At 43.5% G+C, this 144,179-nt stretch overlaps 1 protein-coding gene and 3 long non-coding RNA genes across 10 annotated transcripts; 3 read left to right on the top strand and 1 right to left on the bottom strand.

The window, feature by feature from the left end:
• Positions 1–17,240: 17,240 nt before the first annotated feature.
• LOC309367833 lies at positions 17,241–26,500 on the top strand. Of its 2 annotated transcripts, none has more exons than XR_014167376.1 (4): positions 17,241–17,394; positions 20,672–20,783; positions 25,921–26,000; positions 26,110–26,500. It is a non-coding gene; the product is annotated as an uncharacterized lncRNA (long non-coding RNA). The 2 variants fall into 2 exon arrangements; XR_014167377.1 differs by lacking the exon at positions 17,241–17,394 and adding an exon at positions 17,431–17,519.
• Positions 26,501–36,190: 9,690 nt separating this feature from the next.
• Positions 36,191–142,829, top strand: SLC24A4 (solute carrier family 24 member 4). 2 transcript variants are annotated; one of them, XM_081911791.1, is made up of 17 exons: positions 36,191–37,436; positions 43,973–44,083; positions 108,475–108,551; positions 112,575–112,649; positions 113,095–113,179; positions 114,283–114,386; positions 116,814–116,888; positions 119,157–119,182; positions 119,929–119,982; positions 122,295–122,437; positions 131,695–131,864; positions 133,532–133,670; positions 136,610–136,776; positions 138,463–138,577; positions 139,887–139,999; positions 141,266–141,331; positions 142,110–142,829. In XM_081911791.1, exons 1-17 carry the CDS (start codon positions 37,280–37,282, stop codon positions 142,260–142,262), a joined length of 1,830 nt encoding a protein of 609 aa, XP_081767917.1. In that variant the 5' UTR covers positions 36,191–37,279; the 3' UTR covers positions 142,263–142,829. The 2 variants fall into 2 exon arrangements, with proteins under 2 accessions (XP_081767917.1, XP_081767918.1); XM_081911792.1 differs by having other exon boundaries at positions 36,208–37,436; positions 122,295–122,380.
• LOC309373096 lies at positions 78,909–86,966 on the bottom strand. Its single transcript, XR_014169780.1, has 3 exons — positions 86,917–86,966; positions 84,563–84,771; positions 78,909–79,481 (listed from the first exon to the last, which is right to left on the bottom strand). It is a non-coding gene; the product is annotated as an uncharacterized lncRNA (long non-coding RNA).
• LOC309372709 lies at positions 89,681–92,357 on the top strand. 5 transcript variants are annotated; one of them, XR_014169637.1, is made up of 3 exons: positions 89,681–90,013; positions 91,128–91,339; positions 92,080–92,357. It is a non-coding gene; the product is annotated as an uncharacterized lncRNA (long non-coding RNA). The 5 variants fall into 5 exon arrangements; XR_014169638.1 differs by lacking the exon at positions 89,681–90,013 and adding an exon at positions 90,023–90,313; XR_014169639.1 differs by lacking the exon at positions 89,681–90,013 and adding an exon at positions 90,023–90,368 and having other exon boundaries at positions 91,194–91,339.
• Positions 142,830–144,179: the final 1,350 nt, after the last annotated feature.

Raw genomic sequence — 144,179 nt, 5'->3', positions numbered from 1 at the left:
GAAATCTTTTCATAGTGTCTGGTTGTACAACTGTGTGTGTGTGTGTTGTTGTTGAAGAAAAATGCCCCTTTTTCCCAATGAAGATGACAGAGGATGTGCACTCTTCAAAAACATCCTCATTATATCTTTAGCAGGGCAACCGGAACCACTTGGTCTCTTGGGCAAGCAGTCTACCTGATTACGCATTGACCCAAAGCACAGTCTCTTGAGTAAATAACAAGGCATTTAGAGCTCTCCTAATTAGATATTTACCACAGAAAAGGGGGCCTCTCAAGTAGCCAGACGCGAATGTGGAGAATTTTAAATCAAGTCTACAAATTGCGGACATGAACAAACAGAAAGGATATTTCAAAAATAGTTTAAAGCCTCGTTCAATTATGCCAACTGACAGAAGAGGAGGAGCAGGGCTGGCCTGAAGAACTGCATTGCAAAATTCAGATAAGTGGGAATTTTGAAGGACGTCTGTTTCAGTTCTCCAAATTGTCCTGAAAAGTGCGAATTGGATTGATTTGTCCTTGAATGTGAATTTCTCCCCTATCACTAGTCCTGATGTCTCAATAAAGAGGCCTGGAGAGCCATATTTGGCCCCCACACTGCCCTCTACGCCTGCCTTAAGGAATGTGATACAGGAGAACTTATGGAAAAAGGAATTATTTCAGATATTCTGAAAGGTTGAGAATATGATTCTTTGGATTGGCAGCATTCTATTAATTTTTTTATTTATTAATTAAAAGTCTGTGTCCTTGTTTTGCTTTGTCAAGCTAGCTTACCATGAAATACCGGCAACATAATAAAAATACTATTGTTCATGGACCATTTAATTTGGGCTTGCTTGCACCTGTAACTGAATTGGACTTCAGCATTTTAAAATCAACCAGTTGCATCTATCAGGTTGGGGGGGGGTTGCGGTGGAGAGGGAGGGCGGCTACCCTGATTTGAAAACAACTTGCACCTGCTCATGCATTGATTTTGGATGCCTTTATCACTGATAGGAGGGTGTGCGAAGCGGGAGCTTTCCTGACCTCAGCTGTTGCGATGTGTCCTGTCACTGATGTGGCAAAATGTACCTTCCCAAGGCAGCTGAGCTGCTCCCTGCCTCCTACGCTGCTCACGGGAACAGGTGAATTCTGTCAGAGAAGAAAGCAGCTGACAGCCATCCCAAAATAAACATTTTTCCTCGTTATCTGAGGGCCAACATAGCAGCTGTTCTCAGGGCTGTCTTAAGCATATGCGGTGCCGGGGTGCAAAGATCCTCCTGGCGCCCCCCCCCCCCCGGTTATCCCCCACGCTTATCTCTGCTCAGGAAAAGAAAACAAGGAAACATAAGGAGCCCAGCGCAACAAACCAGCCCGAGGCACAGGCGACTGAGCAAAGCCAGGCACCTCCTGGTGTAAGAAGCGTGCACTGGGCGGGCCTCTCCATGGCCCTACACCAATCCCAGGTGCACAGGAGGGCGGAGCCGGCCAGCCGTCTCAGTGCCTCGCTGGCACGCTCGCCCCCGAACTCGCGGCACAGAGCCGCCCGCAGCAGAAGAGCCCGCTGCGGTGCTCCAACCGATGGGTGGGCTCTTCCCCAGACTCCAACTCTCGGGCTCTGGACTCTTGGCCTGGCACCCTTGAGAGCCCGGCGCCTGGGTGCCCTGCACCCCTAGTGCCTATGGTTAATACGGCCCTGGCTGTTCTCCATAACATTCCACTTGTGACACCGCACCCTACAGAATATCATAGGGACTGGTGACCCCAAAACAGGCTTTTTCTGCCATTGCTCCTAAATTATGGGATGCCCTTCCCCCTGCCCTGTGTGAGACAGCAACCACCAGTTACTTCAGATGCTTTGGGAAGACGTCTCCTTTTCCTCAGGCTTTCCCTGGACTCTGATTTATGTATTTGGTCCCCCTGAATTCTTGTCTTATTTGGGTGGGTATTTTGGGACGCAGGTGGCGCTGTGGGTTAAACCACAGAGCCTAGGACTTGCCGATCAGAAAATTGGCAGTTTGAATCCCTGCGACGGGGTGAGCTCCCGTTGCTCTGTCCCTGCTCCTGCCAACCTAGCAGTTCAAAAGCACCTCAAAGTGCAAGTAGATAAATAGGTACCGCTCTGGTGGGAAGGTAAACGCCGTTTCCGTGCGCTGCTCTGGTTCGCCAGAAGCAACTTAGTCATGCTGGCCACAAGACCCGGAAGCTGTACGCCAGCTCCCTCAGCCAATAAAGCGAGATGAGCGCCGCAACCCCAGAGTCGGTCACGACTGGACCTAATGGTCAGGGGTCCCTTTACGTTATGTACGTATTTATTCATTTCATACCCCACTTTTTCTCTCCAATGAGCTCAGGGTGATGTGCATAGTTCTCCCCCCTCCCCATTCAATCCCCACAACAACCTTGTGAGGTAGGCCAGGCTGAGAGAGGCAGCCTAGTGAGTTTCGTGGCCAAGTGGGGATTTAAACCCTGGTCTCCCAGGTCCTAATCCAACAGGCTAACCACGATGCCACCCTGGCTCTCCAATATGCTCTTTCATTGGTTCCCAGGGCTGTACCTTTGCTACTTCTTTGTTTTTCTTCTGGTCAGAATGGTTTGCAAAGGGTTCAAGGCATCCTCATCTGAAGATGGGAGAGTCAGTAAAATGGCAGCAATAACCAAACAAATGACTCTGAATAATGGGAGGAAGGGAACCCATGCATTTCAAACACATACTGGGTCAAGTCATTTTTCAGTGCTTTGTTACACAAACCATTTCCCCTTTTCCCTTTGATTAGATGCTTACGTCCTGCCCATTCCCACACATAAACTCATGGTGAGGCTATCATTATTTTGTTTATTTATGTCAGTTATCCAAGTTCCCATTAAACAGTCATTACAAACTAGATCAACATCTCAAGAGCAAGCTAGTTTTGTGACAGCAGCTCCTCACACGCAGGGGCCAAGTTCAAGTTTTTTGATACTAAAATGTTGGGCCCTATACAGCTCAGGACTGGGTTACTTGAGAGACCGCCTTATCTGTGATATAAAACAAGTAAGCCACTGCATTCTGCAGGCATTACTCCCTGAAGTCCCCAAGCTACCAGAAGCAGGCTCCACAATAACTTGGAGCAGTGCTTTCACTGTGGCTTTCCCCTGTTCTCTGGATCTGTTGAGATACGACAAGCACCCACTACCTCCCCTTTCCAGAAGCAATTAAAGACACTTCTGTTTTGGCAATATTTTCTAGCAGCATGAAGAGGTCTCTGCCTTTACTGTTCGTTTTGCATTGTTTTAAAACCAATTTTTAGTTGCTGTTTTTCTACTGTTTTTACAGCTATTTGGGCTGCTTTTATGGTATGTTTGCAGATTGCCCTGAGACACATGGAAAAGGTGATTTGTTGATTCATTTAATGGTGTTGGTGATAATAGTAACGATAATACTCTGGGGTCTCAAGACCTGCTTGAGGTTCTGCTGTATTCCAACACTGGATCCATTTTGGGAAACGTCAGATTTGAATAATGCAGTTCTAAAAACATTTGCAGGCAAGTCTCTATAGATATTTTTAGGTCATAGAAATGTCTTATTTTGATATAACTGAAATCATGTTTTTCTGGATGCAGGAGATCTTTTTAGCCAGACTGCTCCGTCCTGCTTCCTAGACATGGGATCACGCTGCGTTAATAGCAGCGCAAGTTGCCATTGGTCTTGCTTCAGCTTAAACTGACCAATAGGATTGGGGAATTGGAATTCTGAATATTCTGGAGTTATCCTTCATCTCTGAAGTGTTCATAAACTGAGAAGTGTGTTGTGGGTCTTTAGCTGATATTTGCAAAGCGCTTAGAAATCTGTCAAGACATCTGCTCTCAGAGTGTAAAAAAATGTTATTTGCTCAAGCCCTGCACAGGAACATTCTTCCCATTTTTTTACAGGTTACTTTGGCAACGTGGGGGTGTTCCACTTACAGACATCTGGTGTTATTTCATCACAGGTAAAAAATAAAAAGCATTGCAGCTCTTTCCAAAAAACCTGGGCCAGTTTCCATGGAAGTTCTGAAGTCTTCCTAGACGCTGCATTATAGCTATAGACAACTATGGAAGCTGGAAACTATTGGAACAATTCAGTGGCCTTCTACGTTGTGGCTTACTAAACCTTTTAAGAAATCCAGAAAGTGAGTTGTAAAAAAAAATTTAAAAAATGGAAGCCTGGCATTTTCACAGGTGCATCACGATGATGGAGACACAACACTGCAGAATTTACTTATCATAAAGCACATACAAGCACATTGAACTCTACAAACCATAGTTTATATTTCCTGGCTGGGTTTGCTCTCTGTGAATGTCCTTTCTCTCTGTTAAGTTGTGGGTGAACATATCAGACGGCACAGCGGTTCTTCAAACAGCTCTTGTTTATTCGCAGGCCAGAACAGAACTGAACTGAAGGGTTCAGTCAGCCTGCTTATATAGAGCTCCAGTACAATGTAACTGTAACAATTTTCTAAAACTATCCAATCACTGAACGTCACTTTCGATCCCTTATTTGCATAACTATCTACAGTATCCCCCTGCTGGCCCAGGGTGAGAACTTCAGTACATAACACTCTCTGTCTTTGAAACTGGACTCTTGCAGACTTGACTGCCACTGCTTAAAATGTTCACCTCCCATTCGCTTTTCAAGCGTTGGGCTGATCTTATTTCATGGGGGGCAACAACCAAAATGTACAGGTGGGTAGATGTGCAAGAAAGTGTTTGAGCCATTCCAGCATAACAGCAGCCTTCTCACTGCATTGTCTCGCTTTTCCAGCTTCATCCCACACTCTAAGAGTTCCTGGAAAGGATATATATATATGAGAAATTATACTGTGGATTGTCAATTAGGTCTGTAATCTTAGCATATTGATTGAATGACGTTTGCTTGCTAGCAGCATATTCAAACACCTTCTCTCCCATTTTCTGGACTTGCTAACAAATGAACTAATTGGTTCCTCAAACAAGTTATAATGAGCCGCAAAGAAATGTTACAGCTGGCGATATCCATGAAAACCAGCGCCTGAAGCTTGTGGGGGAAATCATTGTGATGAGAAAATTATGAGGAATTACACAATTACAGCAAATGAGGTGAACTGAAACCCTTTCTGCAAAATAATTTACTTTCTTGAGGAGGGGAAAAGGGGGGGGGATGAGGTGTTCGTTTCCAGATCTTGTAGCCTGCCTTGTAGCTCAAGCACAGCAGTTAATAAAAATCAGGTTTGGGAGTGCTGTCGCAGTGTGGGGATGCAGCTGGTTCCATCACGCTAGTATTGGAACCACTCCCATACACAGCGCTAGCAGAGGCACAGCAGGGCCCTCTAGCACTGCGGTGTTTATCTAATACCTTATATCAGCTACCAGGCCATAGCTGTCAACCGTCCCTTATTTGGCGAGAAAGTCCCTTATCCCAGCGCTGTGTCCCGCTGCTGTCCCTTATTGATGATGTCCCTTAAATTTCCCGGGTTTCAAAGGAAGCAGCTCCTCTCCCTCCCTCCCTGCCGGCCAGGGAGGAGGGAGGCTCCAACTGTGTTGCTTGGCTGCGTTGCTCACCCAATAAGGAGTCTAAGAGCTTGCATGCCTTGTGCCGATCAAATCGGCCGTGTTGCCTGGGGACTCGCCTTTGCTCAGCGCTTCCCAGCGGAGAGGTGACGGTGGTTTTCCTTGCTGCATCCCCTTTGCCGGGTTGCTGCGCTGTGGGAACCACCGCTTGAGGCTTCGTTTGGCCGCTGGCTGGGCTTTCTGCCTTTGGCTCGGAGGGGCTCAGAAGTTGAAAATACCTGTACAGGCAAGCCCCCCCCCCCATTTATGCAGGGGTTGCATTCTGAGGCATCGCGTGGGCCAGTGGGATGTGCATATGCCCGCCCCATTCTGACCTTGTGGTGATAAAAAAGTGTGTTTTAGCAGTCATGTGCGTGCTGCTCATGTGCAAATGGCAAGTTGCCTGTATAGACATGTAAGGTCACTTAGATCAGGCATGTCCAAAGTCCGCGTTTCAGGACTTCAGGACTTTCAATGCTAAAAAAAAGCTCAACAACTTTAATTGGCCCTCATGCATATTCGTCAAATCTGGCCCTCTTTGAAAAAGGTTTGGGCACCTCTGACTTAGATCATTGGGGAAAATTCTTCTTGTGGCACCACACCCAACTGACCTGAAACTCAGCATTTTCTGCTGATGCCTCATGTAACTGTAGAATTCCCTTTCCTCTACCATACATGAAGCTGTAACTAACAAACATATCCTTAAGGCAGTGCTTTTTTTCTGGGGAGGACGCAGGGGTACGCGTACCCCTAAACATTTTGTGAATCTAAGTTTGGCCTCATTGAGGGGCAGTATTTCAATATGAGTAGGAAAATGAGAGTACCTCTCCCTCCCCCCCCCCCTCTCTCTCTCTCTCTCTCTCTCTCTCTATATATATATATATATATGGAAAAAGCACTGCCTTCAGGCATCTGAAAAAAACTTATCTTTTGGAATCTTCTGAATTTCTATTTGATTTGATCTAAAATGCTTGTGTGTTTGGATCCCCCCTCCATTTTCACTTTCATTTTCATTTAACACTTGAAACAGCAGCAATAGTTCAAATAAATCCCCTCCACACAATTAATATTGACTCCCCTTCCCCCGCTTCCATGGTGCATTTTATTACATTTTCCCCCACTATGTATTCTGATTTCTCCATGTATCTTATTTCCCTTCATATCTCAGTATTTTTAAAACTCCTGAATTTATTCTATTACTGTTAACTTTTTAGTGTGTTTACAATATTTCTCCAAATAATCTATAAAACATTTCCAATCTTCCTCAAATAATTTTTTATCCTGATTGCTTATTCTATTTGTCAGTCTTGCCATTTCCATATATTCTATTAGCTTTGCCTCCCATTCTTCCTTTGTTGGTGTTGTATCTTCCCTCCACTTCTGAGCACGTGTGTTTTTATATTGCTTCTTTACTTGGTTTTATGTTGTGTTTTAGTTTAAGACTTAGAGATTTTCAAAATATTAAGCAGTACAGTCGTACCTTGGAAGTTGAACAGAATTCGTTCTGGAAGTCCCTCTGACTTCCAAAATGTTCAAAAACCAAAGCATGACTTCTCATTGGCTGCAGGAAGCTCCTGCAGCCAATCGAAAGTTGTGGAAGCCCTGTTGGACGTTCGGCTTCCAGAAGAATGTTCAAAAACATTCGAGACCTAGGCTGTTTGAAAACCAAGGTACAACTGTATATATATGCATTTCAGTAAATGAACAAACCATTAAGATTTTTCCTAAAGGACTTTGTGTATTTTGATACATTTTCTGGTCTATGACCGTAATAAATTTATTCATTCATTCATTTTGATACAATATCTCACCTGAAACACTTCACCTGTTTGAGTGGTCCGTGAAAGAGCAGGCCTATAGAGAGGAATGTTTCGTTGAGGCGAACTAAACAGGTAAGGAAGAAACCATTGAGAGGCTGCCAGAACATAAAGACATCTAAATATATTTTTACGATGGTTTAACAGTATTGAATTCTTCTTCTTCTTCTTCTTCTTCTTCTTCTTCTTCTTCTTCTTCTTTCAATTCCCATCATCCCTGACCACCGGTTCTGCTAGCTAGGGATGATGGGAGTTGCAGTCCAACAACAGCTGGAGACTCAAGTTTGGGAAACTTTGGTCTGGATTATTTTTATAATGCTGAAGATGCAGTAACTTGCCAAAGATAAACGGACAATGCTGTGCAATATTTGTACGGTGGCGCTCCTTTTGGATTACAACATGATAAAATTGAACAGAGACACTACATGGCAATATCTGCATTTTAGTCATAATTCAGGAGCAGCCGATGTGGTGCTTGCCAGATGTTGTGGGCCACAATTCTTCTCACCCCTGGCCAGCTGTAGTCCACGGCATGGATGCATGCATATACCAGGCTTGCCATATATTGAAGAGGAAAAAAAGAGGACACATTTGCCAACTTCTGCTTTTAACTATGGGTCGTTATGACTGCCCATGAAAAAGAGGACATGTCCTGGGAAAAGAGGACATATGGCCACCCCAGGTGACTCCTCCCTTTCATCCACATTCCTTGCTGATACTGTGGAGGGCATGGAAACTTGCAGTGTGGTGATGGGGAGGGGTTGCCTACATGAGAAGTGGAATGGAGATGGCTTGCTACCCAGTCGCAGGTTACAATTTGTCCCTATGGCAACTGCCAGTTGTCATTCAGCCCTTCACTGGGGTGCAGAGCCACTCCATGCAAAGGCTAACTACACTTTTTTCATACAAATACACTTAAGAGACCCCATCATCACTGCTGTTATTATTTTTTAAATGAGAAGCCTGCACAGTGTGGGAACACCGCTGATTCTATCGCACTCGTGTTGGAGCCATTCCCAGACACAGCATTGTCACAGCAGCACCCATTAGGCCTGCAGACGCTTATTATTCTAAGCCCTCATCTTAGGCATCCTTTAAATCATTTGGTCCTGCGAGTGGAAGGAGGCACAACAAAGAACCCAAACAAACATGGATGGCATGTAATAACAGCCTCGTAGGGTTGGTGGGATTGTGTTTGTTAGGTTGGAAGAAAAGAGAGGTTTAGGAGAAAACTATCACTGGCCACTAGCCTTCAAGGCTGTGTGCTACCACCACCAGCAGGCCCAGTATTCCTCTGAATACCAGTTGTTGGGGAGCCCAGTTGGGGGGAGTACTGTTGCACTCATGTCTTGCTTGCAGGTTCCCCATTGACATCTAGTTGGCCACTGTGAGAACAGGATGCTTGACCGTTTGGGCTTGTGTCTGATCCACGATGCCCCTTCTGATCTTTTCATGTTCTTAGGAAGCCTGTGCCAACAAAAGTCCATATCGTTAAAGCTATGGTTTTGTGTGTAGAGGTCCCCAAGCCACCCCACAAATAACTCACAATGCACACTTAAATTTTGTTTAAGGTTTTTGGCATAATTTTGGCCACAACTTTATTTAAATACAAAACCATGAGTGGTTGTTTAGGCATTGGTTAAGACTATCTGTCCCCCCGCCTGGGGACAGAACTGACTTCCGGTGAGGGAAAACAAGTCGGGGAGAAATGGAGCTGAGTCACAGGCCCTCAATTCTCACCCGCATGCTCCCCGAAGGCTTGCCGGCCCTAGTCCCATTCCAGGGATTGGACAAAAAGATGGCAAGACCCAGGGTTCCTTTAACGGAATTCCCTTTCCGCAGCAACCATGGAGGGGCAGGCCCAGCCTATCCTAACCCCTCCTCCACCAATTTATAACCAATACCTAACCACAACCTTACAAGTTGTGATGATTTGCTAGGCAGTAGGCAAAAACCAAATGGCCCAGACAATCAGCCAGATGGACAAAATTCCTACCAGGCCCCTGCCCCAATGGCAGACGACCCCATGACAGGCATAGCAAGGTCAATGCAACAACCCCTTACTTTAGGGTGGGCAAGTGATCCGCTGCACACAGCAAAGAGAAAGCTCCAGGCTGCGTGCAGAGTATTTAAACATTTTACCCCTCCCACCAAAATTGCAACATAACTTTTACCCCAGCAACCCAGTGAACCAATCACTGTCCCAGGTCATCTTTAGAGATCCTGCCTGGCAACAGAGGGGTGGCTCGGCAGACCCCACCACAACATGAGCTCTCCATGAAGGAGAACACGCTTTCCCAGTAGTGATGTATGGAAGTGAGAGCTGGACCATAAAGAAGGCTGATCACCGAAGAATTGATGCTTTTGAATTATGGTGCTGGAGGAGACTCTTGAGAATCCCATGGACTGCAAGATCAAACCTATCCATTCTGAAGGAAATCAGCCCTGAGTGCTCACTGGAAGGACAGATCCTGAAGCTGAGGCTCCAATACTTTGGCCACCTCATGAGAAGAGAAGACTCCCCGGAAAAGACCCTGATGTTGGGAAAGATTGAGGGCACAAGGAGAAGGGGATGACAGAGGATGAGATGGTTGGACAGTGTTCTCAAAGCTACCGGCATGAGTTTGACCAAACTGCGGGAGGCAGTGGAAGACAGGAGTGCCTGGCGCGATGGGGTCACAAAGAGTTGGACACGACTAAATGACTAAACAACAACAACAACAACAACAACAATAAGGAAGCCTAGGTTTCATCCAATGAGTGTGTGGGTCACTGGGACAACCACAGCTACCTCAGCACTTGCCATCGCAGCGGAATTGCTTGCAGATTAAGTAGAGAGTTGCATTCCCCCCCCCCAACAACAAAGTACTGCAGTTTGGGCGCCATACATTTAAAGCACATTTCTCCTTCCCAACGAATCCTGTTAAGGCTGTTGGGAATTGTAGCTTGGAGGGGGGGGGCATGAGGTAAACTACAGTTCCCAGGATTCTTTTTCGGACCAAAAAAAAGTGCTTTAAATGTGCTGTGTGTATGGAGCAGTGTCGGGGAAATACAGTTTTTCAACCATAGAAGCATTTCCTCAAGATAAAGGATGCCTGGAACTCTGGGAAAGCTTTGAAACGACTGTGCTGGAATCAACTGAATATGACATTATAAACGGCAATCCTAAACCCATTTAACTGGGAGTGTTTGTTTGTTTCATAAAATTTATATACCGCTTGATTGTAAAAAAAAGGAGAAGGTCAAAGCAGTTTACAAAAAGAGTATGCCAAGCTGCTATCAAGCGGACTTCTGAGCAGACTGTCAGGTTGCAGTCCTATGCATTTGCCATTGAACACAGTGGGAATTATCTCTAATTATGCATGCATAGGCTTGCTCTGTATTGCTGCTATCCTAGGCACACGTAGATAGGACTAAGCCTAATTGAACACAGTGGACCTTTCTTAGATCTGCACAGGATGGCAGCACAAGAGACACCTCAGTCATCAAAGTATATTATGGGCTGGATAAGCCCATTCATTGTTTCTTTGCCTATAACCTCCCCAGGGACACCTGGAGGCTAGGAACTCCCTCTTGACTACGTCTCTTAGGAAACTCTTGCATATTGTTTACTGAAGTAGCTACATAGAAGATCATGGACAGGCAAAATGTTGCACAGCTCGTTTTAAAATCTGGGTTGCGGCCGCTCAGGACCAAGCAATGCCGTCTCCCATTGTTCATATCTCATTTCAGAAGATTCCTGCGGAATAAATTTATCTAATTATTTTTATTCCATTCTTTTTCAATCCAAAAAATAAAATAAAACTATGGGTTTTTGTTTGGTTTGTTTTATATTTCATTTTTAAAAACCCCTTTCCCTATACCTTTAAAACAAGAAGAGCAACCCTCTAGATATATTTTTACATTTATGTAAAACTATGGTTGAGGTGTGCATATGTGGGAGCTGAACAGCACAAGAAGAAAACCTCTCCTCCTCTCTTGGCTTGCTTGTTTGTGTTTGCACATTCAATGGATGTTCCTAAAGTTTCCTCTGTGAAACTGCAAGTGCTGTGCTAATTAGCAGCACACTATATAAACGAGAGGCAGCTTACCTGGAAATCGACAGAACTCCCTCTGAGGCAGAGGCTCATGTTGTAAAGCATCTCAGCTGAGTTTCTGGGTCCCCCCCCCAAATAAATAAAATAAATTCGATGGGCATTTCAGAAATAGCACTATTAGCCTAAACACAGAACCCTAAGCACCCATTAAAATTTATTTATCTATTACATTAACATCCTATCTTTTTTCCAAGTAGCTCTTTTATCTCCACAATGACCCTGGAAGGTCGAAATGACCCAAAGTTAACCAGATACTGTACAAGTTTTAACAACAGCAGCAGCAACAACAAATCATTATCAAGAACCATCACTCTTTTCCCTTCCATATTTGAAACATAATGCTAAGAAGGAATTAAATAGTCGCAGCTGATGCTTTTGTGACAAGATGATCAGTGATATCATTCACACAGTGTCTTTCATCCTTGTGGGATCATCCTTGCCCACCTTTATTTTGGAATGTTCTTTTAAACCAAATGGGAATTTATCCCCCCTCCAACTAGTAGTCAGTATTAGTCCAATGTCTTGAAACCCCCTTGGAACTTATATTTTTAGTTCTAGCTCCAGTGCCATTTTTAAAAGACAATTTGCTCCAGTAAACATGCCCCTGATTGGCACAGCTGCCTATTTTGCTTTCTCCCATTTTCTATCCTCTCTCTCCCGCCCCCAGGACAGCTTTTATTGGTTCACAGGTGCACAATAAACAAGACTCTTACATTCACTTATCTAAAATGCACCAATCCTTTCAGTAGATATAATAATAATAATAGATAACCCTTGCGCCTTCCCCTTTACCTCTCTCTCCTTAACTTTGCTCAGCACCTGTTATATATTCTGAAGACTGGTCAGATAGCTCAGTTGGTTAGAGTGTGGTGCTGATAATGCCAAGGTTACCGGTTTGATCCCTGTATGGACAGCTACATTGCAGGGGGTTGGACTAGATGGTCCTCAGGGTCCCTTCGAACTCTATAATTCCATGATTCTATGACTGTCAATTTACAAAACAAAATTCCACACACACCCAACCCCTCCCCAAATCGTCCCTATTCAGATACATACACACAGTTGAGAAACTGGATGTCTTTTCCTTGCTTCTCACTGTGTGGATAATGTCATTCTATAGTTTAGACACTAGGTGGCACTGGATTTAGCTATAGCTCCGGGGCACCAGAAGTTTCCAGTTATTATTCTGTTGCTCTCTGTGTGTGAGAGAGAAAGAGAGCGAGAGCGATATGAAGTTTTGGCCTAGTTTCCTGACTAGAGCATCCTCTAAGCATTCTATGACAATCCCTGTCACCATCAGCCTTTTCAGAACTGGTCCTTTGAGAGTGTCAGCTGCTTCTTTCCCCATCCCAGCTGTCAACCTAGAAGTAAGAGATGTGCATTGAGGGAAGGTTGGCATGGCAACAGGACTTGCTGGCCGTCTTCTTTGGGACTAGGGCATGAAGCTGGTCCACTGTCTTTAATTTTCGTCTCAAACTAGGCTGCCCATGGAACTACCGTAGTTGCTGACCAAGGTTTTACATCAGGGGTCATCAACCTTTTTTGGTCCAGTGGGCATATTTGGAATTTTGAGAAAGTGCTCTGGGTGCCAGAGACCAGTCACAAAATGATCACTGTGAGGACATGGCACAACACAAAATGGCTGCCATATCTAAAAGAGCAGAAAAAGAGACAGGGACACAAAATGGTTTGTGCATGCCTTTCCTCAGACTCCCCATTATTGGGAACCAGCCAGCACAGTGTTCACTCACAGAGAGTTCTTTGGGTTTCCAATCCAATGAACATGTTTATCTAGGCATGTTCAACATAGGGGAGGCTTAGCCGATGCAAACACAAACGGAAGAAGAAGAGCAAACAGATTTGCCTGCATTGTGAAGTTTTGAAAGGATATTCACTAAGACCTTTCATGGATGCCATAGAGGAGATACTACTCGGCCCGTTGGCTTCACATTGATGACCCCTGCTTTATATCCGCAACTTGAGTAATATTGAATCACCACCCTGCTCTCCAACTCATGTCTATTCACCTGTAGGGACTGTTGTGTTGCCTGAATAGGAGCTGGTAGAGGATGTCCTCCTACTATGGGATAACTGGAAAGATAAAATGATCACACACAGGGTACCTGTATGAACGAATATTACGAGAGATCGAAGTGTAGCAGCATGCAGTTCTGAGCAAAAGGCAGTGGACCAATGGAAATTTACTCCGTTGCGATCGAGAATCACATTCAACCTGCAATCTGGATAAAGAGAGAGAGCAAAACAAAAACAAAGCATCACTCTCTGCCTTTCCTGTAGGGGAGAATTTCAACTCCCACTGAGCATATTGTTGTGAAACCACTTAGGTAGCAGCTCAGCAACTGATAGGGATGCAGGCACCAAGGCATCTGCCTAGGGACTGCCTCATTCTTTAATGCAATGGCAACAGTCCAAACCAAGAGAAATAAATAAAAGCTCTGTGCTGCAGTAGGGCTTGCAAAGGGCATTAGGGTTCCTTTTCTAGGCAGCAAAGCTCCCTTCCCTGCAGAACTCTGGCAGGGTCATGGTGGATTCCTGCTCATGGCAAGTGGGTTGTCTTACTCATTTTCTGCAAGCGGGAGCTGTGCGTTTTTGCATGCTTCTGCCAACCACCTCTAAGTGCACTTTGGGTGATGTGCAGGGTGGATAACATTTGCTCATGGTAGATGAGTCAGAAAATACACTCTCTGCAAACTAAATAGACCGGTGGTCTGGTAGTGTGACTGTGTACAGTCCACACAGCATTTCCTCTGACCCCCCTGTAGTTTACCTGGCAGACCAGAATAATCAGAGATTGCCAGGATAGAATAGTCAATATGTCAGAGAGTTCTGCAGCATTCTTATCACAGATTCAGAGACTGACCTAGTTTGAGCAGATGTACTTTTCATACTTGGACCAAGCCATAAGCTGAATTTTTATTTACAAAAGCAGAAGTGGGCTATCAAACTAGCACTTCGCTGAGGGGGCATCTTGGCACCATCTAAACCACATACTTATTTCTAAATGGGTTAAGATGTGCAAGTACTTTACTTTATCGTGGTTTTCACACCCAATAATGTAAAATGTGAATGGAACAAGTAGGTGTTTGAAAACATGTACATTATAGAGTATTATCTTCAGAAAGCTGGGGCTGATTGTGGCTTCCTCTTGAGTGGAGAGGCAAAAAAATTTGATACTGAGCCATTCCAAGCCAAGTGACTGAATAAGCCAGGGGAAAACAAATGATCTTCAATAGAGGAAAGGTTTTATGATGGGGAAACAGAAGAGAATACACATGATGAGGAGTGCAAGAAAATAAACAGAAAAGATCACTTAGAACTTTCAGTAGAAATACAGTCATACCTCGGGTTGAATATGCTTCGAGTTGAGTGCGTTCGAGTTGCGCTCTGCGGCAACCTGGAAGTAACGGAGCGCGTTACTTCCGGGTTTCGTTGCTTGCGCATGCACAGACGCTCAAAATGATGTCACGCGCATGCGCAGAAGCGACGAAAAGTGACGCGTGTGCGCGCAGACATGACATCGCTAGTTATGTTTGCTTCTATTTTTCCCCATTTTTTATTGATTTTTACAATATTAATGACAAACAAAAACACTAAACAACAAACATAACAAACTGTTATTGAAAATAACAGTTATTAACTTTGTAAAGTGACTTCCTCGTTTCCCCTTAGTTGAATTTCATTGCAAATCCTTATAATGGTTTTCCAAAACCCAATTTTTATATACTTTAAATTGAACATTAACATCTTTAAATCTTCTCCTTATAGTATTATACACATTATTTTATCAGTTAACATAAATACAATTCTGAGCCCATTAAATATCTGGAAGTTCTAGTTATCTTTGCTTCTAGATGCGAATGGGGCTCCGGAACGGATCCCATTTGTATCTAGAGGTACCACTGTTTATAAAAAATAAAAAATTGTCCAGCGGCTCCTTAGAGACCATCTAAGTTTGTTCTTGTATGAGCTTTCGTGTGCATGCACACTTCTTCAGATACTTAGAACTTTCAGTAAAGGCCAAACTACATGTGATGTTAAATGTGTTATTAACAACCATGTGTGTGAGAGAGAGATAGTGTGTGTGTGGGGGGGGGGGGCACAATGGGTCATTGCATCTGAATTTCTAGTTGTGCTTCCAACATACCAACCAGTTTGGACAAGGCATCTACCATGGTCTCCCTTCCCTATCCGAGTCTACCTCTTAGAATCATAGAATTGTAGAGTGGGAAGGGACCCTGGGGTCATTTAGCCCAAACCCCTGCAATGCAGGAATCCTGTTCACAGCTGTCCCTGAGTGGGCTGTCAAACCACCAGCCTTCTGGTTAGCAAGCTCCTTCTGAGGCAACCAGTTGGTATGGAACTCTTCCTTCTAATTCCCGCAGAATGGGCAAAGGCAGGGATGGATAGGCACCTTTTAAATGTGACCACTTCCTCTCAAAATGACACACTCCATTATCAGCGGAGAGTGACAGCTGCCCTACAATTGCTGCCATTTATGCCCAAAGAATAAGACAGACTCTTTTGTTGAACATCCTTTTATGTGCTGAGGATTTCAGAAGGCGGAAAAACGCGCACAACCTAATTCATGGTGGATGGAAGAAGTGCCATCTCATACAATGATAAGAAGATGGACACAAAGCACATCCACAAACACAATTAAATAATGAATCCCCCCCTCTTAAGGATGGTCCAGGACATCTCTGGATATTTTAATGCTGGATAACTGGCTCTCGCACTCAGCCACCTCATCCAGGTTTCCATGGTGACATGGCTCAAACATCACTTCATCCCGAGAAAGGTGGAAATGTGGCTCAGGATTTAGGCACTTCAGTATTTAAACAAAACAAGGGAAAAGACGTGCAAAATTAGCCAGGCAAAGGGCAGCTATTTGACCCTCTCAGCCGTCCTGTTTGCTGCTTTTATTTAAGATGACACAGGAGTGTGGCATTACTTCTGTGTCCAGCCGCTGCCTGACTTGGACAGGCCAGCCTGAATGCGGTTGTTGCTTGAATGCTGGAAGGCATCTTATTGCTGATACTTTGCAATAAGTGAGACGGGTGTCAGCATCCATGAAAGCAGAGCTTAAAATACATTTGGCACACTTGCAAAAGAGCCGCATGCCAAAGCTGCACACTTAGAAAGAACGTGGAGGTAGAAAACGCTTCTACTCGATATTATTCTGATGCAGTAATTGTCCTCCTTATATCCCCAGACGAAGGCCTAACAAGGCCTTAGCTCTCATATTTTTTTGAGGCTCTCTGTTTCCAAGCTCAGCGGTGAAGGTCACTGGGTGACTTTGAGCTAATCTCTCTTTTTCTCTCTCTTAGACTTAGGGCTTCTGTTTGTCCCACCGCTTCCGCCTGGGAAAACCTGATCTTTAGAGCAGAATTGGAACAAATGACTATCATTTCCAGGGATGAACAGAGGGTTTGTCACTGAAGAGTGGGTTTTCCAGGGGAAAGCAGTGGGCCAAAACTACTCAGATCCATGTCTAGAAAGTGGGGGACATGTTAAGTTGTGGGTGAACATATCAGATGACACAGCGATTCTTCAAACAGCTCTTGTTTATTCACAGGCCAGAACAGAACTGAACTGAAGGGTGCAGCCAGCCTGCTTATATAGAGCTCCTGTACAACGTTACTGTAACAACTTTCTGTAACTATCCAATCACTGAACATCACTTTTTATCCCTTATTTGCATATGTGGACTTGAACTATCTACAGTATACCCCTGCTGGCCCAGGGTGAGAACTTCAGTACATAACAGGATAAGTGAAAACCACTCAAGCCCATGCTGTCTAAGCACAGGACAAGTGGAAATGGGGACAAGCCCTTACTTTCCTTACAGGCAGGGCTTTTGTTTTCAGCCAGAACTCAGTTCTGCTACCTCTCAGGTGAGCGCCATTGCCTTATAAGAGAACGAGGGAGGTGCTCATGGTGAGTTCAAATAGCACTGTTTACAGGGTTGTTGTTGCTGTGAGGACAGGGAGGAAGGGAAATCCATGTATGTGTGCCACCATGAGTACCTCAGACGAATTACATAATTCCACCTTTGAAGCCAGGTTGGGTTGCTTTTCTTTAAGTTTACAGAAACTGGTGTAGCAAATTATTTATGTTCGGAGATCTGCTTTTTGATTTGAATATTTTTTTCTTAATTTTAGATAATTTGATGACATCTATATTGAAGCAGAAGTCTTTTTGGCATATTTATTGATTATTTATACTTAGTCATAAAAATCATCATCATCATCATCATCATCAGTTGTTAACATGCCACCTAGACCCTTTCCTTCTCAGGGTCATCATAGCGTTAACTTGGGACTACCTGAATGTTTTTCAGGGTGCCCCTGTTTATGAACCCTCTTTGGTGAAACTGAGTGCAAATCTCATAACTTTTTTTTCTCCCTATAATTTTAGACAGGGTTAACTTTTAATGAGCTCCAGGACCTGCACTAAATAATACTAGGACATCCTTTGACCTGGAGGGCTTTCTGCCTTTCCCTCTAATCCCTTATTTGTGGAATTAGTAAAAGTTACTTTTTAGTGAGCCAGGGCACTCTGCATATGCTCAAGACACCCACTTCTACATTATTACTTCACATTTCATTAGACTGATCCTTGGCAGTGAAAACTGGTGCAATCTGTGGCTAATAGCCAGAGCTTTTAGTCTGGGCTGGTTTGCTCACGATTTTCTTTGAGTGCCACTACATTCTCATCAAATGAACTAATCTCACTTATCTTCTCAGAGGGAGTTCCCTGGCTGATAGGTTTATGGCAGCTGTTTGCTAGCAAGTTCAGAGTTTTCTTCCTAAAGATAAGTTGCTGCTGTAAATCTTAGACATGGCAATTGGATGAGGGAGAATTCATTGACTTTTGAACCTGAGAAGTTCATGGGACAAAAGTCTTGTGTTCTCTCCTCTGTCCAAGGAAAGGAAAGAATCAAATCAGTGAGGCTGAGCAGGGCGACTTGTCATCTGGGCAGCACGGGACTTCCATACACACTGCCCAGGCTTGTGTAAGATTATAGCCAGTCTTAAAAAAAGGATAATAATAATGCAAAACTGTACTGTAACATTAAAATAATTGGCCAGTAAGAAATGTAAGAAAACAAAATATATAAAAATATAAAGGAACAAAAACAGGAAAAAGAAAAAAAAACTATACAAAAGACAACAACTTGGTCCACAGCGGTTTACCACATAAAATAAAGTACATTCTCAAGAGACTACACAATAAACTAGATGTTACAACATGAACCGACCAGATATAAAGAGAGTACAAAACAAATGTTTATGAATACCAAATAATGCCATATTTGATTGGGACTTGCAATCCCTGTGATTGACTTCTCATATAAATAGAAAATGGCTGCCAAACAAAGGGAAAATCCATAGATTTAGCTACACCCCAATTTTTGAGTCAATTTTTCAGAAATTGCTTTATTAAACCAATTATTTAAAGAAAAACCTAAGGACTCCTTCTAGCCCTGTGATATGGTCAACTGAGCAGCTATGAACAGAAAAATTGTAAGTGGTTCACATATTAAACCTATATTAGACCCATCAAAAATGGAAAAAAGATGCAATTATATCCAGTATTTATTGATCATTTCTTCTGATTTGTTTAAGGACACAGATACAGCAGTGAGCATTCACCCAGATTTGCTTTTGGTGTTTTCATGTCTTCCTGTTGGTCATTCGTTCATCCCACTTTTTTATATTTTTGTCTTGCGTCTGTTTCATTACACCCACACCCACACCCACACCCACACGCACCCACCCACCCACCCAAACAGCAATAATGTGGTATAGCATTGTGGAAGCAGCACAAAGGACACAAAAGTGAAATAAACCTGCCACAATGCACTACTATTATGTCGAGAACATATTGCGGAATACACCTGCAATAAAATACCATTCCGGATGAGACCCTAAAGGCTGGTATATCAGGTCCTCTGTTAAAGAGGGCATGTATTGCGTGAAACCTGGCAAACCGACACCCTGTGTTGTGGGTGGGTACAACACCCGATTGGTAGGTCCCTTGTAGCTGGGTGCAATCTGGCCAATGGGATGCAGTCCAAACAGTTCGAGGGACCTATTTATGCCCATGGATGTGACCTGGAGCTTCCTCTTTCGGCATGTGCATTTGGAACATCCGCACACGTCTCCCTACTTTTAGGGCTTTGCACTTGACCTTGCTGTGCTGTCGTGTGTCATCTGTTGTTGGGACATGGGCACGGCAAGAATTTTCCCCACTTGGCTGATTGGCTGTTGCCATTTGGGTTTTGCCTGCCGCGGAGCAAATCGTCACAACTTGTAAGGTTGCAGATAGGCTCTGGTTCAGGTGATAGGGATGGGAGAACGCTCTTGCCATTCCTATGTGAAATGTATCCCGTTAAAGGAATCTAGGGACTCGATGGTTTGGTCAACCCCTGAGAGGGGGTTGTGCCCATGCCTGAGTTCAGGGGGACATTTGGGTGGAGTTAGCCCATTCCTGGCTTTCTGCTTATTCAGGTGTTCACTCTTGGCTGACCTATGCTGGTGCCCTGGGTCAGCGCTACCTGCATGGCAGGGAGCTAGTCAAACCAGAGCCTATGCAACCAGTCACTTTCTGTAATCAATAAAGTTGTGGCCTAAATTCTGCCAAAAACCAAACCAAAATTTTGAGTCATGTGTGAATTTATTTAGGGGGGAGGTTTCAGGGTCTCGACACACAAGTGACAGAATCAGCCTTTGCAAAATACCGACAGTCTGCAGGCACCCTAAGAGAGCGACCATGCTTAGTCCTCATGCACAGCCAGTTCCCACAACCCACGCCTAGAGATCAGTGTGAGCAGGTCAGAAGATGTTGCCTCTATGCAGACTTGAATTCTTCAATGTGGGGAAACCTTAATTTTTTTGTATCCAGTTGTAACCTGTTCAGAGGGGGCAGAGCTCTGTGCTCATCTCAGCTATGTGTGCCTGCAGGGTTGGGATGCCAGGTCCTGTATAAATCTTATCTGGTATGTAGACACATTCACTGACTTGCACTTTGATCACTGACTGCTGATTAATCATGTGGTTTTGAAGTATGAATTATTTTTGCGCCTGGAAGATTAGTATAATTCCAGCTTTAACTGCACTATTGTAGTCATATGATCTGAATGGAGATTACTTCTTATGGGTAGTGGGTTTCCTTTGTTCAGTTGACTCACAAAACATCCTTTCCCTTTCAGTTAATCTCCAAAGGGTCGTGCATCCCCAGCAGGTTCTTAAAGCTGCACAACGTTGCATTTAAAGCCAAGAGAAACTTCTCAGTCGAGGAGGAGACCAGAAATTTGCCTGCCTGTGAGTAACCACATGCTTAGTTAGGTCTGATCCTTGTGATTTCCATGAGACCTGACAGCATTAATGATAATCCCTCACATGCTGGGTGAAAGGAAGTGGCTTCTAACAATACTCTACATTAATTCTTTCCCCGTTGTGGCATTTGAAATTAGGGAATGTGCTTTTGCACCATTCATTTGCAGAAGCACAAGATCACAGCAATGTCTTCCCATCCAATACACTCTGCTGCTCCATGCAAACCTGCCATAGCCTGACCAGAAGCGGTACTTGAGATTATTTTTAATAAGACCAACCTAGTGAAATACAGCATTCTCTTTCTTTTTATAATCACTTACAAGAATACGATTTCTATTTTTGGGGGGGAGGGGGGAGGAGGTCTGTTTCCCACAGTAGAGCTTTATGGTGAGACTTGCCCCATCACTTGACATGTTTCCCAATTCATTCAGCACAGAGCTACCTGGTACCTTCTTTTCTTTCTGTGGCTACTGTTGCGCCCTTTTCTCTGTTAGTGATTCAGCATAGGGAGCGATATAGCAAGGATATGGAACCTTTTTGGCTCTGTGGGCTAGATCCTTATTTGGATTGGCTTCACAAGCCAAATTGGACATGTGGGTGGGGCTAACCAACTATCAGTCACATGGTGTTAGTATGACTTCACATGATTGACAGGTGAGTGGTTCCACCCAACTCTCAAAATCCCTTGTGCGTGGTGTACGCAAAGGGCTTTTAGCCCCTGAAATCCTGTTTGAGTCTTAAAACAGGAGCATAGGATTTGTCTTAAAATCCTTTGTAAACCTGCTCTTTGAAGTACTTCTCTTTTAAACAGGCAGGTGAGCAGCAGGGAGTGGGTGAGAGGAGCTACCATCCACTTAAAGAAAAAGCATGGAGATGCTTCAAAGAGTACTTTTGCAAAGGGCTGTAAATCTTGCTACCTTAGCCATGCAATCCTGTTCCCTCCTAGAAAAAGGGCATACAACCAAGGCAGGATCAGCTGATGGGCAGGTGCAAGTAGTTTGGTGGAAATGGCCTCACAGGTCAAATTAGACCCCCTTGCTGGCCAAGAATGGTTCCTCATTCCTGCTCTACAGGCATAGGCATGGGTGTTGCAGCTGCCCAGCATGGTCAGAGTATTGGATCACCACGCCTGTTTGTGATTTTTTTTGGGGGGGGGCAGGGTTTGCAGGGCAGGATATTTATGGACTTGGTCTTTTTATTAGGGTCATTAAATGTCATGGTAAATCTCCTGTAAACAGCACACAATTGGTTTCATGGTATGCTTAGATCTAAAAGATAAAAGATCGTATGAACTGTTCCAAGTTTTTGTTTTTAGTCCACAAGAACACACTGCTTTTGTAGATAACTTGGGAGTATCTGAGGGCATCTAAACAATTATCTGTGCAGAGGAAATAACCCAAACAGCAACATTTCAGTTAAGGTTCCGCTTCTGTGCTGTAAACTTTCCCCCTTTCTTTGCTTTTGCTTCAGTGAAAAGCATAGGGATCTCCAGAGTATTTTGAATAAATGTTCAGTGAAATACCACTCAATAGTTGGGCTCTTTGTTACCCTTTGCATGTCCTATCAGTTCTGCTTCTGAGGGCATAATCTACCAAGAACACTTCCTCCTCTGGAGGCCTCACTGGGCTTCCATTCATTTCATATGACGAAGCGTCTCAGCCCCAGCTGACAAAAAGCCAAGGCGAGTTAAGTAGACATGCAAGGAGAGGGTAAGCAATACCCACTTACTTAATTAAAACAGGCCAGAGACTAATAAGGGCACAGTAAAGTCAACGTGTGGTAGGAGCCACATCCTGAAAGCACTTAGGAGCTAAATTCTAAGTGTAGAAAGTCTGCAGGAACTTGTGCTACCCCAGCAGAAAAGTTTGAGGGGCTGCAGAAAACTAGGCTAAAAACTCCAGTTTTGGAAAAGGGGTGAAAAGAATAGTCTACTATGCATATGGCTCCACACAACACAGATCTAGCTAGTGGGAGAGTCAGCTTAGTTTTCGAAAAGGTAGGGCTATAGAAAGTGTCTCCCCTCCCCACAAAAGGATCTGTATTCCTAGCAAGAATCAAAGCAATCTATACTGAACAATCTGCAAATATATTAGTAAGTAATGATCTCTCAGATGAATGTTTAATAAGAAAAGGAACTAAGCAAGGCTGCCCTTTATCCCCGTAGTTGTTTATTTTGACGTTGGAAGTAATGTTACAGAATATAAGAGCACCTCTCCAAACCAGTGCCAGATTACCAAAGAGGCAGAATAGTCACTGTCCTACGGGCCCCATGCCTTTTAGGGACCCCATGACAACAGATCAAAATAATATTGATTTGATCCCGAAAGAAAATTACAATAAAGCTTTCTTAGTTCAACGTTATCCCACTAGAGCATGCGCACAAGAAACCTCCAGATACGAAGTTTTCAAAAATGTATTAGGAGATAGTTTGTGAGGGTGGCCCCCCCCAAATTTTGACTGACTAGGGGCCTCCACAGGTTTTAATCTGGCACTGCTCCAAACTGAGTGAATGAGCAGTAAAATGGCAAATGCAGATGCAGTTCAATGTAAATAAGGGTGATGTGATACATGTCTTGGCATAAAATCTTAATTTCACATATACACTGGTGGTGACTGACCAGGAATGAGACCTTGGGGTTGTAGTACACAGGTGAATGAAGATGTTGATCCAGTGTGCAGCAGCTGATTATTGATCTGATTATGATTAATGCAGCCATATGACTAAACCCTTTGCTCGCTCTGCTTCACAAAATGAACTTTGTCCATAAGGAAACTGTTAAGGAGATATGAATTTTTAATCTGGATTTGTAAATGTTTCTATGAACGTTGTACACTGACTTTATAGAAATGTTACTCGGTTTGTCCCTACACCTCAGTATTGACAGTTTTATGGCTGGACAAATGTTCTAGCAGGGTCAAACATTGGCACTTGAAGTGAGGAGTAACTACAGGAGTTAGGAGTGATTTGAGGGAGGCTTACACACATCGTTGTCGGATTGTAGCTCAGTTAATTTATTAGCTTGTGCACTAAAAGAAATTGCTCATCTTCTCATATGAACAGGATGGTGTTCGTGAACTTTGTTAGAAAGTTGTTCAGCTATGTCTTACAATCCCTATTCTCATTGTGATCCATACAGTCAGTCATAAGGAATTTCTCGGTAACAGCATGTGATCGAATGAGCTTATGTGTGTGTGTTCTATGGAAGCTATATTTGGGGACTCAGCTACAAGCAGCAGAACATCACAGATCCAGGTGGAGGCTCTGTAAATTAATGCTTCTCAGATGTAAGCAGAGCAGAACTTACTGCAAAAAACCCCAAACAATTTGCATTGTTGGATGGGGCCAAGAGGTTGTGGCTTGAGGAGAAAAGGGAGGCCCACTGATTCTCAGTGTGCAAGAAGAACTCCCAGAAATCTGGAGTCAGCCCAGATCCTAGAGTTTCAATTAAAGAAATATTGTTATTCCGTAGAGAATCCTAGCGAGTGTCTGTGTGGGGGGAAATTCTGAGAAAGCTGAATTTCATTTTTTTAAACTTTTGACTTGTACTTCAAAGAAAGTTAAAGTTAACTCTTTTTTATCTAGCAAAAATGGAAAGTTGATGACCAGGAAAATCCAGCTAGTTAAAGTTAAAAGCTGGCCAATTCTTTAACTTTTGAGCTAGTTAATTAGCTACCAAATTTCCAATAACTGGTACTGAGGAAGAGCATAAAGTTCTTTGGATAGAAACGTCAGCTTTTGCAGATAAATCCACTGGCATATGTAATGATTTGGATGCCATATTGTCATAGCTGTCAGCTTTTCCCTTTTCTTGCGAGGAATCCTATTCAGAATAAGGGAATTTCCCTTTAAAAAAGGGAAACGTTGACAGCTATGCATATTGTTTGCAGAATCAGTGATAGATGCAGCCAGGAGTTTAGATAGTTTTGGATACCTTTCAGTAAGTGCTACTTAAAGGATGTGGAAAAGGTACTTGAGGCTTTGATGACTACCACCTGTGTACTAGACTCTTTGCCTATCCTGGCTATCAGAATCTGCTAGGACCAGGATTACTCAGAAATTATCAGTATTGCTTTGAGAAAAGGAATTATTCCTGCTGCACTGAAAAGGTGGTGGGTGAAATTTTGCATCCACTTGGCTCAGTGCCCTGTGTGGGATAACCTCCCACGCTGCTCTAAATCCAGCACTGTTATCCATGTCACAAGTCTTCCTTGCTGCTGAACGAGGAATGGGCACTCCAGGATAATTAAGAACATTCCAAAGTGTTGTACAGTGCATTCATTTTAGAATGAATTATAGTTGAACCAAATGGGTCCCAGTCATTTTATTTTGTCATTCATTTTGAATGCCTACCAGAATACTGGAATACTGTGTCCAATTCTGGGCATAGCAGTTTAAGAAGGATGTCGACAAGTTGGAATGTGTGCACAGGAGGGAGACCAGGATGATAAAAGGGTCTGGAAACCAAACCTTATGAGGAACGGTTGAAGGAACTGAGTATGTTTAGCCTGGAAAAGAGGAGCCTGAGAGGAGATATGATAGCCATCTTCAGATATCTTAAAGGCTGTTGTGTGGAAGAGGGAGCATGCTTGTTTTTCACCTGCTCTGGAGGGTGGGCCTCAAACCAATGGCTTCAAGTTATAAGAAAGGTGATTCTGACTAAACATTTGGGGGAGAAATTCTGACAGTAAGAGCTGTTTGGCAGTGGAACAGACTCCCACAGACTCCCTCCTTTGGAGGTTTTTAAGCAGAGGATGGATGGCCATCTGTCATGGATGCTTTAGCTGAGATTCCTGCATTGCAGGTGGTTGGACTAGATGACCCTTGGGGTCCCTTCCAACTCTATGATTCTATTCCTTTACATAGTCTGATTCAAACTCTGAATTACCTGGCATGCCCCTCCCAGTCTCAGAATCTGGCAAATCATCCTCTTCTTAAGTGAATTGAATGCTAGTGGTTTTAATGAAGTGTGTGTGTGTGTGTGCGCGCGCGCACGCACATGCGCTTTGGTTCCTACAGGATAAAGAACAGTTGAAAAACTGAAACAAAATATAACCACACATGCTCTGCAAATATTTGGGAATATTAGTAAATAGCATAACCAACTTGTTCCATTGTTTTCAGTGGGTCTACTCCAACCATGGCTAAGTCTGGATCCAGTCCCAGGTCACAACCTATTTTGAAAACAGAGTCAACTGAAATAGGTAATTTGCAGCATTATAGTTACAGCACTTCAACTATGACAAACCAACGCTACTCACTCTGAGAGCTGTTTCGGAGTCCTCCCGTTCTGATTCCCTCCCATCCCCTTAGTTTCTCCCACAGGTGACTGCCAGCAAATTGCAAGGAGGGTGGGGAATTGTGCTTCGTGATGTCAGCAGCTTTAGTCACACTGCAGAGACAGTATGTGCCAGATGGAAACTACTGACTTGTTCTCCTGCTTCTGCATCCCTCAAAAACAAAAGCCACACAGCAAGGCATTGCTTCATTCAAATTCTGCACCCCATTGGAGACTGGCATGATGACGACGCAGCGTGGCAAGAACCCGAAGCCCGAAGAGCAGGTTGCGCAAGAGGAAAGCTGGCAATTCCCCTGCCTTGCAGTTGATGTTCCTGCTCAACTGAGCTTTGGCTGAAACACCCTCTCATGTTAACATTTTTAAAAACCTGTAATAGTTTGTAGATAATGTTTGAGAGCCAAATTGTTTCATTTGGTGATGAAATAAATAAAATAATAATAATAATAATAATAATAATAATAATAATAATAATAATAATAATAATAATTAATTTATTTATTATACCACGCCCATCTGGCTGGGTTTCCTCAGCCACTCTGGGCGGCTTCCAACAAAACACTAAAATACAATAACCTATTAAACATTAAAAACTTCCCTAAACAGAGCTGCCTTCAGATGTCTTCTAAAACACTGGTATCACTTCTCAGCCTTTGGGCTAAGATCAAGTGTGTGTGTGTGTGTGTGTGTGTGTGTGTGTGTGTGCAACAATGCAGGTTTCACATTTACATTTACAAATCCAGATTAAAAATTCATATCCCCATACAGTTTCCTTATGGACAAAGGGACTCTGATGCAAACATTAAGTTCTCATTCATATGGGAACTTCTCATGCAATTCTGTGTTGGGACTGGGTCTGCACACACAAACTCATTGCACCTTCAGAATTGTGAGTTTGATTGAAAATGTGCACATTTTAAAAACAGAGCCATGGGCATTACTGCATTTTTTAAAAATAGACGTTCAAATTTAGAACCAAACACATCAGTATATAATGCACTCTTTGCTAACTCCTTGATTCAGTGATTCAGGGTTCCATCATTGTTCTTTTGAAGAAAAGAGAGGAACAAAGTAATTGAAATAAAACAACCTATTGTCCTATTGTTGAACCTTGTAAGGTCTGGGAGACTTTTCAGCTGAAGAGCAGGGTGAAATGATTCCAAGAAGTAAATACTGGGCATGGTTTTGTCCCTGGCAAGGGTGTATACTTTTGAGTTTACCTAGAGTTTTAAATGTTGAAGGAGCAAATTAAGGACCTTGGGAGATGCTGGCTATCAGCAACAAAAGGTGGCAAATGTAAACCACCCTGTGATCTTCAAATAAAGGGTGGTATCATCATCATCCTCCAAGCCAAAAGAGCCAAAAATTGAATTGGTTGTCATCACAATAGTTTGTAGTGCTGTTGAAGGGAGAATTGAGGCAAAATCAAGGACTTTCCAGGACTGAGAAGGAACAAAGGCACAGAATCACAGTCTTGGAAAATAGATTTAAATCTGGAACTTAAATCTGTGAAAATCATGCAAACTTGTTAAGTATGTGTGATGGGACGATGAGCTGCTTGTGCGTAAAATGCAAGTCCCTCAGAGTTTGATCAGGTTTTCAAACCTCTGCCTGTGACGGAGCCCCTCCAGCATGGCTGCGTCAATCACTAGTAGAATCCGAAAGTGGCTGCTTTCGGAATCTTTTCCAACATAAAAGCTCTTTAACGGAAACACGTCTTCTGGACTCTCGGCGTGACAGTTTCCGGCGAGGTGTGGGTGTCCCTATAGGAGGTCCTGAGACCTCCCCACTGTTTTCGCTGGAAGTGTCTCTGAGCCATCCCTCCGACTCACTTTCCCTTGGAGTTCTTGCTCGCCCTCTACTGGTTCCCTCTTCCGCTGCTACTCCTCTCTCAACCTCAGTGAGCCTTTGCGCCCCCGGCGCTTTAGATGGCAGTTCCCTGACATCCACCTCCCCTCCAGGGCCCCCTTCACCCCCTCCCGTCTCCTCCCCTACTGGCGGTGAGGAGGTAAAACCCCTGAAAGAACCTCCCTCATCTTCCGACGTCGCGAACACTTCCCTCCACTTGTTGCTGTTCCTACTCTCTCGGTAATCTTCGTCATCGGAGTCCACTCCCTCTTCCAACTCCGACTCCGCGAACCCTTCCATTTCCTCTTCCTCATCGGTGGTGCCGAAATACTCCCTCCTAAACCTTGCTATCGGCTGAGGTTTCCTCGGGAACCTTTGGTGGAACGTTTCTGTTAAAACCTCGTCATTGACTTCCTCTGCACTTACCCAGGTGTTTTCTGACTCCGGTTCCCCTTCCCACGCCACCAAATACTCCACCTGATTTCCCTTCCACCTGGAATCGAGGATTTCCGCTACATGGTTGCGGCGTTCCCTCTCTTCCAAGGCTGGTCCCCTGACGTACTCCCCTTCACGTCCCCCCCTGTATGGTGACAGTAACGACCTGTGGAACACTGGGTGCAATTTCATGTGGTTGGGTAATCGGAGTTTGAAAGCTACCGGGTTGACCTGCTGAATGACCTCAAAGGGTCCCAATCTTCTGGGCCTCAATTTCTTACAACCCCCTTTGAACGGCAACCCTTGGGTTGACAACCACACTTGATCCCCCACCCTTATGGTTTCACCTTCCCTTCTGTTCTTGTCTGCCTGCTTCTTATATTGTGCCTTAGCCCTTTCTAAGTTGAGCTGGAGCTGATGATGGATCGCTTCCATCTCTTCTACAAAATGTTCAGCCGCTGGGACGCTCCATCTCTCCCCTCCTTCCCCTGGAAATGCCCTGGGGTGACACCCGTAATTAGCCAAAAAGGGACTCATCCCTGTGGACACATTCTCCGCATTATTGTAGGCAAATTCTGCCAACGCCAACTTTTCGACCCAATCGTTCTCTCTGTCATTGACATAACACCTCAGATATTGTTGAAGAATGCCATTTGCTCTTTCCGCCTGCCCGTTGGTTTCAGGGTGCCGGGCAGTTGAAAAATTGACTTCCACGTGCAGCAAGCTCATGAGCTTCCTCCAGAACCTGGAAGTAAATTGTTTGCCGCGATCTGAGATCACCCTCAAGGGAGCCCCGTGCAACCTAAAGATGTGTTCTACAAACAACTTCGCTGTTTCTTCCGCTGTGACTGCATGTGAGCATGCTACAAAGTGGCACATCTTAGTTAACAGGTCTACTACTACCATGATGGCTGTTTTCCCCTTGGACTTTGGCAGATCCGTCATAAAATCTATTGATATCGCTTCCCAAGGCCGTTCTGGTGTGGGTAATGGTTCTAATAACCCTGCCGGCGCCCTTCTTTCCCCTTTGGCTCGCTGACATTGGTCACACCCTCTTACATACTCCCTTACATCTTCCCTCACCTTAGGCCACCAAAATTCCCTGGTAACCAACCACATGGTCTTGTGTTGTCCAAAATGTCCCGCCGTGGGGCTATCATGCAACTGCTTGAGTACTCTCCCCCTCAATTCACCTTCGGGTATATACAGTGCCCCTTTGTAATACAATGCCCCATTTCTTTCCTCAAAACCTCCGGGACTCTCGCCCTCCCCCCTGAGACCTCTGAGCTTATCCTGGGCATATTCATCATTTTCCGTTTCCTCTACCAGTTCTCGTTGCCCCACCAGCGCCGCCCCACACACCCAGCGGTCCTCAGGGATGACATGTCTCTCTTCGATCACCCCCTCCCCTTCCCAATACTCTGGTTTGCGTGAGAGCGCGTCCGCCCTGACGTTTTCTGGGCCTGGCACATAACAAATTTCAAAGTTGAATTTGGAGAATTCCTGTGCCCATCTCACTTGTCGTTGGTTGAGCACTCGAGCTGTTCTCCAATACTCTAAATTCTTGTGGTCGGTGCACACTTGCACCTTGTGTTGTGCCCCAATTAATAAATGTCTCCACCTCCGGAATGCTTCGTGAATGGCAAGTAGTTCCCTGTCATACACCGTGTAATTCCTCTCGGATTTATTCAGCTTCCGCGAGAAGAAGGCACACGGTCTCCACTCCGACGCACTCCTCCCCGGTTGAAGAAGGACCGCCCCTACCGCCCGGTCGGATGCATCGGTTTCCACTCTCATGGGTTTTCGTAAATCCACATGCAGAAGTTGTTCTTCCGAGGCGAAAGCCCTTTTCAGTTCTTCAAAGGCTCGATCCGCCTCTACCGTCCAAACAAATTTCTTCTTGCTGCTGAGGCAGTCGGTGATGGGCGCCGTCAAGTGGGCAAAGTTCTTGATGAACTTCCGATAAAAGTTCCCAAACCCCAAGAATCTTTGCACGTCCTTCTTGGTCTTCGGTGTCTTCCATTCCAGTACCGCTTGGACCTTGCCTGGATCCATGGCCAATCCCTTGTCTGACAAGCGGTACCCCAGGAATTCCACCTCCTTGGTATGAAACTGGCACTTCTCCAGTTTCACCCACAGCTGGTTGGCTTGCAGCCTGCCCAACACTTCTCGAACGTCCCTCACATGCTGTTCCTCATCTTCCGAATACACCAACACGTCGTCTAAAAAGGCCACACAATTCTTGTAGAGCAAAGGTCCCAGAACGTGGTTTATAAAAGCTTGAAAACACGCGGAGCCCCCTTGTAGACCGAAGGGCATAACGAGGTATTCAAAGGCTCCCAAAGGGGTAAACATGGTGGTCTTCCATTCATCTCCCTTCCTTATGCGTATCAGATTGTACGCCCCCCGCAGGTCCAGCTTTGTAAAAATCTTTCCCTTCCTTACTCTGGTCAAAATGTCATCAATTCGGGGCATAGGGAAAGCCAGGGGCTCCGACACTGCATTGAGGGCCCTAAAGTCACACACCAGTCTCGGTTTGTCTGTGTTCTTTTTGTCCACAAAAAACACTGGGCTGCCCCCCACCGCTCGGGACTCTCTGATGAAACCTCGCTTCAGGTTTTTGTCAATGAACTCCCTCAGCTCCTGCATCTCCCTGTCTGACATGGCGTACAGCTTGCCTACTGGGAGTTGGGCCCCAGGGAGTAGGTTGATTTGACAGTCAAAGGGTCTATGCGGTGGCAGTTTGTCTGCTTCCCTTTCGCTGAATACGTTGCTCAGATCTGCGTATTGCGGGGGCACCTTCCCTTTGTCCATTACTTCCATCCCGGCTAGGGTGACTCTGTCTCCTCCCGAAACCTTCCCCTCCTTGCAGTGTTCTAGGCAATGCACTGACCCAAAGGAGACCACCCTCTGATGCCAGCCCACTAGCGGATCGTGTAGCGCCAGCCAGCTCATCCCCAAAATGATGGGCGCTCCTCCCAGGATGGCCACATTAAACGCTATCTGTTCGGTGTGCCTTGCCACCCTCATTATCATCGGGACAGTCTGTTGGCTAACTTCTCCCCCCAACAGCTCTCTGCCGTCAATCGTAGTCACCTGCAAGGGGTTACTTAAAGGGATGGTCTGTATCTGATGCTCAGCTGCAAACTCCTTACTCATGAAATTACAGGAGCTGCCTGAATCCAAAAGCGCCTTGATCTTTAGTGGGTGTCCGTTTGGCAGTTCTAGTAACACCTCTATCACTAAAGCGGGTCTGGGAGGTTCCGGCGTGGGCACTTTCACTGCTCTTTGGCCTGGCTGCTGTGCCCCGACGGTGGCAGCCAGGCGTTGGCTTTTACTTGCTCCTTGCCTTCCTCTTCCTTTCCCCCAACAGCTCCTGCCATCCCTTGCCATTCCTTTCTTTGTGGGCAGACTCTGGCAAAGTGCCCTGGCTGTTGGCAGAGATAACATCTCTTGGCGCTCTTTCCCTCCTTCTTCCGCCCTTCACTGGGATTTGAAACTGCGCGCGCCCGCGCTGTTCCAACTTCCATCGGCTCTGCCGGCGGGAAAGGTGGCTCTGGAATGTCTGGAATGCGGAACTCCCTCCAACGGTCTCCTTTCCCTTCCCGCTTTTCCAAAGCCCTCGCCTCCTGGCGCGCTCCTATGCACAGCGCAGATTTGGTTAACTGATCCATAGACTCCGCCCTGGGCCCCCGGGAAAGCTCATCTTTGACGGTTGAAGAAAGCCCCTCTTCGAAAAGCATTTGGATGGGCTCCGCCGATAGGTCCCACCCCAATTTATGAATCAGCATAGTAAATTCAGTCCAGTACTCACGGACAGATCTGCTTCCTTGCTGGCAAGCCATTAACTGCCTTCGCACCACCCCCTGCTCAATATCGCTGGAAAACATCAGGTCCATGGCACGAAAAAACTTCCTCGTGTCCTTTAGGATCTCATTATTCGCTGCCATCAGGGGTCTAACCCAATCTTTCGCCCCGGATTCGAGATGGCCAATCACAAAAGCCACTCGCGATTCCTCGTCGGGGAAGTCATCAAACTGCAAGTTTAGAGCGTATTGCATCTCTGTTCTAAAGGCATGATAGTTCCTGGGATCCCCCCCGAATTTCTGCACCAATCCTGGTACCTTTCTGGCGAGCGGGGTGGTTTTCTCCTTTCCCTTTTCTGCATCCTGAGCCCTCCTCTCCTCAAGCCTCGCCGTTTGCAGCGCCAACTGGATCTCCAACGCCCTGTACCTTTCTTCCAGGCTTGGACCCCCTCCAGCTGCTCCTGCTCCTCCGGTTCCGGCTGGGTTGCTCATGATGCTTCTCCCTGCACAAGCTGGCTTTCGGTGACTTTCGGATTGCTGTGATGGGACGATGAGCTGCTTGTGCGTAAAATGCAAGTCCCTCAGAGTTTGATCAGGTTTTCAAACCTCTGCCTGTGACGGAGCCCCTCCAGCATGGCTGCGTCAATCACTAGTAGAATCCGAAAGTGGCTGCTTTCGGAATCTTTTCCAACATAAAAGCTCTTTAACGGAAACACGTCTTCTGGACTCTCGGCGTGACAGTTTCCGGCGAGGTGTGGGTGTCCCTATAGGAGGTCCTGAGACCTCCCCACTGTTTTCGCTGGAAGTGTCTCTGAGCCATCCCTCCGACTCACTTTCCCTTGGAGTTCTTGCTCGCCCTCTACTGGTTCCCTCTTCCGCTGCTACTCCTCTCTCAACCTCAGTGAGCCTTTGCGCCCCCGGCGCTTTAGATGGCAGTTCCCTGACAGTATGTTTCTCTTTATTTGCCACATATAGTTCTATGCATATACCTAGAATTTTTTAGTAGATTAGAAAGTTCTCTCTCTTTTACAAAAACAACAACAAAAAAACAGCTCCCACAAAATTGTATTTATTTTTGTGCCTTTTGTTTCCAAACACCTGCACAGGGATTTAAAAAAAAGAGAAAGAAATACCTCCCAACTGTTGTTGCATGCAAAACAATAAAAAAGGAGCTTGCTCTGGAACTACCTTTAGAAAGAAGGTATCTTTAGGTAGAAAGGGGGAGCTAACATTGACAGAAGAAAACATGCCCTGTTTCAAGTTAATTGAACAAGGGGATCATAATAGGAAGGGTAGGCAAACTAAGGCCTGGGTGCCAGATCCGGCCCGCGGATGGTCTGGGAATCAACATGTTTTACATGAGTAGAATGTGTGCTTTTATTTAAAATGCACCTCTGGGTTATTTGTGGGGCCTGAATGGTGTTTTTACATGAGTAGAATGTGTGCTTTTATTTAAAATGCATTTCTGGGTTATTTGTGGGGCATAGGAATTCGTTCATTTTTTTCTCCAAAATATATTCCGGCCCCCCACAAGGTCTGAGGGACAGTGGACCGCCCCCCTGCTGAAAAAGTTTGCTGACCCCTGATAATAGTATGCTAGCAAACTTTGTATGAGGCATTTTTTGTGGAGCAAAGTTACCTGAAATAACAAAGGATGGAAATAATATTAATCACTATGGACTTCTACAGTGTAGAAAGCCGACTTTCACGATCAGAAGTCTTACATTTACTATACGAACACATGATAGATCACTCCTTGAATTTGTTAATTTCAGCACTCAGATCCTGCTTCCTGCCATATTTATGGTGGCTAGTAATTATAGGATTTTAAAATATTAAGCTATCCGTAATTTAAAACAGTTCATACAAGCAAAGCTGCCAATTCCAGTTTCCAAGAAAAAAAGGGAGCAGTGCTGTGCCAGGCAAATGAGTGTACTTGGCAGGTGAGTCTAAGAACGAGGTACAGCTTGAACACACACAATCAGTCAGTACACACAGTTCAGAAACAAGTGCTATTAAACAGATACAGCTGGAGCTTTGAAGGATTTGGTGAAGTTGCCAGATGTCACTTTTATGACCTGGCTTTGGACTTGTCCTCCTCCTCCTATCATGATTGTCTCTGGAATAGAGTCATGTTAGGGTTCAATTGGAGAGAAATCAGGCAATTTATGAGTAAGGTGACTATGTTCTAGTTTTTAGAGGACAGTCATCTATTTGAGCAGCTGTCTGGCCCATTTTAAAGATAAATTACCATAAGAAGGGAGAGCAGTGGCAGTGAAGTTACCCATCAACAGCACTTAGACAGCAGACTTTATTAGATACCCATTATGGTGAGATGTAAAAGTAAAGGGTAAAGGGACCCCTGACCATTAGGTCCAGTCGTGGCCGACTCTGGGGTTGCGGCGCTCATCTCGCTTTATTGGCCGAGGGAGCGGGCCAATCCCCGTTGCGGGGATTCGAAATGCTGACCTTCTGTTCGGCAAGTCCAAGGCTCTGTGGTTTAACCCACAGCACCACCCGCGTCCCCATGGTGAGATGTATTTCTATTCAAAAGTAGATCCATGACTTTTTTCAGGGGGGAACTCACCAGACCTCATTTCCGGCACCTCTTGTGTAGGTGCCATTGCCATTCTTAGAGAAAGAGGGGGGTGTCCATGATGAGTTCCGGCCCCTCTTTTTCGTCGGTGGTTCGAATCCCCGCGACGGGGTGAGCTTCTGTTGCTCAGTCCCTGCTCCTGCCAACCTAGCAGTTCGAAAGCACATCAAAGTGCAAGCAGATAAATAGGTACCGCTCCAGCGGGAAGGTAAACGGCATTTCTGTGCGCTGCTCTGGTTTGCCAGAAGCGGCTTAGTCATGCTGGCCACATGACCCGGAAGCTGCACCGGCTCCCTCGGCCAGTAAAGCAAGATAAGCGCCGCAACCCCAGAGTCGTCCGCAACTGGACCTAATGGTCAGGGGTCCCTTTACCTTTACCTAAGTATCACATTAATGGACTGAGGCTGAAATACAAACATATAGTTTGCATTACAGTTGTACCTCGGGTTAAGTACTTAATTTATTCCAGAGGTCCGTTCTTAACCTGAAACTCTTCTTAACCTGACGTACCACTTTAGCTAATGGGGCCTCCCGCTGTCGCCGCACAATTTCTGTTCTCATCCTGAAGTAAAGTTCTTAACCCAAGGTACTATTTCTGGGTTAGCGGAGTCTGTAACCTGAAGCATCTGTAACCTGAAGCGTCTGTAACCAGAGGTACCACTGGACTTTGGTGAATTTTGTAGCCTTTTAATTTTTTTTTGCAGTGATTAAGCAAACCTTATGAGGAACCATACTGCAGATGCCCCAGGGTGGTATTCAGCTGCCTTTTACTCAAAGCAAACCCACTGAAATGAACATGATGAAGTAAGGGTAAGGCCCATTCATTTCCACAGGTCTACTTGGAGTAAACTTTATTTTTTCATGGGAGAAATGTTGGAGGGTATGCAGAGACCCAACTTTTGCGTTCAACGAAAGGCACTGTTTGAAAGAGCCCACAGGAGCCAATGTTTCTGATTTCTTCTTCAAATTATGTTTAAATATATGAAATAAACATTTTCACCCAAACCGGCAGCTTCGCACAGTCCCCAGTCCACCTCAACCTTTCCGTCCTTTCGAAAAGGCGGGATTCATCCATGGGCATAGCCAGGATTTTTGTTAGCGGGGTGAGGACTTTTGTTAGGGGAGGGGCAGAACCGCCTTGACTGGTCAGTTAGTGAAGTATTTCTATTGTTTTACTTGATCTGAGGGGGCAGCTGCTCCCCCCCCCCCTTGGCTACGCCCATGGCTTCATCGCTGAGGGAATTCATTCCACCTTGAGCGAAGGGGAAAGGCAGGGCATGGGGTGGGAAGCAACTTGGGTGTGATCTTGAGTGTGACAGGCCTGGGCTCAGCGGCGCAAGCACATGCTCTCGCACGCTTCATCCCCGAACCCACAGCACTTGCCAAGCGCTAAATAGAGAAGAGATAATTCCTGCGCCATTTAGGGGAAAAGATTAATTTGGTCAGTTAATCCCCTCCTGCTCCTCCTTCTCTCCCCCCGCCCACCGCGAAGAACCGAGCGCGGGAAAATGCACAAACAGTTCTGCAGGTAACCGTCAGCGCGAGGCGCAGAGGGGACCCTGTGGTGCCCGGAGAGGAGGCGCATGCGCGTTGGTTGCGCGGGCGACTGAGTGTGTGTATGTGGGGGGTGGCTTTGCGCGGGTTGAGGGAAGCGCTCAGGTGCTTCTGAGGGAGAGAAAGTTGCCCGCGAGCGGGATAAGGAGGAGGACCAGGAGGCGTTGCCAGCCAGCCAGCCAGCGCAGGAACTTGCCCCTTGCTGGTGGCTCCTCGCCCGGAGAAAAGGGCAGGGGGAGGAGAGCGCGTGGCTGGTGCGCCCGGGAGCCCAACAACTCCGAGCCGCCAGAGGGATGTGGAGCCTCATGAGGAGGAGGCGGAGGAGAGTCGCCGCTGCCGCCGCCGCCGCTGATGCTTCGCAAGCCGCTGGCGAGGGAAGGAAGGGGGCTCTCAAACTTTCCAGCGGGATGCTGCGCGGAGCTGCGCTGCTGCGGTCCTGATCGCTCTCTGTCCTGAAGCGGCGCTTGCCTGGGGTTTTTCAAGGGCACTTTCGGCTCCCACCTCCGCCCCGCCACCGCTGTGGAGGGAAGCTGCTGGATGCTGCTGCTGCTGCTGCTGCAACTGCTTCTCCATCGCCGGCGGTGATTTCTTGCCTGGATCTTTTAATATATATTTTTTGCCTCCGGCGCCGGGCCTGCCGTGGGGCGACGACGGGCTCCTGAGCCTGAGCAGAGCTCGCGAAGACACCCCGCACTCGCCACCTGCTGCTGCCGAGGAGGCTTTGCCTTGCTGCGCACCGGCCCGCTCCCCTCGCCCCCCCCCGACCCCCGTCCTGTGACTCCCTGTTGATGCGCACCCGGCTCTTGGCCGTGGGGATGGAGCCCTCCGCGGGGACCCCCCGCAAGTGAGCCCCGCTCGCGAAGGCGCGGAGGGGTGGGGGGAGAAGGAGGCTGCCTCCTCTTGACTCGCAGGACCTCCCCATCCTGTGCAGCGAGCCCCGGGGTCGCCATGGGGCTGGAAGTGCAGCCGAGCGGCCCGCCGAAGGCGCCCCTCTTCAAGCTGAGGAAAGTTCGCAAGAGGCGGGAGATGCTCCTGCAGCAGGTCGGCTTCATCTGCGCGATCCTATTCTTCGTCTGGGGCATGTCCACCCTGCTGTCTAAGCTAGGTAGGTGGCTGGCCAGAGGGGATGGGTTGGGAAGGGAGGGTGGGTGGGTGCATAGGAACGAACTCCTAGGGGCCAGGGTCCCTTCCTTTCCCCCCAATGAAATATTTAAGAGGGGCGAGCAGCCCAAAGTTGATGGGAATTGCCATTCAAATTGTGTCCATGCATCACATCATGTGATCAATTATGTGGGGAGGGGTTTACCTCCCCCCGTATTTTATTCAAGTTGGCACCCCTGGTGGGTGGGTGGCTAGAGGCTGAACTGGCAGAAACAGAAGGTAGCAGCTGCCTGTGTCGTTTATCTTCCCCTCCCCAAATCTGGCCAGGATGCTTTCCCTGCCAGTGCAACAGCTGTTAGGGCACCGGGCATGCATGCACACCTGGGTGATCCTGCGTACCCCCAGACATTTCCCAAGAGTCCTGGGAATTGTAGATTGACCTTCATACTGCCACACTTCCTGGGATTCCTAGGGGCTTTCAATGTGTGTATGCAGTGGGATCAAAGCAAAGGGCCATGTTTCCTACAGGAGCAACAAGTTGGATTCACCTGGGAAGCCTGCAAGTGAGATGTGGAGGAAACTGGTAGTAGTCAAAAGCAAAAGTGCCTCTGGAAGCTGATGGTTCTGTACAGCCCATCTCACAGGGTCATTCTCAGCGTTATCTTCAGTGAATTTGCCATCTCCCTATGCTCTAAAGCCGTTGAAGCTAATGGATGTCACCAGTACATCTTGTGACAATGAGTTCCACAAGTGAATTACACTATTTTGTGAATAAGTGCTCTCCCCCCTTTTTGTCCTGAATCTTCTGCCAGTAGGAATAGTGAAGTGTCAGGCAGTCCTGCTTGCGGTGAAATCCTATGCTATGCTTACTCAGAAGATTCAATGAGATTTACTCCTGAGCAAGTACGTTTAGGATTGCATCCTTTGTCACCCATGGGATAATGCTTCATGCTTATAGGTTCATAAGGGTGAGATTGCTCCTGAATACTTGAGGAAATGGTTAAGGATTGGCTACCAGCAATACAAGGCAGATTTGTGTACATTTTTTTCATAGAGGAACAAACTTCCATCTAGGAAAAAAACAACAGCATATCCGTATAAACTCATGTACACTCAGTTTTGCAACAGTCCTGTGACTTGTGCATTCAAACTGATTCCATACCTGTGAATTCCAGAGTCAGATCTGGAGACGATGAGTAGATGGAACATTTCTGAAACAGAACATTATATTTCCCTGGGACGTGGGATCCCATTTTAGGAGTGACTTTTTTATGACTACTAAATATAATGTGCGAATGACTGTGGCTAAGTATTAGTTTGGAAATGTAGGAAGAACAGAACAAACCTGATGAGGAAGAGATCCCATATAGCAGTGCACAACGTCTCAGCAATAGTAACCCGATGACTTTGTGTCCCATTTATTATATGTTGCATAAAAGCTACGGCCCCAACTGACAACTTTCAGCAGAGAAAGAGAGATTTTGCTGGAAAATGCTGTTGCCGATCTAATGTGCTTCATTCCTGCCTTGCAAGCTGAAATATTTTCTGTTTGCCTGCTGTGCTGCTTGCTGTAGGCTTAGAACAGTAATTCCAAAATGGGCAGATTAGAACAAGGGTTGCCAGATCAACATGGGGATGGAGTGGAGGCGGGGGAAGGAACCAAGGAATTTTGCTCTCTGTTCTGTAGAGTTTGACAAAGCAGGGTCAAATCAGAAAGCAGGTGTTCCCAAACTACAGAAATACAATAGCCTCTTAAATAAATGGACATCTCACCACCTTTGCTGTAGCGCTACTTCCTCCCCTTCCCCCACCAATGGGACTCCTGTTCCTTTAATGAGAGAGTCAGTTTGGCAGGTGCGGTGGCTCCTCCCTTTGTTGCCAGAAAAGCTGGCTGTTCCAAACATTAGTCTGCCAGGGCCCAGGTAGTTATTAAAGGAATGACCTGTGAGGCCATGTGTTGGCAGGCCTCCTTAGCTTAGCCGCGGCTGTGCTACTTATCCTGATGCTAACAGCAGGTGCTGGGGAAGTAGAGCATCAAAAGCCACACCAGGAAGTAAGATGTGCATGGCTATTGGGAAAGATAAATATTCCTTCTGTGGCTTTCCCTGTTAAAAGCTGGCACAGCTTTGCGACCAAGGATGGGGCATCATATACACTCTTAGCTGGAGTAACTGAAGTTAATAGGACTTAATTTCAAGTGAACGTTCATAGGACTGTGCTACGTCAGGGTGAGCTGTAAACCAGAAAGTCCCCAAATCAAACGAAAAGGCAACTTCTGGATTTTGGGCCATAGATCATTAATGGGTCACTTTAACAAGCAAAGGGCAGAGGGCGCTCAAACAGAAGGCAAACCCAACAGCCCTCTGGCAGGTGACACGTGCAAGTGACCCCACACATTATGGAGGATGCAGAATGACGGCTATGTCATTCCAACAGTGGTTGGAGGCAGCATGCCTGTGAATACCAGTTGCTGGGAACCACAAGGTAGAAGAGCACTGTTGCACGCATCTCCTGTCGCAGGCTTCCCATAGGCATCTGTTTGCCTGCTTTGTGAACAGAGAGGTGGAGTAGAGGCGCCTTTGGCCTGATCCATCAGGGCTCCTCTTACGTTCAAGCAAGCGAAGCCACATACCAAATTCTGCTTTGAAAAATATCACCTTTCAGTTCTCAGTAGCGTAACTGAAAGGCAACATGCACAGTGAACGTTAAGGATTAAGGGTAACATAAAGATGTCCTTGTCTGAAGGTTTTGTCCAGTTTTCTCAGACCTCTTCTCTGCAGATCCCTGCCTCCCTTTTGCCAGCTTTAGTTCCCTGCAGTCTACCCTGCCTTGTTGCCTTAAGGAGTCAGCTATAGGTTCAAATTTTACCTCTGCCACAAATGCTCAGGATACTTACAAAGCTGCCTGACAAAATAAAGACTTGTTTGTCATTGTGGTGCAGTATGGCCTACATTGATGAGTAGTGGCTCCCCCAGGGCATCAGGCAGAGGTTTTTCATGTCGCATTGCCATCTGATCCTCTTAGCTGGAGATGTGAGGGACTGAACCTGGGGCCTGCTTGCAGAGTAGGTGCTCTGCTCGTTGATCTATGGTCCCTTGCCTTAGGTCCTTCTATTATTTTTTCAAGCCTATTATTATTATTATTAATATGGATGTGTGTACGTGATAACACTGATCAACCTTACAAGGTTGTTGCAAGGCTTACTGAGATATGTGGATAAAGCATTTTGGACACCAAAATGTGCTATTTGAATGTAATGTATCATTAGTACTTAATATATAAGTATTCCTGCGCTATGCCATCCCTAGGAATACGAGGCAGAGACAGGTATCAGTAGGATAAGTATCCAGTTTTTGTAGCTATTTGATCAAAACACTTTGCTACAACCTCATCTGGCCATGCCTCTAAACTTTAAGTGTGGACAGTAAATCATTTCAGAAATTGATTGGCTTTTGTTAGTCTCCAGACAAAGGGAATTTCAGTAGCAAGGTTTACAACTTCTCCACTCACGTGGCAATCACTATGGACTTCCCTACGCATTCTCTTGCTGTTCTACTTTGGAGAACATATGGTTTTGTTAAGAGGGCACTGTTGAGTGGCTTTAGACATTTTCTGATGGGACAACAAGGAGGAGGTTGGTTAAATGTCTAAAGCTGCACCCCTAGCCCCATTCACCTGGGAGTAGCTCAGTTGGGTAAAAGGTGAGACTCTTAATCCCAGGGTCGTTGGTTTGAGCCTCACGTTGAGTGAAAGATTCATGTTGAGTGAAAGAAAGCATTGCAGGAGGTTGGACTTAGATGAGCCTCATGGTTCCTTCCAACTCTGCAAAACTGTGATTTGGCTTGCTTCTAAGTAGGCAGGGTCAAAACAATGGAAAGAAGTTAGAATCAGTCTTCAGTTAATCTTGAATGATAATGAGTCACAAGTGGTTTTACTTACAATTAAGCAGTATATAATTTTTTAATAAATAAATAAAGTGGAACCGGAAAACAAAATGTTGCATTTTGCCTTTGGTCTCTTACAGGAGTGCTCCTATTCAGTTTTCCAGCAACCAGCCATGCTTTCTTCCAGAATATATAAACTGGGAGAGGCTCAAGTTGGCCAGTCAGAGATTTCTGTTTGCATCCAGCTAACTCTTAACATTCAGTGGCTTCTGCTGAACACTGAGCATGCTCTGTCCACATTGGGCTTGGTTTTTTGGGGGGTATTTCGCTCCCCTCCTTTTAAAAAAAGTGTACTTGTGCAAATGTTAAGATACCTGAAGGAAGGCGATAGCTCCTTCTTGTTTCACAGTGGCTTTGTTTTTGTCCAAGTCTAGTTGGCGGGGTGGGCTCTGAGCAACTGAATACCAGGCATGAAAATACTTTAATGAACGAGGAGGAGCGGAAGGAGCATTCTGTTCTATTGTAATAATATGAGAACTTGAATAAACTATAGGGTTGTTTTTTTTAAAGAGAGTATTAGAGGGAGGGAGCACAGATGCTGGTGTTTGTATTCCTCCCCCTCCCTTTCAGGAAGAAAGCAAACCTGCAAATTCTGCACTAGCAAAAACTTCTGAATAAAGGGCAACCTCGTGCAAACACAGGGGGAGTGCTGGTTTAGAGCCTTTAACTCTATGGTCTGTTGGAGCATTTCATATTTTATTGGGCCCACAGTTTCCTTATCGGAAAGAAGGTCACTTGAACGATACGTTTAATCGTGAATCTTCCTTCTGTACCAGTCGTAATGTAATAAACCTTTGCCCCCTGAGAATCTGCAAGCCCCCAGAAGGACGATGATACAAAAACATATCTAGTACCTAAGGACCAAGCCCATATTGTTGCTGAAGAAAGAGAGAATGAAGGCAGATGTAATATTTTAACAATGGAAGAGGTGCTTTGATGGGGATGTCATGGCATTAATAGCAAATGCATTTTTCTAGGCTCTTATAAAAAGGGGGGGACAAAGTTCTTCATGTTTGGTTTTTCGGGTACAGTTTGAATGAGGGAAGCTGAGACTTTTTGGGTAGTGCAGTGTTGGAAGAATGTATTTTTTCACACAGTACGTAGTTAAACTACGGAATTGGCTTCTTGCAGGAGACAGTGATGGCCACCAATTTGGATGGTTTTGGAAGAAGGTTGGAAAAATTCATGAAGGGTTAGGCGACCAGTGGCTACTAGCTGTGATGGATAATATGTTTTTCATCCACTGTTGGAGGCAGTACTGAATGCTTTTGAGTACCAGTTGCTGGTTGGCCACTGTGAGAACAGGAAGCTGGGCTAGAGGGGCCAATCTTGCTAATGTATACATTTATAAGAAAAGTGGCAAGTCTAGATTCATGCGGCTGGCCAAGAAAACTGCTTCGAGACCACTGTTGTCACTTGTGCCATTTGCCAAGGGGCATATTTCCAAGTCGATTTTCTCTTTCAGTTCATTTATATACTCTTTCAATCTGATATTACTTGCAACGCAAACTTCTTTTTTATTCACTGTCAGACATTTGCATAGTTATCTAAGATTGGAGCACCAAGTGATCATGATAAGGTTATTGCAGGTAATCTACTCTGGGACAACCTGGTGTGTTTGCAATCTAAATAACTTATATGGTGCATTTAGTTCAAGAATGATAAACTTTAAATCTTATATGGTATATGAACCATATCCACTTTACAGTCTGCAAACAATTGGTAACTCCGTGTCTTCCAATGAACCCTTCTCTTTCCTGATCAAATAATTGTTGAAAAGGGATTTCCACACAGTACTTATTGTGTAAAATGACCTGTGTTTGAACTGCCTTTCCTGGTTGGAACTGAAAATCCTTTTTCTCTCCGTTCATATGTGTTTTGGTGTGTAGAACTTCCACAGGCCACCATTCATGGAGGACAAGGCTATCCATGCCTTGATGGTTTCACCTGATTCAGAGGCAATATGCCTCTGAATACCAGTTGCTGGGGAACACAAATGGGGAGAGTAGTGTTGCATGCACATACTCTTTGCAGGCTTCCCATAGCTAGGCCACTGTGAAAAGAGAATGGACCACGTACGCCTTTCGTTTGGTCTTACAGAGCTCTTAATGCTTGTTGTGTGGCTTGGCTTGCTTTTAGTGGGATTGCTGATTGCTGGCCTCAGTTTCATGTCCCCTGATTTGAACATTAGATATATATAATGTTAGGTTTTTCAGACTTGCATTATAATCAGGATTATTACAGATTTCCTCAGCCAGAGTTCAGTACTCATACCATTATACCAAAATGGCTCTTTTCCCTTAGCACAGCTTGTTCTCTGGTATGCATCAACCCTTATATAATGTGTTGTTTACCAACAGAAGATGCCAAGCTTTGCTTTAGTCACAGAGAACCTTTATCTTAACGCAGCCAGTGGATGTTGCTGGACTACAACTCCCATCTTCCCTGAACATTGACCATTTTGTCTGAAAGCTGATGGAAATCCAGATTGGAGAAGGCTGATCTAGTGAAAATTTAGATGTATAGATATCTAGGGGCAGCATTTTTATTTTTATTTTTGCCGGTGCAAATATACTGTGTTTGTCTTTTTATGCAGGACAAGAATCAACTCTTGTCGACAGAAATATCCTGTCAGAGTTATGGAGGAATAGAAGATTGATGGCATCAAATAATGAGTCACATGAAGAAATGAACTGCACAAAGCCAGGTAAGAAATGGGGAGCTTAAAAGTATATTTCAGTTCTGCTGTGCAAAAACTGCAGTGGTTTGCCAGATCTGAAGACTGTGCCATGTCAGAAGGTTTTCATGAACACAAAAGTTGTTGAGAGACACAGCTGACACAAGAACGTAAGGCTGTGCCTAAGCAGGCAGAAAGGTAATTTTCCCATCACACAAACAGTGCTCAAGTCCTCTGTCACAGTGGTTTTCCTGTAGATACTTATACCTTGTGAATGCATAAGTTATTATTTGTGCCTGGATGTTGAGACAACAAAGTGCATTGCAATAAAAAATTTTATTATATGTGACATTGAAAAGTTACCTATCTTCTTCTGGTTTGGTGATGCCTTGATCCGTGTTATAAATGACTATATTTAGCGTAGCCCAGTTTTACTGGTATATACATAATGTTTGGGACGCGGGTGGCATTGAGGGTTAAACCACAGAGTCTAAGACTTGCCGATCAGAAGGTCGGTGGTTCCAATCCCTGCGACGGGGTGAGCTCCCGTTGCTTGGTCCCTGCTTCTGCCAACCTAGCAGTTCGAAAGCACGTCAAAGTGCAAGTAGATAAATAGGTACCGCTCCAGGGGGAAGGTGAACGGTATTTCCATGCGTTGCTCTGGTTCGCCAGAAGTGGCTTAGTCATGCTGGCCACATGACTCCCATGGCCAATAAAGCGAGATGAGCACTGCAACCCCAGAGTCAGCCACGACTGGACCTAATGGTCAGGGGTCCCTTTACCTTTACCTTTACATAATGTTTACAGAGAAAGAGGGAAAAACCAAAACATCGCTTTTATCACTAGCAGAGCTGGTCAGCAGATACTGACCGGCCACATCTACACCGTACATTCAAAGCACTCTTTAACAGGCATAGTTTTCCTCAAAGAATCCTGGAAACTGTAGTATGCTAGGAGCACTGACCTCACGGATCTATAGTTCCTTTAAGAAGCTGCAGTTCCCAGGACTCTCCATGATTGTTAAAAATGGAGTAAGTGTGCTTTAACTGTGCAGTGTGACCCAGGTAGATAAAGGAGTTTGGAAAGTGGTAAGCAGTCACATCACCTAGTGGTTAGGTTGATAAGTTTGGTGTCTGCAAGTAGCCCTTTCCATACCAAAGCAGCAAGTTACTCAGGCTGTATCCACATTAGCGACTTAAAACACAGCGAGGGTGTTACACTTTGTTGTGTTTCAAGTCGCATTGGCATGTTGCTGTACATACCAGAGAAAGAGAGAGGGTGTCTTCACCTGATGGACATTACCTGTTGGATTTCCCTGTACCTGCAACCCCCTGGACTCCCATTCATGAAGTTGTCATCCACACATATGCTGTGGTCTGCGCATGTGCAGCAGTTGTATGAAATGTACACACCTCAGCTTAACTGTTCAGTTCGTGAGGTTTATGTTTTCAAATCGGATAGGAGGTGGCACGAGGGAAGACACATCAGTTAGCAGTATTTCTCGAGAGACTGCAGAATAGTAATGGAGTGTGGCTGTTGTCATGTGTACACAACACCAATGGTGGGAGCGCACTAGAGCTGAAGTAAATAGTATTGTGTACACAGCCTCAGGTTGAGGAGCCAGTGTGGAATCAATAATATTAGCCTTCGGCAAATTAAACAATCTATGGCCTTTTAAATTATTGGGAGGCTATTGTTTTTGTTCGGTATTGTGCTGTGTATTTTTGTTTGTTTATATTGTAATGCGCCCCGTGGCTCCTCAGGTGAAGGTGGTTTAGAAATTTAATTAATTAATTAATTAGCCTCTTATCACCTAACAGATCTCCAAGCAACTTACACTGAAGAACATAGACAAAAATACCTTGTAAAATAGATAAGCAAAAACCAAAACAAAACCATATATAAGGTTTACATTCCATGTAGCGCGCGTGTGCACACACACACACACACGAGCCTTCCCTCCCCCAATAACAGTGATAACAGCATTGGCAGTACAAAAAACAAATCTATATTCTCACAGAGAAAAATAACAGCTCAAACACTGATATTCCTCTCCTTGGCCCAGGAATCCCTAACTTGGAAGAGTCAGCAGCAGCTCCCCCCCCCCCCAGTGTTCCTGGTTTGTATTTTTTTTTGTTTCAACTTTCCACCCAGAAGTTCGGTGTCAAGGCTGGCTGCTGTAAATTAGTATGGCAAGGGTCCTTTTCCAGGGATGAACCCAATGGCTCTCCTCTATTGCAGAGATAGCAGCAGCAAATTCAGAGCAGGGAGATACAGCAAAAGTTCTGTCTGCTCTGCAGTTGTTCTGGCTGCTGCTCCTCCTCCTCTCCTGTCACTGCTGGGAATCCAAAGGTTTATAGGACCAGGTGTCCTCTTGGCTTCAAAGCCTGGCAGGGAACATGTCAACAGCTCCCCCCACCCTGCCCTCCCCTTGTTGGTTAAGCTACCATGGTTGCATCAAGGGCAAGGCGCTTGACTTGACCCTTGTTGCCACAGCCTGGTTCAAAACCTCTTGTGCTTTGCAGTCTCATTTGCTTGCTCCATTAAACTGTTTAATCACAACCTTTGTGATTATAATTTTAATTCCGATCCAAGTTATACACATTAAAATGTTGACGTTCTAATAAAAAAACTAAATTATGTCTCTCACACACATCATTTTTCACTCCAGGAAGACCACTTATATCCTAATTTCCTTGTGGCAATCAATCAATCAATCAATCAATCAATCAATCTGTGTGTGTCTTTTAAGTCCACATCTGTTCACAGACCTGGAAATGCTCTTTCAGCCATTCAGATGGGAATGGGGCTCTCATCTGAGCTTATAATTGCTCTTTCTCATATTCACAAATGGAAAAAAATAGCCAATTAGAGAAAATAAAAATGTTTTTAGCATCTCTTGCAAAAGTGCTTGGAGACAGTGGTCATGACCAAATCAAAAGTTACTGCGGATTCTTACTCTGGGGTCACAGAATCCTGTGATTCTTTAATCTCACTTCCTACTTTGCCAGCCTCCACATTACTATTTATTGCAAATGTAGCAATATGCACATGCTCTGATTCAGTCCTAAACTGCAGAGAGGATTTATCTAAGGGTAAGAAGGACCTGCTCTCTGCTCTGAGAAGCCAGTGGACTCTTTCAGCCTTATTTGGCTGTGACCTGTGCTCTATAACCTCCTTAGTGTACTGGTTAACTTCAGAAAGAAAATATGGCTTGCTTTAGCTGGATATTTGAGACATTTCCTCACTGGCTACCCCACTCTTACCATTTCCCCCTTTCATAGAATTGTAGAGTGGGAAGGGGCAATAAGGATCATCTAGTCCAACCCCTTGCAGTGCAGGAATCTTTCACCCAACATAAGGCTCAGCGCCCCCCTCCCTGAGATTAAGGGCCTCATGCTCTACCAACTGATCTATCCCTTAGGTTAATTCTTTTCAACTCTCTTGGATTCATGATAGAATATGGGCTCAAGGTTTGCAGAATAGAGTATAGGCTGAAGCCTACATCATGGCTTATGGTCACCCACTGAGTGAGAACAGAATCCACTCCCAGAAGCTGACAGAATCAATTCCATTAATGCTACCAAGCACAGATTACAACATTGGGATTTTGCCAAGCTTCTATACTTAGATGTCTCCTCAAATAGTATTCACTGTTTTCTTACGCGTGTGCATTTCTAAAGGAGCTTGATGGACAGAAATCTTTTGTTAGCCTTGCTTTCCCAGCGTGAGGTTTCTTTTTTCTATAGAGCTGCTAAATATAAAGGAAAATGGGAACCATGCACCACCCATATGGCAGTGTTTCGTATGCATAAATATGCAATACAAGATCAGATCAAAAGCCCACCTAGTCCAGAATCTTGTTTCTGTCGTTGTGCAGACAGATGCTTCAGGGTAGTCAACAAGTGGAACACAAAATCAGTGGCCTCCGTGGTTTGTCCTCAGCATTTGATATTTATAGGCTTCTTGCCTCTGAACATGTGGGTTTCATTTAGCTTGTGGTTAATAGCAGCTAATGAATTTGTCTAATCCCATTTTAAAGCCACCAGGCCTAACCTATATTGTGGTAGTGAGTTGTGTAAGTTAATTATGAATTGCATAAAGAATTATTTCCTTTTGCTGGTCCAGAATTTTACTTTCATTGGGTGACCTTGACTACTAGTACAGTATTCTGAAAGAGAGAAAACATTACCACTTTCTTCACACCAAATTTCCCCCTTGCTCAACATAACGCCCTCCTCTCCCTGTGCACCTGTTCTGGGTTTCTCCCAACTTCCCAGAACAGATCTGAGGAAGGTACAGAGCATGTGCAGTGAGCCTAGTGGAGGAGGTTCTGTTGCGCCAGCAAAAATAATTGCATTGACTGAACGAGTTAGTAGGATAGCACCCAATACAAATAGCATAACATCATTCAGATTGCTTCTGATAAAAAGTGCACTAGTTTTTTATTATTATTATTCAGTTATTGGATAGCACACACTTTAGGGAATTTGCTAGAACAGTGCAATATTTATGCACTCACAGCTTGCACTTGTTTATTTTAGCCAACTATTTGGAGAAACTTCCTAATGGTAAGAGCTCTTCCACATTGGAACAGACCATCTTGTGGGTAGTCAGTTCTTCTTCACTTTAAACAGAGGCTAGACACCCATACTAGATTGTAGATCCTCCGTTGAGCATTCGGTTCAAAGGGTTCAAAGGGAAACTTCAATGGAGCCAGAGATAAGAGAAACCAGATAGGAAATCTAGGCAATCTGCTGATAAGCAAGGAGAACCAGGAAATTCTGTAGCAATTGAAAATTATCCACATAAAATATTACCGGTACCTTCTCATTTTTTTCATAGTTCCTTTGGAAAGGAGCAGGTTAGCAAACCGACTGCGATGAGAAGCCTGGCCTTACTTTCAAACCTCAGTCATGTTAATCTAATTGCCATTTAATATTTTTATTGTGCTTGTCTGTAAGGTTAGCTGGCAAAAGCATAGGGTTGTTTTGTTTTGTTTTTAAAATAAAAAAACCACCCCAGGAAGTTATTGCCTAACATTTCCCTAAAGCTACAAGTAACTTCACCACTGTTTCCCCATGTAAGGGGAACATTTAAAACACAACATTTAAAAACCTCTCACTTGGTTCTCAGATCAGACACATCCTGAGGCTTGGGTTGTGGCTGTAGCTATTACCCTTAGCATGAAATGAACACAATCCCCACAAGAACGTCTTATCTCACAAGCACCATTAAAATGAGCTATGCAAAATCACAGTAGTGGAAAAGTCCTGCTAGATTGTGCCTGGTGCTAACAACAATCAGGAAAGAAGCACTGGCTCCACTGTTCATATGCCATCAATGATTGAAGCACAGATGGTTCTTGTACTCCACCTCCATGCTAGCTCTTCCAGGACAAAGTGACGCAGGCCATTTTCAGTTGCTTTGCGCTCCAAGTGCCTATCCATGAAATCTCAGCTGAGTTGCATGTGCAACTCCCAAGGGAGCAGAAGAAGGAGACTTTGGGACTAACTTAGCTTGCATCCACTGCTGGCACTGAAATGACTAAGCTGTAACTGGCTATTACCTCTCTCAGTTGCTAGCGTGTAAGATCTTCTTATAGGGTTGTATGAAATCATGAGTTTGTTCTAATCTGTGGGAAAGAGTCCATGAGTAAGAGTTTTAATTATCCTTGTAAGATAAGCAAATAGGATAACATCCCTGCACAAAGATAAAAGAGATCCCACAGGCCTAGTTCTTTCAGAGGTGATAAATCTGTATCTCGACCGTACCACTTCCTTCTGCAGCCTAGGCTCACGTGAACAAATGCTTCTCCGTACAAAAAAGCAAACAAATCCCCAAAGGTCCATGAATTGTCTGGGATCCCAGTTCGCACATATTGCTAAGGCAAACCATGGTTTAGTGTGAATGAGCAAGTGGGCAGATTCCTATAGTGACAACCGCACCTGCCGTTCTCCTTCCTTATTCCTGCTGCTGCGGTATCCACTACTAAGCTGTGTTTTGGTTTAGTGTTATGTGCGAACTGGGTCAGAGAGTTGTAGAGATATGAAACAAGGAGATACGAGACAGAGAGAGAGAGAGAGAGAGAGAGAGAGAGAGAGAGAGAGAGAGAGAGAAGGCTACATATTTACCCTAAAAAGCTGGTGGTTAGCATTCCTGTTGAAGAGGGCAGTTGATGATATTAGGTTAGGATAACAGATAGAACCAATATTTGATGTTCCTTATAAAATAACTATCTGCTTTGCTTTTTTCTCTCCATAAAGATATAGTTATTTTGATTCATGAATGTGTTCTCATCTAGGTGATTCTCAGAATATCATATTTTATCCCATGTGGCAGCTTTGATTTTTACATAGTTGAACATATAGAAGGATAGCCCCACTGCTCTCTGTAACATTTCCTTGCTACAAATCATGGCTTGCCTAGAACGAGACAAACTATGAGCCTGAGTTTGTGGAGCAGACGGAAACAATATTAAAGAATATAAAACTGTGCAGAAAAAACAGTGACAGTATAAACAGTACAATGAGAATGATTGGAAGACTCGTTTTGTCAGAAGTCTTTTTTATTTAAGTGTTTAATTAAATATTAATTAGGAAAATTAAGGTTTTTTTATGTACGTAAATTTGCTTTTTCTTCTTCTTTCTGTATTTTCTTCTTTTCTTTTTTCTTAATTCTTTTTTCTTTAATTTTCTTTAAGTAGTATGAGATTGTAAATTCTTTGTACAAGTATGTAATTTAAATTGATAAAGATGATTTTTTTTTTTTAAAAAAAAGCCTGAGTTTGGACACAATGCAAAGCCGAACCATGGTTTAGTTCTGGGTTGTGTGGCAGCAGCAGGACCAGGGGAGGAGTGAAACGATCATGATTTTTTCTGTGAGTAGCCACACATTCTGTGTTCATGCATAGCCATGATTTGGCTCAGCCTCATGTCTCAACCAGGCCAAAGAAGACAAATAGCTCTTATTTAAAGCAGTTGTAATTAAGTGGATTGATTATAAATTGAATATTTTATTTATCTGAACCACAAACCAGCACCATTTTAGGAGGGCACCTAGGGGGGCATTGTGGTCAATACCACAATTTTCGACTCAAGACACTGGATAGTAGAGTTTGAAAAGGCTGTTCTCCACTGTATCTAAATTACCTAAACCATGTGATGATTCTTGATGTTTCTTAACATACTCCAGAGACAGCAGCTCTAAAACTCTCCAAGGTAACTTGTTCCTTAGTCCAAGAGCTTGAGGATATCTTGTGGGAAGAATTCTCAAAATGATTAGAAAGCATAAAGTATGAAGTAAAACGTACATCAACTTACACTGTGTTCTCTTCAGCAAATTATTAATGCTTCTGGAATTGCTGTATTGGAACAGAAAACATTTTAAAGTTCATCTAGTAGTACTTTCAATAAATAAATAAAAAACATTTTAAAAGTAGCCTAGGGCTGTGAGGAGGCATGGAGAGAAACAAAGAACAGGAACCCATCTGTTTGCTAATATTGGCAAAGTAGATAGAAAGGGAATGCAATGTTAGCATTCTGAGATTCAACAGAGTTTGAAAAGAGCTCTGCAACTTTTTAAAATCAAAGGTTGGATTCAGAGAAATTACCACCCAAAGGGATGGTGGTGTCAGAATGTGAACCCCTCCTTCCTGTGGTCTGCTGCTGAGCCTATGAAAAGCCTTTCTTGCTGAATAGGGTGGCTGTGGCTGTTGGAATTACAAAACCTGGGACTTCGCTATCAGCAGCATGAGAGAACTGAGAGGGAATTACTGAAGTTCGGGTGACGGCACCTTCCATGAAAGGGAGGTCTGTTCCCAGAAGGTCTCTTTGCTGGGTTTTAGGGGTCTCCCCTTCTCCCACAGCCTCCTGTGCCACAACTCATCTCATTTAACAGGGTCCCCTGATTCTTTGGAGAAGCTTTTTGTGGCGCACCAGGGACTGCTGAGAGAGGAGGGGTCAGGTAGGGATGAGCAAATAGGTCCATTCTGCTTTCTCGCAGTTTCTCATTTTTCCAGTCTCAAATTCAGTTCGCCACATGTTCACAAAGGTTTGCAACCCGCCTCCCAAAAATCACCTTATGAAAATTCACCAGCACTTCACTGTGAATTTCTCCAAATGTATACATTTTTTTGCCAAGCAATTTACTCTAATGTAATGCCTTTTTGCATGTTATTCTTACTAATATGTGCATTTGTATGCATCTGTGCACAGCATATGTATTTTGGTACACATTACGTGGCTGGAGAACTGCTTTGCAAAATTTGGAGAAGTGTGAATTATGAAGGATGGCTGTGTTTTGGTTTGTGCATTGTTCCAGAAAGTGAAAATTAGTTAAGTTCACCTTTAAATGCAAACTGAATAAAATTTCTCCTCCATCCCTGGGTCAGGAAAGTCAACTCCCCCTTCTGTTGACATTTCCACTGGATCCAATGCTGTTACTCCTTGTTGTTTTTATACTGTGAGTTCCTTGGTGGCTTATGAAATCCTGTAAAATGCCATGCAGATGGCACTGAATAACAACTGCAGCAACCTATAGCATCTATATGTAAAGGTGAGAAGTACCGGGCTTCCCACCTGTCTGTTCCAGGAAATTGTACCTATCTGTTACATCCTGAATTTAGTCTTCATGTTACCAGGCAGTGAACATGGAAATTGGGGAAGATTGGGGAAATTGGGGAAGATTCACTTTATTGTCTCTCAGTACGCTTTGTTGAAACAATGACATTTCTGAATGCATGCCAAAGGCCAGATCCTGCACATGACAGTTTGCGCACACTATTTGCCTTGAGCTGGAGTAAGCTGGAAGCTTACACTGTGGGCAGAATTTTTCTGGTCCCCGCCATTTGCAAAGACGCTCTTGAGAATAAGCCCAATGCTGGGGTTTGCCTTGTGCAAATTTCATAGGTTATATTATTCCTAAATTCCTCGGATGACAGGATCTCATCATGACAGTGTGCCTTCGTTTATTTGCCCAGCTGTTGAACAGCCACAGAAACAGATGCGGCTGGGGTTTAGATCAAGATGTCAACTGGCAGGTCTGTCTCCGTGGTTTTGTTGTTGTTTCTGATACTCATTTGTTGCTTTCACTGTAGTCTTCATCTTCTAAAAATGCAGCTAGCAATGCAGTGACTGGGCTGCTGCACCTACTTGAACTTGTTTCATCTGTGGCTGGAGTTTTTAGGCACCAGTCTGGATGGAATGTGCTGCACGGGAGCGAGACCATAATGATCAAGGGTCTGGAAACCAAGCCTTATGAGGAATGGTTGAAGGAGCTGGGTATGTTTAGTCTTGAAAAGAGGAAACTAAGAGGAGATATGAAAGCCATCTTCAAAATATCTAAAGGGCTGTCACATGGAAGATGGAGCAAACTTGTTTTTTCCTGCTCTGGAGGGTAGGACTAAAAACAATGGATTCACGTTATAAGAAAGGAGATTGCAAATAAACATCAGGAAACTCTTTCTGATGGTAAGAGCTGTTCAACAGTGGAATTATCTCCATTGGGAGGTGGTGGACTACCCTTCCATGGAGGTTTTTAAGAAGAAATTGGATGGCCATCTGTCACTGATGCTTAAGTTGAGATTTCTGCACTGCAGGGATTGGACCAAAAGACCAACTATACAACATAATGATTCTATGATCAACAGTTAGCAAGCAACAGAAACCTGTTTCCAGAGCAGGGGGGAGGCAGGGAGGTAGCAATCTTGGACTGGCTCCACTGCATGACATATTGCTTCAACGGGAGCTCAGCTGTATAACAAAGCTCATTCCATAATCAAGAGAAGCTTTCTCCAACCTGATGCCCATCACATGTTGTCGAACTCCAGCTCCCATCAGTCCCTAGCAGTATGGCCAGTTGCTCAGGGATGATGGGAGCTGACGTCCAAAACAACTAGGTGGCAGCAAGGTGTGGAAGGCAAGATCTAGCAGAAGCTTAGAGGAACATAGGAAGCTGCTTCATACTAGATCTAACTCGTCTGTGTATTATCTACTCTGACTGGCAGCATCTCTCTGAGTCTTCAGGTGGAGGTATTTCATAGCAATTTTACAAAACCTATTTGGCCATTCTGTTGTGGTTTTTTTGCGGGGGGGGGCACACATTAAAATAGTTAGGGAGGCTTTCTATTTGCCTTGTCCAGTGCTGATTTCTTCTTTTATTACTATTTTGGTGCTCTTGCCTGTGACTTCAGCAAAGTTCTTGAATTCTGCTGGCTCACAGATGCCATTTTTTTCCTCCGAATGCTGTGGTCAGAGCATCATTCCAGGGCATTCTGAGAAAAACTGAGGACATTGACATGGACTTTTGCATCAAATGATGCCATTTCATGTATGGACTGGCCCTCTGTTAATGTGCCGACTGGAACTTCAGCCTCTTAACTTATTTATGATGTCTCATCCTGCCCAATTATATGCACACACCATGGAAATGATCCTACTTGCTAGTAGAGACCTCCAGGTATAGGGTGTGTATAAGTTGAATAAATAATAATAATAATAGCTGCAACAGCTATTTACATTTGTCAATTTAGTGAATGTTATTTGCTTGCACACATATGGTTTTACCCAGAGATGACAGACAGACAGACAGACTGTAGACAGTCTCCCAATGAGCTCAGGTAGAGTTGAGCAGAGATTTGATTGCGAATGTCCTTTGTTCAGTATTCTACACCAGACTGGCTGTCTTTAGTTTCAGGTTCTTGCTTCAGATGTAGTTTTCATTCAGAATCTCCTCATATTTCTTTATGAACATATGGAGCTGCCATACCTAGGCAGACTAGTTCCTCATCTTCTTTTAAGTTGGAAATGTCAAGGATTGAACCTGGGACCTTTTGCATGCAAAACACCTGCACTATATCTGAGCTATGACCCTTACCTCATATTAATGAGATATGAGCCTGCTTTATACTGAGGGTCTCATCTGAATTGTCTAATCTGAGTGACAGTGGCTCTCTAGGCCTTCGGGTAAAAGTCTTTCTTCGTTCTGTGACCAGGGATCCTTTTCAACTAAAGATGTGACAGACTTAACCTGGGACCTCTTTGTATGTGTCATTGCGCTGTGACTGGTTTCTTTGCTTCAGTAGCGGATGCAACTGAGAGCAGCAACAAACTTTCTCAAAATCTACACACATAATTTGATGTGCTTCCATTTCTTATCCAACTTTAGAATCAGAAAAGCTGGCTGTTCTTTTTACTTCAGTGAGCTGAAACTAAATTGCAATCATGTTCAGCTTGTTGAAATTGGATTCAAACCTGAAGAAAAGCTGATGCGTTATTGTGGTGCTAATAATAATAATAATAATAATAATAATAATAATAATAATGTGGTTCATTTCCTAGTACAGTGCATGGTAGAATGGCAGGTTACTGTGCAACGTATTTCTAGAGTGTTTCGTTTGCTTTGGAACAAATTATACCATGCACTGACTTTTAGAAACAAGATTGATCATAGCCCTCGGGTAACAGGAAAGAGCCCAGATTGTCTTGAAGTACCGTAGGCACAATGCATTTGCATTCAAAGAAATCTTCTGTTCTAGAACAAGAACTAAATATTCCATTACAAAGAGCACCTTCTACCTTGAAATGTCCCAGCTCTGTTAACAAACTTTACCTATGTTCATGCCCATCATTAATTTCTTTTGGATCTTGATATATAAAGCTGTATGCCCTGGTTGTATTTTATACTACGCGGAATATGAGTTTTCCTAGGTTCTGCTCTGTTCTAAGATGCAGCATATATTTTCATTTGTAGATCACTTATAGAACCTTGCTTGCCACCCATTGCCCTAATCTGAACACCATTGGAAGATAAAACAAATATACAGTGGTACCTCGGGTTACATACGCTTCAGGTTACATACGCTTCAGGTTACACACTCCGCTAACCCAGAAATAGTGCTTCAGGTTAAGAACTTTGCTTCAGGATAAGAACAGAAATCGGGCTCTGGCTGCACGGCAGCAACAGGAGGCCCCATTAGCTAAAGTGGTGCTTCAGGTTAAGAACAGTTTCAGGTTAAGAACGGACCTCCGGAACGAATTAAATACTTAACCTGAGATACCACTGTATATATTTCAGAAATTATGGACAGAACAGTGACATCATCTGCTTTGATTACCATAGCCTGGACCTGTACAATTTGTGATCCACTAAGCTGAACTCAGTCTTACAACCCATCTATGAATACCTGCCAGGTACTTGATGATCCTCCTGTTTTTGCAGTGCCAGGCAGGAAAAATGAGATTTATCAAGACCTTGGTGAGCTGATTGACAGCTGATTGGTTTTGTGGGTCACAGTTCTTCAGTCCTTCAATTAAAAAAAAAAAGAATTCATATAATTTTACTTGTTAGCGCAGAATTAAAATCCAGCATCAAGACTATTATATTATGCAATTTATTTTGCTTCCAGCATGTTGTGTAAGAAACTTTTCCTACATTATTCCTCTTTCCTTCTACTTCTCTCTCTCTATCAGATTAACATTGCAGAATGACAAATAGCAAAAGAGGAGTGCTCTCTCCTTTCCAGCCGCCCCAATCCCCATGTCTCTTCTAATGAGCATGCTAATGAGCATGATCAACAATCAATGGGCTGGTGGGGTGTTTTTTTTGGGGGGGGGGGAAGAATGCCCCTTTAGTTCTTTCTAAAAGAATCTTTTTAAACAACTTCTGCAAACCTTTGTGGTTCCTTGAACACAGCTGACATTTCCCCGTTGTTTGTTGGTGCTCCCATTTTTTATCCAATCATGCTAACACACACCATCTGAGTTCATTATTAGAGGGACTGATCCTGTACTAAATTACCTGGCAGAGAGATTTAACAAGGCCCCACTGGATTCCTTTACGTATTACTGTACTAAAACGTGCAGAAGTTATGCAGCTTTTATGCCTGGTTGGAGAAAAACAACAACCCTTCAACCCCCACAGTTGTGGTCATTGTCCCTTAGAGGAACTGCTTTGTAATTTTGGTTGTGTGTTTGTTCCTTTATGCTTATCTTTTGCAGTGTTTACCAATACTAGAACATAGCTACGTGCTCCCACAGCCAGAAGGGGGAAATTCTCCTCTTCCTCTTTCTCAGTACCACACAGAGTGGTTCTCATGCTTCATTCAACTGTTCCTGGAAACTGAAGTTGAAAAGGCATTATAAATCCAGCTGTGCTCTCATTAATCCATGTTTCAGTTCGGGGGCCAGTCTAGGATTAAGTCTGTCTGAGGCTCTGGGTTGCCTGGGAAGTACTTACCCAAAGCAACTGTTTTCTGAGAACATCATCAGTTAAATAGGAATAGTGGTTAAGCACTAAGGATGCTACACTTTTCAAGCCACCTGGGTACCTCACTTACCTGCCCTGAGCTCTGTGATGGTGCCTGTGTTTTATCTCCCAACTTGCACATTTCCCTTACCTCAGCTTATCCTTTCTTAGCAGTAGGCGCTGGGAGAAGAGCAATGCTGCTTCTTAAACAGCATTCTGAGCAGGCATAGCAAATTGTCATAATGCTCTTCTTCCTCGGCAAATTGCTTCGGGCAATGGATAATTGTGTGGTGGCTTTAAAATTCACCTTTTCCACAGCTTATTTAAAATCAGCTGGTACTTGTCGTCAGAAACCCATCTTCTTCTGCTGCACCAAGAACACCTTCTGAATTTGTTGCTAGGCCCTCTGGAAGTTCCCGGCATTTTATCAAGTGCCTGGCAGAACTTCCAGCAAGGGGGCATTTGAAACACTGCAAACAGATGGATGCCGAATGCCAAATATTTCGGGAATAACTGTGCTTGAATACTAGAGGTTGGGGAGAAATAATGGCTGTTTCCCTTACAGCTCTAGGATTTGCAAGGCCCGGTGAACACCGTAGCAACCCTCTGTTTTGATAGTGGCTGTGTCAGAGTCATGCCAAAGGGCCAAACTCTCCTTGTGTTCTCTCCTTGTTTGCTAACACACATTTCCCAGTTTGGCTCTAAAGTGGCAGGATTTTGCTTTTCGTTTTGACTTAAGTTTGAGGGGTGGGGGCAGGGGCACCATGAGTGTGAAATTGGCCTCTTCTCCACTTTATTTCCCCATGCAGTGCTATTTAAAGCAGGTTTTTTTTTTCTTAACCCATCTCTTTTCTAGTATCAGCAGGTCTATTGGAAACCTATAAACAACTGAAAGCAGGGAAGTCAGGCAGATTTCCCCACTCCCTGTCTCCTCCTGTCCCCCACTGCCCCCCGCTACATTTAATCTAAAATGTGTTGGTTTTTTTAAAATAAAAAAATATCCCTCTCATAGCCAAATATATCAAGTTTGGTCCAAAATGAGAAGCGGTATCTATAGTAGTGACTTGGGTTCAGTCCTCCTTTTACATTCATATTAATTATTTAGACAAAGGAACAATTAGAGAATTGGGAAATATGCCAAACTGCCTAAACCTTCTCTCTCGAAAGACACAGCAATTCTTTTTGAAGGGCATTTACAAGGTCATCAGTTTACAATCCATGTCTTTATCGATTTGAATCTGATAACATCTTTTCCTTGCGATAAGGGTCTGAATCGGGTTGATTAAATTGAGGACTTCAAAAAGAAAATACACCGTCATTTGAAATAGGACAGTATCTTGTCATTAAAAGGATTGCCTAGCTTCAAAGCATCAGCGCACATTTTGAAGTCAAAATAAGAGCTGTTATTTAAAATGTAAAAAATGGACTGCTTTGCAATGTTGGGGCTTTATAAGAGAGGGAAAGAATATGAAATATGGGAGAAAAAGTTCATTCTTCAACTGGCACCACTTCATGTGTGGTTTGAACATTATGTTTTCACACTTAAAGTGAAGGCATTGTGTAAATTCTGAGTTGGCTGCAATAGAAGTGGATATTTGGAATTTGGGCCTTACTTAGTTCCTGTTTCCCCAATAAGCATTGGGATATAATTTGCCTTTCTGTTGTTGATATATATATATATATATATGCTTTCGTAGATTTTCACGGGTACAGGAATGCAGGTTTTGGTGTCCTCGGGTGTCTTCCCGTGTAAAAGTTGGGGTGTCTAGGCGACGTTTCGACGAGGTCTCACTCGTCATCTTCAGGCTGGTGCTTTCGGCTTCTTGTTACTGGAACAGAGCAGGATCTCAGTGTTTGAGTTCCTATAAATACTGTTGAGGGGGTGTGGTGTATAGCCTCCAATGTTCTGGGCAGAGAGGAAGTTCCCAGGCTAGTGTGCCTTTTCTTCTTTTGTTCCTTAATTACTTGAGGGATATCTTGAGTGATTTCTTGAGTGATATCCTGAGTACCACTTAGGTGGGTCATTAGGTGTGGATTAGTTGCTAAAGTCTTTGTGTCTTGACCTCTTGAACTTTGTGAAGAGTTTTTCTGAGAAGATGGCTGTACTGCACTTAGTTGTGCTCTGGCTTGGCTTCGTGTATAGGGGCGAGCTGTGGTTTTGTGGCCTGTGTCAGCCAGATCTGTGTAGGGATTGCAGGGGGGTGCAGCATCCGGAGGTGCCACCATGGTTTGGCTACTGGATGGTGTCTGTAATTTATCTGTGGAGAGGGTCTGGGTTTGGGTCTGGTGTGGTTGATTGGTGATGGCGTTCTGTGTGCCTCTGGATCTGGTGTCAGTTTTTGTGGGGAGGGCTAATTTCCAGATGTCTGGCAAGCGGGATGTGTCGTCACGCTTGTTCATGTTGTGAGGGTGTTTCTCTATCTCGATGGCTTCCATGATTATTCTCTTGTGGTGATGTTCCATGTTAAAGAGCAATTTGGAATCTGCAAAATTAATTTCGTGTCCTGTTTCTTTCATGTGTTGGAAAAGAGAGGAAGTTTTTTCTTCTTTTTTGACGGCATTCTTGTGTTCTGCGATACGTGCATTTATTCGTCTGTTTGTTTGTCCAATGTACGTGGCTGGGCAGACTTTGCAGGGTATTTCATAGACCCCTTGGTTTTCCAACTGGATTTTATCCTTGGGGTTTCTGAGGATATTGGCTATTTTTTGGTTGGTGCAAAAGGCTGTTTTGATATTGTGTTTATGGAGGATTTTGCTAATTTTATCTGTAGTGCCCTTGATATAAGGAAGGAGGGCCATGCCATTGTTTTCTTCTGTGTCTTGGTTTTTGGGGGGTGTTTCTTTTTGGATTAGCTTCGTAACCCTGTTTTGCTGGTATCCATTGGCAATTAACACATTTGAGAGATTCTGTAACTCAGTTGTCAAGTGGTCTTTGTCAGCCAGGCGTTTGGTTCTGGAGATGAGAGTCTTGGCTACGGAGTTTATTTGTGCAGGGTGGTGGTGTGATTGTGCATGTAAGTAGCGGTTGGTGTGTGTTTTTTCCCGGTAGATAGTGTGTCCTAGGGAGCCATCAGGTTTTTTGTAGATTAGGACGTCAAGGAAGGGAAGTTGGTTGTTGGCTTCTATTTCCATAGTGAATTGTATTTTGGGGTGTAGGCTGTTGAGATGTGTGAGGAAGCTATCCAGTATTTCCTTCCCGTGTGGCCAAATTACAAAGGTGTCGTCAACATATCTGAGCCAAAGTTTGGGTTTGTGTTCTGACTTGTCTAAAGCATTGGTTTCAAAGTGTTCCATGTACAGGTTTGCGATGACCGGTGAGAGGGGTGATCCCATAGGTGCTCCTTCTATCTGTTTGTATCTTTGTCCAAGACTCTCATCTCCAGAACCAAACGCCTGGCTGACAAAGACCACTTGACAACTGAGTTACAGAATCTCTCAAATGTGTTAATTGCCAATGGATACCAGCAAAACAGGGTTACGAAGCTAATCCAAAAAGAAACACCCCCCAAAAACCAAGACACAGAAGAAAACAATGGCATGGCCCTCCTTCCTTATATCAAGGGCACTACAGATAAAATTAGCAAAATCCTCCATAAACACAATATCAAAACAGCCTTTTGCACCAACCAAAAAATAGCCAATATCCTCAGAAACCCCAAGGATAAAATCCAGTTGGAAAACCAAGGGGTCTATGAAATACCCTGCAAAGTCTGCCCAGCCACGTACATTGGACAAACAAACAGACGAATAAATGCACGTATCGCAGAACACAAGAATGCCGTCAAAAAAGAAGAAAAAACTTCCTCTCTTTTCCAACACATGAAAGAAACAGGACACGAAATTAATTTTGCAGATTCCAAATTGCTCTTTAACATGGAACATCACCACAAGAGAATAATCATGGAAGCCATCGAGATAGAGAAACACCCTCACAACATGAACAAGCGTGACGACACATCCCGCTTGCCAGACATCTGGAAATTAGCCCTCCCCACAAAAACTGACACCAGATCCAGAGGCACACAGAACGCCATCACCAATCAACCACACCAGACCCAAACCCAGACCCTCTCCACAGATAAATTACAGACACCATCCAGTAGCCAAACCATGGTGGCACCTCCGGATGCTGCACCCCCCTGCAATCCCTACACAGATCTGGCTGACACAGGCCACAAAACCACAGCTCGCCCCTATACACGAAGCCAAGCCAGAGCACAACTAAGTGCAGTACAGCCATCTTCTCAGAAAAACTCTTCACAAAGTTCAAGAGGTCAAGACACAAAGACTTTAGCAACTAATCCACACCTAATGACCCACCTAAGTGGTACTCAGGATATCACTCAAGAAATCACTCAAGATATCCCTCAAGTAATTAAGGAACAAAAGAAGAAAAGGCACACTAGCCTGGGAACTTCCTCTCTGCCCAGAACATTGGAGGCTATACACCACACCCCCTCAACAGTATTTATAGGAACTCAAACACTGAGATCCTGCTCTGTTCCAGTAACAAGAAGCCGAAAGCACCAGCCTGAAGATGACGAGTGAGACCTCGTCGAAACGTCGCCTAGACACCCCAACTTTTACACGGGAAGACACCCGAGGACACCAAAACCTGCATTCCTGTACCCGTGAAAATCTACGAAAGCATATATATATATATATATATATATATATATATATGCTTTCGTAGATTTTCACGGGTACAGGAATGCAGGTTTTGGTGTCCTCGGGTGTCTTCCCGTGTAAAAGTTGGGGTGTCTAGGCGACGTTTCGACGAGGTCTCACTCGTCATCTTCAGGCTGGTGCTTTCGGCTTCTTGTTACTGGAACAGAGCTCTGTTCCAGTAACAAGAAGCCGAAAGCACCAGCCTGAAGATGACGAGTGAGACCTCGTCGAAACGTCGCCTAGACACCCCAACTTTTACACGGGAAGACACCCGAGGACACCAAAACCTGCATATATATATATATATATATATATATATATATATATATATATATATATATAAATGCACAATGAGTTCATTCTTCTTGCCTGCTACTCTGTAATACCACATTGTGATCCATCCACTCACAACAATCTGTTTTGCAATGTGTTACATTTGTGATGGTACCTTTGTGGGATTATTTCACTGGGAGGAAATTGTAAATAGAGAAATAATGAGCAACCTACCTGTGGCATAATGACTGTGTGAATCAGCCCAGAGATAATGCAGAATTCAGTGTATGTGTTTTAAAAGAGCAGGAGATTGGTTAAAGTAATAAGGGCATAGCATCCCTTGGACAAGAAGGGGGAGCTCAAACCCCAGTGGTGATGAAGGTAGGAAGAAGGAGAGAGGAGTAAAAGAGTATGCCTACTCTTGTGCCTCTACCTGTTGTCTTCAGAGCCTGGCTGCAAATATGGGCTTGGATCCTGAGTTGCATGTGCAATGGTAGGCCATCATTTTAATGATGGTTCTGTATTGTTTTCAAATGTGTTTTTTTAATGTAAGCTACCCTGATATTTTGCAACAGGGTGGCATATACATACTTTTATTTATGCATAAATATATACATATTGGGACTCTGGTGGCGCTGTGGGTTAAACCACAGAGCCTAGGACTTGCTGATCAGAAGGTTGGCGGTTCGAATCCCTGCGACGGGGTGAGCTCCCGTTGCTTGGTCCCTGCTCCTGCCAACCTACCAGTTCGAAAGCACCTCAAAGTACAAGTAGATAAATAGGTACCACTCCGGCGGGAAGGTAAACGGCATTTCCATGTGCTGTTCTAGTTCACCAGAAGCGGCTTAGTCATGTTGGCCACATGATCCGGAAGCTGTAGGCCAGCTCCCTCGGCCAATAAAGCGAGATGAGCGCTGCAACCCCAGAGTCGGTCACAACTGGACATAATGGCCAGGGGTCCCTTTATCTTTACCTTATATACATGAAGGAAGGGCCAAGCATCTTCTTGCATTTTCTGTGGCTGTGCTGGGCAATGAGCCTTCTCAGCCCTTCTTTGTAAAGCAGAATCACTGGCCAGTCTTTAAAGACACAGCATGGAGGTGGAATGTGCAGGGGGACACCCCCAGAAGCTGTTTTATGTGAAATCCTATGATTGTTCCACCTAGATGAAATCAATAGTTTGAGTTAGTCATAACTAAGCCATAACTTAGTTGGACTAGGGCCGTCGTATGAAAATGCAGCAATGCTTTCTGTTTTTGATAAGAGGAAAATGCATATTTCGTAGCTAAAGCTTTCTTCAGCACTACATGGCATTGAAAGCTCATTCGACTCATCCAATGCAAACCCTTGTCCCTTCAAAATAAAACAAGTTCTCTACATAGAAAGGTGTCAAACCATGATGTACCGTGTCAAACCATTGTTCCATCTTGGTCAATATTGTCTGCTCCACTCCAGATTCCAGGCAGAGGTCTTTTCCAGTCCCCTGGAAACAACAAGGGAGCTGCAAACTTTTTCCACAGGCAAAGGAAAGAGAGCGATACAGTAAACGTGGAGCCCATGTTGTAGAATGAGATTAAATGTGGGGCCCACGTCTGGAATGGCTGAAGGCTATTGCTTTAGCTCATTTTTGACCCTGTTGGCATTAGGAAGTTGTACATCGACTATTAGTTTGACATATCCATGCAGTGTGTGTGAGCGGTCTATTCACCTTCCCTTTGAATTACTCCTACAGGCTTACATATTATTTATATAAATGATATATAGCAAATCCAATCTCTTTTCCCTGTGTGCTATTTTGGTTACATGGTGACTTCATATTTTGAACTAAGACGCTGGATCTTGTTATTATTTAACAGCCACGGACAAAAGCCTCTTGTAATTATAAGATTAGCCGGAGTTACACTGTGTTTTCATTTTGCCTTAAGTCCATGGGTGTGTGAATACATGTGCTCTTTGACCGAAAGCATGATCTGACCTTTTGGCTAGGAATCTGCTGTTAGCCAAAAGGGTTTTCTACTGTTTAAAAGGCTTAAGGAGCAGGGCTGTGGCATTAGGCAGTGTTTACACCCAGTTTCACTGCCAGAGGGGGGAAGTAGGCACAGATGCACACACTCCTTGGAGGGAGGACTGTGTGGATGATTATATCTGAAGAGGAGGTGGCAGAGAAGGACAACCAGAAGCGAGCTGGAGCAACTCCACTGTGATGAAAGTTTGCAACATTTGGGGATTTTTCACTTAGAAAACAGGCGAGCAAAGAGGAATGTGGCAGAAGTGTATGGAAATATGTGTGTTGTTGGGGATAAAGAGACCTCTTGCTATCTCATGATACTAGAATGCAGGGCGATCCAGTGAAGCTGAACTATGGGAGAGTTGTTGGCATCTGTCTGTCTCAAGAGACAATGGATTGTGCCTCTGGGGGTCAAGTGAAATTGCTGCATTAGTAGCACTGGTGACCTCCTCAAGGTGCAAGGCTGAGCAGTGTGTATGGAGATCTTGGGCTGCTCAAATGACAAGGACCCCCGCCCCCACCTTGGCCTCTCTGGTGTGGTCCAAAGGAAAGCTGGCACAAGTTTGGCTGCAGGAGTTGCCAGAAGGAGGCATACCAAATGCCACCCAACCGTCTTAGGGACTCCACTCTGAATTGGGTTAAACCACAGAGCCTAGGACTTGCTGATCAGAAGGTCGGCGGTTCGAATCCCCGCGACGGGGTGAGCTCCCGTTGCTCAGTCCCTGCTCCTGCCAACCTAGCAGTTCGAAAGCACCTCAAAGTGCAAGTAGATAAATAGGGTCTGGCAGGAAGGTAAACAGCGTTTCCGTGTGCTGCTCTGGTTCGCCAGAAGCGGCTTAGTCATGCTGGCCACATGACCCGGAAGCCGTACGCCGGCTCCCTCGGCCAATAAAGCGAGATGAGCGCCGCAACCCCAGAGTCGGTCATGACTGGACCTAATGGTCAGGGGTCCCTTTACCTTTACCTTTACCTACTCCTTAGCCTTTTCTTTTCCTGAAGGTGTCCCACAAGGCAGCAGATCAGAGTTTTCCTTTTCCTAAATGGGCTATCTTCCCAGGTCAATGAGCCCCGTCTGCCCCTCACTTCCCTTTACAGCACAAACAGAAGCTGCTTTCTTGACCATTGGATCCACGTATTAGTTACATCTGCTCAATCCTCTGGATGAGGGTTTGAGGCTCAACTGCTACTCTCATCTTTTGCAGGGTGTGGCTGTTGTCGCATGCTGATAGCTTCTAGGAGCCACAGTAAGGAAACAGAGAGAGAGTGCATGTGCACTACACAGCCCGCTCTGCACCTGTGGAGTTAACCTGCTGCCTTCTGGTGGACTAGAGGATGCTGAATCATTGTCTCTTTTTTTTAAGAATAATTTTTTATTAACCGACCAAACACATCAAATCAAACCAAATTACATAAATTCCAAATTACACAGCCAAATTTTAAATTTTTGTCAGGGGTACCCATATTTCAAGTTCCGAAGGGGATCCAATCAACGTCTTGCTTCTTGCTGCTGTTTTAATGTCCACAAATCTAACCTTATGATGTTCACAGTACTATCCAGTCCTTTCTTATTGTTTTTCCACATCTCTTGTTGTTATTTTAATATATTTTTCCTTTCTCTTTGTGACCTCTGATAGTCTCTACAAGCTGGTTAGAACAGTTTGTAATCCTGCATGGATATTATTTTTTTTATCCAGTAGCCTATCCAGACGTTTTCCATATAACATCACTTCCATACATTGAAACAGTCTTAGCGTCATTAATCTTCACCAATCTGCCTCCTTTCTCAAAAACTCTGAGGAGATTCACCAGGAATACAGGCTGACAAGTCCGTTCCTCCTCCCGGCTATAAATCCTTTGGCAAGATGGAGACTCCAAATTAGTTGCTGCGCCATTCCAAAAGCTCTTATTGCTTCTCGATCTCCATAAAGCATACTTTTGGTTAAAGTTTATCTCCACACAGACCTTAATCATCCTGCTTGGGTCAGTTCAACTGACAATTCTAATGAGGAGGGGTTCTTGTAAATCACATAGAAGGAAAGTAAAAAAGGTCCCCCCCCATTCAGTCCTGTTGTCAACATACCCAGCCTTTGGTGTATCTTCATCGTAAAATATTCCTGTTTCTCCATCCCGTTGTCTTCTTTCGCAGAGGTCACTTAAATTAGCAGACTTCACTCCCCTTCTTCACTTGAAATATGTGCATTTGCTTCTTTTGTAATTAATTATTCCAAATTGCTGCAGCTAGTGCGTGATCAGAGACAGCGTCCAGGAGAGCCGAGGTCCACACGTGGGCATTCTGCCTAGGGCCCTCACCCCCTTCTTTAGAATTAGGGGGTGATTTATGGGCACAGCAGGCAAGGGCAGTGTTCCCCATTTCCTTGGGGCAACAAGGGAGCCTGCCTACTCCCATAACAGCCTCTTAATTACCCCGTGTGGGTCGGAGAGATGGTATTGTCGGCCATCTTCCAATGCGCCCCTAGTGCCCCCCCCCGATGCTGAATCATTGTCAGTGTTGAAGTAAGATTCAAGTGCATGTCTTCTGGGCTTCTGTATGTGGAATAGCGGTGGGAGAGGAAGGTCTTGTCTTTCCTCTCAGGGAACAATATGATTGACCTTCCGCATCTCTCCTGAATGGGTTTTGCTGTGTTCTTAGGCTCAGAGAAGAAAGTCAGGCAAATTTGATGAGTGAGGCCAGTCTTTCAATATGATCAGGTATCCTTCTAAAGGCTCTTTGCCAGCCTTTGAGGTACTTCTTGATTTGCATAATTAGCAAACACTCTGTATAATTATTCAAATCAGTCTGTCTGAATTTGGGGGTTTGGGATATGGAATCCCTACTACTCTCTAGTGGACAGGTTTGAATTTGTTCCGTAATATTCATATTTTGAGAGAGCCGTTAAATTCAAAGGTGGAAATGAAGTGATCCAGCCCAAGAAAAATTGGGATAAGTGAAGGTTGGTGTTTCATTATTTATTTATTTATTTATTTATTTATTTATTTATTTATGTAAAACAAGCCACTTCATCTTCATTGTTTAATATTTGTAATTACATTTTCAAATTTATCTCTTTGAGCGTTAGGAACTTGCTTAAAAAATATATGTAAATATAAAAATTGGACCCGTTAATAAGACACAGAACATGTAACACTGCATGAGAGAAACATACGATCACCAGTCCCTTTTCTATTGTTAAGGTAAAACTATTTCTACTATTTGGGTGTTTGAAATTAGAACAGCCACTCTCTAGAATCTAGATTGATTCTAGATTGTGTGCTAGAGAGTCTAGTTTTCTGGGGGGAAATTGGAAAGTTGGACAAGAGAGATTTAATGGAGTCAGAAATACCGTAATCGTCCTGGCAAAGCTGCCAAGTACTTTCTCCTTTTGTTAGGCAGATTGCTCACTAACAGACCATTAGAAGGTATAGGACATTTCTTCTTTGGGTTTTGTCATACCAGCTCCAGGCTCTTGTAGTTCAGCAACCCAAGGACTGGACCACTTGGAGATCCACTTGAATCCAGGGCAGTCAAAGCTGCTGGTGCCCAGCAACAATATATTCAATTTCAGGGATTTCTTCAGGCTGCTGGTGGTGGTAGCTGACCTCCCACTTTGGTAGAACTGGGACCTTCTCTTCAGCAGAGCAACCACCACATATCTGTTTGTGTTGGTTGACTGAGAGGCAATTGCACACCATCCAGCACTGCTCTGTAAACAGCAAGATAATATCTGAAAAACAGCATGTCCCTCCAATCCAGTGGGGATGGTGTGATCTAGGTATCTTTTTGAAAGAAGGAAACAAAAGCAGACAGACTACAATTTAGGTTTTGGAGGCTGTGTAAACACCATAAATTTAAATCACATCACCACCACCCCAGAATTCTGGGAACTGTAGTTTACTTCTCACAGCTACAATTCCCAACACCCTTCACAAGTTACAGTTCTCAGGATTCTTTGGGAGGGTGCTATGGGCACAGAGAGTTGAGTTTGGGCTCTGTTAGGATGGTGCCTCACTAGTGTCTGGTGTGAGAGTGGTAAATTTGGGGTGTCCAATGGAGTGTTTAAGCTGTGCCTCCATATAAGCTTAACATGTATATTAGTAAATAAAGTGAATATCATAAAATACCAATAAGCCTCCGATGACTTCCTTCAAAAAGAAATCAAACGCCAGTAAGTGCTGAACAACTTTCCCACCGCTCAAAGTTATGGATGAGTGAAACAGTATTTTCACTTTTCTTTCTCCCCCACCCTCTGTCTTTGGAAAGAGAAATATATGCAATTAATGAAGGAAGATGCTTTTATTTTTCCACTTATTTTGGACTGCCAGGTAACAAAATTCAAAGATGTATAGCATGTGTGAGAGGGATTATTGAAACAGTTGGAGTAATCATTTTGTAAGCTATCTGTGGACTGACCTGACGTGTTTGCATTTTTCAGGATGAAGTTTAGAGTATTGTATTCTTCTTTTTAATAGTGCCTGCGAAAAGCAAGCTGTTACTTATATTCCCCCAAAAGAACACCCTAATTATATCTGTTACTTGTTAGATTGGAAACAGAAAACAATTACCACGTTTCGCAGAGTGGTTCAACAATCAATCCCTCTATTCAGGGAACTCTGGTAATTGTAGCTCTGTGAAGGAAATAGAGGTCTCCTAACAACTCTCATCACCTGACGTTTAGAAGACATCTGAAGGCAGCTCTGTTTAGGGAAGTTTTTAATGACTGACATTTTAATGTATTTTTAATCTTTTTTTGGGAGCTGCCCACAGTGGCTGGGAAAACTCAGCCAGATGGGCGGGGTATAAATCAATAAATATTATTATTGTTACTATTCTTCCCAAGATTTAAAGTGGCACGATACTGCTTTAAATGTACAGTGCAGATGCGGCCTTAAATGATTGATGTCAATAGCCAGAGTCTACAAACCTCATCCAGTTTTTTCTTTTACATAAAAAAGATTTAATGCAATCTCTCAAGCAAAAGGTCATAATTTTAACCTGAAACCATAAATATAGACATGTTGGCTTGCATCAAAGCTGGATTTCATTGTGGGTCGTGTCATCTTTCATAGGCACTCACTATAATTTGAATGTTTAATTTTTTTTATGTTTAAAATGGTCACTGCCTGATTGCTTCAGCATCGAGGGGGTTTTGTGCCATTTTCTTTCCTAAGCCAACTGGAGATCACATAGTGTAGTGGTTCACAATTACCTAAGTACTGCAGACCCCCTGTTTTTCAAAAGCCAAGCCAAGGCCCCCTTTACTTTTGAAAAATTTGATCTCTCTATGGTAGATTTTGTTATGTGAATGGTGCCACAGACCCCCTGAGTCCCCTTGACATAGCAAGCAGGATGTGCTTATCACACAATGTAGCCAATCACACTTGGCTCTATGATGACATCACAGAGATTGTGTGAGGGCAATCTTTTCTGGGTCAACACCCTGAATGACCAGTTTCTCCCCCTTTTTTGCCAAGTACCGCCTGAAAAGGGGGCACTCCTTGACTGCGCTTAATGGTTTTAACAAACAGCACCAACACTCCTTTTGGCTCAACCCAGGGAATGCATAAGCCAACTCTGAAATAGAAGCCTAAGTGGAGTTCAATGGGCAAGGAAGTCACCGTACTTTTCCGTGTATAACACGCCCTCGTGTATATCTTTTTTTTTTAATATAATTTTTATTGAATTTTCAAATTTTAATACAAAACAAAGAGGAAAAAAAGAAGAAAGGAAAAAAAGGAAAAGGAAAAGGAAAAAAATAAACACAAATAGATTCTTTCATAACCCTCTTTCATTGACTTCCCCCCACCCCCACCCATGCATCCCAATTATCAAACTTAATTCAGCAAGTTCTTGTTTCATTCCTTAAACCTCTTCTTATTATATTTGAACTTAATTCCCTTTGTTAGGCCCAACTTATTTATCCCATTTTCTTATATAAATTCTTTTTCTAAGATCGATCAAGGTTCTTATACCATAAATTTCCCCATTTTCATATTAAAATATAAGTCAAAATTATAAAACCCAAAAGTCATAAAATAGTTTTAGAACTTTCTATTTTTCCCCCTCCCTCCTTGTCCGGATATCTGTCCCTTCCTAGATATCTGCCCTCTTATATAACTCCTAGCCCGGATTCCTCACATCTGAGGCTTCTAACACCATTTGAGTCTCTCTCTGCCTGTTTTGTTGATAATCCTTCTTATTAATCTTCAGCTCTCGAGGGATGTCTAGTGCGGTCTCTTCACCTTCTCTCCAATCAATCCTAGTTGAAAAGACTTGCTGCAGGGGTTCTGCCAGATGTTCCCTTAAATCACATTCACCAGTGCCAGAAAAGAGGAGGAAGTCCCAGTTATATTTCTTCATTATTTCAGCTTCCCATCTATAGTGTCCAAAAACTTCCTCCTTTACTTTTCTCTTTTCAAAATCCATAGTCCAAAAAACTTCTCTGTCCCCTTGCTGCATGAAGTCCTGTTCCTGTACTTTTTGCCCTCCAGACTCCTTGTCCTCCAACTTCAAAGAAACTTTTTCCAGTTCAGCTGCAGAATCTTTCAAGGTCAAATCCTCAGTTCCATCAATAGAGTTGCTTGTTTTTGAAATCAAAGTCGTGAGCTGTTTGTCCATAGCTATCTCTTGCTCTTGTAGAATTCCCACGAGTAAAAGGGCTCTTTCTATTTCTGCTTGTAATTTTCCTTCTGCAGCCATTGTAATGTCTCTGGTTTCCCCTAGGGGGATTACCATTTTTTCCCCTTTACCAACAGTCTATTACTTTGTTGTTACTTGTTGTTACTTAATTTCCAGCCACTTCTGGTTAAATGTAACACCTTTAGATCAGAGAGATATAAAGATACAGTTCTTGTCTTGATTCTGCTGTTTGACAGCTCAGATGACAGCTGTCAAACTCCCTTTCTTTCAGGCTAGGCTAATGCGGGACACTCCCGGATCCCGAGTGGGGGTTCCCAAAAATTTTCCAGATACACCTCTTCCTCCAGCACAACTTAAAAAGACAGAAAAAAGCTTGTTTTCCCAAATTGATGGAATCTTTTATCAGTCCCAAAAGACAAAAAGATCTTTTAAATCCGATCTTAGGCTTTCGCTCCTTGCTTCAGATCGTACATGCAGGGGGGGGGGTGCGGACTTCCTTTTGACACAGCCCCCCCGTTCGCCAAATTATAAGGATTAATTTCTTTTAAAATCCAAATTTCGTTTTACTCACGAGGGTATTTGTTTCAGTCCAAATGTCAGGAAGAAAGTTGACGCTCTCCGGCAATGGCTTGCGGCTTCGCTCCACCGAGGTAGCGGTCGACTCTCAGCGCCACGCCGCTCCTCAGACCTTCTCCGCAGCCTTTAAAAAGGCTCTTCGACTGTCGAGGAGGGCGCTTAAGGTGCCCACCGAGTCACCAGGTCCACAGGTATCAGCACCTGTGGTTTCTAAGGGTCCCCGCGTCGCCGGCGCGGCAAGACCCGTCCTCGATGGAGCCGATTCCCTCCGGAGCTCGGAGGGAATCCGCCATTAAACCGATCGCGTCAACCCGGAAGTCCGTAGTGTATATCACCCGCCCAATTGCCAAAGCGACAGCCAATCAACAACAGCCCGTGCAGCAGCCACCAATAACAATCCCCAACTCGCGGCAGCAACCTATCCCACGACCCCACAATGCTCCCATGTATAAGACGACTCCTAATTTTGATAAAAAAAAACATAGTCTTATACACGGAAAATTACGGTATTTTCTACTATCTGTAGAATGTCTGGCACATTATTCATTAAGTTGTTATCCCACAGTTTCCCCAAGGAGCTCATAGCAGCATTTTAACCTCATTATAACCCTGTAAGGTAGAACAGGTTGCGAGGCCATGGTTATGCCCCAGGCCACCAAGTGAGCTTCATTAACTGCATGGGGCTATTGAATATATACAAGATCAGCACTGTGTAAGTAGCCATTATTTTATGCTGGCATATCTCAGAATAGATATTTAAGGTATGATTAAGGTAAATGAGGTTCCTTGCCTTTAACATCTGGCCTCCCCCCCAAAAAAGATTAAGTCTCTTTTTTTTGCATTGCTTCCATTCAGCACAATAAATGGACTTGCCAAGCATATTGTAAGTGTACAGTGCTCAGACTTTATGAAAAGTGAAAAATGTCAGGAATTTTAATCTGCAAGTGGCCACATTAAGTCTTCTGGAGGCTGCACAGCTTTACATAGTTCTCTGTGTAATCCCTCGGTACACTTGGCTATTATTATTGTTTTCTGAAAAGGGGACATCTGACCACCACTAATGTATTGAAGGCAATTAAAAAGGAATATTTGTACTCTTAACACCATTTTTAATGACTCTGGAAATCAAGGTGAATTCAAACATATGAGGTTTGCTTGGTGGCACAAGCAATGTAAAAAGGGAATTTTTGAATAGAATATATCTGTTTACAAAATCCTTTTCAGCAAAATTAGAGTTTTCAGTATGTGTTTTAAAAAAGCTTGCCACTTAAGTCCTATACTACTGACCTGAAAACAAGTGCCATGGAGTCGACATGTTGTACTCTGAAGTACTAATCTTATAAGCAGAAACCAGATACAGTTGGACTACAAATCCCATCATCCCTAACCACTGGCTTCACTGGCTGGGACTGATGGGAGTTGGAGTCCTAACAACATCTGGAGGATACACATTCCCCATCTCTGATCTAATCCCATATATGATGACAATAGAATTCCCCTGTAGTTTTTGGAAGATTACAAAAGATCCAGAGAGACTGGATCAAAAGGAACAAATTTAGCAGAGTTCTGCTACCAAGTTCGCAAGTTCAGGGCCAGTGCAGCGAAATGTCTGTTTGTGTTTCAAAGGGGAAAATATACTTAAATATTTAAAAGTTTGAGGCCTTGTAGTGTTATGATGTTTCAAGCTACCACTTTGTAGCAGTAGTTCTTGTTGACAGCTTCTGAGAGGAGAGAGATACAACATCTCTTTATGATTTTGTTAGGTGGGGCCTTCATCAGGTAAATTCAGTCTGAATGGTCTGGGTGGCAGCAAGTTCTGATTGGCTGGAGGTTCCTGTCAATTGGGGGTTAACTGTCAGTGCGGAACACGGTTGAGTGGAGTATGGAAGTTGGTTTGGATGATGCAACAAGCTGCGGTTAAGCAAAAGCTTCCAAATCACCCCCTTACCCCATGGTTGTGCTAGAGGAGAAGAGGAGAGCACAAGATCCTGAGAGTCATGTAAACACTTGTTTACATCATTCTAAACTGTGGTTTAGCGTGATGTCCAAATGCAGCCATTTGCTACTAGTAGTCATAATGGCAATGCTATTTCTAGGATCCCTCTGACTGCCACCTTCTGGCAAATGTGTATCATGAGGGGGCTATTGCCCTCATGTCATAGTTTTCCTATCTGGTTGTCTCCTGTGAGAAATAGGATAGTCCTTTGTTCGGATCCTGCAAGGTTCTTCTTATATTCATACCACCAAATCTCTGGCAGGATGAAGTCCTGGGGGTGCATCCACTGAACCCCCAAACCTAAGAATGCTCAGTAGTTCATTCTGTTGTGAATCCTTATTAGAAAGCAACAAAGAAAGCATCATAATAGAAATGTAGTACCCCAGCAGGTCTTCCAAGTTCGTTAGCGCTTCATAATACCAAAATCCCTTAAAAACCAGTTGCGTGTGTAGGTCCCCAGGCCACCCCTCAAATAACTTCACACATAACACGTAATTTTAGTTTTGTTTTTTGGGCACTATTTTGGCCACAACTTTATTAAAATACAAAATCAGTGAGTGATTGTTTAGACATTGGTTATGACTATCTGTCCCCCCCGCCTGGGACAGAACTGACATCCCGAGGTCCGATCGGTAGCCAGTAGAAGGGAAAGTCAAACTTGGGGGTCATTTGAGCTAAGCGTCGGACCCACGCCGCTCACCCCAGCAGCTCCCCGAAAGCTTGCCGGCCCTGGTCCCATGACAAGGATTCCCATGACAGGGATTGGGTGGCCCTGGTCCCATGACAGGGATTGGACGAAATCGTGGCAAGCCCCAGGATTCCTTTAACGGAATTCCCTTCAGTGCAATAGGAGGGGCAGGCACAGCCTATCCTGACCCCTCCACCACCAGCATATTATAACCAATGCCCAACCGCAACCTTACAAGTTGTGACAAATTGCTGAGTGGTAGGCAAAAACCAATGGCACAGCCAATCACCAAATGGCAAAATTCCTACTAGGCCCGTGCTCCAAAGCAGACGACCCCATGACAGGCAAAGCAAGGTCAACTGGAAAAGAGGGCGGGTGGGCAGGCGGGCGATCCGATGCACTTTGCAAAGAGAAAGAGAAACCAGAGTGCACCAATATTTAAAGACTATGGTCCCACCCACCCAGTTTGCAACATACAATTTGCCCCAGCAACCCGGTTACCCAATCATAATGCCAGGCAACAACTCTTAACCTGCCTGGCAACAAGAGGCCTGGCCCGGCGGCCCACACCGCAACACGTGCTCTCATTTATTGGAGAACACACTTTGTGGTATAAAAAGAGGTCAGATCCCACTACTAAACATATGCACATTGTCCCTGCTGGGAACAAAATTTAATTTGTCTCTAAGATGGGAAATTAAGACACAAAAGAACCCATATCAGATGTTATCATTAACAGTTTTATTTTAATTGAGAAAGAATAAAGCCAGGAACATAGGAAGCTGCCTTACACTGAGTCAAGCCATTAGTGTCAGAATTGGGGGGGGGGGGGTGTCAAAAGGCCAGCTGGCTTATCCCCAGCTGGAGCGTCTCCCTTCAGCCTTGCCGCTACGGAGATCCCTCAACCTCTGCTCCGATGTAATCAGTGACTCAAGCTTGCAGACTTGAGCACACTTTACACAGCAGTGTAAACTGCACAACAGAAGAGGCTTGAGGCTGTAGACACATACTAAACTATGCATTTATTATACATAAATCAGGTCAAAGACAACATGGCATCTCTCCTTGCCATCTTCTCGGAGAGAGACAGAAAAGCAAAAGCTGTACAGAGCGGATGTTCCGCTCAGGCCAGCAATCTGTGCTGGAATGTAAACAGACATGTGACACACAACAATCCCATGTCTGCAGCAAAGGGTGGGATGGAATCCTCAACCATCAGTCCATTTAGCTTATTCTTTATTGCCTACACTGACTGACAGTGGTTCTTCAGGGTTTTGGATGGGGGTCTCTCCCACCCCTACCCTGGAGATGCTGGGGATTGAACCTGGGACCTTATGCCTACAAGGCAAATTCTGCACCGCTGAACTTGCAGAGAGGTAGTTGCTGCTGCAGCCAAATCAGGAAAGTTTATGCTCACTGAGCTGATGCCTATCCTGATGCTGAATTTAATGGGGAGACCATCCATGCCACAACCATACATTTGTACTATGCTGGCTGCAGCACCCTCCTGACAAATTGTATGATCACTGCTAAAGATTATTGCCATTTTTTGTTTTGTTTTGCTCAATCTGGATTTGTTGGCATTTTTTTTTTTTTTTTTGGTAATCAAAATGTACTAAAAGAAAAACATTTGGCTAAGCTTTGTAATGTGTCCTTATGTGACTTGGGTCGGCGGGACGGCAGATGTGTTATTTATGCAGCAAAAGTTGGAACTGAAATAAGGCAAAGAAAGAGTCCTACTATACATTATTTATTAGTCCTGGTGCTTTAGAGATTTTTTTTTAAAAGTATTTTGTTGCCTTGTATTCAGCTGAATCACATCTGACACTCCATGGGGGGAAAAATCCCAAAGCAAATTGGTTCTTACAAGGCAGGTTAAAGGTGCTTGTCAGCTTTCTTTATAAAAGTCTTAAAACCAATTAGCTTTTCACAATTCTGAAAAGAGGTTAGACTTGCTGTGCTTGCTTAATTTGTTACAGAGGTATATAATTTTCCTTTTTCTTTTAAAAAGCTTAATAAGGTTTACATGGTTTCCCTGCAGATGGCTCGTGATATTTCAAATGTATGCAATATATAGTCTTGCAGATGAGGGGGGCAAGGTAGAAAGAGGAAAGGTAAATGCCTTCTCAACCCAAGTATGTCTAAAATGACTGTACATTTCTTCTGTGGAATTCAAGGCAGGGTGTATGTAGTATCCCATCCAGGCACCAACTGGATCAAAGCCTGCTTAGGTTCAGCAGAATTATTGCAAGATATGCCTTCACTTTATAGTCTGAAAGGACATAAGCAAACTAAAATAAATTTAGATTACCCTTTGTTCATTTTGTGTATACAGTGGCACCTCTGGTTATGTACTTAATTCGTTCTGGAGGTCCGTTCTTAACCTGAAACTGTTCTTAACCTGAAGCACCACTTTAGCTAATGGGGCCTCCCGCTGCTGCCATGAGATTTCTGTTCTCATCCTGAAGCAAAGGTCTTAACCTGAGGTACTGTTTGTGGGTTAGCGGAATCTGTAACCTGAAGCATATGTAACCTGAAGCGTATGTAACCTGAAGCGTATGTAACCCGAGGTACCGCTGTATATATACACACACACCCATTCTTAGTGTTCCTCCCATTCAAGTGTCAAATAAACTTTCCTTACAAAACTTGGTCACAATCCACCAGGAACGTCTGTGAAAACCACACTGAATAAATGAGATCTATAGGAATGTTATAGAAATATATGCAGCCCTGGATCAGTATTGAGACCTGTGCTTTTTAACTTGTTCATAAACGATCTAGAGTTACGAGCAAGCAGTGAGGTGGCGACCAGGTTTGCTGATGACACTAAATTCTTTAGGGTCGTTGAAACAAAAAGAGTCTGTGAATTTGGAAAGGACCTCTCCAAACTGAGTGAATGGGCAGTAAAATGGCAAAAGCACTTCAATGTCAACAAGTGTAAAGTGATGCATGTCAGGGCAAAAAAATCTTAATTGCACATATACACTTAGGGTGTCTGAACTGGTGCTAACTAACCAGGAACGAGACCTTGGGATTATAGTAGTGGCTCGATGAAGACATTGACCCAGTGGCGGCTGTGAAAAAGGCAAATTCCATGCCACAGGTTCCCTGTCCACGAATTAGTGTTTGTGATTGAAAAGAAATGGATGATGGAAGAAATATTATAGTTTTTACTATGATGCAGTGATCTGGGTAAAGTAGCTATAAATGGTGACATATAAAGTCTGCAAAGTCTGGTACAGTAGAAGGTTAAGGCTGTAGCCCCATGTCCAATGTGAGCTCATTGGGGCTTACTTCTAAGTAGACATGCTTTGGCATGACCTAGTTTCAGCTATCATTCTATTTATATGGCATTAGGCTACCAAGATAGCAATTGCTTTCTCATTAGTCAAACTTTCTCTTAAAGATAATTTTATAATCCGATGTTAAAATAAAAAGCAATGGAAAAGTAGCTTAGCATTGTGTTACTCATCTTAGATGTCACTCTTGTGCTTTTAAATAGACTCTCGCCTGTTCTTCATTGCATTGCAAGTAACAGCAAAAAAACCATTAAAAAACACACCATTCCTGAAATGTAAATTTTGATGTGAAATTTCAAAGAAGATCTGAATGATGTGTAGAGGGGCTCTGAAGGGATTATAGAAAAGGACAGAACTGTGTGCTATTTAAAGCCGCAGCATATTACAAAAGGAGATTGTATAATGCGTTACCAGCTAGGGAAAAATCACAATAAAGCAAATGTCCTATGTACCCTTGCTATGTGGGACACCTTTTACGAAGAAAACCATGTGTTTTATCTCATAAAATGTTTTGTATATTTTTTTGAAGAATTGCTATTCTAAGCATCTGTCTTTATGGTATTGTAATTTATTTCATATTTAGATTTCAAATATTTTTTTCTCATGGAAAAAATGACAATTCTATGTTTGTAAAATTTTGTTTGGTACTTTATGGCTAGATGCTGGTCTACAAAAAGCTTTTTAGACTCCAGCACCCCACTTTTTGCCTCACTGCAAAATGGGACTCACTTTTGCTTCTTTCTGGTAAATTTCTAAGGAACCCTAGCCCTAGGGCAGAGGCTAATATTACTCTAGAATGTATCCAGAGAGTCCCAATAGGATGTATGGAATGTGTATTTTTCTACAATGAAAAAAAAATGTTTGGCCTTCCATTCAACTTCCAGCTCCTATCAATGGTGTCTAGTCATGGTGGCTGTGTTTAACCTCCACTGCTGGAGGAAGTACCATATTTTTTCATGTATAAGACACCCCCATGTATAAGACAACCCCTATTTTTTTGAACCCAAAATTAAGAAAACGAACCCCTAAAATAGAAGTGAAAATCTGGATGATTGGCGATGGCATGTTGTTGATCTTTTTGGGGGTGATTGCCCTCAAAGTTTCCAGCATGAGGTGCATGCAGTGCACTGAGGGGCAGAAGCAAAGGCAGCGACTGGGGCACCACACACCCCTCTCGGTGGCAGCTTCTGCTGCGGGGAAGCAGGCTCCCAAGCAGGATGCCAAGGAAGAGCCAGGAGAAGGCAGCGGCCACTCTGCGCTGGGCCATGCCATCGAGCAAACTGAGCTGAGGAAGGTGGTGAGCTGGCTGGGGGCAGGGTGGGAGTTTGAGAGGGGAAGAGGGGGGAAAGGAAAGAAGGGCAAGCAGAAGTATCTGAGGCAGCTCTCAGCAGCTGCTCTTGATCCAGTGGTTGAGCCAGCAGAGGCTTCAGGAGGCGAGCCAGTCGCCAGCATGCAGCCCGGAGAGGGGGAGAGAAAGGGGGAATGGCAGCAGGAGGGACCGCCTCAGCCCGCCCAAGCCAAAATCCCGGACATATGCTGAAATATTTTAAAAATTCCCCCAGATGCCCATGTTCTGTGTACAAGACGACCCCCAATTTATTACTATTTTTTTTAAGCAAAAAACATGTCTTATACATGGAAAAATACGGTATACCTCTGAATTCCAGTTGCTAGCAGTTTCAGGTAGAGGGAGTGCTGTTGTATTCAGATCCTGCTTTTCAGCTTCCCGTAGGGATCTGTTTGGTCATTATGATGCTGGACAAGATGGGCCATTAGCATGATCCACCAGGACTCTTCTTATGGAAACGGCGGGCCTCCAGATGTTGGTGGGGCTCCAGTTCCCATCTTCCCTGACTATTGGCCATGCTGACTGGGGTTAATGGTTCCATCATCTGTAGAACTGCAGGTGCCGCTTCCTTGGTGTATAGGGTCGTATTTCTTTCATGCGAAGCGATATTTGGAAAGACAGAAGCCTTGCTTGGAGAAATTATCTGTTTTGCATGGCAAATGCGAGCAAATCCTGAATTGGAAGCAGCACCTAGGGTTAGATTTCCAAAGGTTAGGTTCACACTTGGGTGCCTCCCTTTAATTGAATTCCAGCAGAAGATAGGATTAAAAAATGCATTATGACCTTTAAAAAATTTACCTATTCAGCATTTATTAATTCCAAAGCGTGGCTTAAGTCGCCTCATTCTTCAGATAGACATGACCTTGAGTGCTTCACAGAAATAAGGGTTTCAATAAAATAATGAAGGCAACAACAAAAGAGGCAAGAGATCAAGTGGGAGCCTGAACCAAATACATGAAATAGTATTGACAAAGCAATGCTGGAAGCAAAAGCATGCAAAGCTTCTAATGATCCTCTTTGTGCTTTGTAGTAGCATGTAGCAGAATATCCTTTCCCTGTAAAGTAGATGATGGGAGACCTTTCCTTCAAGGTGGGAAACCCAATTTGCCACTCTTTCCCCTATACCTGTTACAGCCACTAAACCATAGCTTCCCAGTAGTGATGTACAAATGTTTAGTGGCCATAAAAGGTATAGTGGTTTCCCCAGTAGTGATGTATGGAAGTGAGAGCTGGACTATAAAAAAGGCTGACTGCCAAAGAATTGATGCTTTTGAATTATGGTGCTGGAGGAGACTCTTGAGAGTCCCATGGACTGCAAGAAGATCAAACCGATCCATTCTTAAGGAAATCAACCCTGAGTGCTCACTGGAAGGACAGATCCTGAAGCTGAGGCTTCAATACTTTGGCCACCTCATGAGAAGAGAAGACTCCCTGGAAAAGACCCTGATGTTGGGAAAGATTGGGGGCACAAGGAGAAGGGGACGACAGAGGATGAGATGGTTGGACAGTGTTCTTGAAACTACCAACATCAATTTGACGAAACTCCGGGAGGCAGTGGAAGACAGGAGTGCCTGGCATGCTCTGGTCCATGGGGTCACAAAGAGTCGGACACGACTAAACAACGAAACAACAACAACAAACATTTGTACAAGGGGAGGCACCCTCGCCACACTTAGTGTTAACTTCTCCCACTGCAAGCTGTGGGTACCAAAACAAAAAAGAGAGAGAAGAAAACCTCATTCTGCAACTGTTCATTGTGCTTGAAGTAGGGAAATTTCCTGTGCTGAACAGATAAAGTATGGAATGTGTACCAGAAGATCCACAGAATCATTGGATTATAGAGTTGGAAGGAACCACAAAGGCCATCTAGACCTTTTGCTCGAGGTGGGGTTTGAACCCACAACCCGGAGATCAAGAGTCTCATGCTCTACCCTCTGTATAGTGATGGCCACCAACTGGAATAGCTTTAAAAAGGGATGAGAGAAAGTCATTGAGGATAACAGCCACTAGTCACAATGGCTTTGTAGCCCCTGCAGTGCCAGAGGCAGAGGAGGCCATCTGAATTCCAGTGTCTGGAAGTTCCTTGAGCAGGAAAGTGCTATTTGCCCTTATTTGCTGCTTGTAGGCTTCACTCGTTGGCCTCTGCGAGAGCAGAATGCTTAGGGCCACTAGCCTAATCTGCTAGGAGTGCTTTTTAATGTTATAGAACACTTAATTAGTTAGTGCCTGTGCCATCTCCACTACGCTTTCCCTGGAGCATACACAACTGTTTTAATTATATAAAGGGAAGAGTTGTAAACAGGTAAGATACAGGAGGAGAAGGATGAGTATTTGCTACTATTCTGTTCCTCATTGGGAAGCTCAGAAACACTTTTTTTGGGGGGGGGGTCTCCCTCCAGGCGTTGGTGCACACCCACTTGCTTCATGGTACTATGGCTACATGTGACCCCATGCTGTTATTTGCCATATATTTATGTTCCAGCACTGAAGAAGAAAGCACACAGCTTAACTCTACATTTCATTTTTTGAAAAAGAATGGAAAAAAGGAGACAGCTTGGAAAGAGGAAAGATTCATAAGGGGCTGGGAAAGTATTGCATAAGAGGGGTGGTTTCTGGTTTTTAAAAATAAATAATAATAATACTTTTTATCACTTTCTAGTCCTCTCAAAGGAGCTTACAAAAGATCCTTACAATAAAAATCGCATTCAGGCCTGTTATCTGAAACAGAAATAGCATGATGTCCCTGTGGTGGGCCGAGATTATTCAGTTAGAGGTACATGCATGCAAAAAGTCCCACATATTATCCTTGGCATTCTCCAGGTAGGTCTGGGAATGTCCTGTGTCTGAACTCTTGGAGAGCTGCTGAGCTAAATGGACCAATAGTCTTACAGTGAAAGGCAGGCTCCTATGTTCCTATATTGTTCTTTTGTAACCATGTGGGGCAGCTCTCCTAGAATGGCTAGAACAGCAAGGAGAAAAGTCACTATACAATTGTTGATGTGAACGCATAGGCAGCTCAATCTGTATAATCCTTTTGGTACTACAAAGTTCAGATGAAGAAGACATGTGGCTACAGCAGGTGGAAGGGTGAGGCAGAAATATTATTATTATTATTATTATTATTATTATTATTATTATTATATACTGGCAGGGAGCGCATGACACTGCTCTGGCATTTGCAGAAATAAAAAAAATTGGTTATTTTTTAATGGACAGTGCAATTTGTGATTTTCTACCTGTCATGCCAAAAATCAGGCAAAGTCACTCCCAAGCCATGTTTTGGTCAACCAGTTTGATTCAAAGTGGCCCCCGGCATCCAAACATCAGTGAAGATGGCCTCCCCCACCTTGGGAAGCCTTGTGCTAAGTTTGACTACAGGCAGAGTCATGCCATGGTCACATTTCAGTCCGCCATCTTAATTCCAAATGGCAACCGGTCAACAATTACTATAATTTTTCTCAGGGCAAAGAGGTGCATCTTCAGCATATGAGGGAAACTATATAACTATATAATGAAGGTGCTTGACACACGTCTGTGAGCCTTCAGATTGGCTCAGGAAATTTCCCCACAGTCTTTCCTGCCAGGAAAATTCCCAAGACAGATAGAAAGATGTATTCTCTTGTGAAATGCATTATCTTCTAAGTGGTTTGCCCTTCTCTCCATCTGTTTTCCATAGATTTCATTGCCCCTTGAGATATTGTTGTCAAACTCAGCACAAGGGTTCCTTACTGGAGGAGGCGGTCCGGATTGTTGACTACTAGTAGGAGGTTTTATCATATAACACCAATCCTGGCACAACTGCATTAGCTGCCATTTAGTTTCCAGGCTCAAATCAATGCACTGGTTTTGACCTATGAAACCTTATGTGTTCAGGACCCCCAGTACCTTAGAGATACCCTTCACCCACTGGATCCTTCAAGGGAGGTGCAGATGTTGGCAACACAAGACTCGGCCTTCTCTCTCTCTCTCTCTCTCTCTCTCTCTCTCTCTCTCTCTTTTAATTTCATCTTATTAATATAATTTTAATATAAGATTCAGCCTTCTCAGTGATGGCTTCCTGACTGTGGAATGCTCTCCCCAGAGAGTTGTACCTGCCACCATAATAGTCATAATCCATACTGAGACCTGGTGGTAGTAATTGATGATGACAACAATGTTAGGGGAGAATGGTGAAGATGGACAGGGCCTAAATTTTTGGCATATGTCAATACATCCAAAAACCCCAATAGTTCAATTAAGTTTGTGGAGAGGGTTTATTTTAGAAGATTAGGATAAAGTGATTTCTCAACGTCTTGGATTGTGATCATAAAAGATGCATCACGTGAATTAATTTCCCTTCCCTCCTTTCCTATCCACTTTAGTTCCTCCCTTCCTTTTGCATCAGTTTGTTTAAAAGGTGGGCGGGGGAGTGATGGAAATACTCCTCCAGTTTCCATCAAATAAGATGCCAAACCCCAAATACGGCTTTGAACTACCTCAGGTCACTTCTGGACAACTTGTTTCCTGAGCATTCATCCAGATTTATTCGAACAAAGCTTTCTGGGAGGTAATACAGTGTTGGCTGCTAATTGGGTATTTATTCATTTTGATTTGCTTGTGGGGAGATAATATGATGTCAAGGGACACAGGTGGTGCTGTGGTCTAAACCACTGAGCCTCTTTGAGCTTGCTGATCACAAGGTCAGCAGTTCGAACATGTAACAGGGTGAGCTCCCATGGCCCTGTTCCAGCTCCGGTCAACCGAGCAGCTCAAAAGCATTCCGGCACAAGTAGATAAATAAGTACCACTGTGGCGGGAAGGTAAACGGTGTTTCCATGCACTCTGGCTTCCGTCAGGTGTTCCGCTATGCCAGAAGCGGTTTAGTCATGTTGGCCACATGACCCAGAAAGATGTGCAGAGAAACACCGGCTCCCTTGGCCTGAAAGCGTACATGAGCACCGGACCCCATAGTCGAATTCGACTGAACTTAAACATCCAAGGGGTCCTTTACCTTTTTATACCTTTTAATATGTCACATCAAGCAATTGTTGTCCCACGATTTTCCAGTGCATTTTCCTGTCACTTTCCTTACCTCAAAAAATCCAGTTTGGGGGAGGGGAAGCAAGTTTGTTGCACAAAATCACCAAATCCCTGTTCAGCTGTGGAACCTGAATTTGCTAGTATGCAGTTGAATCCCATATGCTAAATAGCGACTGTCTGGAAGTGCCCACAGTAGGAAAAAAAATGAAAGCTTTCTGGGTTCTACTGTTTCTTGCATGTTGCAGTTTAGCAAAGGAAAATTCATGGGCTGTAATATGAATGCATGCTGTGCACAGAATCATAACAGCTATTTTTGACTGAGGGACAATAGAAATGAGGCTGGATGTTTCATGCTTCCAGGTGAGCACTGAGAGTTTCATCTCACCTTGTTAATGCCTGTGGGATGGGTACTATGCTGCTCCCACAGCAGGGATTATCTTCTGGTACAGAGGCACGATGCACTGGAAGCCTCTGCTTTTTAAAAAGTATAAAGAACCGTTTTTTGTTGTTGCCTCTGTTCTCATACATTGCGGGACTCCAGCAAGTATCTGTGGACCATCTTACTAGGAAATGGGCACTTTAAACTCTGAAGATAGTTCCTCACATATGGATATTGAGGACAAGCTATCCCCTCCATCTTTCTTCTTAAGGAAGAAGTGTAGTGACCCTCAGAAAGCAAATGGCCCAAACTGCAAGTCCTCCTGAATGGCTTGGGTCCAGGATATTTGAAGTATGCCTCCTCCCGTACCAACCTGCTCATTCTGTAACATAAGGTGGAGAGCTCCTTCTCTGTATCCTGTACAGAAAGAGAGACACAGTTGATGTTGACAGATGATATGGTCTTCTCTGCCTAATCACTGTGAGACAGGTGGGAGCAGGAGGCCTGCTCTGTGAAAGTTCCCAGTGCAGCTGGCAGTTCCAGTACATTGTCATCATTGGTGAAGGCTATCCTAGCTTCATGCTGCAGGATAGAGAGGCACAAGTTGGACGACTTGAGAGTACTGTGCTAGGAACAGCCAACATTCTGACATGTTGGACAGCACTAGGCAAAGCTTTTTGATATTTTAATTTCAGGAAAGTATTTTTAAAAAGCATAAGAGGAAATCATGGATTTTGAACACAGCTCATGAACCTTAGCAGCGATGATGAATAACAGCTAGCTCCAAATTAGCTTTGAGCTCATGATGGGGCAAGGCTGAGTGAGGCTGTCGTATTCATGTTCAGGCTAGAAGGCGTTAAAATCGCAGAGCTCGCTGCCAGTTTGGAACTTAATTGGGGATCCCAAGAGATCAGCTGGCATCATAAAACATTTGCATCAAGAGTTTTCTCAGAACATTTCACTCTATTAACAAATAATAACACTGGTTTTTCTCAGTGCACCATGCTAATGTGCGACTTGAGCAATACGCCTTAGCTCCACAACAAAAGGCACAAGCCTTTATTTCAGGCAGTGCAGTTCCAGATTGTCACCTTTGGGTTGAAAATTTTGACCTAGCAATCAGTGAGTGTCGGATACCACAGTTTTACATTTGATTAGAACTTGTGGGATTGCAGTTGATTAACAGCAGAGTGGACTTGACTTGCTCAGGGAGATGGTCCATCTCCAGCAAATGCCTTAATCGCCTACAATAAGCCCTTGGGGGAAATGGCCACGGCAAGAAGCCAGATGAATGTGGCAGGAGAGACATCCTTGCACTCAGTGACTTAATTAAGTAAACTGAAATTTTAAAATTGGCTGTTCCCAAAAGCACACATTCTCCAGTCATTATTGGCATTTTGGATTGCCTCAATGCCTTACATCAGGTGTGGGCAGAGGGAAGATCAGCACCTACACGGTAGGTTTCTGGGTGAATAGCAGTAGATTGGCAACACTTTCTCACTCCCAGTTGTCTAACAATAGCAGCAACTGCTAGGCTGCTAGAATTAAGCCAGCCTGAAGGAAATTGAGGAGTGGATCTTTGTTTGAAAGGACTGGAAGCACAATTTTGGAATTGGAAACAAATTCTTGGACTTAGTATGCTCCCAGAGGCACCATGTTCTTTAATTGTAAGGGTGTGTCCATATTCCTCCCGAGTCTCTTCTTTTCCCTTGGCTCTGGATGTTATACCTCAGGGCAGAAGCAGCTTGCTAGGTGGAACGGGACTGTTACACCACTTCCTGGCAGGTAGGTCACTGTTGCATACTGGGAGGGAGAGGGCCAAGATGGTGGGGAGGTTGGCATGGTGCAAAAGCACTGGCAAGGAGTGCTGGCCTGGCTCTACTGGTGCATGTCCAATGTGCCAACCTCCTTTCCAACTTTCCCCTCTCCTGGTGTCAGCGACTGGGCAGAGGAGGAATGGTGGAGACTGCCTCCCCATCTTGACCCTTCCAGGGAGGAGGAAGAGGAAGACAGTATAAATTTACAACAGTGGTTTGCGGAGGGTCACAGCTCAGAGGCAGATGATGGGGAAAGTTGGGAAGGCAGAACTAGAGCAGCAGCTGGCTGACATGGTGTCATTAGAAAGCATCCCAGACCCTCGGTTTCCCAGAACCTGGCAAGCCTTAAAAGTAGGAAAGCAAAGAGCTTAAAGACAGAGGGCACGTAGCAGCACCCGAATGAGGAAGTGGGAAAGACGGGGGTGGAGATTCACTTGGGACAACGCCATTATCCAAGAGGATGGGTTCTATAACCTCTCTCTGTAAGTATTGAAATAAAAAAGGACGGTAAGAAGCTTTCCCTTGTCTTTATACTTCCTGGGCAACCAGCCAGTAGCCGCTGACAGCATCCTGACACCTGGTAAGCAATCAAGTGACCCACCTGCTGAGATGCTAGTATACCACTTAAGCCTTAGAGCTCTAATTAAAAAACAAAGTAGCCTGAAGTCTGCTCACCACTGGCTTACAGGACATTATCAAAAGAAAACAAGTATCTAAATAATTCTAGGTCAGACAATAATGAATAAATCTCAAAGATTACATGCACCTGCCCAGATTCCTCTTGATGTTTGCAAGGTATAGATGATACTTGAAATGTGATAGATAGAGTGCTATGTATTGGGGAAAATTGGGCATCGTTCTAGGTGCACTAGATGCTTAAAGAGGTAAATGTTTTATTTCCCACACTTACTATTTAGCAAGAGTGTTTAGGCTGCATCCTCAATCCAATCAAATGAAAACGATATAGAAGAAAAAGAAGTGAAATTGCATCATACAAAGAAAAGATTAAAAACCAAAAAGGTATTGTGTAAAATTGAAAGTTAATCAGAATGAGCAAAAATAGTGCATTTGGCTTAGCAAGTTACATTTAAGGTCTAAGAGGATTTTCCTGAAAACAAACAAACTGGATATTTTTAACTATATGGAATATTAGAAGTAGAAAGTCTGCTTGGCAGTCAATTGTATCTCTAGATAATGAAGGTCTGAAATATGTACCCATGAGAGAGAGAAAGATATTGCACATTCTTTGCATCTGATATCTTAAAAGGAAATTTGGGGAAAATGAACACACGTGGACAGTTCTCTCTTCAGGACATGCATCTGAAAAATGAAACCAAATTGAGAGACCAAAGTTGAGAAAGAACTAATAAATGAGAGCAGAGTTATTCCAATAATTGCAGCTAATCATACACCCACCCATCAGCCATTTGTGGGTTGGGGAAGATGAAAAGAAAGCTCCATCCCAAAAGGCAGGTAGAGATCCTGAGTTGTATTCAACTAAGTTTTACTCAGAGTAGACCTGCTGAAATTAATGGACCCAAATTTGCCATGCTTATTAATTTCAGTGGGCCATAACTTCTGGAATGCCCATGGGGCATGATGTATTCCTTATGGAGTACCCGAACACACTGCAATGATTTTTTTTAAAAAAATCATTAAATAATTGAAAGTGCCTTGGGAAATTATCACGTTCAGCTTTAGGGGGAATTGTTGACCCAGAAGGGAGACTGGAAGCAACCAGCCACATCATCAACTTGAGAAGCTTGGCTGCTTGACAGCCACTTGAAGATGCTGTGTCCTAAGAGAGTCAAGCTCTCTTTGTCTTCACTACTGCCACCCAGTGGGTACAATCCTATGTGATTAAGTGATCTTGGTGGCTACTGGTGCATTTTCCCAAATCTTTTTGGCTGTGGCTTCTCCTGGACCAGGATAGCCTTGCTATGGTGATCCACACTTTGGTAACCTCCCATATAGACTACCGTAGCACGATCTCCATGGAGTTACCCTTGGAGGTGCAGGCATGAGAGACAAGATTTGTATATTGTATCAGCAACAATGTCAGATGTCAGCAGGGTGCCCATAAAGAAGATCACATGTGTCGTTTAACATGGACACAGCCAGTGTCAGGAGAGGGGAAGGAGTTGCATTTTGTCAACAGCCACAGTAATGGTGGCAAACTTACGTAGCTTCTCCAGCAGAGGCAGAAGGGAAGATGAGTATCATTTCCACAGCCAGTGCTCCTGAAAATACTAATTGTCCGCAGAGTTACTCGAATATACAAAAAACACAGTGTACTAATAACTAACTTGTGGAGTTTCAGTAAAGTAAATTAATAACAAAATTAAATTGCCACTGTTCCAAGAAATATGTTCTCACTTTGCAGTTATTTTAGCTGAGCAATCTTTGGCAAAGGATACAGAGTTTGATAAAGTGATCAACTCCAGGTTTTGTTTTTTTTAAATGAAAGGTGGTTAAAAAAAATTATTAACATAATGTATGCAACACTTAATATGTGTGGGACTACCCTGGTGAATGTAAATTTGAATACTGAAGACATATTTGGCATGTGATGTTGGTGCTTTTCTGTTAGTATAGTTTGCCATACCAAAATAAATATCCCAAGCTCTATAATTGGAAAGATGTATTATTTAAAATGGACATGGTTGAATATATGCCTCACTTCTATTTTAACGAGGTTTAGATTTAGACTCCCTTTAGATGTTATATTATCCAGCAAGACTAATGGTGCCCTTTGGTTGTTCCTTCACTGGTTTAAAGACTGGTTTAAAGACAATAGACATCCAGGTTCAACTGGATCCTGTGGAGATAGGTCATCAGGCATGATCCCCCTTCTCCCTCCATGAGTTTAGCTTGTACCATTTCACTATAGACATGCTTCGCATGGGGCTACCTTTGAAGGTGACTTGAAAACTACAATTAATCCAGAATGCAGCTGCTAGATTGGTGACTGGGAGCAGCCAGTGTGACCATATAACACCGATCCTAAAGGATCTTCACTGGCTCCCAGTATGTTACCAAGCACAATTCAAAGTGTTGGTGTTGACCTTCAAAGTCCTAAATGGGCTCGGCTTGGTATACCTGAAGGAGCATCTCCGCCTACATTGTTCAGCACAGACACCAAGGTCCAGGTCTGAGGGCCTTCTGGAGGTTCCCTCCCTGCAAGAAGTGAAATTACAGGGAATCTAGAAAATGCCTTTTCAGTAGCCATACCCACACCTTGTGGAATGCCTTTCTGGCAGATGTCAAAGAGTTAAACAGCTATAATTTTTTTCATAAACATCTGAAGTCAGCCCTGTTTCAGAAAGCTTTTCAGTTTCCCCCCTGTATTTTTCTTGGAAGCTACCCAGAGTGGCTGAGGCAACCCAGTCAGATGGGTGGGGGTATCAGAAATATGTTGTTTCTGTTGTTGTTGTTGTTGTTGTTGATGAGTTCATCATATACTGGGAATGAACTTCCTGCAGTCAGTTTATATCTGGACAGATGTTTCACTGTCCATTAATACTGCCATTATCTTGCCTTTCTCCATTTTCAAAGTCTTTCCTTCAATTAAAAAACCCTTTATGGGAGTTTGTTCATATTCACCATTGGCACCTCTTCTGGTTCCAGTTCTCTTCCAGAGCCCTGACAGTGTCACAATGAGAGGCTTCCCAAGATTCTGCCTGTCCTTTGCATGCTGTTTCAACATTGCCAGCATGAGTGGAATACATATTACAGCAATTACACACGCTCTTCTTCAGACCTGCCTCCACCTCCCCCACAATAATTTGGCTTCTTTCTTCAACATGAGGACTTGTTAATGTTTAGAGCTGTAGTTTGGCTTATCCATTTCAGTCTGCAGTAATTTATTTATGAAAGTATTGCTTCATTGGTTCTGACATAACTTTTTTAATAGATTCCCACCCCTCCTGTGATGCTTCTCTGGCATTGTTCATGTTTTGAGATCATATTTTTATTTTTATGTTATGTTATTTTGATTTATTTTACAGGTAGATATACAGTTATAGATAATTGATTATAGATAATTGATTAGTAGCAGTTTGCTGTTGAGGAAAAGGGAATATTAAAAATTATCATTTTGAGCCATGACTTTGACCGATACTTTCAAATAAGCATTTTTATTTTCATTAGCATACTTTAGACACCAGTGTAAATGCAGTTTGAGTAGATCAGAGCTGTGCCTTTGTTGCAGAGCTAATAATTAGCATGTAGATTCTCCTAATGCTTTTGATAACAGGAGGAGCCTTTAAAGAAAAGAAAAGGTGTTTTCAAGGAAGGACAAAATATAGGTTAGTGTATTCAGGTCACAGCACTGACAACTCAAATTGTTATCCAACAATTGCTGTAAGTACATGGCAGGCTATTAGATGTACCCTCCTAGATAGTGGTCTCTCCTATTTGTTTGTTCATTAAACATTAATAAATATTCCGTTCATGTCATGCTAAACAAATTTTAGGAGGAAATATATATCCATATGCCAGTCCCTAGGCCATTTCTCAGTCCTGATCCAAGCTCATAGCATCTCCTACTGGGTTTGAATTTCTTTCCAACTTACTCCAAATGGCAGAACTCCAGTGCATTTTTCCTTTTGTTTCATGGAGATTCACACAGGACAGTATTTGACCTCCATATGGTATATTACAAATCCCACTTAACAATTTCATAAATGAAGTATAGAAATCTGTGAAGCTGGCCAACTGAACTGAACTAAGCCTCTTACTGACTCAGTTCATGTGTAACAACTAACCATGGTTTGATGTCCTGGCCTGTTAACGTACTGTGGTTCCTACAAACCACAGTTTCCTGTATTCAGACAAAATAGGAAACTGCTGCTTAGAACAAACCAGGTATGGAAGATTTAATTCTTAAATGCAAAGGGAAGGGAGAGTATGCAAGCTTTAGTGAAGTAATCACTAATGAGCTCAATGGGACTTACACCCAGAGAAGCATGTATAGGATTGCCTCCTTAACTGGAACTTAAATCTGTTGATAACAAAATGCTGAAATGCCAAACAGCTATTGGATATGGAAGATCAAGATAAAGTGTATTTAGCTTTGTAGTTCAGGCTTCAAGTGATTATTGTCTTATACATACTATCTAGGGGCTCGTATACCCTGTCATATATGGATCTATGTTTAATATCAGACTGTCATTTTACAACATAAAGCTGACCTGTTGGTTAAGTGGCCTTAGATTGACATACTACGCAGCTGACTCCAAGATAGTGAAAACTTGACAAGAATCTAGGAGTACAGAATCTAGGAATTTGCCTGGAGCCTTGGGTCTGCACAAACTGTTGCCTCAGGTAAACAGGTACTGTTAACTATTTATTGCTTGCAGGCAGTTTTGTTATGTGTTAAGCAAGAGGTTATGAAACTTGGAAAGCTGACTCAAATTACTTTGTAATAATCTTGCATCTATATTTGTAAGAAATGGATATGATTTCCTTAATCTTCCTGTTCATATTCTTCAAGATGAAACTCCCTGCATAAAGTTCATCCAAATTTCCCCATCATCACTTAAATACAGGGTGTTAATGGGTGTGGTGCATTGCTTTGAAATCATTTGCCTGTCATTTTTGGTTCTCTCAGTTTCACACTTTCCTAATCTTAAATTCAGTTCTCCGCATTTCTTCAGGAATCTGCATTTTTTCTACATCTCTCTCTCTCTATCTATCTATCTATCTATCTATCTATCTATCCTAATGAAAATTCATCTTCATTTCGGTGCAGATTTCTCCTAATAAACACATTTTTGTATGCAGTTTTTACAAACGTACACATTTTTTGCAAAGCAGTTACCCCCAATATAATGCATTTTTTAATATTATTTTCACAGATGTATTCAATTTTTTATTCACACTTTGCCCTGATATATGTGTTTATGAAAACATTTTTGGTTGGTTGGAGAACCGCCTCAGGAAATTCAGAAAAGTGTGCATTTCAAACGATGGCTGTGCTTCAGTTCTGATACTGTTTGGGAAAGTGCATATTTGCTAGATTCACCTTTAGATGCAAACTGAATTGAATTCCTCCCCCATCCGTAATCCACAGGAGCTCTTTGCAGTCATCCCTGATCACTGTGGATGCCAGCTGGATCAATAGTCTTCCACTTAGAGAAATAACCTCTGTGGCTTCTTCAAGGGTGATCCCATGCCCTGCATCCTGAAGTCTGTCGGATCCTACAGCTTGGAGCAATGGCACATTCATTTCATATGCACCCAAAGGAATATTTCCAAACGACTTCTGTTATTGGAGTGGAGTAGTTAGAAATCACACCTGCTACAGTGATACCAATAAAAATGTATTGGCTCCTTCTTACTGTTTCAGCAGCTTGTTGTCTCGGACTCGTTGTTTTTGGATGTAATCTCCTTGGGACTTTCTTGTGATTAGAAGAATCATAATATTTATATAATTATTTATTTTTAATATTACTATAGAATTTTATAGGTGGGGCCTATAACCCCCCCCCCCAAAAAAAAGAAAAGAAAAGAAAGTGGTATGGAGTTCTCCTGTTTAGGTTTCTAGTCAGCCAGCCATATCTCCTTCAGTTACACTTCATTCTGGTCCCCATTCCTCCATGGTTTTCCATTTCACCATCAGCACTCTCTGACCAATGAGCTTGGTTAGTTGACCTTGGGTTTTGAGTTTCTCCCTGCCCTTTGAGGTTCCCTGCCCCCCTATCAAACATTATTTGTGCTTGTCTTGAGCATGCTCAGCCCGAGCAGGACAGCTGCCCCATAGTTTAATTCTTTATTGACAAAGTATGAACTTACAGTAGCTCCTGAGGTGCACTAAATGTGTGTGTGTGTGTGTGTGTGTGTGCGCGCGCACACACACACACACACACACACACACACTTTGGTGGCTAGGCAACTGATGCCCCTCCCCTGGCTTGCGCTCTGACCTGGGTGGGTGGAGCAATAGGTGGCCATGCCTACACCCTCATCTGACGGTGTGAGTGCAAGCATCCTGCAATTTCTACATGCAAGTTGTCACTATGCCTGCCTCTTCAAGCCCCTCCTATTTCTAGGGGACAGTGGGGGAGAGGACAGAAGGATCCTGCTGCCCCCTCCCTTCAGGCACCATCTCTCGGCTCCTGGTGCTATGTGTCCTTCCTGCAGCTTCAGCTCCTGTCCCACGTCCTGCACCTCCTCCCTTGTCTCTGACTGCTCAGACTCCTCCCAATCCTCCAGCCCTAGCTCCTGTCTCTTGGGAGGCACAGAACCCCTGCCATCTTCCAAGTCTTCCGAATAATTTTCTGTCTTCTTCTGCATGGTTACATAGACAGTATTCAGAAATGGTGGCTGTGCTGCACTAGGTCTCTTCTTTCCTGAAGTTTATCTATTTGGCACCTTTCTGTCTCTCAGGGACATGTGCCAGGCACTGCTTGCTATCGAAGCAAGCGCACATGTGCAGAAACAAAATTTCATTTTCAGTTGCTATCAAAATTTCGCCCTTATTTTCCATTCTCTTCTGAGATTTCCAAGTAATTCCCTGTGTTCTTCTGCATGGTTACATAGGTGATATTTGGAAATGCCCAGTGGACCTCTTCCTTCCTAGACAATATATATTTGACCCCCTTCAGTCTCCCAGGAATGTGATCCTGTGGAAGCAAGCACACTCATATGGAAACAAAATTTAACTCTCAAGTGCTGCTTTCTTTTGAGACTTCCAAATAATCCCCTGTCTCTTTCTGCATGGTTACATAGATAATATTTAGAAATGGTGGCCATTTCCCATTGGATCGCTTCTTTCCTAGAGTGTATATATTTGACCCTCTTCAGTCTCTCAGGAATATGTGCCATGTAGTCTTGTGGAAGCAAGTACGCTTATATGGAAAACAAAATTTCACTCTCAATCGTCTGTTGGGAATTTCTGCAATCTTCCCAGGAGCTGCTTTGTCCTGCAGCACAGCAATATAGTGAAAACACAACAAAACACAATAGAAGGAAAGGGTACTTTTGTTTTTGTTTTAACTGGGCTGGAGCACAAATCAGCTCATAGGTTTTGAATAAACCAGCTGTCTTCATTTCACTCCAAGATACATTTTCTGCTTACTTAAATATTACAACATTCCAGCCACAGTGGGGAGTTTCAAAGAACTGTTTCAGGAGTGCTTGTGGGCAACAGGGTTTTGAGGGTGGAGGTGGGGGGTATAGGACATCCAGTATATAACTGAGAATCTTTTCACAGTGCTGAATCACAGAAAGAGTTAAGCTCCCTTTTGAAAGAAGCGCTGTAAAGTACATTAAGCTGGCTCACAAAGGAAAGACGCCTAGAACAGGAGGAAACATGGAGGCTGAGGAGAAAGACACAGCCTTGTCACTGAGAACCAGGTGCCTTCTTTATAGGTGGGATCAGACACACCACCCCCAATGGAGCATGTGTGTGCATTGGGCCAAAGAGTTGCAAGGAGTGAGCTTGCCCCACATCATCTCTAGAAGCTTAGTGAGAGGAGCAGGTCAACTGGCGGGACATCTTTGTAGCTTCCATTCAGTTGTGAACCTCTTAACTTGCTCTTATACCTGGGAATTGTGACTTCTGGGCTTGCTACTGAGTCTGTACCCCTATTAGTCTGAATAAAGATCTCTTTCTTCCTTACAAATAAAAGTCACTGTCATGTTTTTTTAGGAAGGGAGTGTGACATCCTGCAGGGTTTGCACAAAGCATACATTGAGGTTACATTTTACTGAGCAATCATTTGTTGATTTGTATACAGTCTAAACCACTGAGCCTTGGGCTTGCCAATAGGAAGGTTGGCGGTTCGAATCCCCATGAGGGGGTGAGCTCCCGTTGCTCAGTCCCTGCTCCTGCCAACCTAGCAGCTCGAAAGCACGTCAAAGTGCAAGTAGATAAATAGGTACTGCTGAGGCGGGAAGGTAAATGGCGTTTCTGTGCGCTGCTCTGGTTTTGCCAGAAGCAGCTTAGTCATGCTGGCCACATAACTTGTAAAAACTGTCTGTGGACAAACATCGGCTCCCTCGGTCAGTAAAGCAGATGAGCACAGCAACCCCAGAGTTGTTCGCGACTGGACTTAACTGTCAGGGGTCCTTTACCTTTTTTAAAAAACAACAACAATGACCTTTCATCCTGACTTGCTTGCTGGAGGTTTCTGCATCTTCCTGTTAATTATCTGTTAATCATACCACACTTTTCAGTGTATTTTCCTGTCACCTTCCTAACAGCAAAAAAAGTAAGGTTTTTAAATTTATTTTTTTTAAAAAGGTGTGTGTGTGTGTGTGTGTGTGAGAGAGAGAGAGAGAGAGAGAGAGAGAGGGCGATAGAGCACTTTAATCCACATTAAATGCACAAACCTAACTTTCCACCATGTGGTTGAATCCCCCCTGAAAAATATTGATGGTCTGGAGGTGACCCAGGCTACTTTCTCTCCAGCTCAGTGCCTCCATCTGTAAAATAGGGTTAATAGTACTGAACTACCTTTTAAGGGAATTAAACAAAAATCCGAATGAATTAGTGCTGCATTTATTTCGCTAATCTTGACTTTCACATAAAGAATGTTTATAGTCAGAGCAAAAGAGCATTTCTGGAGTCTTGTTTCTTTAAGACACAGTACACCGTCCTTTCAGAATGCAAATATTCGGTGGATTTAATAGTTTGCAGTTCGAGTCCGCTGTTTGCTTTGTAACCTGCCACTCGCCGTGACAAAGATAATCGTATTTGGCAGCCTTCTCTTGGTTGAGCCAGGCAAATTGAATTAATATACTGCAGAGATTAAATGTTTTAGCAATTGCTGTTGCTTGCAGAATTGGGAGAGGGAGAGCAAGCAGGTTTTGGAGCACAAGGAGCTTACTTCCTGTCCTGCCATATGGTGCTCTCCCTGAGAGAGAAGGTTTGATCTTTGGCTTCTCACCACATCAAATTGATTACTAAGAAGAAGTGGGGTGGGGTGGGGACTGCGAGCATGCTAAGTGCTGTTTCATTCCAGGCTCCTTTGCAACTGTTAGTCATTGTCTTAGCAGGGCAGCCCATTAAACCTGTGTGCAGAACAGCTCCCTTTGCAGAACTTGCCCTTTGCAGCCTCTTTCAGTGTCGCTCATGAAGTTGTGTGTTGCTTTGAATTAATGGGCCTGTAACTCATCTTGCATCTCTCTTACAAACTCATTGGTTAACAGAAGCAGAGCTCAGGTGTTTTCTGCCCACTGCTAAGAACTGAAAAAGAAAGGGGCGGTTGTTTTGGAAACGACAGTCTGATTAGGTTATTCCAGAGGGGTAACCATGTTAGTCAGTTGCAGAAAAAACAACAGAGTATTGTGTGGTGCCTTTATTCTGGCAGAGCTCATTTTGTCAGATGCATGAAATCACCCTTTGACAGAGGGTGGCCTCCAATTCCAAGTTTTTACTCAGAGTAGACCATCGATTGAAATTATTGGCCGTGACTTAATAATATTTATTGATTTCAGTAAGTCTACATACTCTCCAACATTTCTCCAATGAAAATAGGGGCATCATATTCAATGATGATGATTTTGTTATAGTTCTATATGATAGTTTTTATGTTAAACTTTTCAATCTCTTTTGTGATGAGATTGTGTACTGTATGCTTTTTAATTTTTGGTTTATTGACTGTAATGAATTCATAGAATCAATTGATCTTTGGAAAGAGATAGCCTGGCCACAGTGTTGCTTGCTTTGGTCCTCCAGTTGGATTGCTGCAGTGGGTCATTCATGGCACTGCCCTTGGAGACAAACTGGAAGCTTCAGTTGGGGAAGAATGCAGAGGTCATAGTTATGACTGGAACTGCCAGGTTTATTATACCTGGTACACCAATTTTATAATTGGTGTATCAGGAAGTTTTTTAATGTTTGACATTTTGCTATGTGTTTTTGTATGCACTGTAAGCCGCCCATAGTGGCTGGGGAAACCTAGCCTGATGGGCAGGGTATAAATATTGTTATTGTTATTATTATTATTATTATTATTATTACTCTGCACCAATGCAAAGTGTCCATCATTACCTTTAAAGCCATAGATAGTTTGGGATGTAGATTCAAGAAGGAGCATTTCTTCCCATTGCAAGAGATCTCCTGAGTGCTTCCATTGATAGAGGTGCTGTATTCAGGAAAAAGGGAGAGAGCTTTCTTAGTAGTGGCACCTCAGTTATGGAATGCCCTCCCTTAACAGTCTCACATGATACCTGCGAAACATTTTGGCCCCAGGCAAAAACATTTGCATTTACCCAGGCATTCTAATATGTTGTAAATCCTACTTTCATTTTCAAGGATTTTGTCTGCTCTATTATTTATATCGTGATACAAATTGGTTGTATGCTGCCCTTAAATCCAAATAGTATAGACATGTTTTAAATAAATGAAACAGGTGCTTTTTATTCTCCTTAATAGTGGTTGGCAGGAGATACCTTTCCTACTTATGAAGTAGTAATTAAATGCCTACTTGCTGCCACTAAGCTATGTCTTGCCTAGTTATGGAGGTTATCTAAGGTCCCTACTCTCTCTTGTCAGCTATGGGACTTTGCAATTATGAGTAAATTAACTGAACAGAGCCTAGTAGCAGGAGGACAAATCAACAACAACCCTGCTTCCTTGAAAGTTTGTTACTTTGGTTTCATATACTGTACAGTACTAATACAAACAAGCAGACATTTCTCAAGCCACAAACTGATATATTGCAATTATTGTCCTTTAATATTTGGCAGCTTTTTCACAAATGTATGTTACGGAATGTTGGAATGGGGTAGGGGAGGAAATGTTTTGTGCAGTGCCAACAATCTAGAAAGACCTAATGACCCACCCATTTAGTAGAGATCTCCTTCATCTCTGCTTGCTATATTTTGATTGTGCAATGGGGGTTTTTTTTAAATAAAAAACCCCAGATCACTTAGAATCATAGAGTTGGAAGGGATCCTGAGGATCATCTAGTCCAGCCCCCTACAATGCAGGAATGTGTAGCTGCTCCATATGGGGATCAAACCTGCAACCCTGGTATTATCAGACCATGTTTTAGCCAGCTGAGCTATCCAGGCTTAAAAGGCTTATTAACAGGTTATTGGTGATGATTGAGACATGGAGCCTCCATGTCCATGGGCAGCATATCCCTGGTGATCAGATGCTGGGATGAAAGAACAAGCGATGGATAATTCAAAGTCCTGGTTGTCTGCTTCCCAGAAACATCTGCTGTTCCTGTGTGTGTGTGTGTGTGTGTGTGCATGCACGCACGCACGCACACTCTTCCTGGATAGTGAGTCTTAAAATGGACCCTATTCATTTCATGTAAAACAGAAATAAAATGAGCAGGTGGGTACAGGGCTCCTGCACCTTTAATAATAAATTGCATCTGGTGAAATTTCATCTTCTACACAACTATTAAAGGTGCAGGAGCCCTGTCATCTTTTCCAACCTGAACAGAAATTAACCCCAGGAAACAGGATGTTCTACAAAAACAAGCAAACAAATCCCCCTCTAGGACTGCAGAATCAGCAAGAATTCTCCAACAACTTGCTCCTTATCAACCCAAATTCCTGCCTAAAATAACCCATAGCCCAGCCCGTTATGTATAGCTATTTAAGATCAGGGAGGCTCCTGTAGAAGGACTAATCCCACTTGCAGTAACTGTGTCAGGGAAGTCACAGAATGCCCTGTACAATCAGCATCCTGCTGAGGATTTCTTGCCTCTGTGGGTGAATCATCTGGCGATAAGGTGAAGAAATCACATGCCTGGATGGGTTATAAAACAGCAGTTCCACGTGGCTGGTGAGATGTTCTGTCAGGCTTATGAGATTTTGGAACTTAGTCCATTGGCAGGCTGCCTTCAGCAGTATAGACAGGGCATGTGGGAGCAATGCTCTCCTGCTATACACGAATGTCTGCTGCAATCATTATCTAGTATAACCATCAGGTGTCAGTCACAAATCCACACACCCCTTGCTCCTGCAGAGCCACTCTACATTTGAAAACTAGAGGAGACACACAAAGTGGCCATTTAAGCAATGCGCTTCCATTTAACACTTCTGTGTTGATAACCCAGTTGTTGAGAGTGTTTTTAAAAAAACAAACATATCACATGATCATCTGCTGAGTTGTCCAGAGCTTGTTTAAAAAAGATCTATCTGTAAATACAGAGATTGATACAGAAATTTTCATGGTGTTTTAACCAGTAGTACAGTAGCAAATTTAGAAGTGCAGTGTCAGGGCTGGTTCAGCACAGAAATTCAAAAGTGAGCAGTAAGGTTGATTCTTTATTCAGAGAGACAAAACACAGCAGAGAACTTGGCGGGCAGAACTAGCCCAATGAAGCAGTTGCCAGAACTGTGGATCTGAGCCTCCTACTTCCTCCTAAATCTTCTCCCCAGCGAGCTGCCTTCCCAATACAGTGGTACCTCGGGTTACATACGCTTCAGGTTACTGACTCCGCTAACCCAGAAATAATACCTCGGGTTAAGAACTTTTCTTCAGGATGAGAACAGAAATCATGTGGGGCCAGTGCGGCAGCAGCAGGAGGCCCCATTAGCTAAAGTGATGTCTCAGGTTAAGAACAGTTTCAGGTTAAGAACGGACCTCCACAACGAATTAAGTTCTTAACCTGAGGTACCACTGTAGTAGCAAACTCCTTCATGGAGGGCCTGTCTGTGCCTTTTCTTCTGCTACATGCAATGTTCTCCTCTTTCTTCAGGACAGAGGAGGAGGGGAGGGGGAAACTGTGGAAGTGGCAGATTGCTGGGGATCTGTTGCTGCCTCAGCCTCCTCCTCCTCCTAAGCTGTCTCACTCTCAATTAAACCTATTGCTTTCTTAGCCTCCAACCTGTCTGCCCCCTTTCTTCCTCTGACTTATCTTCTGAATCCCACCACCATTCTCCTGACTCGGAGCCTTCCCACTCTGATGCTTCTCTGGGGGGTGGGTTCCCTGGCTGTAGCCTCCCACCATTCCCCCTCATCTAGCCAGTCCCTGATACGCAAGATCCATTCATACAAATCACAGCCACGCCCCTCTCACTGCTATGCTTCCTTATAAGACTTTATAATCCACTAAGATTATACAGTAATCTTATAATTATACAATAAGAGCAATTAAGGATGCATGTGCTACTATTTTTTGTGCGTGTGCATAGGCAAATGATTTGGAGAGCTCCAGCCTCTTCTTTCAGAGCAAATGACATTTTCCTTGAAGTTCCTTCTTACATAACAGAACTTGGAACACCCTTTGTTTTCAGTGTTCCCAAATGCTTAGCTTTGGAGCATCCAGAACAACAACTGCATGATGTTTTTCCCATGTGCCTTCTCAAGAGTGGCCCAAGGAGCTGTTGGAAACACGCCTGGGAAGGCCCCCAACTTTCCAAGTCTTCGGGGCATCTCTCCAGTTGTCCTCCCTGGCTGTAAATCTCCCTCAGCCCAGAGAGACCGGTGATAAGCGACCCCTCTCTCCTGAGAGGAGCACACTCGTCTTCTGGCGTATCATTGCAGAAGAAAAACTCAATCAGTAGCTCTAAAACTACTTTATTTACAGTCTATATACAAAGACTCCATCAGCACATCTGTGCTCTTTCAGCATCAGTACAGAACAGCAACACTTTCAGAAGTGAAACTAACTTCCAACAGTCCTCAGACTTCATGCTCACTCAGACACTCACATGATGTACACAAAACATAGCACAACAGTACCACTTGCTGGAGCAGCTCGGATAGATAAAAATCCTAACAGGAGCCAGTCCTCCGTGGCTGACTCACCTTTCACTCTGATTGGCTTGAATCAGCACAAAGGGGGAGACGGCTCCTTCTCAGTGACTGGAAAGATCCACTTTCATGCTGACTGGGTGGTTCTAGGGTGCTAGAGACAGGGACCTTGCTGAGTCTTTGATCCCCTTTGACAACTGGGCCACCACACCTCTCGTTTTAACAAATGAAAGACTGTGTTTGGAAGAAGTGGTCTACTTTCATTATTTCTGGTGCTCGCAGCAGATTATTGGGGAAAAGTTAAAAGAATAGAAAATGAGTTGAAAGAAAAACCTAAAATGGCAATTCACAGGACATATCTTGGATATGCTTACTTGGAAGTTATTTCCACTGTGTCCGGTGGAACCAGACTGAGATGTTTTGCTGCTGTAGGCAAAATGCCCTGATGCCACACCCCACAGAACCTGCCAGTGCAACTACACAGGTGCCTTTGGCTATGCCACACTGCTGCCATAATGCAGTGACAAGGGTGCAGTGGTGCAAGTGAAGCCTGGGGGTGGGGTGGGGAGGTTGGCAGCAGCTCAGTGGCTGGGTTGGGGAGAAAGTAGGGCAAGGGTCGGATCTACTACCTGAGGCAAATGGCTTCACCTTGTCTTATTGATGAATGGCGCTCACCCTCTGATAAGTTTTAAGGTTGCTGCTTAGTGATGCAGTTCCTAAGCTGAAATCTTACGTACAATTATTATTTTAATAGAATTTTAGCTTGCCGAGTGTATACTCTCTTATAGAGAGTAAGCCCTTTTGAAATTACAGGGACTTCTGAATAAACATGCATTATTATTAATAATATCATCATCATTATCATTGCGTAGGATTGCACTGCTAGCATGTCGATGTGTTATCATGCATATAGTGCTGGACTAGAAATCCTTACTTGGCTTTGCTGTGCAGCTTCCTGGAATCTGTTGAGCAAGTAATTAGCATTTAGACTAACCTACCTGTAGTGCACATAAAATGGGATCACCCCAGGGATGCTATTGTGAGCTCCCTGGAGCAAAGGTGGCATGCAAATGAGATAGACAAATAAAATAACATACATCCCTGGCTTACTTATTTGAGGTCAGGTAGTGGGGATGTAAGAACATAAGAAGAGCCTGCTGGATGAGGCCAATGGCCCATCTTAGTCCTGCATTCTGTTCTCCTGATTGCCAACCACATGCCTGTGTGAAACGTACAAGCAGGACCTGAAGGCAAGAGCACTTTCCCCTCCTGTGGTTTCCAGCAACTCGTATTCAGAAGCATTACTACCTTTGACCATGGAAGCAAAGCAGTCATCACACCTAGCAACCATTGGTTGTCTTATCCTTCATGAATTTGTCTAATCCTCTTTTAAAGGTGCTGGTTATCACTGCCTTATGTGGAAGCAAGACCCATAGTTTGACTATGTGCTGCGTGAAGAAGTACGTCCTTCAAAATTCAGCTTCATTAGATATCCAAAAGTTCTAGTGTTATGAAAGAGAGAGAAATAAAACTTTTCTCTATCCACTTTCTCCATGCCTTGCATAATTTTATAAACTTTTATTGTGTCACCCTTTACTCACCTCTCAGGACCCGGAGTCAGGAGTAGGTCAGCAAGAAACACCTGGTGTCAGTGAAGTTAACTCTAGATTCAAAGAAACCGAAACAGTGCTGGCCTGGTGATCACAGTAACTCTTCCCAGTGGGTCCCTGCTTTCCCACCACTCCCTAAGGCACTTCCCTCAGTTCCTTCCCCAGCATCCTAAGGCTCCATTGTCTCATCTCTCTCTGCTCTGCCCTCTTCATTCCATGTTCTGGGAGACCAGAAGAGGAGCAGAGCTGGCCACAGCAGGAGGGGGGGGGACTCCCTGAGGCACGTCCACATGTGATAAAAGGTTCCTTCTTTTTCTTTACATTTCCAGCATTTATTATCGTGTCTGATACATTTTTGCTAACTTCACTGGTGTTAAATACCACCTCTACATCATTTTCATCAGATTTTCTCTTAATACATTACAAGCTGTAAACTGGATTCCTTTTTTCCACAATTTCTCCCAATCCTCCATCAAGATATTGTGCCCCACATCCCTGGCCCATCCAATCATTACCAATTTCACTTCATCTTTCGTATGCCATTCCAGCAATAAATTATACATCTTAGATAGTTTTTTTTTTCTTTTTGTATCTAGTAATTCCGTTTCCAATTTGGATTTCTCTATTTGAAAACCAATTTTCCTATCCATTTTAACTCTACAATGTTCTCTTTGAGGTGAGACAACCAGAAATGTACACAGTATTCCAAATGCAGTTGCACCATAGATTTGTATATTGGCGTTATGATTCTTATTATGGCAGTTTTATTTTCAGTTCCTTTCCCAATGATCACTAGAATGGATCTTGCCCTTTTTACACCTGCCACACTGGGCCGACATCTCTTGACCCCCGCCTGCCATCTTGAATGCAGCTTCTGGCTTGATGGAGAGACCCTACCATACTTCCTCACCAAGGTCCAGAGGCCACAATGAGTTTGGATGAAAGGAAGCAGTGCCAAGATTGGAAAAGGGGATGGTTTAGTTCCGAATCAAGTGTCCCTGAATCCAAAACCATTTAAAGTACACAAAGTACACAGATAAATATTGCAGACTTCCAGATGCACCACCAGTGTCATGGTGTAACTTCCAGTCAATTAATACCATCACAACGCAGCTGCATTGGTTTGGGTTTTTGAAGGTTTCTAATGAAAGACTGGGAGGAGCTGGGAGTAATTTAATTAAACTGGCTATAATGGACACATGTTCATTTTTCTTCTCCCTTACATTTTAGGTGCATAAACATTGTCCTGTCGTTTGGTACCAGCTTTGCCAAGCAACACAGTAGGAATTTAGTTGGTTAATCATAAATGGGGACGCATGCTGCCTTTTGTACTGAGGTCTGGGAGAGAATGATAAATCCCGAGCGGCAGCGCAGGGGGCAGCTGTATAGGAGGATAATGCACTGCCTGATGCAAGTGATTTGAGGGAGCTGCTTGATTTAGTAACATCCGATTTACATAATGTGGAGCGATTCTGGCCTCTCGAAAAATCGACAACAACCACTGAAGATTACCGCACGCCAGCAGCCGTTTTGTGGATTATCTGCTTCAACGTCCCAGAAGATTAATAATGTCACTTTCATCCCAGTGTCAATATGCACCATCTCCTGATGAACATGGTGCCAGAAATGCTGCCAATCTCCCTTTCCCTATTTCCCCTCATCTCTGCTGCTCAGAACAAACACACTTGCCCTCCCGCACCCCTTGTATATGACTCCTCCAAGCACAGAAGGAGAGAAGTGAGGGAACTAGTCTGAGAATTAAGTGTTGCCTGTTTGTGACTTTCTCCACCCTTTCATTAGGAGTTGGTGAGTGTCATTTCAGAGGTGACCTCATATGTGCCCCATTTTTCTTGTCTCCTGAATTCTTCACTGCCCCCCTCTTTTAACATAGCACAGTATTTGGGGCTGTCTTTGAAAATGTTCTGGAAATTTAAGTTGCTTAGGAACTAAATATCTCGAACTGAGCAATATAAGCACACTGGATCAGTGCGTTGCCATCTTCACTGGTTCTCAATTGCTGGGCCCTACTCATGGTTTTGAACTTTAAGATCCTTCACAGCTTGGGACCAGCTTGGGGTGAGGGTGCTCTAAAAGAGAACTGCCTCTCTCCGCAGATGTCTGCCTGGACCTTGAAACCTGGTTAAGACCCACCATAATGGAGGGCACACTCAATTGCAATTATTGGCTGGAGCTTTTGTTGCACCTTTAAGCAGATAGAGACATATGGCCCTATTGAGAAATGGCAAAAATCCAGCAACAGTCAGGTTGTGACCAATGATGGTCAGCTCACCCTAAGGCTGCACTACTTTGGGATGCAAAATGCGGTTTCATATGATATATATGTTTTGCATGTGCTTCCTTTGTCCCACAGCCTCCACCTGTAGGTAACATTCTCAAATTATTTTCTGGGCCACTCTCTGTATTGTCAACTAGTTGCTAGCAAGAATTCTGCGTAGCGTTGTCTGATCAGAATTTCAAATATAAAAAGAAGCAGTTAGCACATCATTTCTATGGAATTGCAGCAGAGCCTAATATATTCTTTTCATGTCTTCAATGGTCCATGTGGTTCTGGAGAAAGAACATGCATGTGCATATTCTGGGCTAAAAAATATGGATTCTGCAACTGATATGAATCATACACTGAGCTTAATTTATTATACTTCACTTTTACTGCTTTGCTTAATTAATTCTGTGTCGGCCATTCTTGGTGGCGGGGGTGGGGGAGGGGGTAACTATGCTTTGGAATACAGTACTGACTCCCCAACCACTTCAGATCTTATTCAGCCTCTCCCCGCCCCAGCTTCTCAGATTTCAGCAGTGATGGAGGCTAGGAACTTGTGATATTTTTTAAAACGAATGTTGAGATTCCCAGGTAAGCTGAAATACGCACTCTGCTAGACTCACAACATTAGGGTTGCCATATTTGAAACAGTGAAAATCCAGATAGAAAAGTTGTTGTAAATTAAGGTGACTCTTCAAATAAGAATTGCTAGGCAACTCTGGTTTGATAGCAATGATGAAATATATTGCAGAACACAAAAACAGCAATAAGCACTCTGTTTCTGTTATATGCCCAATTCTTGCACTCCTTCCCCCTCTCCTTCTTGCTTTATTGGCCACTGGATTATTTGCATTTGTCTTGAATATTCGCAGAGAGGTTTGTAAAAATACAGCTTTGTCTTTGGGACTTCAGAAAAGATTGGCACATTATTATTCTTTTAGTCTGTGATGATGTTGCGCCATTTGGTGCCCATGGGCCTGAAAAGTGCAACTGGGAAGGTTTGTATCTGTATCAAAGCAACATTTTATGTGCTACTCCCAATTGATTGCCTATTGAATTTTGAAGTGATTTATCGGCTATGCTCCTGAACATATTATGAATAATTCAGTCCTTTAATGCAGTTTGCAGCATTAACACAACTTTATTTAGTTCCTTTTGGCTGGGTTTTCAGAAGTTCCTGCTGTTTTTAAAGGAGCCAGGCTTGGGACTTAAAAAAAACAAAACAAATCTGATTTACAATACTTGGCAACACACTCTGAAAAGCAGGTTTGTTGCCCTTCTGCTGTTACAGGTGCACCAGAAATTTAAAATGCAATGGGCGTCTCCCTCCCCCCCCAAAAAATATTTGCATGTTCACATCATTATCGCAAACAGACCAAGATTTTAACCACAATATGAATTGGGTTTGAAAATCATGGTTAAAATTTGAGGGTCCAATTTGTAATGTGAAAAAGGAAACTATCCACTGCAAAAGAATACAAATATTTGCATAAAATTTGCATGTGCTGGTTTATGTGTCTTGATGCATATTTATCAATAATTACCTTAATTTAAATAGAAATACAATTTATCTCACCATAGCGGGGAAGACTTTGGTTAGCTGACTTCTGTTCCTGCTCTGTTGCCTCCAGACTGCCTCTGTTTTGTGGAAGGGATTCAGTCGCATTCCAGAAATTTAGGTTGGGGCAATTAAAGTGGATCAAAGCGCTCTGCACAGCAAATTCTCGAAGAACTGACCACATGCTTTTGACTGTAGGGACAGCATAGACCCAAATGAACATGATGGGATGGGGTAGCTCACACTTAGAGACATGTCCTTGAGAGACGGAGAGCGGCAGGAAACCCATGTTATTTGGATTGTTCATCATGAGAGCTCCCATCTCAAACTTGGGTCCCCAGCTGTTGTGGGACTACAGCTCCCATCATCCCAAGCTAGCAGGACCAGTGGTCAGGGATGATGGGAGTTGCAGTCCAACAACAGCTAGGGACCCAAGTTTGAGAAACACTGCTGTAGAGCAAGGGTGGGGATCCTCCTGGGCCCAAAATGCAGTCCCCCAGGCCTCTCTGTCTGCACCCCAAGACACACCCTCACCAGCTCTACTCCTAGCACTTCTCAAGGACTTTGGCCTGGCTGGAATGCATCCTTGAATGCTGGTCATGTCTCTTGTTTGCCTGAATGGAGGACTGTGGGTGTCCAAGCACCTAAATTTTGCATGAATGGGATGTGCCCAGTGGTACAAAGATGAGAGACACATCCTTTGCCCCACACTGGCATGTGGCTCTCAGCTGATTCCCCTTCATAGAATCATAGAGTTGTGGAGCTGGAAGGGACTACAAGGGCATATAGTCCATCTCCCTGCAATGCATGAATATTCTGCCCAACAATGGGGCTGAGCTGGAATGCTCAGTTTGGATTTGGATTTTTTTTTAAAGGTTCCCCATTCATGCTGTAGGGTGACCATAGGAGACAGTCTAAAAAGAGCTACGGGAGAAAGGCTGTAGCTCAGTGATAGCACTTCTGCCTTGCATGCAAAAGGTCCCAGGTTCAATCCCCTGTAGGTCATGGAGAGCCTCCTGCCTGAAACCCTGGAGAGATGCTGTCAATCTGTGTAGACACTGCTGAGCTATATGAGCCAATCATCTGACTCAGCTTCCTGGCAGCTTCCTGTGTTCCCAAGAGCTGCTCGTGCTTCTGATTCAGCTCTGTTGAACCAAATACAAGCATTTTTCAGAGTAAAATGGGGGCACATCCAAAACATCCTTTTGCGGCCACTCAAAAATCCTGGGGAATGTGGTAGGAACCATGGCCTTCAGTCACTTAGAAGCTGCAAGAATAATAAAAAAAAAGCAAGCTTTCACTTTAGCCTTGCAAATCAGACTACAGAAGTTACTATCACACAAATTGAGTATTGGGTATTGTCCGATATGGTGTTGATGGAAAGGAGATCAAGCACTATGTGTGTGCCTAAATCTGCTTGGTGTAAGGGATTCCCTGCAGTCCTGTTGCCTCTAAGCGTTGGCTTAGATATGCTCTCTGCATGCAGATTATTCCGTGGTGTATTGAGGCCAAAATCTCTATTTCAGGAAAATTAATTGGATTGAGATTTATTTATTTGAGGTTTAATATTTGTTCCCCAGAGACGGAATGAAAGTGTTGCCGTCTGCAGTGTACTCAGCTAATCCTAGCCTTTCCTGAATGTTAAGCTTTCTTTATGGCGTCAGTGCTGTTGCCATACAGAATCATAGAACTGCAGAGTTGGAAAGGACTCTGGGGGGTTTCTGGTCCAACCCCTGCAATACAGCCTCCTCAACTGAAGCCTCCTCAACTAAAGCATCCATGGCAAATGGCCATCCAACCTCTGCTTTAAAACCTCCAGTGAAGGAGAAACTACCCCTCCTGAGGGACTCTGTTCCACTGTCAAACAGCTCTTTTATCAGAAAGTTATTCCTGATGTTTAACTGGAATCTCCTTTCTTGTAACTTGAAGCCATTGCTTTGTGTCCGACCCTCCAGAGCAGGAGAAAACAAGCTTGCTCCATCTCCCAAGTGACAGGCCTAGAGATATTGGAAGGTGGCTATCATCTCTCCTCTCAGTCTCCTCTTTTCCAGGCTAAACATATCCAACCCCATCAAGTTCCTCATAAGGCTTGGTTTCCAGACCCTTGATCATCTTGGTCGCCTTCCTCTGCACACGTTCAGCTTGCCATACCCTTCTTAAATATTTATAAAGACATTGAACAGCAACAGGACCCAGGACAGAACCCTGAAGCACCCCACTTGTCACTTTTTCCCCAAGATGATGATGAGCCACATCATTTGCATATAATGCTACTCCTCCCCTCTTGTGTTTGTTTGTTTTTGACTCCCTAATTTAATCTTTCCTGTTCTCTTTTTCTTTCTTTCTTTCAGCGATTCATGAATTTCCTGATGATCTATTCACAAATAAGGAAAGGCAGCAAGGAGCAGTATTGCTACATATTATTGGTGTAAGTATACCTAACTTTTCTCATATATGTTGCTGTTATTGTGCAGATGGTTAGCTGAAGCGCGACTCTGATTTATTTCTTAACTCGGAGTGCAGATGTTGTTGGACTATGACCCCAATGATCCCTAACCATTATCTGTGCTAGCTGGGGCTGGTGGAAGTTGGAGTCCAAAAACATCGCGGGGGGAGGGGACACACTGATTCCCACCCATGGCCTTAATTTATATATGCCTTCCATTTATAGCCAACCTCATCCTGAAGGGCTGGAGAGAGTAAGTTCTCTAATGGAGCTCTGCTTTCAGTTGACAGACTTCCTGGAGACTATGAAAAGTCACACAGCCAGTCAAAACAGAAAATACTTGCTTAGATGGACAAACCGTCTGACCTGATACGAAGCAGTGGGAGTGTCCACAGAGCCTCAGCTCCTAAAAAAGCTCAGGGCAGAATCTCACATGACACTTAATATGGGCTAGTGGTTGACAGAAATGCTGTAGGATATCTCTTCACCCTGTATCATTGGCTTCTGCTGGTAAGGGCAGGGAAATTCAGTGTGATGATGCCAGGACACTCACAAGTTTTGCTGCATGTTAGGAAAGCTGAAGGGAATAACTTAAGACTTGCCTGCTATTTCTAGCAGCCTCATAATGCACAGTTGTGTCCTGTTTTATTTGCCTTTTAACTTTGGTTATCCTGATGCAAAACATGGAGAGTTCTCCTTTACATCCTCCTTGTGCTTCAGGACCAAATTACATGTTGAGTGCGAATGCATGTAACAGAAGTCTGATGGAGATTATTATTATTGTAAAAGCTGATTGGGAGCAAGGATGCAGGGCTGAGCACATAACCCTTTCACTTCTCCTCATGCAGTTTAAAATGTATGTGCAAGCATTCATAGAATCATAGAATTGCAGAGTTGGAAATGAACCCCCCCCCTGGGTCATCTCGTCCCTGCAATGCTGTCCCTGGGTGGGCTTGAACCACAAACCTTCTGATTAACAGCCATGTGCACTGACCCCCAATTCATAACATTCATTGTAGTTTAGCCCTCAGAAAAAAGAATAAAGTATATTTCCAGGAAAACCTGTTACAATTGTGGTGCAACGTTTTCTTAGTTTTTAAAAGAAAATCTTCAGTGTCCCCTGCAGCTGTTGATTATTGTGAAATATAGATCCTATATTGTTATATATAGATTTCATTGAGGTAGACTACAAAATATCCCATACAGGGAGCAGCAAGACAAAATAAACAAAACACCAAGTGGCAACTTTAGGGAGATGTGGCTGTTTCTTTTTGGTGCATTGCAAACTTTCTAGAAAGAAGACCATTGGGCATAACCCAGTTTTCTTCATGTAGGATTGGTAAATGGATCCCTCCAAGCAACCAAGTACACATGCAGCCTGATCATTGGTCAGAAATAAGCCAAATTTTGTCCAGTGAGACTTTCTCCTAGATCAGCCTGCGCAGAATTTGCAACTTTAAGGTGGTTTGTGTGCAGCAATGCAACACAGAGCTCTTGAACATGCAGGCCTGCTCACAGACTTCACAGGAAGATGCACAGTAGGAGAACTCTTGCAGGTGCATTTTCCAGGCTGTGAGATGGTTTGCACTAAGAAGGGGAAAGAGACCTATGGCGCTTCTTAAAACAAGAAGACCAGCCCCAAGCTTTGTGTGTATATTGACACACACACAGCACTGTGGCTCCCCATTCTGGATCCCCATTCCTGTCAATGGAAGAGACAGTAATGAGCAAGTGGAACCTTCTCTCTGTAGAACTGAATAATGAAGATCTTGCAGGCGGGGGGGGGGGGGAGTCTTGCTTTGGAGTCTCCATGCCTGCAAAACACCCATGTATTCAATTGACTGTGTGTAGTTCAGGGAAGGGACTTATCTATTTTATTTATTGTTTAGCATCTAACATACAGTTCAGGTGCAATTTCTGCTCATTGGACACACCTTCCGTCAGAAGGGGGTGATTTTTGTTGATTCTCCTCCCCTCTGCAGCTTCTTGTGCCCCCCCCCAAAAATCTAATGTTAGAAGACCTTCTAAAACAGGTTGCTGGGAGGGGTGGATTCTGTGGGGGGTGAAGCAGTTTGAGCAGAAATCACCTTCCTTCGCCCTTCCACCAGCCTTTAATGGACTGAAGGTCCTTTTGAAAAAGGAAGGACTCCTTCTGTTCACAGAAAGCACAGTTAGGGTCCAGGTCTATAAGATGGCAGCAAGTTACAAACCCATTTCCGTTTTGGATTTCAGGAAGTAGTAATTGCTTGCCTATGATAAAGCCTCCTCTTTTCTCTTCAGCAGTTCTACAAATTTCTGAACTAATTCAATTCAGTATCCATAATCAGGCTCGGTTATATTTACATTTCTGCTTTAAAGTCACCTCTTCAGTGGTTTCACATTTTAAATGCAAATTGTTCTTTTCAATTGTACTGTTTTAAAGAATAAATCTGAATTTCATGTTTGCATTTTGAGGAATCGGATGATTCAAATAGCCTCTGGCTAAATTGCTATTTTAATAATAAAAGAGATTAGAGGTCTGTCTTGGTGAGGAGAACTGAGAGAGTGTTTTGGCACCCCGTATTGCTGCTGTGACTAGCAGAGGGAGGTATGGGACCAGGGGTTGATCAGAGCAGGTAAGAAGAAGGGGCATAAGAAAGTTGAAGGTCATTTCTCCTTCTTGGCCATCTTCCACACAAAAGACTTTGGGTTGCCATAACCAAAAGTCCTCATCCCTGGTCCTGTTGCTGCTAAGGGCCAAATCAGCCCATAACAAGAGATCCCTGACCTACCATTTGATAGTTGATGTGATGGCTGATCTGGCATGTATTACTAAGACCTGGAGAGGTGTCCTCGGAGGCTTTGCCCTTCTGGTTACTCAGTGCAGCAGCCACACAAGTTGGAGGGCCTAGGGCAGGGTCACTGTTATTCATAGGATTGCAATCTTCTTGACCAACAAACCCATCCATTTCGGATCCAGTTTCAATGGTTTGTTCGCAGCATTCGAAACTCCCACTGTCCTGGGCACATTTTGCGACAAGGAATTTCATTAGCGCGAGCAGTTTCTGAGCTCTGGGTGCAGTACTGTGCCTAAGATTTCAGATTAAAACTGCAGAGTGGAAGGAAAGGAGGACCTTTTTCTGCCTCCCCACTTCAGCTACTCTCTGAAGACTGGAGAAGAGACCTTCTTAAGAATATTAGGGGGGCAGGCAGGCAGGGGAAGCATGGCTTTGTATTTTGCAGTCTTCACATGAAAACTAGACCATGTGATAAATGAATATAATATTTTAGCTGCAGTTGACTCATTTTCAGCTTTGTATTCATTCTATAAAAAGTGTGCCTAGACATTCCATTGTTGCACCCATAACCTAGGTTTAAGGTGCCATTTAGCTCCTAGCTTTTGTATCTCAGTTTCTAACACTATTTGTTCATAGCGTTGGGGCCATCAGGAGCTCCCTAGTGCAGCTGATGGGTTCACTGTCAGTGCCGGTCAAGAAGCCTCACTTTGTCCATTTGCAGGTGTGGTTTGAATCCAAACTGCGCTTGCAAACAGACTTCAAAGCAGCTCACTGTAACCACCAATCAGCAGTTATTGAAAGCCCTTTTGAATGTTGACCACTCTACTGACCTGTCAGTGTTGACCCATGGGGGTGGGAATTAAGAATCTAGCCTGCTGGCCAAATCCAGCGCTCCACCCCTGAAATAAGGAGATGGAGGACTCAGTAGGTGGAAGTCACTGGAGGCAGGAAAGCTAGGGGTAGGGGACCTAGGTGAAAAGTGGCTGAAGGAAGGGAGTACACAGTAGAACAGGAATAGGGAACAAATGTTTATTAGACTCCAGCTCCTACCATCACCACTGCTGCCACGAAGACTTGGTACTTGTAATGGGGATTCTTTCTAAGTGATTCAGTTGTCAGTTGAGTTTGGGGTTCATTTGTTTAATTAGGATCAGTACTCAGTACTAAGTGAGTTTCACTTGTGACCAAATTTTGTAATATATTCTTGTTTTTTTTCTCCACCCCACAGGCTCTGTATATGTTCTATGCCTTGGCTATTGTGTGTGATGATTTCTTTGTTCCATCTTTAGAAAAAATATGTGAGGTACGTAAAAGAGGATTTTTGCTCTTCAAAACCTATGCATTCACAGTTGGTGGACTTAAGGGGGAGAAGGTACATCCCTGTCTGACAAAATGGAACCTATATTATTTCATCCTTCATATCAAACACGGGACTGTTTATTCTAACCAGGAATGGGGGTGGGTGGGTTTGATTCAGGTCTCATTTGAAGCTGAATCTACCAAGGTCACACTTTCTGAAACAATATGACATTAATCAAAACTGCATATCATAAAAAATGTGTTTATTACTGCAAAAATGTGAAACCGAGAGAACCAAAATGGACAGATCCTTCCATTCTTAGTTCTAATTGTTTGCGGTCTGCTTCACCCCAGCATCTGAAGGCCATGTCAGCCAAGAATGGCATTTTAAGATTTAGCATTGCTGCCAATCACATACTGGAATAATGGGTCCCAAATGTTTCTTTCAGAAACTACATCTGAGCGAAGATGTTGCAGGAGCCACATTTATGGCTGCAGGAAGCTCAACGCCAGAGTTATTTGCATCTGTCATAGGTAAGATATCTCCTTTTTAGTGTTCATATGCACCAGTTTTCCAAAGGAAAGGGTACTAAGGTGGCTACTACACAGATGTGTGCATGGACCACTGGTATTCAAAATAACTATCCTAATGACATTCAAGTGGGAGCCTACTTCACACAGTAATCATACACTGTGTCAGGGGTGGGGAACTGGTGAGGGCAGATCCAGAGGCAAATGTGGGTGGAACGATGGATGTAACTTATGTTTGTACAGTCATCTACACTTCAGCCACACACAATGTCCAGGAGGGCCTTCACCCCTTTTGGGATGTTTTTGGCTAACAGGGGGAGGTGCTGTTGGCTGTTGAGAGAAGGAGAAACTTTTCCCTCGTGAACTTCCTTAAATTCACATCCAAGTCTCTATTTCATTATGCACCAAAGTGAACTTTAGCATTAAATGCAGACTTCTCTCAGTTTTTCTACATACTTTCTTGTCTTTCTGCTTTCCTCGTTAGACTCATATGCTAATCTGTGTGCATCCTTCCTCTTGCTTCCCCTGCTTCGATTCTGTACCCCTCCCTCTCCCCCTTCATTTATTCACCAAATCCTTATGCTGCTCCTCGTCTCCATGCTTCCAGATGTTGTTGGCCAATGGTTGGAGAAGGTGGGAGTTGTAGTACAACGAAATCTGGTGGGCTATATGCTCCCTTTCCCTGTTCTCGGGGTTCCAGCACTCTAAGCAGCATTTGGCCCCTCCCACGTAATAATGTATATTATTTTGGGGACCTCCCTCTCTTTAAGTAGCTGCTGCTGTTGATGTTTCATCATACTCCTCCTCCTCTGGCACAGCTTCTGGGAACGTAAGAATTTGCCTTGTACCAAGTCAGTCTATTGGACCATCAAGCTCAGCATTGTTTACACTGACCGGCAGAGGCTCTCCAGGGGTTCAGGCACAAATCTCTCCCAGTCCTACCTGGAGATGGTGGGTATTTGGACCTGGGACCTTCTGCATGCAAAGCAGATGCTCTGCCACTCAACTACGGCCCTTCCCAAGGATCGTGTAATTTAGTTGTTATTTTTAGCATATCTATTACCGTACTAACCCCCTCCTCCATTTCTCTCTTTCTCTCTGTCTAGGTGTGTTTATCACTCATGGTGATGTAGGAGTTGGAACCATTGTTGGTTCAGCCGTTTTCAATATTCTTTGCATTATTGGGGTCTGTGGACTTTTTGCTGGACAGGTTAGTAGGCTTCTTTCATTTTCTTTACCATTACTTCTCCATAGGAGGGTAAATCAGATCATATAACATGGAGTAAATCTTATTTAAAAATCAGAGGAATTATGTGATTGTGAACATAATAAGCTCTGTTCATTTCCTGATGATACCTAAATGAATCAACTTGAAGTAGCTTCACAGTGTCCTGGCTTGTTTAACCAAAGTGTGGTTTGTTTTTTCATCTGAACCCAGCCCAGCAGACTAACCATGGTTTGTTTTCTAGTAATAACCCATATTGTGAAGCCGTGGTTTGTTGTTGGTTTATGAGGCATAGCTTATTTAACTATGGTTGGGTGGTATATCCAACCCCAACAGTCTTGCTTTGGCATGGTTTACATGGACACCTCTGCTCAGGTGTTCACCAAGCTATAGAGCAACCTGGAAAACAACACAAACTTTGGAGGAACAAGCCATGACTTGTTTGTTCCACTGTAAGATTTGTTATGTTTCGTTGAACAAACTGTGGTTAAAATAAACCATGACTTAGTGTTATATGCAAACCCAGCTGGTGTGTGTGCAAATATAAAGACACTTGTTTATTAAAAAATAATGGCTTGAGGGAGACATATTCTCAGTTCTTGTGATGTAGTTCCATATCTAATGGTTGGATTCATGTCCTGCCTCTTAAGGGAAGCATTTCTTTTGGCCTTATTCACAGAAACAAGAGACTTAACAAATGTGCTGTAAGTTTTGGGCTTGCTTTAGTTTCTGTTGACCAAAGTGAATCTGATGCTAAACTCGGCACTTGTATTTGAGCAATTCTTTTAAAAACATTAAATAAGGGTTCAAGGGAAGCAGCAGGTTTCGGATTATGGCATATACATTTTTAAACTTTTCCCTCCCACATCACAATCCCAGTGAAAATCCCCTCTCTTCAGAGGTGCTTTTCGGCTCTGGCGGGAAATCTGCTCTTCCTCTTTCCAAAGTACCTCTCTCCAACACAGCAGGCTGAGTCACAAAGAACTGTAGAATATTCCCCTGTAGCTTTGTTGACACTGACCTTCCTTGGGAACATGTGTGTGTGTGTGTGTGTGTGTGTTGCACCTGTTCTTAAAATATTAATGGACATTCATTAAAGTTTACCAAACAAGTAGAAATATTCAACTTTGACATGGAGAAAAAGCACAGTATGTTCATTCGAATATAAGGAGAACATTAGGTACTTCTGCTATTCAGATGAATGTTCTTTAGAATACTTCGTAATTACTAAAGAATTACTTCTTTGGAATACTCATCTGAATAGCAGAAGTACCTAATGTTTCTCCTTATATTCAGCTGAGCACACAGCCCTTTCTCTACTTTGCAAACCTGAATATTTCTACTTTCATGGTAAATTGTACTGAACAAGAGGTGCAGTCCAGCCAAAATGAAGCACTTCAAAGTCCATTGCTTTCACTGGAAAAGACTTGTGCATATGCTCAATATCCTGTGGTTGTCAGTGGGATTTAAAAGTGTCCTTAACTTTGAATTATTCCCACAAAGCATCTCACTGTATAACTGTTTTCCCTGTGGGTGCTTAATCAGACAGAATTAAGACTGTGTTGTTCAGAATTTTTCTTATGTCAGAGTGAAGCAGTTCTTCCGTAATAGCCCCGAATATCCCACAGCAGCTGTGGGGGACCCTTTGTTCCTCCAGAAGTTTCTGAACTACAACTCCCATCATCCCTGGCCACTGGGCATTGTAGTTCAGCAACATCTGGAAGGCCAACAGTTCCCCCGTCCTATCGTATGAGGGGTTTCATTCAATGTGGTAGGGTACCCTGGATGAATACCCATGTGGCTACTGTTTTCTGATGTCTCCTGTGTGGTTCTTAAAACATAAGAACATAGGACCATAGGAAGCTGCCTAATACTGAGTCAGACCATCAGTCCATGTAACTCCCTGTTGCTTACCCCATCTGGTAGTGGCTCCGCATGGTTTACCTACTACTGAATTTTGGCAATTTTGGCCCTTTCCCTTGAGATCCAGAACTCCCCTTCTTTGATAGCCAAAGAAGGTAAGAGACCATGCATGTTGTGTTGGGTGGGCAGGATTGCATTGAAATAACCCATAGACCATATTAGCACGGTTCTTACTACATTAACATGGTGCCCTCCAGATGTTGTATGACTACAGTTTCCATCCTCCACAGCCATCATGGCCAATGGTCAAAAATGATGGGAGTTGGCATCAAACAGCATTTGGAGAGGACCAGGTTTGTTATCTTGTCCGAAGTCATATGTGATGAGCAGAGAGATGTGCTTGCATATGTGAACCAGCACTTTGTTCATTAGCATTGCTCATGTATAGTAAAGCTATACAACCAGGTATTTTCAGAATCAGTCCTTTAAAACCTTAAGATGAAAGGATGGCTAAGGAGTAATTCTGGAGTAACTCTGTCCTCTTTCCAGGTGGTCCGTCTCACCTGGTGGTCTGTGTTCAGGGACTCTGTCTACTATACCATTTCTGTGATTGTGCTTATCGCGGTAAGTTTCCATTTTTGACCTGCTCCTCCATGAAGTGGTGAAGGGCCTGGATTTGAGAAGTGCTGTTGTCACCAGAAAGTTCTTGTTTGTTTTAGGATTTCTAATGAAAGATCAGTAGATGAGGTCACTTATGACGCTTAAAACTAAATTTAAAACTAAATTTAAAAGCTCAAAAAACTACTGAGCTGTGAATCTAGCTGCTGTTCCCATTCTCAACTGGAACTGGAAGTCCTCCCACTTATGATGTTACCTAGGAGAGTGCAGTGTTCAAGCCCCATGCAATCCATCATTGTTGGCTCCATGTTTGAGAGGGCCCTGGGCAAGATGGTCTCTGGTGGCACTTTGATTAACCCAGCTGACAGTGGTAGAGGGAGCAACAATGCTTCAAGCAGCTCTGGCTGGCTGGGTCTAATTGCCATTCTCACAATGTTTCCAGAGCAGGGAACTGCATTCTGTTGTAGGGGAGAACTGCATGCAAATGCAAATACATGAACAAAGTCTTAACTCCCCCCCCCCCAGTGAAAAACCAATATTAAAAACATATCTCCAGATTCCAACAGGAGTGGGGAAGACGTTGGGAGACCAGTTTAGAAATGGTTGACTAAAGTAACCTGCAATGTTACTACTCAAAACTACAGCCTTCCCAGGGCCGCTTTTTATTTAAAAAATAATACATACGTCAAGTAGAATAGAAACATTGCCACCCAACCCCAACCCCACTCACCATACCCCCCCTCCACCTCTTTCCCCCTTTTCTTTCTAATGTAACACTAAATGTCTCAACAAGTGAAACTGATCTGTAGAAAATGTAACAACAACAACAACAACAGCTTACTTATACCCATCCCATTTGGCTGGGTCCCCCCAGACACTCTGGGCAGCCTCCAACAGGAGATTAAAAATACATTAAAACCTCAGTCATCAGACCTCAGATCAGAGGAATGTGCCACAACGGAGGCACCGGCAGATATTCCTTGGCGACCTCCCCGCTGCTACTCCCGGCAGATAAGCAGGCGAGGTCTCGGTGATTCTTCCCAGATGTGTGAGAAGAACACACCGTTCCTTCTCTCTCCCCTTTGTTCCCCAGGGAGGGGAAAGAAGCAGACAGAAATCTATTTACATCCTTTATTTCTGTCACTTACATCAGTACAGAGAAACATGTCTGCACTCCACAGCAGTATGAGTAAACTCCACCCATGTACTTCCAGTACGGGTCATATGACACACACACTGAGCTAACGTCCGGTGCTCAGTACAGAATGGACTGCCCCTTTGTTCCCATGGCAACAGTCACAAACATCCTGTCTGGCTTTCCAGCCACAAGCAGCTGACTGAGCTGCTACAGCCTTTGCTTGCTGCTGCATTGGTGCTTTATGATAACAGGTCCAGTATACCTGAAGGAGCGTCTCCACCCCCATCATTCTGCCCAGACACTGAGGTCCAGTGCCGAGGGCCTTCTGGCGGTTCCCTCGCTGCAAAAAGCCAAGTTACAGGGAACCAGGGCCTTCTCGGTAGTGGCACCCGCCCTGTGGAACGCCCTCCCACCAGATGTCAAAGAGAAAAACAACTACCAGACTTTTAGAAGACATCTGAAGGCAGCCCTGTTTAGGGAAGCTTTTAATGTTTAATAGATTATTGTATTTTAATATTTTGTTGGAAGCCACCCAGAGTGGCTGGGGAAACCCAGCCAGATGGACAGGGTATAAATAATAAATTATTATTATTATTATTATTATTAAAAACCTTTATTATTATTATTATTATTATTATTATTAAAAACTTCCCTAAACAGGGAAACAATAAAGAGACATTGCACATACTTTTGTAAACCAAGAAATCTTTAATAAAAAATATGTTTTGAAAAATTAAAAAAAAAATGCCAGGGCTTCATGATACACCTGTATGTAATATTTCATATACTCAGTGCTGTTAAACCTAATGCACCATCTGAGAGTCTGGATCTGCAGCCTTACAATATAATTGCCACCTTGTTGTCGTTTAGTCGTTTAGTCGTGTCCGACTCTTCGTGACAAACACCCAGTTTAGATATGGTGTTGAATTTGGCCTTGACTGCCACAACAGTTATACAGTATCAAACATTTATAGTGGTTGAAAGTATGTTTCTGCCCAGAAACCATTCTATGCCAGACATTAATATCTGCCCCTGTTAAGCCTTTTCATGTGCTGTGTAATGTACTGGAAATTCATTAAATTGCTCTAGAGAAATATAATTCTTCTTTTCTCTCTCTCCTTTCTCCTCCCTTTTAGTTTATCTATGATGAGAAAATTGTATGGTAAGCTGTGGTTCTTATTTCTTGCACATGGATTGAGGATTAGAATGTAACCTTGTCTTAAGTATTTTGGGCCATATGACAAGAGAGAGACCCCTGGCTTGAGCCCATTTTGTCATTCCAATGCCGATGATTGAAATAAGTGAATGGTTAGCCAGGGTGAAGGGGCAGGTGAAGGTCACGTAGCATTAGATAAATGAATAAAGTGATGCTACAGTGTTTCAGGGAAGTCTTTGCTGAAGAAAGGTGTCTCAGGAGAGGGAAATGTTTTGGCAAGCAGAGTGGTAGAGGCTGTTAGACCTAGAGAATGCCAGTTCAGAAGGTAACACTGGGCAACAGAGAAAATGGAGCTGAAAGCAGAAAGGATGGCATGAGAAGAGGCTAAACAGATGAAAGGCCCAACAAGCCAAAAAAAGTAATTATGAACAAATTGGGATCCGAACTTCCAAATAATGCAGATAATGAGACGAGGTGCAAAGGGAAAGGGGGAGCAAAGAGCTTTTGCCCATGACAATAGTTTGTTTAGTTAGCTTATTAAATTTATGAATTGCTTCCCGCAACAAAAAGCCCCGAAGAGGCAAATCTGTTTGCATGAACGATGGGAGCCATGCACACACAAAAGGCAGAAAATAATTGCTCGCAGTGGTATCAGTGGTGCTTTCCCAAGAAAAGTACGCTTTGTGGCCTAGTGACAGCACTGCTAATTGCAACTGGTACTTTACTAATTTCCTTCTTTTTATTTCTTTGAGGTGGGAAAGTCTTGTGCTCATCATTATGTATTCGTTCTATATACTTATCATGAAGTAAGTACTTTTCTTTTCTCCCACTGTTCTTTAATTGTGTTTGGCTATTGTTAATCTGGGGGTGCATTGTGATTTAATGCATGCCTAATGATTATTCAGATAACATCACCTTTTCCTTATATTGCTGTAATATTCCCCAGGCTGGATAGATTTTTGTCTGGATATATATTGTGTGCAAAAAAGCACAGAGAGTTAGTAGTTTGGCCCTGTGGAGGCTGCCACAGTACTGAAGGGAGTTGCAACTAAGAAGAAATACTTCTGTGGAAAGTGGGTTTCTTGCCTTCCATTGTCTCCTTAAGCTAACCAAACCCTCCCCTCCAAATCTACTCCAAATGATTGCTGGTAGGGGCGAGGAAGAAATTTGATTCAGTTTGCATTTGAAGGCAAACCTATCCAATTCTGAAACAAATGGAAACTTAAAAACAGCCATCCTTTGACATTTACACTTATCTGAAATATGCAATGCAGTTTTCCAGCCATCCACTCTGTACAAATATGCATAACAAGCTGCTTTGGAAATGTGGAGAACTGAAACTAAGACTGGAAAAAATGAGAAGCTGAGAGGAACGAAAACTGATGGATTCACCCATTCCTAGTTAGGGGACCCTCTAGGACAAGGTGGTTTGGTGTGGTGTGTGGACTGCAAGGGGGAAAGGAATTTGGTAAAAATGGCCTCCTGGGCTGTTCCACTGATGAAAGGCATCCTCTAGATCAAAGAAACTTTCACCAGTGGAAGGACTGGATGGCACTATGGTCTAAACCACTGAGCCTCTTGGGCTTGCTGATCAGAAGGTTGGTGGTTCGAATCCATGCGACAGGTTGAGCTCATATTGCTTTGTCCCAGTTCCTGCCAACATAGGAGTTCGAAAGCATGGCAATGCAAGTAGATAAATAGGTATCACAAATTGTGTTTCCTTGTGCTCTGGCACTCATCAAGGTCTCCTGTTGCACCAGAAGCAGTTTAGTCCTGCTGGCCACACGATCCAGAAAGCTGTCTGCGGACAAATGCTGGCTCCCTTGGCCTGAAGCGAGATGGGTGCCACATCCCATAGTTGCCTTTGACTGGCCTTAGCCATCCAGGGGTCCTTTACCTTTTACTTTTTTTACTATTAGATATAACCCAGTGTAAGTAAATACATGACATGCAGTAGGAGAAAGGTTTGATCTTGAGAAAGATCAAAAGTCTGATGTGTATGGGAGATGTTTTCTCTCTTTCTTCTTCTGTTGCTGTTCATCTTTTTTATTTCATAGAGCAGAAGTAGACAATGGTCATGTTTGCTTGCCATGTTGAACAATAGTTAATGGTTTGCCATGATCACACATAAAAGGGCTCTGTTCTACCCACTTGCATGCAGAGAAAGCAAACCTTTATTCTTGGCTTCACATTACATCTGAACCAGGGATTGTGCCTTGTTTGAGGGAAGGCCCCTAGCCCAGTAGTAGAGTAGCTGCTTTGGATGCAGAAGGTCCCAGGTTCAATTCTGCTGCACCTCCAGTTAGGGCTGGAACTGGGAGAGAACACTGTCTGAAATGTGGAGAACTGCTATAGGACGTTAGTAATAGTGTGTGTTCATGTAGCAATGCACCATGGCTTTTATACCTGTGTAATATACACAATAAAGGGGATAAACCACAGAGCCTTGGGCTTGCCGATCAGAAGGTCGGCGGTTTGAATCCCCGCGACGGGGTGAGCTCCCGTTGCTTGGTCCCTGTTCCTGCCAACCTAGCAGTTCGAAAGCATATTAAAGTGCAAGTAGATAAATAGGTACCGCTCCAGCGGGAAGGTAAACGGCGTTTCCGTGCGCTGCTCTGGTTCACCAGAAGCAGCTTAGTCATGCTGGCCACATGACCCGGAAGCTGTACGCTGGCTCCCTCGGCCAATAAAGTGAGATGAGCACCGCAACCCCAGAGTCGGTCATGACTGGATCTAATGCTCAGGGGTCCCTTTACCTAATATACACAATTGTTGCATGCATACCTTTTGTTTGTATATGTACAAACAAGTCATGATCCAGCTGAAGCATATGTACTTTTAGACCCCATTGCATTTAGCGGGAGATACATAGGCATGCTCTTAGTTCTGCACTTGAAAATCAATGCTGTAAAACTGATTAATTTTGGCTGGATCGCGGCCAAAGTGTATTGCATTCATCATCCAGTGATGTTCCCTGGGTGGCCTTTGGCAAATAGCTGTGTCTCAACCTACCCTTTTCACAGTGGTAACAAGCACTGGAAAGTGCCATATAAAAGATTGCTGGAAGTCAACTATCTGCCATTAGAATGTTAGCATTTTTCTCCCTCTATCCATCTAGGTACAATGTGAAGATGCAGAAATTCTTTACTATCAAAAGCATGAATGTTGGCAATGGCAACACTGTCAACAGCGAACTGGAAGATGGTAATGAATCTTTTGACATTAGCTGTGATGACCCTTCATTGCCATTGCTGTGGAAAGGTAAGGCTAAGCAGACAGGAGCTGGACAAAAGCTTGACGAGAACTATTGTTCTCTGATAGTGTTTCTCCATACATTGACAACTGGCAGCTGCAACAAAATGTTGTGATGGGGAACACTCCTCTTTTCTGCCCCAAGTCATCCAGTCATACTCTCCTTCATGACAGGGCATTCTGTTCCATTTTTATGTCCTGGTCCTTGCCCAAGAGCCAATCACAATTCTGTGGCAACTGAGTATGCTCAGTTTTCAACTGGGCTGTTTTGATGTGGGTGGTTGTGGGTGTGTGTGAGAGAGAAACAAAATTAAAAAAATCATTCCAGTAGCACCTTAGAGACCAACTAAGTTTGTTATTGGCATGAGCTTTTGTGTGCATGCACACGAAAGCTCATACTAATAACAAACTTCAGCTACGGCAGACCAACATGGCTACCTACCTGTAACTAGAACTGGAGAGAGAGAGAGAGAGAGAGAGAGAGAGAGAGAGAGAGAGAGAGAGGGAGAGAGAGGGGCAGTTTTGGTTTCAAAAACAATGGTACTCATGCCAGAACATCAGAAATAGAGGGTAAGTTAGCCAGCTCCCACAGTCTCAAGCAGAATTATATAATATTTTCCAGTTCTTTCTTTTTTTCTTTCACTACTCTCTGAGAATTGTAGCTAATGTTAGCCCTACTCAGAGTAGACCCACTGAAATCAATGGACATGACTAATTTAGGTTTATGAATTTTAGTGGGTCTGGTTTGAGTAAAACATAGCTGGATGCAACCCAATCACATCTGACACAGCTAGGCCTTTTCAAAATTACCCCAGTGCGAGGGCAAGGAGCCCTTTTCAGCCCAAAGGCCATGCTCAGTTGTAGGGAAGCTTCCAGGGTCCTCATGCCAGTGTTGGGCATGGCCAGAATCGAAAGGGAGTGAAGCAATGGATGTGACTCTTGCAGTTGTATGGTAGGCTACCTGCCAGATATGCAGAACTCAAGACTTTATGCACCCACATATATCAGATATATCTCTTCATCATCCATCTAGCCTGCAGGTCAATTCCAGCCAAGCAAAAGCACTCAAGGAGGACACAGGGCATGGCTCATGAGGGGCATGTGCTAGGAAGGGAATGCAGCCTAAGGAGAATTCAGAGATGCTGGGATGGCCACATGGAGCCCCAAAGACCGGGTGGGGGGAGGGTTATCCACCTTTGCCCTAGTACACGTCTTCACATGATGCTAACTGTCAGCATCGCCCTTGAGCCAGTGCCACCAACTGGACTCATACACTTCAGCCCCGACTGGGCTAGGCGAGCTGGGTAGCACTTCCAGAGACCACCTTCTGGACAGGAACAGGTCAAAGTGCTATGGACTCACAGCTTAGAATTGTGAGCACCGGATTCACTTCCACAAGAAGACAGTCGTCGCACAGCAGAGTATAGCAGAGTCTAGCAGAGTATAAACACGACTCGGAGAGCAGCTCTGTAGAATATCTTCTTTATTCTATCTACAACTATAATACAACTATATACAGAGCTAAATAGGTCTAAGCATAAATGAATGCTACACTGCACTGAATGTCTGCAGCTGCTCTTAGCAGCAACCTTATCTCTACACACGATCTCTGACACTCAGTCTCTCTCTCTCCGGCACACTGACTGACTGACTGACTGACTGACTTGGTGCTGGAGTAGAATAAGTAGAGAGCAGAACACGCCTCTTTCTCTCTGGAGAATCAGCAGACTCATCAGGAGATTCTTGGATATGGGAGGGGTGTCTGTGCCTGCACCTTTGCTGTGGTTTATTTGTTTATTTAAGATTATTAATAGACCACTCTTTGAGTGAAAGCCTCTCGGAATGGTTCGCACCAATTTAAATCAACAATCAAGTCAACAGAAGGTACAATATAACCAGCATGTGACGGAAACAAAAGATAGATTAAAACAAGTAATGCAAGCTGCACAAACTAGGAATACCTGTGTGAATAAAAAAGGTCTTTAGCTGCTGCTGAAAAGAGAGATTTTGCACCAGGCAATTCTCTCTTTGCACCTGGCAAGCATTCCAAAGTTGGGCCACTGGAAGGGAGAGTGCCCTATATCACCCGTCTTGTTGGCATTCTTGCTCTCAGGTATGGCCACACTTCTAGTGATGCACCTCAAGATTCCCACAGGTGCTTATTGGCTTCTCTTGGAATCTCAGGCTTATTTCTTGAATGGAAGCTGGCTCACAGGCACACTGTTTCTTCCCTGACTGACATGCCCTTGTGGCCACATAGATCATTCATGCAGATACATGCTCCCAGATGTATTATATATAGCACCGCCTTGGGACTTAGGATAGCATTGTTTTTCTTGCTGCATTCTGGAGGACCCTGGAGAACATCAGTAATAGGAGACAGTCATCTCTAAAAGACAGCTTAGCAATATACAACTACAGCAGAGCATTTTATGTATTCCAGGAGGCCATGCACAGAGCCTCAAAAAGGTCCAACATTCCTGGCAACGGCTCTCTTGCACCTAAGAACATGCAAAAGACTCGTTTGCAACATGCTGGGGTTCTGGTGCAGGTGTGCAGGAATCCCTTGTCAAGTCCATATGAATGGTGGAAAGCCTGGAAACTGTTTTAATAAAGCACCAAACAGAAGAACGTTTGTTTCAGCATTAATATGTGGCCGCTGAATTAGGAACAGCAGGAAAACTGAAGCATCCATAAGAGTGCTGGATTCCAGTGTGGAGCAAGTGTTCTGGCACTTTGGTATCATGTTGTGTCCTCAGAAGCAATTACTGGCACCCAGCTGTGCAAGATATGCTGCCTTTCACAGGCTTGTCTGTGAAGTTACCAGCAATTCCTGAGTGGGGAAAGTAACAGCCAAGAGACTGGTGCATTAGGTGGTACTACGAAGTGTTTGAATTTTTGAAGCGGACATTGAGAGATGGCTCTCACCATATACAGGCAGTCTCAACACTTGTAGGAAGAAAAGTAGGCATTTTTTAAAAAAACTGTTTAGAAAAGGAACTGCATCTTTTTCTTTCCTTCTCCCCCACCACCTTCCTTTTCCTGTTTAAACTAATGCTGCGTGGAAGACTATATTTCTGACTCTGTTTCTTTGATCCTGAAAGATTTCCATATCATCTATCTATCTATCTATCATCTATCTATCTATCTATCTATCTATCTATCTATCTATCTATCATCTATCTATCTATCATCTATCATCTATATCTATCTATCTATCTATCTATCATCTATCTATCATCTATCTATCTATCTATCTATCTATCTATCATCTATCTATCTATCTATCTAATCTATCCTATCTATCATCTATCTATATCTATCTATCATCTATCTATCTATCTATCTATCTATCTATCTATCTATCTATCTATCTATCTATCATCTATCTATATCTATCCATCTATCTATCTATCATCTATCTATCTATATCATATGTCTATCTATCTCCTCCTCTTTATGGAAAAGAAAAGTTTTCGCACAACAGTTATCGTTAGCTTTTTCTGTAAGGCTTCAAGCAGTGAGAATGCCAAGAGGTCTGTTCTTAGTTTTTGTCTTCCTTGCTTCGGTTTTGCTGTAATTTTTTTCACTCAAGGGGGAATGTTAATACAGCGTGAGTATCCATCTAGCATTGTCCTTTGTAAGAGCACTGTGCAAACTGAGCCAGAATGAAGCTATTTGCCATGTTAAAGCTGCACAATAGCTTGCCTTCGTTTGACCTCCCCTCTGCACAACTAAGTGCCTCCAGGCAGCCTTTTTGCTGCTAGCTGAAATATGCCACATCTTTCTGTTGCCCTGGCTGCTGAAACATGCCCTACTTGTAGCTTTGAGCACAGCCTCCAGCAAAGCTGCCCAGGTCCTTGGTTAACACCTCTCTTGGGTCAGTGGGGCTCAGATCTCACCTTAATCTTCTCCAGTGTATGAGTGCAAGGTCTGATTATTTTCTAACAAAGAACACCTGCTCTCTACCCAATGCATTCTACATCCTGATGGTGGGAATTCTATTACTTGAGGGTGCAGATAAAAGGGAGGTTCACAGACTGCTGAGCGGCCTTTGAAGCTTGTAACTTTTATTGCTTCCAAGAGCTTTGACTGGAAAAACATAAAAGCTTCTATTACTGGATTCTCATATATAGAGAGCTTTTCACCCAGAGGAAAATCCAATTTCAGAGACAAGCCTTCTACGCAAGAAGAGAAGATTTGTACCTTTGCTGCTAATGCCCATGTTTTGACAGTAATAACATGGTGGCTGGACCCCCTGGTTTTTATTGTGATGGTCCACAGATTGGCTTTGATTTCTAGCTAGTCAATAGAAACCCCATAGTGATTAAATACGTTAGGGCATGGGATTGTGTGGAATAGAGGTCAGCTGCCTCAACAACTTACATTCCAGAGGGTGGCATTTATCTTTTTTCGGCAAAAACAACACAGAGATGTGTGGCACTCTAAAAGATTAACAGACTTGTTGTACCATAGATTCCCCTGGGCTAGAGCCCAATATGTCTGATACAACTTACCTGAAACAATTGGGGCAGTGGTTCCCAAACTCCAGCACCACCCATGGACCACTTGAAAATTGCTGAGGGTCTTGGCAGACCACTTAATGATGTTTCTGCCCATTGTACCAGTTGTAATTTCTTATATTGTATTACAATCTGAATTCTAAGAAATGAAAGAAGCAATAAAAGTACAATAAAATAAAATAAAAAATTACACTAGAAGTACAATAAAAAAATCTAATTGAATATTCAGTGCTATAGATGTACAATCTCCCACCTTCAACCACAAATCTGCAGACACTCTGCAGACCACCTGGATGAAGCTGGTGGACCACCGATGGTCCACAGACCACAGTTTGGAAATCCCTGGACCAGGGTGCTCAGAAGGAAAAAGGACAGGACTTCTACCTATTTGATAATTATGCAGAAGAGGACATTATATATTTTTGTATCACTTTTACCAGAAGTAATTCCCTTTTCCCCTGCCCCACTTTACTCTAGAAGGTTGTAGTTACCCATGGCAGATGCTTGCTTCCTCCTGGGGAATGACCTCCTAGAAAGGACTACTTCAGGGTATACTGCAGCTTACCTCTTAGTGGAACAGCCAAGGGGTAAAATGCAATATGTGCTCAACACTCTACTCAACCTTGAAACCTGTGTTGCAGTGCACCGGGGGGTGAATCCACTTGAGACTGCAGTGAGTTGGTGGAAACAACAGCATTGTTCTCCCAGGTCCCAACTCCACTCACGGAGGCAGCACATTTGTTCCCCCAGCCTGGCTTGGCTATAAATGCTTATGGGTCAGGCCTGGGTCTTTTCTTTAAGCAACGGACAGATTCTTTCCCCCATTCCCATCTACAGAACTCTTCAAACACATTCCAAGCCTCAGCACATCCCATCTTCTTTGCTTGTTCACCAGTCTCTGTGCCTGCCTGTCCTTCAGCTCTCCCTTCCAGGCTTCCCCATCTTCTCCACCTGAGAAGTTCCATCTCATCCTGCTGAGATTTATGCAAGCAGCACCCTGGTTTCCTTGGTACCCATGGCTTGATGCTGATGTATAATCTCAAGGGGCAAAGAGAATCAGTTTGAAGCAACAAAGCCAGAGGACTTGCTATAAGCAAGAGAGTAATGTGCTGTGTTTGCAGTTAAGCTGCTGTTGGTGATGGGGGAAGAATATGATTCAGGTTGCATTTAAATGAAAACTTATTTAATTTGCATTTTCCAAAACAGTACAAGGACTGAAACACAGCCATCTTTTGAATTTCATATATGTCTGAAATTTGCAGGGCACTTCTCCAGCGAAGTAATGTGTACAAAAATGCATTTACAGTGTACATAAAAATACATATATCAGTCAAAATAACATTCAAAAATGCATTATGCTAGTGAAAACAGCTTGGTAAAAATGTGCACATTAGGGGAAACAATTGTAAAATGTGTGTGTTAGGAGAAATTTGCAATACAATGCTGGTGAGTTTTCATGAGGACTTTTAAGAAAATTGCAAACTGATGTGCAAGGAACTTAAGATTGGAAAAATGAGAAACTGAAACTGAGAGAAGCTAAAATTGACAGCCATAGCCAAGTCTTCCTGGGTCCAGAACCCAGGACCTTGATGCCTCTATACATAGAGTACAGCCTCCACCCTTGTATATCCTCCCAGGTACTTCAATGCTCATTCCTCAGTCTCACTGGGGCTCCTCAAGCAAGTTCCGTAGCAACTGCATTGATGCTTCCGTGTTGCTTTTAATAATGTGCTTCACCCGAGAGAGGCTTCCTTAGTAAGATTAGCTCTTTAAAAAATGCCATGACTTCTTATTCCACTAAAATCCAGCGATAAGCATCTGTGGCTGTCTCTTGCTCTTGATAATAATCATACTTAATGGCACTTAGTACTCCTGTAGCACTTTTGCCTAAGTGCTCAAGTGCTTCTCATAGATTATTCTCAGTAATGCCTGCAACAGTTCCATTAGATAGATAGACCAATATTTCCATCCTTATTAAAGGTATTGTGGCTAAAGCTAAGGTAGTGGCATGCCTAAGGCCATCTATGTTAAGTTCACGGCTCAGCTGGCATTTGAACCAGGCCCTTCCAGCTCATATATTCTGGTTTAACCATCTGAGGGGAGACTTTAACACAGGAGGTGAACCTTTGGACCTCTGGATGTTGAACTGCAACTCCCATCAGCCCCTACAAGCATGGGCAATGGTAAGGGATGATGGGAGTTGTAGTTCAGACTTATAGGTTCTCCACACTATCTTTAACCAGCTTCCTGAAGATTAAGAGTACCATACATAAGCTGCAGCCTTCCAACACCTACAGCAGTCATTGTGCTCGATCCAGACTGAGTGAGTTGTAGTTAATTCCCCACTGAAATTAATGGGGCTTCATGCAGGCATGACTAGTGCTGCCTCCAGGTTTTGGAGGCCCTTGGGGAAGACACCCTCCAGGGGCACTCCTCTATTAGTGAACATAGCTCTTCACTGCAGCAGACTAAGGTTGACCCCAGATACCTGGCTATGCTGACCCTTGATAGGCATGACTACCTTTTCAATGCAGCCCGGGTTCAGTTAACTTAGACTTCATACCTACCAACCTATGTGCAGCACAAAGGTGTAGTTTTTCTCAGTCCGGAGTCGTTCGTGCTAATCCTCAACATGCTGCTTTCAGTTTTGATTAATTCTACATCTTACCTTCCACAAAGTTACCTGATACACATTTGAAAACCCATCCCCTGATGCTTCCTACACATGCCTCAGGTGAATGAAAGTGGTGATCTCATAGCTGTCAACTTTTCCCTTTACTTGTGAGGAATCCTATTCAGAATAAGGGAATTTCCCTTTAAAAAAGGAAAAATAACAAACTAAATATTGATGTATGTAATTTTTATTTCTTAATTATATTTAGTGGTAGTATGGATGTATTGTTTTTTGTAACATAAAATCATTCAATAATTATTTTTTAAAGAAAAAAGTTGACAGCTATGGGTGATCTTGCCCACTCACCATGTCATTGGGCAGGTGTAGACACACACACACACACACACACACACACACACACAATCGCTGGGACCACCTGCATCGGTTTTCAAATGAATACACTGGGGGCCCCAGTTCAGTACAGAATTGTGTGAGCAGGGGGCAGGGACCCATCATCTCAGCTCAGCCTTGGGAGATGCTTCAGGTGATAGCCTGATACAGTCTGAAACTAAATGTTAGTTTTGACCCCTTCCCCACCTCTCTGACTGGTCTTCATCTGTTTTAGATAACAGGCATGTGATCACCAGGTGTGAGATTTTTCTGAGGGTTCTTCTGTTATTCTTTTGTTTGAGTTGAATGTTTTCCCTGATCTCCAGTGCTTTTTGAACTGAAATTCTACACTAATGACTCATTTGTTTATTTCATTTTCCTGTTGACTAAATTTTCCTGTTCCTGCTAATGTAAGTAACCTGCTGTAAATGTATATATTTATCCAACTTGATAAGTGAGGCAATAAAGAATGGTATTGCCCCTCCATTCTTTCCCTTTCCCCATTGTCCACATCCCCTTTTTCTCTGGGGTTAATATTTTACTTCATTGCAATGTGTTTTCTAACACCACATGTCTCCTGTCTGCTAAGCCTTGCTACACTTGCTATGTCCAGCTGGTTGCATTTGTTGTTAATACTTGCATGCATTTATTATGTGTTCCTTTTATTAATTCTCAGGGCTGCATGTCCCCCTGACCCCTCTGGTTTAGTAACAGAGTTAAGGATAGCTTAAAGCTCCTATTTATATATAAATTGTCGCAATTCCTTTGAAACAAGTCTTTGCTAAGCAGCACAGTAACCTGAAAAGTTACAGTGAAGACAAAAGCACCTTCTAATATCATAGTTGAGGCTGAAAGGATTAAATCATTTGGTTGCTAGGGCAATGAACAGGCTACAAACTTGCTCATTCTTTTGAATAGTAATACTCATTTCTGAGGAGCTGTCTTCTCTGACTCAGCAGTGATTGACATTTTAGTGTTATTATTGGGTTGGACCCACTATGTGTGTGCAGAACTACTCCCACACTACTCTCCATGTTGTCCTGCTGACAGAACGGGGGAAGGGGTTTTCAGATATTCCCCTCCTTTCCCCTTGCAGCCCCCTGTGTCCCCTAAAAATCTCTGCTCAAGTGTTGGGGGACAATCTAGGAACAGCATGGGAGTCGGCACTGAGAGCAATGGGCAGAAGGGGTAATAGGTGAATATTGCCTCCTATGAAAGGGCAAGTCTGAATCCAACCTGTTATAATGAGTTATTTATTATGATGGTGCATATTCCAGACAAATTATGCACTTTTAAGGCCTTTTAATTCTGATGGCAGGGAGATGAGCACATGCTAACTGTTTCTGTTTAGATCAATGAGATGGAACTTGGGTTAGATTGCAGCCTTGATTATAAATTTACCACATGAAATTCAGTAGATGCTATACAATAAGCTTACGTTATAACAGACAAATTATTAAGCAGTTGATTAAATTAATCAAAGAGATTAGTGGGTCAAGGTGAAGTGCAAAGGGGAAGCCTGCCTGTTTCCCCACATACCCAATCTCTTTCTACACAACTGCAGCATAAAATGGCATTGTTGACGTACTACCTAATTTTGCTGATTAACGATTTTTAAGGCTCCAGGTGACATTACGCTTCAGCAGCCTATAAAAGCCATTAAGGGGCAAGTAAGGGCAGAGGCAGGCTCAGAAAAGGAAGCAAATTGTATAGCTAACCATTGGCATTGTGGTCAATAGTGAAGGGAACGCAACAGTATGGCCGAAACTCCGTTGTGATGGTCGATGAGATCATTTGTTCCAGTCCTCCAAAATATCGTTTCCCTGAAGCTGGCTTGCGAATAATGATTACAAACAAATTTGGGCCGAGAACCAGGCTACGGATGGCAAGCAGGATTATTATTAACGAGGTGAGTCTGCAAGGGCGGGAATAATTAAAGCGCTTACTCAATCATTTTTTATTTTTCGCAATTCATTTCATCACTGTTATGTATTGTTTATGCAGCAGTCAATGTATATGATGGTTTACAGAATAATTTATTTGGAAAGTACAGTACTTTGCCCAAAGGCATTCACAATCTACTAAAGTTTTACAGCGAGAAGGGAATTGGAAAGAGGAAGGATAGGGGCGAAAAAGGGAACAAGGGAACAAATGCATGTAATTTGTTGTGGTTCCATATTTCATTATCTGAAGTACTCCTTCACACAAGCTGCAGTCCTGAAATACTTATTCACACTAAGCCACCACCTTAGGTAGCTTTTTAAAAGGCATTAGATAAATCTGCAAGGGAAAGATCTATCAGTGAATATTAGCTGGAAAAGTGTACAGAACCTTTCTGCCCAGAGGCAGTATACTGGGGAGCAGCAATGGGAGACTGCTCTTGCCTTGACAGAAGCATTCAGCTGACCACAGTGTGGAAACAGGATGTTGGACTAGATCAGGGTTTCTCAAACTTGGATCTCCAGCTGTTTTTAGACTATAGTTCCCATCATACCTGGTCCTGCTAGCAAGGGATGGTGGGAGTTGTAGTCCCAAAACGCAGCTGGAGACTCAAGTTTGGGAAACCCGGCACTAGATTAACCCATTGTCATATCCAGCAGGCCTATTTGTATTTTTGTGTGGTTAAGAATGAAGATGTGTGACAGCTTAAGCAAGCAATGACTTCATAGGTAATACTTAACTGGATTTGGGCTCTTGTTTCCAGTGATAATGTCTAGGGCTCATTGTTTCTGACCATTGGCCACTTGCCAACAACATCTGGCGGGCCACTGGCTCCCTACCCCTGGTCTAGGCAAGATGATCAGGAAGGCATTTTAAAGTGCACTTTTAGTGATGGCAAAAATATGGACCAGATGAAGATAGGCAGCTCATCTGATTTCTTGTTAACCTAGATGCCCTTTTTGTAGCATACAGAAGATCCCATCTCACTGTATTTGTTTAAAAAATATTTCACCTTTCCTCCAAAGGCATGATTCTCTCCCCCTCTCACTCACATTTTATCCTCACAACAACCCTGTGAGGGTAGGTTAGACTGAGATAGTGACCTTCATGGTTGCAAGGGAGTTTTGAACCTGAGTCTCCCCAGTTCTTGTTGAGTCTTTACACCTTCACTGTAGGTGTATTAAATATTCTTCTCTCTCTATTTTATCAATGTGCTGCCCCTCCAGTTATTGAGATATCTTTCTTTTCTCCATTTCCAATGTTCTATCGGAGCTCAAGGGAAGGAATAAATTTTATGGTTCTTGATATTATTTATGTTGATGCAAGAGGAAAACTTAGAATTATATAGAAATAACCTATGGCAGCAGCATTTCATCTATATCAACAGGATTTTCAGTCTGAAAGAAAGAAAGAAAGCCACACATGTGCTGAAAATATGCCAGAGTAAATCTTTGGATCCAACCATAGAGGGCCAGAAATGGCTAACTGATGAATTCTAAAACCAGAATTGCTCAAAGATGACATGGAGGGAGGGAGTACTTTATGGCAAAATTATATAAACAAACAAAAACAAGTAAGATTAGGAAACACTCCAGAAATGGTGTATTCACTGGATTTGGTTCACATGTCTTCTAGCGCCAGCGACTAATTCATGCTGCCAATGGCAAGCTGATCCAGAATGGGAAGCATGAGAATATCGAAAATGGGGCCATCCATGTTGATAACCAAGAAGAGGAGCATGAACATACCAACCTGTCTCCTTTTTCACCACCAGGTAAATCTCAATTGTATCACAGAATGAATGGGTGAGCAAGATCGCTTTGCCCCATGGAACCAGCCATGGCATTCAGCTTCCAGACTATCACCACCACCCTCCAGCCAGCCAGTTCCTCTCACTTCCAGCTCTAAGAACATGAAAAGCTGAACCAGACCATTGGTCCATCTAGCTCAGTATGGTCTACACTGACTAGCAGTGGCTCAGGCCAGGGTTTCATGCAAGGGTCTTTCCCAGCGTGACCTGGAGACGCTGGGTATTAAGCAAGGGTCCTTCTTGTGCTTTGCCATTGAGACCCAGCTCTTCTCCTTTTCCTTTGATCACCAGTTCTGTCGTTTCCCCATTCTCCTACTCTGCTTTGTCTTCTTACTGGTTGGCCTAGCAAAAAGGAGAATAGGTATATTCAAGTTGCCTGCTTGGGTCGTCTACCATTTGGAGACTCTGTGTTCATTAACGCGTGCTCACCCAGGGGCCAGGGATAGTATGCAAGGCAAACTTTTCATCTGTAAACAAGTGAATCTTGTACACATGTTTGGAATTGTTTGGCTGTAATAAAAGTAGTCTCCAAGTTATGATCTCAGTGAGTGAATATTTGGTCTCCTTAAAGTGAACTCGTATTCCTTATCAGCTTTATATTTCCAGAAACGATATCTTAGATTTGTTGCCATTGCAAGTGGTCTTAGTATTTTGGGTTAGGAAATGTGCACAAAGGGAATATCTGAATCACAAACTGATTTGATAAACAACTCCTCTTCCCAGGCAGCCCAGGAAAGGGCAGTTATGTGAAGATGGCAAAGAGAATTCTCAGCTTTCTCAGTAAACTAGAAAAACACACCCCAGGATTTTTTATAGGAAGCCAAAGCAGCTAAAGTCATATAGAATGCTTGTACATTTTTGTGAAGATATGCCCCAGAGACTGATTGTGGCATATGGATGAGTCTTATGGGGTACATTCAGACTATTTCCTGCAAATCTATGCTTCCTTCTTCAAGAATTGCAGGCTTCCGTTTCTCCCTCCCCTTTAAATGCTGAAGTTGCAATATTTCAACCATATGTCCCCTTCCTTGAAACCCCTTCAGATAAATTAGATGCAATTTGCTGTAGATTAAGAAAGAGACCTTCAGAGGGGGAGAGTCATCAAATGGTTCAGATCACGGAAGTAGCTACATTTTACATCTACTGTACTGTACTGGTTTCTGTGGACTAGAACCTACTTCATCAGACTCCACAGGGTTCTTTGTTGTTTCTGCTGCAACATACCCACCCGGAAGTTATTTTAATGGAACACCCGCAGCAAATTGTGCCCATTGGGTCAAATATTTATGCCTTTAACTTCCTGACTTTAATCGGACCCAGTTCATTCAGCCCTAGGAATAAATGACTGCGGTGAATTGTTATGAAGACACAAAACTTCTTCTAACCTTAAGGTTAGAAGAAATTGCTGAGAACAGCTTAAAACCAATCTGTGGTTTTTGGCTATTGGTTTAGCTATGCGCCAAATTGTGTTCTACTCTCTATGTTTCATTGGAAAACTCGTAGAGTCTTTGATCTATATTCAATATGTAGCTGGTGAATTACATTGCTCGTATCTTGTTAAGTCACTTTGAAACCTTTTCTTTTTTATATAAATTGACTGGCAAATGTAAATTATAGTCACAGTCGTAATGGCTCTCGCCTCCTCTCCCCTTTTGGGATTTGTTTAGCTCCCTGAACATCGTCATCATCATTATTTTACCAGTCGCTGGTAACCAAAGGATGGGAGAGTTCTCTTGTGCTCAAATCCTGCTTGCTGGTTTCCCACAGGCATCTGATCAGCCACTGTGAGAACAGTATGCAAGGCTAGATGAGCCATTGGTCTCATCCAGCAGGCTCTTATATATATATATAGAAATGCAACCTGCATTTAATAATAATAATAAAAAAGAGTGAGAGAGAAATGAACAAACAGAACTTCCTACATCCTGTAAGGCTTAGTGGTTTGAATTAAGAATAGAACTGCTGGTTTAGCTACTAGCTTAATTTTAATTTGTTTATTCAGCTTCTTTTTAAAGAACATCCTTTACAATAGTTGATGTACAGCTGACCGCACTGACCAGCAGCTCTTATGCTTCAGACTACAAAGGAGTAATGGATCAGTTAAGAATTCAAGGGTTTACATAAGAGCCCTGAAGACCTGTGGAATAAAATCACGAGGTTTTTTTTTTAGTATCTGTTCTTCTGCTGTTGAATTTTGTTGATATTCTAGGACTTCTGCATGCACAATGAGAATTCCTTTCCCCCTCCTCTCCCCATGTGCCCCCCCCAAATCTGTTCTCTGTTTTTCACCAGCCTTCTGGGGGGAAAATTGGGGTAGGGTAGGGATACGTGGAGAGAGGAAAGGCAGAGGAGCTCCTGTTGTACAGGCAGAAGTCCTTGTATTAACAAGATGACTTTGCAGAATACAACCCTATATGTCTACCCTCTGCCTTTGGTCTGTAACATCTCAAGGCCAAACTAGACATTTGAATTTCTGTAATGGGTTTTTTAAATGAATAGTCAGTGGAAGGCCAGGGGGAGAAGACAGATCAGAACGTCGTCATAGAGGGCGGTTTTACCCTGTCTTCACATCAAGCTCATGATCCACAACAACTGTTCACAAAGGGAAGCAAGCATTACCCATTAACTGAATCCTGTCCAATAGGTTAACTGTTTTCTGTACATGCATACTAAAGGCCAAATTAGACATGAGGAAAGAATATGGTTGATAACGCTAATGTGGAGGGTGGAGCAGGGATCGGGGCCATGTTTTTGTTGACATCTCATTTTATTCTGAACAGTTGCATATGGGCACCAATAAATTGCATATTTTTATATTTTTTTAAAAAAATTATCAACGTGCCCACATTTTATGTTTAAGTACCAATATTCAAATTGCTCCTTTTCTCTTTCTCATTTTTCAGATGGAAAAATGGACAAAGTCAAGTGGATTCTGACCTGGCCGCTGATAATCCTCCTCTTTTTCACCATCCCAGACTGCAGCAAACCACGATGGGAGAATTTTTTCATGCTGACGTTTCTCTTATCCACCCTGTGGATTGCTGTGTTTTCCTACTTTATGGTGTGGCTGGTGAGTGCAAAGACACATTTTAACATGAAGATTTATTTTGAAATACAGTTCAGAATACAGGTTCCAGTAAGGAATAACTCCACATACCAACACAGGAGGTAGGGAATAGATGATGTGATAGAGGCACCATTGGCCATGATATGCACTCATCCCATTATCATCTCTGCTCACACAAACAGGGACATTTCTTTGTTGGGTTCAGTAACCTGCAAAGCAAATTTGGCCAGCGACAACTATGGGCAAAAGTGTGTGTGTAATTGTAGGCATCTACATATTTACTATATAGTTTCGTAGCCTTAATTATATTTTATTGTCATTTGTTTTTAAAAAAACATAGGCAACTGAACTTCCATCTTACCACCACCATTTAATTATTTTAAAACAAGTTTATGCACCACATTTTTATTTTGCATTTCCTCCAAGGAGTGCACATACATTGTCTAACTTGCTAATTTCACCTTCACAACAAGCCTGTGAGGCACTTTGGACTGAGCTATGGTGGCTGGACCGAGATCATCCAGGCAGCTTCAGGGTTGAGTTCTAGTCTTCTATAGTAGCTCAGGCACAGGGGCCATATGAGGTCCTCTCAAGTCTCTACCTCACTCCTGGGACTCTCATCAGGCCAAGCCACCTCTCCCCAGACCACAACACCTTACTCATCCTGCTCTGTGCCCTCCTCAAAAGGGCTTTTGCCCAGCAGAATGTGTCCTCGAACCATAGCAATGCTTCTTGCTTGTTTGGATGGAGACAGGTGTGTCTGTGAGTAAGCCTATGATTGGCTGGAAATTCCCCTAATGGGCAAGGGTAAGAGACACACCCATTGTTCTGCCCACCTTTCACTTGTCCGCCTGCTGCAACCACCACACCACGTTGGGGGTCCCATCTGCACTATACAGCTAAAGCACTGTTATGCTTCTTTAACAGTCATGGCTTTCCCCCAAAACATCCTGGGAGCTGTAGTTTGGGTGTTGAGAGATGTTAGGAGACCCCTATCTCTCACAGAGCTACAATTCTCAGAGTTCCATGGGGAAGAGGGATTGTTTGTTGAACCCCGTCTGGCAACTGTGGCTCTGTGAACAGGTTTCTCCTATCAACTCTCAGCACCCTTAACAAACTACACAGTTCCCAATATGCTTTGGGGGAAACCATGACTATTCACAGTGGTATAATAGTACTTTAAATGTATGGTGGCCTGGCTTTCTATGGTTTTCCTGCTGTGTTAGATCAGCAGCGAAGAGTCGTGCCCATTGGAAGAGAAATATATAGGTATTTAGGATAGAACCCAAGGGCTGCATAGTTGAACCATCCCAGGCAGCTTATGTACGGACTGCCACTTCACATGTTTTTTGATGCCTCACACAGGCGCTGGGAATGTCTCCTGCACAATTTCTATTAAATGAATGGGAGGTACACAATGGAACACACCACACAGCTTTCCTCTTGTGGATGATCCCTGTTATCTGCAAACACCTTTTTGTTGTTGTTGTTGTTGTTCTAGGTGGTTAGGCAGATTATTGCTGCAGTTTAGTTCCATTTCTGAAATTCTCATGTTTGTGTGTTTGATTCACTTTAACTCCCACACACTTAAGGAGTTAAAGTATCCTGTGAGTCACAATTCTTTTTGTGAATGCCAAAAAAGAGGCTTCTCTATTGTTTTCAACTCCTGTGTTTTCCTTTGTCGCGTAGGTTACGGTGATTGGTTACACTCTGGGGATCCCTGATGTTATCATGGGCATTACCTTCCTAGCTGCAGGAACCAGTGTGCCAGACTGTATGGCCAGTTTAATAGTAGCAAGACAAGGTATGGTCTGCATCGGTTTCAGGGAAATGGGGCGTGTGTTCTCGACAGATTCAAGCAATTCTCTTGCGTGTGATATACACAAATGGGTTTGACCCTGTTTGAAAAGCAATGTGCGGCTAAAATAGGGTTGCAATGGTTAATCACTTAGATTAATCAAATAAATACTTTTCATTAACTAAATAGGTGCTCTTGATTAATTGGGTAGCAGGTATATGCATACATGCAAGGAAAAGGACAGAATACCTCATTTAAGATGTTGCTGGACACCTGCAGTTTTGTAGAAGTTAAAAATTACTGGTTCTGGTATGCGTATGCAATTTTTAAACCAGTTTTTATAAAGTGCCCCCCTTTCATATAAGATCTCTGCTGCTATGCACATATTAGATCATCTAGAAAGAAAGGGGGGGAATCCATGTCATACTAAAACAAATATTTGGTCAGTGCAACATTTCTGCTTGCTTACCAGAATAACCTCCCCTCTCCTCCCCTTGTGTGCTGTTCTTGGGGGGGGGGGTTCTCCCAGAGGTTAACTCTCCAGATGTTGTTGGGCTGCATCTCCCATCATCCCTATTAACCAATGATGCATGGGGCTGCTGGGAGATGGCGCTCAACAACATCTGGAGGGCCACAGGTTTCCCATTTCTGATTGGGTTTTGTACTGGTCAAGGGAAGCAATCAGTGGAGAGCCCTAGAATCCATGCTGAAGTTTTTACTCCAACCTCAGAGTTCATGTGGCATATCTTAAATAAACTTTTTTTACCTTTAACTGGGTCTCTTCTGGCATTTATGAAACAAATTTGAATCATCAGTCAAGAAAATAATTACAGCTGAAATAAAAAGTACTAGCTATTAGGATTAAGTGAATGTCACTGTATTAAGCTACATGACTAAGGTGCCAAGGGTGTCACATTATTCTCCAAGATTTAGTCTTTCCATACCTTAGAACTACAAATATACTATGGTTTTGAACCAGTCCAGATGGCATGGGACTCATTCCCACACTATGAGCCATGAAGACTATTGTTTTCTAAACCTGGTGAGAATTCTCAGAGAGATCCCTGGCCAGCACACAAACCTACAGCCCCCAAGGCCATGACAGCTAAGACCATCTAACCCTTGGTTGATAACGAGAGTTACTGTATCAGTCTGACGTGTACCAGGAGAAAACCATAAAAATAAAACACACAAGAATGGTGATAAGCTTATTGTCTAAACATGACTTGTCCTCTCTACTTCTTGCTTGGTTGTAAAGACAGTCGCTGCATGAATCAATGTGCTTGTTTTAATTGTGAAATTATTCCCTATTCAGGCTTAGGTGACATGGCAGTTTCCAATACAATTGGCAGCAATGTGTTTGACATTCTGGTGGGCCTCGGAGTGCCATGGGGCTTGCAGACGATGGTGGTTAATTACGGCTCATTTGTACGTATACAAACGTAGACATTCCTCATTAAACTTCTTGTTTCAGAAGCAGATACATTTGAAAGACCATTATCTGGGTACTGCTTAGCTGAAATTCCTAGGTGTTCAAATTCACTGTGTGTTCAGTCCTCCAAAATTTCACACACACACACACAATAGAGAAAACGCTGTACATAGATTCCATAATTTGATTTCTCCAACCCAGATCTTCTTGACCAAGTACTTTGATCCCCTGCTATGACACCACTATAGTTTGGGGAGTTGGGCCTTGCAAGGCAGGGGTGGAGAACCATTGGCCCTCCAGTTGTTGTTGCACTACAACTCACATCATTATCCCTGACAGTTGGCCATGAAGGGCCTTGATTCAGTAGCCCTGCTGACAGGTGAAAACAATGGCTACTTTTTCTCCCTTCACATGGGCCAGCTGCCCAACTGGAAGTAGTGCCTTGACTGTTGCAAACTCCGCAGATATAATATGTGTCCAATGAGTTCAGCCACACATAAAGCAGCAAGACACCCCAGAAGCCTCCCCAATAATACAGAGGCATCTGTAGTGTCCTTCTGTTTATCATGGGTCCCCAACAATAGGCCGTGGAACGGCCAGTGGGCTGTGCCTGGCCTAAGGCACTGTGTAGCTCAATATAATGGGTGGTTCTAGATGTTGAAGCTTCCCCAACTGCTACTGATTTCTCATTTGTTAGTCTTCAGCTCCTGGTTTGATAGGATTGCTCCCTCTGCTGTTGCCAAAGATATAGCCTTATCCTCTCCTCACTTTGCCCAGTCAAAAGCACAGAGAGATCAGTTGCGGATCAGTGGGCTCTGAAATTTCAGCAGTGCCCTGTGCCATGCTAAAATTTGGCACCCCTCCCTTGCCTCTCATGCTCCATTCTACATCATCGTTGTGGCACCCCCTGCAGCACTAGCGCCAAGTGTGGCAGAGGCAGTCCTGCTACCCTAAAACCACCTCTGCAGAGATGCATTACACCCCAGGTTCCTGTTGGAAGCTAATTTTTGTTGTGGAAAAAAATGTCTGATCACTGCTTCTCTCTGGTTCTTTAATCAGATCCTTTTCCGCTGATGTCCATAGCACAGTCCCCACTGACTTCAAATGAGCAGAAAATTTCCTTTGTTTATACAGAACTAAACCTTGTTCATTATTTCTGCATGCACCATGTTATGTAGAAAACAGCAATTTGCTAGTTAGTGCGTCCTTGAGGTACAGTGGCATAGTTTTCAGCTGCATTTTTCTCCTTCTGATTTTCATAGGTCAAGATAAACAGCAAAGGTCTAGTCTATTCTGTCGTCCTTCTCCTGGGATCTGTAGCTCTTACTGTAAGTGTGTATTGTATTAGTCATTCTCTGCATCCAGTCAGTTTCATGTGGTACAGCTATATAATTTGAATGTGATGCCAGAAGCCAGGTTCTCCAGAGAACTTCACAATTCGTGTATTTTTAGATGCCAAAGCTTCATTGAAATCCATGAAATCTCAAGAGGTATATTTCCTTTATATTTTAGGTAACACTAAAGGCAGCTGCGAATCTCACCTGACTAGAGCAACATGCTGTCATGTTTCAAGGCTGTCATTCAGTTAAATAAATCCTAATTGGTTGATCACATGAATTGTAGTTAGTCAATTAAATTTCCAGACATGCTTTAATTTAAGATAAATAATGGCTCTGAAGTGATGATGATGATATACTTCCTTTGGGTTTTATCCAACATTGGGGCTTCATGCAGAATATGTATCATGGGCTGGGTATGAACCAAGGTCCATACCACAACAGGTGACCCCCCCAAGCCCTATTTCTCTGCATATCCTCCTCCTCTGCCGCCACTTTTGTACTCTTTTATGCAAGTGAGCATTGGACAAGATGCTCCCCTTCTGCTCCCACCTGCTGTTTGTGTACTGCAAAGCTTCACTCAGAAATCCCTGACAGTCTCTCATCTGCTACTGGTTTGGGGGGGGGGGTAAAAATCCTCATGACATCAGAATGCATGGATGCCAGTTTCCTTGTGCAGTGATTGAAATACAAATTTAGAAAGGTCCTTTGAGACTGAAGCATTTGTTTCCTCCACTACTTGTTTAACTCATGCATCATATTCTTGCAGGTTGGCGGGATCCATATAAACAAATGGAAACTTGACAAGAAACTGGGCATCTACGTGCTCGTTCTTTACGCCGTTTTCTTGTGCTTCTCGATACTGATAGAGTTTAACGTCTTCACTTTTGTCAACTTTCCAATGTGCCGAGAAGATGACTGAAAGAAACCGCCGTCAGATGTCATCTATGTCGTTGTGCTATAAATGACAGGAGACATTTTACATTTCTACCTGCTTCTTATCCAAAATCTCAGTGTCTTTCCTGCTTCATCACCTTACAGGCACTTTTCCTCTACTTGGAAGGAAAGCAGATGCTTCTTTGAATAACAAGCTCAAAGCAACCAAAGCATTTCCCTCTTGCTCCTCTTTGCCGTGGATCTCAAGCAAAACTTGCAAAAGCCCAGTGGTATCCTGTTTCAGGCTCATTTAGGCAGTCAACCATCCATCAACATTCATATGAAGCTTGTTGCGGGCAGGGGGTGGGGGACATACCTTCCTTTGGCTTTCCAAATAAGAGGAAAGAGAAAGGGTTGAGATTTTATCTTGGGTCCTAGCAAGCATCTTGGCCATGGTCTCTAATGGACTTACTATGGCATGCACTACTAAGGACCTCCTATTTGCACCCCCCTTTCAAGTGCTCTGTTTATAGAGAACTTTCACTGACGCTGAGGAGTCATTGGTGGTGTTCAGTAGTACTTTGTCACCCTGTTTTTACTTTTTTATTTTATTTTTTAAAAGAAAGGTGTGAAAGATACAGCAACAGTAAGAGAAGGAAAAGGATAATACAGCACTACTGATGATGTACTCTGAAAATATTGGTACCTAAAATGGGGCTGTCCATACTTGAAAATAGCAACAACACATTGTCCTGCAATCAGTGAGGAACAATTGCAAATATCAAGCTTGACTATACATGGAATATTAAGCTTACAAGTCAAAATGTTGTGCCAGCACCAGTAAGCGTAACCCCTAATTTTAGAGGAAAACTGAAAACTTAAATCCTGGGTGCTCAGTCACTAAGTGTGAAGGTAATCATCTGATGAAGAAGAAGAAAAAAGTCTGTCTAATCCAAATGCCTTCCAGGTCTTCATAGGTGCACTGTGGATTTGGAGGTCTTTAACATATTCGTAATAGATGTAGCTGCTCTAAAAGTTGTTGCACAACCCCTGGTTTGTTGTTGTTCTGCTATTGGGGCTCGTCTCCACCATCCTGAAGGTGGATTGAAATTTCAGCTGCGTCTCTCTTTAAGTGCCCAGTGGAAATGGCCGTGCAATCGCTTTGCCACATGCTCAAGCCTTTCTTTTCCAAACAGGCTTGTGTTTTAGCAAAAGGTTTTTGGGGGAAAACTGGGGAGTAGGATCACGGTAAAAGAGCTGTTACCCTGCTTTGAAAAACTGGGACCTGAGCACACAGTGAAATAATTTTGGTGCACTGCATGGTGTGCACAGGTAGACATTATTATTCATGCCCTGCACATTTGAACCCACTTTTGGGCACAGCCTGCGCTTGCTTTGTTAGCACTGTGATCATTATTGGCTAAGAATGCAGAGACTAATTGATGCCCCGTATCTGCTGAGTTTGGCAAGCAGCACCACAGTCCCAGTCCAGTGAAAAAACTTAGAAACATTGGGGGGGTGATATCAATTGAGAACCCTTAAATCCAAGCACATGGGCAGTTTCATGGAGGAAAGCAAGGGCCCCAGCTATTTCCCTGCTCGATTGCTTTGCTGCCATCCACTGCTCAGCACTTTGCAGACTAAATTCTCTCTCACCAAGGCTGCATCTGCACCATACCTTTTAAACACTCTTATGCCACTTTAACAGCATGACTTTCCCCCTCCCAATTTTTTTTGGGGGGGAACTGTAGCTTGTTCAGAGTCTTAAGAGTTGTGATGAGGCCCCTATTCTTCACAAAGGGTTACAATTCCCACAGTTCCCTGGGCAGTGAGATGCAGTGGCAGAGGAAGAGGGGTGCGTGGGGGCGGGCTGCCGTGGGTATCACCACTGGGGGGGTGACAAAATGCCATGCGGCACTCACTGAGGGGCCTGCAGTGCGCCCGAGCCATGCGTCGCTCCTGG

Source organism: Podarcis melisellensis (assembly GCF_964234715.1).
Source record: "Podarcis melisellensis genome assembly, chromosome: 1".
Classification (NCBI taxonomy): domain Eukaryota; kingdom Metazoa; phylum Chordata; class Lepidosauria; order Squamata; family Lacertidae; genus Podarcis; species Podarcis melisellensis.
Note: the sequence above shows the minus strand (reverse complement) of the source record. Positions and strands in the feature narration are given on the sequence as shown.

Coding starts and splice junctions, on each gene's coding strand:
- SLC24A4 (XM_081911791.1), top strand. CDS start 37,280: ATGGGGCTGGAAGTGCAGCCGAGCGGCCCGCCGAAGGCGCCCCTCTTC. Junction 119,183..119,928: donor TATGATGAGAAAATTGTATG/GTAAGCTGTGGT, acceptor TATTTCTTTGAG/GTGGGAAAGTCTTGTGCTCA. Junction 131,865..133,531: donor GCAGGATTATTATTAACGAG/GTGAGTCTGCAA, acceptor CATGTCTTCTAG/CGCCAGCGACTAATTCATGC.